Here is a 144,179-nt window from a genome sequence, read left to right on the forward strand (position 1 = left end):
ATGTTCGACCCTTTCTATCTGGCTAATTTAACCAACACAGTGTTTTCAAAGTCAATCTATTTTGTACAGGAATCAGAATTCCACCCTTGTTAGGACTGATGGGTACTACAGATGCACATATACCAAGCATCCTGTCCATCCATCCGTGTGGAGATGGGTGTGGGGGTTGTTGTAGCCTTTGTGGACTGTGAATACCACTTCGGATATAGGTGTGGGAGCCTCTGTCTTGAGTCCCTGATTTCCTATCTTTAGGAAGGGATGTATCCAGAAGTAGAAGTTGTGGTTCATATAATTCCACATTACTTCCTGCTCCCATCAGCCATGTGCAACAATCCTCAGCTTGTACTCATTCCCACCCATCACTGCCCACATTTTTGGTAACAGCCATGCCAAGGAATGTGAAGGCCGGGCTCATTAAAATTAGATCTGTCTGTTAACTATTAGAAAAAGAAAAACAAAATAAAGACACAAGAAATAAGTTATTATATGGTTGGCTCACCCAGTATGCAAAAAGCTATGAACATCTGGTGTAAGCCTCAAAGTGGATGGTTATTAAAAATGTGATTATATCTGTAAAATTTTGAAGCTAGTAATATTCTCCAAATGGGGTGAGCCTGTGCTTTAGAATTACAGTTTAAAACCCGCAGCAAATTTTCGGGACAGGAGTCTATTCTCGGTGATTACAATAGTGGAGCCTGACCAAGGGATGCAGTTCTCAGCAGAAGGCAATGCTGCTCATTCCCAACCTCAGGTTAAGGAGCAGGAGGCCTTCCTCGGCGCCTGCGCAAACCCATGCTTGTGCTGCGCGCCTGCGTGCGCGGTCCCGCGACGTCGAGGGGCGTGGCCGCGCGGCTTGGCTCTCGGTTCCGCCATGGCTGTCGCACCCGGTGCGGCTCACCTGCAGCGTTGTGTGGTGTCGCCGGCCGGGAGACACACTGCTTCGCTGATTTTCCTGCACGGCTCAGGTGCATGCATTGCAGTCTCGTGGTCTCCGTCCCGCGTGCTGCCGCTGGGGAAGCACCCTCTCCTCCGTCCACCAGCTCCCTAGTGCTACAGGCTTCCTGCGCCCAGGGTCGGGAGGGAACCTGCCACCTCCCGGGAGGGTGTCGTCTTTCTCTAGGGTGCTGTCTTCATCTCGCTTCCTTCGCTGGTGTCCTTGACCCTTCCAACCACAGCATAGTCTTCAGGAAAGTCCTTACCCCATCCCAGTTCAGGCACACCACCATAGCAATGTGAGTCTCCAGGCACATGGATCAACTACTGTTTTCAGGGTCAGCCACCAGTGATCTGAGATAAACCCACCACCATCACCACCACCCCTGACCTCTGGAGCGGGTCATGAGCCTCTGTCTGCCTTTCTAGAATCATAGGGAGGCTTGATCTTCACGGTGAACTGAGTTCATATCTACAGCCTGTGTTCTTTATGCTTGGCACCACCAGGGCTCCCATGCGCTTCCCACCTGTCCTTTTTAATGTTCCTCCTCCCTGGTTTCTCTTTTTGCACTCTGTCATTAAATCTCTGAGGTAAGTACAAAGTCATCTCCATCCAGGGAGTGCCCCTAGAGAGAGAATAAGAACCCTGTTTTAATCCTTGCATCCACGGTGCTTGGCTGGCTCAGGGTAAGTTCCCAGGAAATTTGAGTCAGCAGTGGACAGGGGGTCACAAGATGGTGCCTGAGCTACTGCCAAGTGAATAGTAAGGAAAAGGAAAGAATGTGGTTGGACATTGGTAAGGCCTTTGCAACTGAAGGGCTTGTCAGAGTTGTCCAAGAACGCCTTATTTGAGCTGAGACACGTGCGGGCTTAAAGGGAATGGAGACTAGAACACCGAAGGGATTGGAAGGAGTGTTAGCAACAATGTGAGACGTTCTCTTCATTTTGAAAACGGGGCTAGATAAGTTTACTTGCTGTCGCTGTGAGTGGTGGGTGAAGCTGGGATTTAAACACAGATGTCTGATTCAGAATTAATACTCTGGGTGGGAGAGGGAGGGGAACTCCAAGCTATGATGTATCACTTTGGAAACAGAAGATAAGGGTTGAGCATGTGTAAAAGGGAAAGACATGACTGACGACTTAGGGCTGTATAACTAGCTGAATAGTGGTTATTCAGGACCCCAGGAGCCTTCTGTGATGAACATCCAGAATTCCCACATAGTAATTCCTTCTCATAATTAATTCAGTGTCTTTATAAAGAACTAGAATTGGTTCTTTTTTTTTTTTTTTCCACCCTCTGGACCACTTTGCTTAATGCTTCCTGTTTTTCAATTTCAAATCACTGACATTTTTATAACCTATAATGCATGTCTGACATCACAGTCATCCACTCTGTGTGTATTTTACACAGCGTACACACACACACACACACACACACACACATGTAAAACTTTGTACATTGGAAAAAGAATTCATCTAAATAATTCTTCCAGATGTGCAGGTATATTATTCTTACCTAATTAAGTCTCCATTGATATATAAAGTGCTCTTTTTGGAATAGGCCTGTCCTGTTAGTTTTTATTGTCATCTTGAACCAGGAGTCCCCTGGGAAATGAGAGTCTCAACTGAGACATTGCCCAGTTCAGATTGGCCTGTGGCTATGTCTATAGTGAATGGCCTTGATTGTTGATTGATACAGGAGGCCCCAGCCCACGGTTGCTGGGCAGGTGTCCTGGGTCGTACTAAAAAGCTGGTTGAGTATGAGCCACAGGGCTGAGCCAGTATCCGTTTTGCCCTGTGGTTCCTCGCTCTGTTCCTGCTCAAGTGCCTGCCCTGACTTCCCTTGGTGATGGACTGTTAGCCAGAAGAGTAAGTTCCTCCCAAGTTGGCCTAGGTCAGTGTTTTATCACGGCAACAGAAAGCAAAGGAGAAGGAGGCCTTGGCCCTCCAGGTTGGAGGGTAACAACCACTGGACTTGAGCACGTGTTTGTGTTACAGGAACAGGAAGTATTTGCCTTCTGGGTAATCCAAATATAAACAAACCAATTATATGGTTTTACTATGGTTTTGGAATAAGGTACTAACTTTTTGTGTCATTTAAATTTTTTTTTCTTGAGAATTTCATACATGTATACAATGGGTGCAAGCTTTTTAAAAAGAGAATTTTGTGAGTAGACAGACAATGTTGTTTTCTAACATTTGATTGTTTCTTTCGTCCAAGGCTGAAAAAGTATTTAAAAACAGACCCCATTTAATAAAGAAAAACAACCTAAAAAGCTTTAGAATCTGGTCTAGAGTATAACAGCTGTAGGAAAATATATGGGAATATGCCTCAAGTGTATTTGAACCCTTTTCTACTTATAAAATGCCTATTTTTTTTAAGATACCGTTTAGGATGATTAAAATAAATGTTAGTGTGGCTTGTTTGCTGCAGCCTCCCACACTGGGATGCCTCACTTTTTTTTTCTCCCCTAGACGTGTCTCCCTTCGGTGCCCCTTTGGTGCCATTCATCATACTTGTGACTGCCTAAGTTAATGTCTGTGTTCCATACTGACCTTTAAGGCTCCTATAGGCCATTCTATGTGTGTCTTGTTGGTGGCTTTCTCCCTTTTAGACTGTCTTCGTGAGGTGGCTGAGTGAGATCTTGCTGAAGTCACAAGAAACCCTTGTGAAGTGGCAGTCCTATCCGGCAGACACTGTAGACACTCTTCTCCTCTCTTCATTCCCCTCCTCAGTCTCTGCTCTCCTGAGTGGAGATGCCAGCAGCCCCTGGATTTCTTGGGTGTCAAAACTTGCTTTCCTTTCCCTGGATGTTCTTTGTTTTAGCACCACACTTCTCATCCCCTGTAGATTTCCCCTCAAAGCCTCCAACTAGATAGATACCCTGCATGCGTCCAGCCTTTGTGGGGGGCTTCCAGACAATTAGTGGATAAAGCAAAATGAAGCTAGCCAGGGAGTTTACATTCTAGTCAAGTTGTTCTGCAGCTTGTTAGCTGGGTCCATTCTGAATGTAACCAACGCTGATGACACCAAGTGGGTCCTCCTCAGTGGTTACTGTTGCCTCTCATGCTTAACTTTGGCCACTGGATGCGTTTGTCACAGTGACCTAATGTTTTCACCATTGCCATGCTGGTGTGAAGAGTGTCATCCATGAATGGTTATTTGGTAGATACTTTTGATACTTTTGAACTTGATGTCTTAATGAATTGTTTAATTTAAAAATTAAGGTGGGACTGGGGAGATGGCTCTGTGAGTAAGAATATGTGCACAAGCACTAGGACTTGAGTTTGGGTTTCTAACACCCAGGAAAAAACTGGGCATCACTGCATGTGCCTGGGACCCCAGCACTAGGGGAGACAGGAGGGTCTCTGGGGCTTGCTGAACAGCCAACCTACAAGCAAATCCTATGAGCCCTGTGTCAAGGGGTAAGGCAGAAAGTTATGTAGCAGGACAACCAATGTCTTCTGACATCTGCACATTTACATGGGCCTGCGCCGTTACACACACACACACACACACACACACACACACACACACACACGGAGGCCCACAGAGGCTATCTTATGAGAACTTACTCAGGGTCAGAGAATCTGAGCTTGCTTTACCCAGCAGGGCTGCATAAGGAGATGATTTTGCCACAGGCATGTTTACCAGGTGTTTGAAAGGATATACACTTGGCTGTATGATGTGCTTTGATCTTACAAGGGGAAGGTCTTTTGCCTCTCCCCATGGAATATTATAAAAAAAACCTTTTGAATAAAGCTCTGGGTGACCGGGTATTGACCCAGACCCTCTCGAAGCTATCCTGTGTCTCTGTCTTTCTCCTTGTCATCTAGGTCTGTCTTTCTGTCTGATATTTCCTCATTCCTCTCTCCTTCACCCAAGAACCCTTTGTAAGGTGCAAGTCAGAGCTAGACTCCAGCAGACCTCCCCCCCCAGACATACACACACACACATACACACAGACACATGCACATACACACACATATACACAGACACATACACATGCACACACATACATAAACAACAGAGACATGAACAGAAAGATAGATAAAAATTTAAAGTTGTGAACTTTAACATTTTCTCTTCAGTAATATATGACACACTTAGATTCTTTCCCTGTCTCTATGCAGATAGCCATACATCAATTCTTATACTTATTTTTTGACCTTGGGTAGTATATAATCATGATGCTAGGTTATATAAATGTGTCAACACACTTAAAATCTGATTTCTTCAAGTTTAAATTTGAAGTAGAATAAATATCTTACCCTACCCCCAGACTTGTTTTCACCAAGAAAATTGTATTAGGTCGTGTCAGCTACAATGGTGTAAATCACATGGCAGTTTTTAAAGTGTAGATGGGAAAAGAATAGTGGTAGAAAACAGCTAAACATAATTCCCCGCTAGAAGAATTTATTATATCTATTATAAGTGAGGGAAGCTGAAATTCAAGCGTGAGTATGGTATTCTAACTGATAAACAATACATCTGGATGTATAATAATAAGGATTATTTCTACTGTTCATACTTGCTCAACTAATTCTGCCTGCTGAATCTAAACAGCTCTTTTTGGCATGTGGAGATTTTTCACATTCTATATTCCAGCCTTCATGTGACCTGAGAGGTACAGAGTACTTTGAAATGCACTGTGTTATGAAGATGTTTATTTGACTGTGAATTTTGTAATTTTTCAGGTCATTCTGGCCAAGGACAGAGAGAATGGATCAGCAATGTGCTAAACCAGGACTTAACATTCCAGCACATAAAGATTATTTACCCAACGGCCCCCTCCAGGTATGCAATGCTCAATTTCCCTTCTCGGTACAACTCCAGGGCATAAAATAGATGTATGTGCCAGTGAGATGTTTTTAACTTTAACTCTGGATTGGAGATATTTTAAATACAACTCCCACCTGTAAAAATGAATGCTTTACTTTGAAGTTAGGCTCCTTGGCCAAGCTTTCCCGGCCTCTCTGGGAAGCATGCTCTGCCACTCAGACCGACCCCTTCCCAGCCCACACTCTGCTTCCTGACAGCCTGCACAGTGCTCATCTTCTCTTTATCTCACACACCCTAGCAGCAAACTTAATAACTTCTGCCAAGGTCGTCTTTCTGGTAGTTTAGTTCAACCCAGGTTCATAGTTCCTAGAAAAGAGTTTTACACCATTCTTTCTACACTTCCGAGGAGGTTCAATACTGTCAGGCTCTTTGAGTGGGTCAACCAAGATAGACATGAGGCGCACGGGCCTACTTACTGTTATGGCTTTTTAAAAAAGATTTATTTAAGTTATGTGTATGCGTGTGTGTGCATGTGTATCTGTGTGCCACATGCATGCCTGGTGCCCTCAGAGGTCAGAAAAGGGAGTTGAATTTCCTGTAACTGGAATTATGAATGATTGTGAGCATTATGTGGGTGCTGGGAATCGAATTCGGGTCCTTTGCAAGAACAGCAAGTGCTCTTTACCACTGAGCCATCTCTTGAGATCCCCGGCTTTTTATGTTTATTAAGTAATCATTCACATAGTCTTTTTTTCCAACTTTTTTTTTGCATAAACAAATGTTGCCTTGTGTCATACAACCCAATCTTTCTCATGATCTGTTCTCATGTTTTTTCCTTAAGCATGCTTTGTTTTCACAAAAAATGCTAGACTTTCATTTTTCCGTCAACCTTGTATTCACAAGAAAATGAACCAGGATTTCAAGAAACTTCTTATATTCACCAATAAGAGCTTATTTCTCTAGTTGATAGAATTGAACAGTTATAGAACAAAAAGGAGAGTATAAAATAGAAGATTTAAAAGTTATTTTAATACAGCTAAGCGTAGGGGTTTAGTAGCACCCACAGAGGACTTTTAGGGGTGGATGCTAAGAGCTTCTTGTTTGTAACTGGTTTCTAGGGCAGGTGCAATGTGAAGGGAGTTCTGATATTTCTGTGGAAACTGGAAGGATGGTGTGCTTTAGGCTAATTGTAAATATGATTAACTAAGACATTCGAGACATGATTCCAAGAATGTAATAGGTTTTATCTCTGGCTAAGAATTTAATGATTATCATCTCTTGACTTTCACATATTATCAATTGTAACATGAATTCTAAGTCAGTGTTTTTCAAATTTTAAACCAATAGTATTTCATATTTACATATCTTCACATGCATTCTGTGTCATTTGTAGGTGTTTGGAAGTGTTTGTCCCTCTAGGTTTGTATCATGTCTTCTTTAAATGTTTTCTAGCACTTAGTGAAGTCACCTGAACTTGAAGTTTTCTTTTGAGTTGTTGGCAATGAATTTATTTTCTTTTGTAGAACCAAGATTTCCAGATTTTCTATGTATTTTCAAGCCAGTATCAGTGATTTAGTGGAATTTGTCTTTGACCTCATGTACTTATTTTTAATGATTAGATTTCTGTTTATTTTATTTCAGTTCTGACAGTAATATTATTATTACTTGCGTGTGCGTGTGCGTGTGCGTGTGCGTGTGCGTGTGTGTGTGTGTGTGTGTGTGTGTGTGTGTGTGTGTGTTTTGTCTTATCAAGGGGTACTGGTTGTTGAATCTTTTTTAGAACCAATTTAGGCTTGGCTCTTTTCTCTGTTTGGTTGTAGTTTGGATACAGAGTCTCTCTATGTAGCCCAGACTGGCCTAGAACTCATGATCATTCTGTCTCTGTCTCCTAAGTGCTGGGATTACAGGTGTTCACCACACCTAGCACCTTTTTCTCTCTTACTTTTCATTTATATCCATTAATTTTCTTTTTCCCTTCTATTTATATTAGAGCAGTAATTTTATCACTACTCTAGCCAAATCTCACCATGGTTTTTTTTTTTTTCTGTTTTATTTATATTGGAAGATTTTCTATCACATTCATGTTCCTTGTATAATTCTTACATAACAAATCACCCCCCAAGCAACACTTTTATTATGGTCACAAATGTTGTGGGTTAGGAACTCAGAAAGGGCACAATAGTGGTGACTCAATCCCAATTCTGTTGTTTTTGGGGCTTCTCCTGGGAAAGCTTGAAGGTTGGGTGTGACTTACGATTTGTCTGCTGGGGACTGGATCCCTCGTCTGAAGGCTTACTCACGTCGCTGGCAGTTGATACGGATATTAGCTGGGGCTTCCTGCAATCTCTGCACCGTGAAGCCTATATTGGGCTTCACCATTTGGAGTTCGTTTTATATATATATTGAGTGTGTGTATATGTGTGTGCATGCTGATCCATGTGCACATGAAGGCCAGAGGTTGAAGTCAGTAGTCTTTTTCTGTTGCTCTCCACCTTGTTTTTTGAGACAAAAATCTCTCACCAAACCTGGAGCTCCCCAGTTTGGTGAGACTGGAAGAGATCTAGCTCTCCTTTCTGACCTCCTGCCAACCCCCAGAAGAGTGCCAGCCCTCCTGGCTTTTATGTTGGTGCTGAATTCAGATCCTCCTGTTTGTACGGGGCACATCTCCTCAGCCCACCCTTTGGAGTCCTGGAGGCGCGGTTCCCAGCGGAGATATCCTCAGAGAACAAAGAAGTTAGCAGATACAGAGTTCATGCAGAAGGCAACCAGGTCGCAAGTAAAGAGTGTAGGCCTTTGCCTCTCAGCAAATGTTAGTCACACTGTGGAAAGGGCTTGTGTGGTTACTGTTCTGACTGGATGCAACAAATGTAATTCCTGGACCTTCTATTTAGAAGTCTGTTAGTAATTTCCATGAATTGAGGGTTATTGAAGTTGTCTTATAGTTGCTGATTTCTAATTTCATTTCATTGCTGTCAGATAAAAAATATCCTGTACAATCCCAGTCTTTGGATTCTCCCTGAGTCTTTATGGTGTTGCATGAATTCTATCATGGTGACTCTTCATGTGTATTTTTATGTGTAGCATTTAAAAAATACCAGTATAGTCCAAGGTGGCTGATAGCATTACATGATATATACATTTTATATATGCTTGATAATTATTTTTAAGTAGTTCTAGGAGTCATGAGGGAAGGGCTTTAATAATTACCTTTTTCTTACAAAATGGTCACTCTTAACTTCTGGTAACACCCCAAAGTGTAATTGGTATAATAATTATATACTGCACAGCAGCTTTCCTATACTTATTTTACAATTTTTTATCACTTTATGTTACTTTGATTAGTGTTGCATAGCAAAACTCCAGCCTTTTATTTTTAGCTTGTCTATCAATTATATTTAAAATGTGTTTGTTATAGACAACATGTATTTGAGCTTTGCTTATATCTTTAGCCATTCTGACAGTTTCTGTCTTTTAAATGATTTGTTTAGCCATTTACATTTAATGTAACATTGGAGTTATAGATGTGAATATAAGTCTGTTGGATTTTTTTGTTCTCCTGTATTCAATTTTCTTCACTTTTTGCACCATTTAAATTTTTTAATATTTCAATTTAATTTTCTGTTCTTTTTTCCCTGATCGTGGTAAGGCTCAGTATAAATCACAGACCTTTCCCCAACTTAGAGTAAATATTTACCACTTTCACTGAATTTTATAACTTCAAAATACATAGTCCCTTTTCCTCTTCCCCTTTATGATTCTCATGTCTTCCATCTACATATGTTGAGAACACCATCAAGCAAGGTTATAATTTTGTTTTTTGTAGTAATAAATGCCACAAAGAACCTAAGAGGGGTCAGTGGTTTATTATGTTTGCTCGGTGTAGTCTATGATGGCATATCATTGTATTTTCACTAAATTGTGAATTACCCTTTTGTCTATAAGTACTCCTTTTCCTTTGCTATAAATTGGCTAAGCAGGAGTATATTAAATAAAAGTCAACAATAGTTTGCTGTGTTAATTAAAATGGAAAAATAGAATAGTATTTTTTTCATTATATTAATTTGGATTCTTTAATTGGAAATACCCAATAAATATTTTTATTTTTGTGGCATATTTTAACTGTGTTTACAACTACAGGTTTTCTTAGTTTGGATTTAATAACAGATTTTCCATTAAAAAATAACAATGTTTTATAGTCCATTTATAATTTTTTATGGTATAAAATCTCTTGGTGATTTGAAAAATTCTCAAACTCATCAGACTTGTGTATGCCTCTACATGTTGATTATACATTTTTCCACATAAAGTGAGTGCTTAGCATTTGCAGTAAATGTGTACTCTAAAGCAGATTTAGATACTTATTTTATGCATTTATATTTTTACATGTCCATATGGGGAGTGCCCATATAAGGGGTATGCACATGGAGGCCAGAGGTCAATTGCTCATATACAGAGTGAGTAACAAAAGGCAAACGATTACAATGTCAAGTAATGACGAATGCTATAAAGACTGTTCGAGTAACGAGACAGAGTCCGCATTACAGAATGGAGGCAACACCGCGGAGTAGGTGGGGGTCCTCTGAGACAGCGGCACTGGAGTTGAGACTGTGGGAGCTCAGCACAGAAAGACAGGAAAACCATGCAGGGAGAGAGAGGGAGACCGGATGCAATGCTCCTGCATCACTGCTGGGCTAGTCCAAGTGACTGGACCCTAGAGCATGCTGGGGGAAACTGGGAAACCAGGACCGAGAATGACTGGAGCCAGGTTGCTATCTGAAAGGCTGCAGATGATCTTCTGCTTTTTATAATTTTAGGGGAACACAGACCAAAATAAAAATGGGTATTCAGCTGAATGCCTTTTTATTAAAAAAAAAAAAAAAAAAAAAAAAAAGCTTTGGACATTTCCTCTGGGTTAATTCTTTACCAGTGTGTAATGGGTCGATTGGTTGATTGATTTAGGAGCCACACAGATGCTCTCTGCTGAACATATTTGTTTACTGTGGTAATGTCTGAGCTGTTTTTATACCAGCTAATAAAGTGATTTATTTGAGGAAGAAAGTGAATGAACATAACACATGTGCCAGGCCTTTTAGCTGTTTAAAAACAATCTTTTACACTTTATTTAAAGGTTATTCTAACATCTTTGGAGATTTATGTACTCTTGATTGTTTTCTTAGCAAAAAAAAGTTCTGAAGTCTTTTTATCCCATTAAATTATCCTAATGATTCTTTTTGAACAGAGAATTTTAATTTTTTTCTTAGAGAAATGAGAGACCAAAAACCTCCAGATGAGTAAATTGGGATTTGCATTGGGCTGTACCTCAGTGGAGCATCTATCTAGATTAATTAAATAAGGCATTGTCAAAGGGGAAAAGAGTAAAGGGAGTATCATTTTTTCCCATTAATGGCTGAGTTCCCAGAATGATTCACATCTTAGCCTATGATATCATCCTTATTTAAGTGCTTAGACAGACAAATAAACAGTTAGAGAAATAGCACAGGGCAATGGAGAGGGAAGCCGAAGTGGCTGAAAGGGTGACAGTCTGATTGGAACTTCAGCATGACGGCTGTGCATCCACTCTGAACTGGGCTTCAGTAGCAGTCCCAGTGAACTTGGGACTTCACGGTGTATGACAAGGACTTTGAATGAAGCACCTGTTTTCATTTGCTGTGCACTCAGGGTTAACCTTTAAAAGGCCTCTGGGAGGAGGAAGGCTTGGATGATTTCTGCCCTGTCATTGTACCTGAGCTCGCTCCCCTGAGCCAAGTAGCTGCTGGGGTCAGAAGGCGCAGTGGGGTGAGTGGGCAACTGAGAGGGGCTGCTGTGGGAGTTCATCTTTCCCACAACAACTGAGGGGCTGATAGAGAGCAGTGGGAGAGAAGCCTGAAGGGCACAGTGTACAGAAGTCTGCCCTCCTCCCAAGGCTTTCTCTTACAACAGTAATCTCAGATAATAATGCATATTAATTAAAAATCCCAAAAGACTTTAATAGAGAATTAATTGAGAGTATTTCAAACTTTTCCAGATGATTTGATCCACTTCTTTTCCAAATAAAGACCCATGAATGTGTAACGTAGTATGTAGGATGTGTAGTGTAATAGTGGTAGGAGGGAGGGTGGGGAACACCCACTGACAGATGCATAGGTCAGTAGGGGAGCTGCCTTGAAGGAGTCAGAGAATTCGAGAGTTGTTTGAGCAATGGTTTTCCTGATTTTCTTGAGCACGGTCCAGAATTAGGACTTGTCTAGCAGGTTAAACATGAAGTCGCTTCACTGTGTACAGTGTGCGCCTTAGGGAATAGGGCTTCCACTTGTCTGAGAATGGTGCCTCTTCCTCCCAGCATTCACCCCTTCTTTCCCTCTCTCCACACCTGTCCATATTAGAGAAAATGAATTTGAGCTTGAGTCATATCACACATGAAAAGGTTTCCCCAGAGTTTAAACTTTGAAAAGTAAAAATGGCAACACAAGCCACGGAAGGCACTCTAGATAAGGCTTTACTAGATAAGCCTGTGTAAAACCCCCTGGGATTCAGAAACTCTAGATAAGGCTTTACTAGATAAGCCTGTGTGAAACCCCCTGGGATTCGGAAAAAGCACTTAAATCAGGAAAGCCAGAAACTGAACTTTTAAATGAAGACATTTCAAATGCTTTCAGGTGTGGAATTCTTTTATTTGGTAAAAAGGGATACTTTGTAATGATGTAATCATATTTGAATTAAATTATAAAATAATTTAAAGGATACTATATAACTATGCAAACTACGTTTAGAAAACACCACACTTGAAAACAGAAGGCAAGTCTTTGTCAGTAATAAACAAGTGCTCTTCTGAATTAATGAGAAAAACTTTAAACCATGATAGAAAAAAAATAGCTGATATTATCAGTCATCATTTCCATTGATGTAATGACTTAGAATAGGCAAAGTTAATCAGCACTGATGGGAACAGTCAGTGTGGCCTGGGAAGTGTATCTGAATTATCTGAGAGGGTCTGAGGGGGTGTCTCGGGAAAGGGGTGGTTGCCGTGTCAAAAGTATTTGAACTTTGAGGTTAAAACTGAGCAGGGTTTTATATGGTAGCCCATAATTTAGTCAATACACTCAACTGAGCCGTGTTAGTACCTAGTACCTCCACCAGTACCTGTTTCTACAGGTGCTGTGGGGAATGGTAGTCTTCCTTGTGGTAGAATGGTGGATTTTTACCACCTCCGTTTTATGGAGGCAACTTTGAAACATGTATTAAGGTAAAAACTGCATCTTCCAATCCAGCAATATGATTCTTGGTCTCTGTTCCATAAGAATAATAGTCCCACTACACACAAAAAAATGCATCTGTATTAAATATATATGTATGTATGTATGTTTGTATGTATGTATGTATGTTTAATGTCACCCTGTTCACAGGGCCTAGAATGTAGGTACCAAGTAAGCAATCATCAGGGGAGAATGGGAGATTCAATTGTAAAGTAGCTTTTCATGAACATAAGAAATTTTATTTATATAATTATTCATAGGGAAGGAGGCTGGTAGGGATGGCAGGGAGCTGGGAACGGGACCAAAATTCACAGAGACACACAGAAAGAACAGCATTCACTGATGAAAAGGTGCATAGTGAGGACCATTCAGGTGGAGCTCTGTAAGGCTGTGGAGAAGAGCATGCATACATCTGAGAAGCAGAATGCGTTTTTTCAGTTTTGATCGGCAGTAGTGCTCAAAGGAAAAATAGTGCTGTAAGGTTATGTTTTAGTATATGTGGAGGAAGCACCAAGGGTGTAGTTACAGATGGTTAAAACCATTTGCTGCTGTGGAAAAGGAAGGAAAAGGGTGAGGAGATGAGCAAATATTAAATCAGATTTATTATCTCAGAAACCCAAATAGTATATATGGGAACTGAACTAATGTATATGTGTATATTTATTAATATACAGTGACACATCACCATGTTGGTAACATATTTTTACATATACATAAGGCAGTGGAAATTTTTGGTGTTTATGCATTGATAGGAATATTCATCACATGCATTAAAACATTTGAAAGCTCATTCCAAAGTAGCATCTATTGCATGATTCTGTAGGCAGACTTTTCTTCCCCACCCACTAGTTCCCAAATAACCAACACAGAGACTCAGTATTAATTATAAATGCTCGGCTGATAGCTCAGGCTTGTTACCAGCTAATTTTTACAACTTAAATTAACCCATTTCTAGTCCTTTACTTGCTGCCATGTAGCTCATTGCTTGTTACCTCATTTTGTACACATCCTGCTTCCCCTGTGGTGTGGCTAGCAATTCCTCTGGCTCCACCCTTCTTTCCCAGTATCCTTAGTCTGGTTTTCCTGGCTAACCTTATCCTGTCCAACTATTGGCCAATCATCTTCTTTATTAAACTGATCACAGTGTAATTTTCACAGTGTACAAAAGCATTCCACAGCATGATTCCATTAGTAAGCAGAAGATGGCGGCACATGGGCTTTTTTACATTTGAGTTAGGGAAACTTTCTTATTTCTGGGATTCTTTCAGCTTCTCTGGGAAAGTTTTAAATACAGCCAGGTTCCCAAATTGGATGTCCATTTGTTTTCAGTAGTGTCCTTGGCAGGGAAAAGTGGTGGCATGTACCTGTCCTCAAGCACCATGATGGCCTGGCAGACACTAGGGAGACCATTGGTTATGCGGCACTTTCCCTTGTGGTTTCAGAAGAGAAGTGCACGGAAGCAGGTCAGGTGTTGGCTGGTTCTTTTTGTCCCCATCTTTTACTTTTCTAAGTCACACATTAACTTGTGTCTACGTGGCTTGAAAAGTGAGTGTGTAGCTGAGTCTGTGAAACACAGTGGAAGAGGGAGGGATGAGTAGCTGGCGGTGAGGAGAGTCACTGTGATTAGCTGAGATGCCTTTCAACCGTAGTGGGCCATTTGTTGCTGGCTAGCTCACCTGTGGCAGTCTTATATAGAAAACAGACCACACACTTTACTCTTAAGAAAATAAGAGCTTGCCGGGGAATGGGCAGAGCCTCTGGTCAAAGCTCCTGTCCCTGATCTTGGGCAGCCCTTCCTTCTCCATGTTTTAGCAGAGCTGCTCCTGCACAGCAAAGTGTTGCCAAAACTGTCTTCATCCCCCTTTGTTTACCTCTGCTGATCCAGAGCTTAGACATGAAGCCTTTAGCCACACTGTAATTGATTTACAAATATTTGGAATGTGCACAAGGATGTGTATAAAACATAGCATTAATGTACGTGAATGGGCTAATATTCACGGCACCAGAATTGTCCTACCTCCTAAAATAAGTAGTCGATGGGCTTGTGAGATGCTCAGAGAACCTTCATGGTGAAGGAGAGAACTAGCACTTCAGATGTGCTCTGACCCCCACATTGCCCATGGCACACCTCCCCCGAGTAAATAAATGTCACGATTAGACAGTTATGTAAAGATGGTGAGCCAGCTTTAGGAAATGTTAATGGAATAAATATGCTAATGTAGTATATATGGGTCATTTTCCATACAAATTCTTTAATATAAAATTCAGCAAAAAATAGTACATTAATCCTTTAGAAATTTTAATATCACTTTGTTGTTGTTTGTTTTAAACAGGCCATATACTCCTATGAAGGGAGGGCTCTCCAATGTGTGGTTTGACAGATTTAAAATATCTAATGACAGCCCGGAACACCTTGAGTCAATTGATAGAATGTGTCAAGTGCTCACTGAATTGATTGAAGATGAAGTAAAAAATGGCATCCAGAAGAGCAGGATATTAGTAGGTGAGGTCTTTATAACATTGGTAATGTATTTCACTTTTGTCTAATTACATTTCTTGAGTTATATTTGTAACATTGTTTACAAGTACGTGAATATTGCTTGACGCGTTCACAGTTTTGGATAAGCTACATGTGCAGCTTTCAGAAATATTAGAGTCATAAACAACAGCTCATGAAACTTTCAATGATTTTCATTTTTAATAAGAACTCTTTTTTGGCTTGTTTATTTGTTTTAGACAAGGCATTGCTATATAGCCAAGACCGACCTCAAAGTTCCACTTTTCCTGCCCCCACCTCCCAAGCACTGGGCTATAGGAATGCATCATCATGCCCTGTCTATTGTGCCATTGTTTCAATGATAAATAATTTTCTACTTTAATTTCAACTGAGATTATCCATTATAATGAAAAAAAATACTTTTTCTTTCATGTAGCTGGGGTCTTATGAATATAAGATTAAACTGCTCTTACCGTGATTGAAATAGTGTACATGGTGAGAATGAGCTGTCAAATTCATGTGCAGCAAGTCTTTTGAGTGAGTGTCACAAAATTAAAACATTGATAACCGTGTGTTAAACATGTCACCTTGAGCCCTGTTCCCAAGGGCATTTAAAGCTTTGTGTATATTATGTATTGAATTCTTCTTTGGATGAACTCATCAAATGCATAAACTAGCAAAATTTCTATGTAATATATACAAATACAAGATGAGATTTGTAGGATGTCAGTAGTACAGAATGCTTTGGTTGTGCAAACTTGTAACAGCTGTATCTGATGATGAAATTATAATGTAAATTAAATATCTCCATCATGTGCTAAATCGCATTAAAATATACCCAGAAATCTTCTAGAGACTGGATTAAAGGACATTTTGAGTGCTATAGAGCTCCTTGGTGCTCACTGCAGTACTGAACTGTTCAGTGAGTTACCCAGGTCTCTTCTTTTCACTGTTCAATGATCGTTTAAACACAAAATACTGCAAAATATCTTTCTGCGCGCGCCACACACACACACACACACACACACACACACTCCATATTGAAAAGTGAAAGCTACATTATCAAAGCAAATAATTGCAAAGTAGAACAACTGTGAGATTTTAAGGGAATTGAAGGAAAGTTCTAGGTACAAAATGGTTTCCTTATTCCTTATTCTTCTGTGTAATAATGACCAGAGTTCTGACGTACTGTGAAATAATGTGTGCTAATGGACCGTGTCTCTGAGATTATAAGTACAACCATTGAAACTTTGTAAAGGATGCTGCTTCGGATCTGATGCAGGTGACAACACATCCTTTCCCTGTGTGTTAATTCGATTGCTGCTATTTTATTGTGTCACACTCAGTTAGAAATAATTTTTCATATTATATGTGATCTGCCACCTCTTCCAGAGACTCTGTATTACACTAGAATGGTATTTAGACTAACTTATATGCCTAAGTTGTTCATAAAACTTAGGTGTTAGAGTAGTAGAATTTCTCAAAAACTCCAATGGGATAGGAACTGAAGTCAGACATTCTAATGTAGAAGTATTATTGGAGAAATGATTGGAATATCTGGGACAGATAGTATGGAGAGAGCAAATAGATCTTAGGGTAACCCCTAAGAGGACTTCTTCCTCAGAATTATAACCCTCCAGCTGATCTTAAAGCATGGAAAGAATTTGGTAGAGTGAGAGGAAAACCTGTCTGGAAGAAAGCAAGGAGCCCATTGCATCCTCTCAGGAAATAGTATTTTGGCATACACCTCAGGACTTAGTTAGCATCACCAAAATTCACAAAGGACAGGTGGTGTGATGTTCACTTCACAAAGACACCAACCGTGCTGTGGAGGTGACATGTGAAGCTCACTAGGACAGCAGGAAGGCAAACATAACAGATAAGGAGATTCATGGAACAATAAACTGACTCTATGATGTGGAGAAAACAGATAAGATGGTTCCAAAAAAGAGTATAGCCGACTGTGGAACAGGCTACAACAAAATGCATTTTCCAAGTCCTATGCGAAGGACTCACGTTGTTCTCTTAATAGAAAACATTAAAAAGCTTCTGTTGTAAAGGAAGAATGAGGCAAACGTTTTGCTGGGGTACACATCTGATACACAGGAAGTCAGTTCAAGAGATATTTGTGAATCCTTGTTGGGTGTGCTAAGAATATAAGACAACGTTTACTTTACTTGTTTTTTGCATTATTTACACACCACATGATTCTATAAAAGTTCTGATAAAACTTAGAAGAAACACAGTCATGCTAACTTTCCAATTACTTTCTGGAAGTTGACCAGATAGTCCCTGGTAGGGGCAGTGCTGAATCCTGTACTGTGAGGAAACTGAGCAGTATGAGATTGGCCTGTGTTCTGGCTTTCTTATACATTCATTGTGAGTGCCCATGTGTAAAATAGGAGCACATTTCATAGCCATTGCATACCTCTTAGGTTTACTTCATGAACTTCTGTAGCTGGAAGGTTCCTCTGGTCCTGCCCAGTCCTGCAGTCAGAGCAAATCTCTCCCACCCCACATCCCGCAGCCGCTTGGTCCCAAGTAAACACATAGAAGCTTAATATTATTTACAAACTGTATGGCCTATGGCATGCTTCTTGCTAGCTAGATCTTATAACTTAACCCATTTCTTTTTTTTTTTTTTTTTTTTTTTTTTTGGTTTTTCGAGACAGGGTTTCTCTGTGTAGCTTTGCGCCTTTTCCTGGAACTCACTTGGTAGCCCAGGCTGGCCTCGAACTCACAGAGATCCGCCTGGCTCTGCCTCCTGAGTGCTGGGATTAAAGGTGTGCGCCACCACCGCCCGGCACTTAACCCATTTCTATTACTCTATGTTTTGCCACGTGTTTCATGGCTTTACCAGTCTGCTGGCATGTTGCTTCTCCTTTGGTGGCAGCTAGTGTCTCCAGACTCTGACTTTCTCTTTCCTGTCTCTCTCCTTGGATTTCCCATCTGCCTCTAAGCTGCCTTGCCATAGGCCAAAGCAGCTTATTTATTAACCAATCATAGCAACACATATTCACAGCATACAGAAAGACATCCCACAGCACTATGTAAAATATGAGCACATTTCATAGCCAGTGCATACCTCTCGGGTTTACTTCATGGACTTCTGTATATTTTTATTTAAGAAGAGAAATAAAAATGGAGAGTGAGAGGCTCCAGTGTGCACTGTTGTGCTGGGAAAGCCTAGAGATGATGGTAATGCTCTCCTACTAGCTGACACTTGGCTCATAGCAGCCATTCTATATCCATGTTCTGTTTGGAAAGTGTTGCAATCATCAGCTTCCTTTCCTTATACAGCTGTCCCACTTGAGTCTTGCAATGAGAAAGGTGGGATATAATTATTTTCATTCCACCAATAAAGGGTTCAGAAGTTATGGGTGGCATGGCAGGAGCCTAGAACCCAAGCCCCTTGGTTTAGTCAAGAACTTTCTGCCAGGATCAGGATCCATTCATGGCCACTAGGTGGTGACAACTTGTTAAGAGAGAATATTGATATAATTTAGGTTCAGTTTTGATCTAGGATGTATAGAATCTGACACCAGAATTTTGGTAATATGGGTATATGATCTAAATTTTGCAATGGGGGGAGCAAGTGTTTATAGGGCCACATTTATGTCACATGGGTGACCTACATATTCATCATGAAGGGCTCATCTTTGAAGTAATCATGGTCTATTCATAAAACTGAATGTTATATAGCCATTAAATTCAATGTCTACACATAGAAGGCATTCAGTGTTTATCTATTTTAAAATTTAGTTCTTAACCTTCATGTTTTGAAACCCATGGAAAGACTTTTCATAGGAGGGATCCATGTGAGAAAGCAAGATACAATATAGATTAGTTCAATTGTTAAAACAAAACTTTGAAAACCTGCTAAAGGGCTCTAGATGCTGAGAATCTCAGGATTGGTTTCCTTTATTTGCTTTATCTATAGAGAAACCACTACAGAATGGGCATGTGTTAATATAGTGACATGATAGGATTTAAAATAAAAAGTAAGCAAGGGGGCATCTGGAACTCACAAGATGCAGCCATTTGCTGAACCCTCAGGTCCTGCCTGGAGCTAACATGTGGAATGATGCCATTGTTCTTTCTATGTATATGTGCAAGTAAATGTATTTTTACTAATTAAAAACAACTCAGGATTCTTTCAGCAATGCTTACCAGGCCTCCAAAGGCTTGGTTGGGACTGTTGTCCTAACACCTTTCCATAAAATAGTAGAAATATTGTAACTTGCAAACTTTATGGGAGAGGAAAGCAGAAATAAACATAGTAACCATGAGTTGTCTATCCCCAGATCTTTTGAGCCTTTTCTCAAGTCTGAAGAGCACTAGAGTACCATGTAAATGAAGTAGAGGGACTGAAATTTGGGGTGCTGGTGGATTTTATTACCTTTTTTTTAAAAAAAAAAAAGTCTGTTCCCTTGATAGCAAACTTCATATTTTTATCCTTAGGAATTTGCATTGAAATAGAACACGTTAATTTTCCCAGTATAGATTTTTTTTATAGATTGTTTCTGTTTTATTTTATATAAAGAGTTCATAAAGCCAAGTTTATTATTTTTTAACATGTTTTATTCAGCTTGTTAATCTTAAGTATATGTTAAATTGTTACCTCTTACTACTTTAAATACTTCACCAGCAACTATAAATGCCCACCATAACCATGACCTACAGTGAATTTACTATTTTCTGTTTATTTACTGAGTAGGATATTGTGAGCTGGAGTTTAGACTCCTAGATGAAAAAATGACTCAAATAACTGGACCTTTGTGTTCAGTTTTCTCCTTTGAGGGAAAATATACAAAGTTCCTTTTCACAGTGTCCCCTGCTAGAGGTGACAGTGTTGTCAAAGCCAGCAAGTGGGGAGCTATGCTTACCTCAAAGGATTGTAAATGGATTAGAGACTTAAAATGAGATCGTAATAAGATTTCAGTATGCACATGTTCTCTGTTGTGATGTATATAAACACAAGGCTAAATGCCTATAGGAAATCTTTATGTGTTTTCTTTTCTCTCTTTTTTCTTTTTCTTCTCATCTCTTTCCCTGCCCCAAGCCCTCTCTCTTACTTCATTGTTTTCTTTCTCCAGCTAGTCTCATCAAAGGACACTGAAGCCACATGAAGTCATTAGATGTCCTACTTAATGAAAGTGAAATGTCAAAGGTGCTTAATGTGTGAAGTTTTATGGTTTTATAATCACTTTAAAACATGTGTTGGCCTATTAGTTTGTTTGATTTACACTTTAGTTTTTGATGATCCTTATCTTAGCCTTGAGATTATCTTTTATGAATTAATTCCTTTAGCTGAATTGGATCTTGGAGAGTTGTTTTCTGTGGTACACTTAGATGCTCTTCATTGTTTACATACACTTCCACCATAACTGTGGCTCTTTCAATTCAAATTTAGGCTAGCTAACAAACACAGTTTAAAGTGTAGTTCCCCCATCACATTAGCTGCCCTTGAAGTCATCAAGAGAAATGTTTGAGAAAGTGTAACTCTTGAGTTTCTCAGAAAAGAGAAGCTCTGTAGCCCTGGTGTTCAAAGAAGATGGATCCATCTTAAATCGTGGCCATGCTTGCACTTAACCCAGAATACTTGAATTACTCACCACAACAGACGTGGTTCCCAAACATCTGATTCATATGAGAGTGCTTGAAATCAGACATATGTGATGAGATTTTGCTTGTGGCCCAGGATTGATATTTTTAAGAAGACAAATTGTGACTGTTCAGGGCAGAGCCACTAATCATTCACTCCAGATTTCCTTTTCTTTCGTGAGCTGCTGTGCTGTGCAGGTTGACCTCAAACAGTCCTCTTGTCTTCCACTCCTGAGTGCTTCGATGATGTCGTGGAAACACCACCATTCCCAGCTTCAACCAGAGATAGTTTTTTTAAGCTTTACTATCATATCAAATTGCCAGAAAATGACATTTCCTGACGATAAATTTGCCTCCTTGAAGAAGTATCTTTTTCAAACTTCAGTTTACACGAACTTCATTTATTCGGTGAATATTTATGAAGCTCCTGCTGTGCGCAGCCCTGTCCTAAGCATAGGGAGATCTTTCTTCTCCAGTGACTGCTAAGTCGTTATGCTCTTTATTGAAGACTTTATTAAAGTGTCAGTAGCACAAGTGGCCACATGCACAATGTCTGGCTTTTGAGTTTTATGTTTAATAAAGATCCACTTAATAAATTCCAGCAAGAAATTAAATGCTAGGAACAGTTTCTAGAATGATTTATTATGATTCCTTCTGTGAAAGAATATTGCCTTGCTACAGAGGAACAGTTAAACCTCCAGCCATGGCTTGAATTATCACCCTGCCAGTGTCATGGCCTGCTTCCTCCCCTCTCCTCAGCCTCACACTTCCTCCAGATTCATTCTCTCTCTCTGTCTATTTCTCTCTGTCTCTGTGTGTGTCTCTGTATGTTTCTCTGTGTCTCTGCCTCTCCCTCTCTGTGTGTGTCTGTATTTTTCTCTCTGTTTCTCTCTCTGTCTCTTTCTGTGTGTCTCTGTTTCTTTGTGTGTATGTCTCCCTCTCCCTCTCACCCTCCTTTCTTCCCTCTCTCTATTTTTTCTCTGTGTCTGTTTCTCTCTCTCTCTCTCTCTCTCTCTCTCTCTCTCTCTCTCTCTCTCTCTCTCTCTCTCGTGTGGGTGTGTGTGTGTGCCTGTTTCTCTCTCTTTCTCTTGTGTGTGTGTATCTGTTTATCTGTGTGTGTGTGTGTCTGTTTTTCTGTGTTTCTGTATGTGTCTGTCTGTCTGTCTCTGCCTCTCCCTCTTCATCTCCTTCTCCCTTCCTCCCCCTCTCTCCCCCTCCCTCTCTCTTCCCCTCCCTCTCTCTCCCCCTCCCTCTCTCTCTCTCTCTCTCCACACACACACACACACACACACACACACACACATCCTAGAATCCTTTTAGAGGCATAGCCCATGGTTAACAGTGTGCTTGCCTTTACAATTCATATAAATGGGTAAGGCACAAAGGAAGAGGTCAAAGAGATGAGCATTCCCAACACTGACCCATGAGGATGTAGGAAAGTTACAATTCTGTCCCAAGAGATGTTGATCTTACTCCTCAGCAAAGAATGGATTTATATACTTATGATAAATGTAAACTTTGAAAGCCTTTGAAGATTCAAGTTTTAGCACCAACCAACTATACACTGTTGGTTCAGAAATCTGATGGAAATTGTCAAGGCTATCTACTTTAGCTCTCTATTTGTCTGGAAATTAAGTCTTGAATTTTAATGAATTCATTCATTCAGGTGGGACATGTCACAGGCAGACTAGAAGTAAGGGTCCCATATTTTCAGTCTTATCATCTTACTACCAAATTTTAAGTTAGAAAATATTAAGAGAGGCTTATAAAATACCAATTTTTAAAATATCAAATTAACAGACATTGTAGGACAGCTGGTTGGTTGTTTCTAAGACAGAGTCTCATGTAGCCTAGGTTGACCTTGAACTTCCATTCCCCCTGCCTCCGTCTCCTTTGAGCTGGCAATATAGGGGTACACCAGCAATGTGGATTCAGTTATACAGACTTAATTATTCAGTTGTCATCATGTGCCGGACCCTGGACTGGACTGGGTGTTTAAAGAGAAGCTAGCCAGTGAGGATATGCAAAGGAGGGGAGAGACACCACTCAGCAGGTCCTAGGACTCAGCTCATTGCTGACAATTGAAGAAAGAACTGCCTCTTCCTCTCGAGGTTTGTAACATGAGGGAACTAGTATGTCTTCAGCAAATCAAAACGAGAATTTTGTTTCAGACCCACAGCTACTGTGTAGGGACTTCAGAAGAAAGAGGCCCGAAGCTAGAACTGCAGGAAGTCATATGAAAATAAAGATGCTGAGACTCCACTCTGCATAGGCATATATTCAATGGCTGGGGATTCTTACTTGCTGTGCCAAGTTCTGTATGTCCAGAGGAGACACATTGAGGGTGCATCATTGCAGACCCACTGGCTGTTGAATCTGGGCAAGGCTCACACATAAAGGCAAGCACACAGTGTCTTAAGATGTGCATCCTCTCTTCACTTGCCAAGCTGTTCCCGATCCTTCCTTCTCTGCCTGCAACTGGGAATGGATGCGTCTGTCATCCTTTAAGGTGGTTCTTGTCCACACCAAGTCTAGTCACTAGACCACTAGACTCTAGCACTCCTGGTGAGCCCTGCCATAACATTCATTTTTATCACGCCTGCTTATTACTTACAAATTGTGCCTGTAGGAGGAATCTAAACTTCGCAGTCTGCTGTCTTTTATATATTTGAATCCTGTGCCCTAATTAATAGCAGCTGCCTTTCCCAGGGAAAGAAACCCTCTGAATAAATATCAAAGAATGAGAGAAAGGACGTTAAGCTCTGTCACAGGGATCTTGATCCCAAAAGTCTTTATTTTACACCTTTAAGCAGGCCACCTGATTTCTGAGGCCTGTCTTTTCCATGCATGGAGGGAGAACCTTATAAATTCACACGATGGTCTGAGGAGGGCTAGGATTGTACTTTATTACGTGAAGTAAGGCAGTAGGCCAAAAATTAGGAGACTGAATTGTGTACCAGAATGTAATTTTAAACTCTCTAAATGTGTGGTTTGCTTCCACTTTTAATTTCTCATAGAATACAAACAAGATGCCTTCAGCTCTCTCGCTAAAGGCCAGGACCACCACATGGAGCTCTGAGCTCGAGCCATGTGTCACATCCTCTGCCTCTCTGCTCTTTCCCTGCATGCCATCTCTACTCTGTGGTGCATGTGTTTTCTCATCAGCATCCCCCCCCACACCCCACCCCCCCGGCAAATAGCAGGGTCTCCATGCGTTTGGCCTGTTTGTAATGACTAGCACCATATTCTGCACTTAAGGACAGAGGCAGGAGTATCATGAGCTCCAGGGCAGCCTGGGCTACATAGTAAGACTCTGTCTCAAAAAACTAAGGGCTAGCAAAGTTATCTGAGGCTTAAGGATTGTGAGTTCCAGGCCAGCCTGGGATACATCATAACCAAGGGCTGGCACTTAAAGTAGTTAAGTAACTAAATGGCTTTTCTCATAGAGGTGAGTTCATTTCATTTTTATCTTGTCAGTTTACAAAATAATACCATAATCCCAAAATGCTTTATCTAGCTCCCCAGTGGTTTTAATTATGCTTCCTAATGCAGAGGTCTCCAGGCATCTGTTACGGGGGAAATCACAGAAACATGACTATTAGTGGAGCCCATAGCACAGCACTTGATACAGGAAGGAGCATGGTATTAACTGTAGGTGTGGTGTGAGGGCTCCTAGAAGTAAAACCCAAACTCAAGTAGACACTAGAAGTTTAACCAAGTCAGAGTCATAGTATGACTTGTGTTTTGAATTATGATAAATGCTTTTCTTTCTCTCTCTTTTTTTTTTTTTTTTTTTTTTTTTTTTTTTGGTTTTTTCGAGACAGGATTTCCCTGTGTAGCTTTGCGCCTTTCCTGGAACCTCGCTTGGTAGCCCAGGCTGGCCTCGAACTCACAGAGATCCGCCTGGCTCTGCCTCCCAAGTGCTGGGATTGAAGGCGTGCGCCACCACCGCCCGACGATAAATGCTTTTCTTGATGCATGTGATTTCTCTAAGTCTGGCTCTTTTTGTGATACATCTCTTTACCGCTGATGTCTTGGCCTTACTTACTCAGAGCAGGGTTTGTTCTCTGAGACCTGAAGAAGACTGGTGGCTTGAATAAGAACGGCCCCCATAGGCTCAGGTATTTGAATGCTTGCTCACCAGGGAGTAGAAATTTTTAAAGGATCAGAAGGATGAGGAGATGTGGCCTTGTTGGAGGAAGTGTGTCACTGGGGATGGACTTTGAGATTTCAAATGCCCACACTAGGCTCAGGCACACTTTCCCCTACTCTTCTCCCTTATCTTTTTTTTTTTTTTTTTTTTTTTTTTGCTTTTTCGAGACAGGGTTTCTCTGTGTAGCTTTGCGCCTTTCCTGGATCTCGCTCTGTAGACCAGGCTGGCCTCGAACTCACAAAGATCCGCCTGCCTCTGCCTCCCGAGTGCTGGGATTAAAGGCGTGCGCCACCACCACCCGGCCCTCCCTTATCTTTTTACTTGAGGATCAGAGTGTCGCTCTCAGCTCCTTCTCCAGCACTATGCCTGCCTGCCACCATGCTCCCTGCCATGACAATAATGCACTAACCCAATTAGATGCTTTCTTTTGTAAGAGTTGCCTTGGCCATGGTGTCCCTTCAGCAATAGAAGAGTGCTTAAGATGGAGACTGACGTTCTTTTTAGGAGTATAGTTCCTTCACATATCCAGACAGCTTTAAAATGTTTGTGAAAGATTGGTCCTGACCTGTTTTATTCTGAGTACCATGTGACCATGTGTAGTCCTCTCTTTCTGATAAGGCCTGTGTCTTGTTTTCTTTAGGGGGATTTTCTATGGGAGGCTGCATGGCGATACATCTTGCATATAGAAATCACCGAGATGTGGCAGGAGTATTTGCTCTTTCTAGTTTTCTGAATAAAGAGTCTGCTGTTTACAAGGTAAGTCCCAGGCTTAACAAACAAACAAACATAACATGAAACATAAACACATTGAAACTAAAATAAAGTTGATGATAGAGCAATAAAATGTGGTGCCTGGTCGATAAAGATTAAATGTCCGTAGAATCCATGGACAGATGAATCATATTGATTACAGGAGGCCTCTATGTTTAGCAATTCCCCCTTGAAAAGGACAGTGATAAGGAAGGATATGTTTAGTATTATATGAATTCTTTTTACAGAACTACAATGTATAAGACAATAGGTGGGCTTGCTTATTATGAGTCTACTCAGAAATCAATTATAAAGCAACTGCTTTACAGCAGTATTCAAGCTTTTGAATGTTCTACATGATGGTGTTACAGCTCCATTACCAAAAACTGACCAGAGCATTTGACTGTGACTTCCCTTCAGGGGTGTCTCAGCTCTATGATTCTCCCTCTCCCTCTCCCCATGAAGAAGTCTGTCTTTGCATTTCACTTATTTCTTCAGAAAATGCTTTCCTGGCCTTTGAAGAGTCCTCAGTGGTATAAACACATGAGGCACACACACACCCACACAGCCCTCACAGAGGCCTGCCCACTGGCATACAGTGCACACCTCGCTCTGTGCCGTCTCTGGAGGCTCCCTCTTCATTTACCTACAGAAGCTATAGTAAACTAGGAGTGGTCTTCTCTGATGGTTGCCTGAGTGGACTGTCTTCTTACCCCTTCCTTTAGGATCTCCAGCACAGTGACGGCACGCTCCCTGAGCTTTTTCAGTGTCACGGCATTGCAGACGAGCTGGTTCTTCACTCTTGGGGCCAGGAGACAAACTCAAACCTGAAGTCTCTAGGAGTGAGCACAGTGTTTCACAGTTTCCCAAATCTCTACCATGAGCTGAACAGAACTGAGCTCGAGAGGCTGAAGTCGTGGATTCTTACAAAGCTCCCAGGAGAGATCAACAGCCAGAATAAATGAATCCTCACCAGCATATTGATTATTAGCTTACATTTAAGAAATTTTTTCCTTATTTGATCCTCACAAAAATTATCATAGTGACACAGCCAACACTCCCATAATACATGAATGGAGTTTATAATAATCTGTTTTCATTCAAAAAAATTGTCTTGAGAATCATCATGTTGTAAATGCCACCTGTTTACTTTGTGGCTGCATAGATGTCATTTTATGAACACACTGCAATTTGCTGGTCCATTCACCACAGGTTTGGGTTACTTCCTGTGTGGGGCTGTCATAAATAGGGCTATTGTGAGGTGTAAGCATCCACCCTTACAAGAGAGAGGCTGTATCTGAATGATGTACTGTATCATTACCTGAAACCGTCTAGCTGTTTGTGAATGTAATTTTACCATTTTCCACTCCAGTCAGTGTGATAGCCCCTGATGCCCAATTCTTTACCATACTTTCATTTTGACCATTCTAGTGGCTGCATAGTGTTTGATTTCCATAGTGTTTCATTTCCGTTATGCAGGTTTGATTTCCATTTTCTTGGTGCCTATAATGTGATGCATAGTCCTACCATGGGGGATTTTCCCACATTTGTAAAGAATCAGTTTATCCTCCCCAGTTTGTTTCCAGATTGTCATTGTGAAAAGTGGTTTACTGTCAAATTATAATGAAAAATAAAATATGAATAAATAATTTACTGACTCATAGATTTAGTTATTAAAATGTCTAGTTCTATAAGGAGTAATATCTTATTAAAGGTAGAATTAATTGAGATCACTATCTGGCATTGTTTTTTAGATGAATTTTTATAAACACTTAAAGATCTTTAAGTATTTTAAAATAAGCATATAAAATAATAGGTCTTTTCATGGCTTTCACACACATATATTGCTCACATTTTTTCCTAATAAATCTCCCTGCACCTTCTCCCACTGGTCCACTTAGTCATGTCAAATCGTCCCTTCTGCTTTCTTTTCCTGTGTGTGTGTGTGTGTGTGTGTGTGTGTGTGTGTGTGTGTGTGTGTGTGTTCTTTACATAAGAGAACACAGGATAATGTGATGCTCATCTTTTTCCTTCCTCTCTAGTTGCCCACCCCACACAGTCCTCTTCCACTCTTCCATGTGTATATATATAACCTAGATTCTTCATACAAGAGAGCATGTGATAGTTTGCACATCAGGCTTATTTAATGTGATCTCCACCTCTGATTGCTTTATTGAAAATTAGTGTTCCTCATAACATCTGTATAATACACCACATTCTCTTTGTCCTTTCATCCATCAAGGCTTCTGCACTGGCTCTAGGTCTTGAATACCTAGTGTACAGTCTGCATAGATGTGCAGCTACCTCTGCTGATGACGTAGATTCCCTGAGGCATATACCCAGAGTGGTATGTCTGGAGCAGGTGGTGCTTCTAGGCTTAGTTTCCTGAGGAGCCTCCATGTTGATTTCCATAGTGGCTGTAGTAGTTCACATTCCATCCAGGAGTGTTTACATCCTTGCCAGCATCTGTTATCATTTCTTTTCTTGATGGCAGCCATTCTTACTTGGGGGAGATAGAATCTCAATGTTATTGTGATTTCAATGTAGCCTTTTCATCCAGAAGGGTTGGCGATGGGAGAATCAAGGCTTTTTATGGATTTTCATCTGTTCCATTTAATAAGCAAGCCATTTGAATCCATTTCATCAGTCACTGATCGTGAGCTGGATCTTTCCAATGGAGCCGTAGGATAGAGTCATAGTTCTGGGGTCAGATGCTCAGGGTCAGCCTGAACCCAATAGTAAATAAATAGCTCCTTTCAAAAGTGGAGGTGACTGCTGTATGAGAAAATCAGGGTCCAAACTCTATGGGCTACCTCCAAGTGGAAGCCACCTCCCCTTGCCCTATTGACAACCTCATTTACAGAGTTTTGTGACTCAAGGGATCATTGCAGATGTGAAGACACCAAGATCTCAACACTTTGCTATACCTGTGTCATCTCAATCAGGAGCATCACTTTGGCTGCTTACATCATTCTCAATAGAGGCATATAAAACATGAGTAGCATTTATAGCTTTAGCAGCAGAATCCAAAACAACAGCATTGACTCAATACAGTCATATCTACCTTCTTCTCTTCTCCATTGTGAACCTACCACAACTCTAGCAGTTAAATATGGGAGTACCATCACCCCATAGAATCATGGGGACAACAGCAATTCAGGTGCCAAGAGAGAGAGAGAGAGAGAGAGAGAGAGAGAGAGAGAGAGAGAGAGAGAGAGAGATTCCTTCTTTTCCCACATTCCCTGAAATATTAACAGATACAAGTTGTTTCTGCCCCTTGTGGTCTGCAATCATCTTTCTCCTTCAGAGAGAGGAGAGGGACTGATGAGGAGCACAGAGCACCCAAGCAGCAACATGCAGGAAGCAAACCACATTTCCACTCTGAGCTGGGTGAAGCTGATTAAAAGAACTATTCAAGTTTGGGGATGAGTTCCCTTTGCTTTTTAGAGGATCAACCTCATTCCCATTATAAGCTTGACGGGGGGCAATATTAGTAATATATCCTGTGCTTCCTCATGACAGTCCACCTCAGAACTTTCTCTGAAAAGCTCTTTGGAAGCAGTCAAGGCTGTTGTACCAGAAACATGACAAGTTAAAGCTGTTAAGACCTTCTACCATCTTCAGATGATCTTGCCGGCATGCAGGAGGACAGAAGGGACAAAGCGGGTGGCCTTCTCGCTTTGGGAGCATTGTGCTCACTGCTCTCCTCATCTACCAGGTAAAGCAGCTGGCTTTCCAGTGATGTGCCTGGTCTAGATAATAGGGGATGTGAATTCCCCTCTCTCCACACGAAGTGTTAGGCATATGCCTTTTACCTATTCCTACTGTAGAGCAAGATATTCTAGATAGGGAAATTTATAGAGAATCAAATATGCTTTCCATAGTTATACAGGCTGGGAAGTCCAAGGTCAAGACACAGGCAGAATAAATAAATACTGGTAAAGACTTAGGTCTTGGCTCAGGATGGTGCCTTGCTACATGATAGAGGTGGGCGGGGCGGGGGTGTGTGTGTGTACCAAACAACAATGTGGTGTTCAGTGCTTGTTTCATTACTGGACTGGACAAGAAGCAGCTTAATGGATGAAGGGTTCAATTTGGTTCACAATTTGAGGATAGTTGGAAGCTATATTGTGGCAGAAGAGCTGTTGATTGTCTACACAGGAGCACGGGGCTGCTTGCTCACATCTGGGTAGATTAGGAAGAAAGAGCTCATAAGAAACTAAGCTGGGCTGGGCTAGGTTATAAGCCTCAGTGCCCTCCCTGAAGTGACTTATTTCCTCCAACTAGGCTCCACCTCCTCATGGTCCCACGACCTCCCCAAACATCACCACCAGCTGGGGCCAAGTGTTCAAACACATGAGCCTGTGAAGGACACTTTACATCCAAACCATAACAGGATTACATCGTGCCTCTTTTATAATATTGCTAATCTATCACCATAGGATGTAACTTCTAGGATAAGAATTTAGAGGGATTTAGAGAGTCAAACTACAGCATTAACTGCTGCCCATCAGGAGTGACTATTTATACCAGTTACTAAAGGGTGGGCCTGTGGGTGAGAGAGGCTGAGGTCTTCCCTTCTGTGGGCAGTTAGTAGCAGAGCACCATTGGAAAGCTGTTTGGACATCTTGTCTCCCTCTATAGTTACCTCCCTGGTTTCTCCTCATTAAGAGGAAATAAAATAGAAAAAAAAATACCTCCAATAAATCCATCCTCGTTAGTCAACATGTTCACTAGTTCTTCATGGAGTTCACTCACATCTTACTAATCCCCTAGAGGGCCTCCAGTCTGTCTCTTCACATACTCAAGCTCTTTAGAAACTGGGTGGAAAATTTCATTTGAAACATGGACTAGATTTTTACAAAAATGTAAAAAATATTTTTGCTATTGTGTGTTGTTATGTAGACCTCTTCTTGCTTTGGAGTCATTGTGAAGCCATATGTGATTTTTCATGTTGGGAATAAAAAGAATGGTTCTGTGATAAAGGCTGAACTTGGAAGAAATCCTGTTCTCATCAAAATGTCCATAAAAGATTTATGTTTGGCCCAATGGGCCAATAGTCTAATTTACCAACTCTTGATATTTATTTGTTCAATTATTTATTTATTTTGAGAAGTGGTGAGAAAGTGTGATTTTTTTTTTGAGGGGGTAGGTCACTGGAGGTGGGATTTGAGGTTTTAAAAGCCTACTCTATTCCTAGTTACTTCTCTCTCTCTCTCTCTCTCTCTCTCTCTCTCTCTCTCTCTCTCTCTCTCTCTCTCTCTCTCTCTCTCCCTCATGCTTATGGACCAGATTTAAGCTCTCAGCTACTGCTCCACTGCCATACTCCATGCTCCCCGACCATGATGATCATGGACTCTATCCCTCTGGAACTGTGATCCTCAAATCCAATGCTTCCTTTTGTAAGTTGCCTTGGTCATGCTGTATTGTCACAGCAATAGAAAAGTAACTAAGGCAGGGCACACTAATGTTATTCAGCTATAAATAGACAGGAAACTAGGAAAATCATAGGTAAGTGGATGGAGCTGAAAATAATCATTCTGAGTAAGGAAACCCAGACCAGAAAGACAAAAACACAAGTTCTCTCTCATATGTGGATGGTAGCTTTGACTCTTTAGATGAGCATGCTTACATTGGAGCAGACATAGAAGTTAGGAATGCATAAGGGGCGTGGGAGGAGAGTTCAAGGAAAGGGAGTAGAACACAGGTGTTCTAAAGGAGGGAAGAGGAAAGCTTAAACAGGAAAGGTTAAGTCAGGTGGGAGATGGGGAAGGACAGGGTAGAGGAAGGAGTATGGCTGAATAACTACCATTAAAAGCCTTTGAAAATGTAATATGAAACCTACTACTGGAAAGTCTTCCTAAAATACACACACACACACACACACACACACACACACACACACACACACGGAGTTTAGATGGGCTGCTCCTTTTCAAGTTGTTAGTCAGGGAGGTCCATAGACTCCCCAACAAACCTCCTATTGCTCTTGATTACTCTCCAGAACTTGATGGTAAGACCCTATTTGCTGAAGAGAACACATACTTGAGTGTTAGGACGTGGAAAAATCAAACTTGCACTGACATAAAGCCTCATCCCTGCTGGGTAGTTTTCAGAGTCCTGGGAGGTTCTATGTATGGCACAGGAGAAGAGAAGTAATCCACAGTCTTACCCAACTGTGATGCCTGCAAACCACAATAACAGCTGGCCCAGCGAGATATGCTCAGTGGTGGATTAACGGCATGAATGTCAGGAGAGAAACCAACTAATTCCTCATTAGTTTTAAGGCCTGTTCCACAAGATGGGACTCATGACTGACACTGTTAGCCGGGCTTCAAATCAATGGCTGACTAGGTCACAGGTCCTAGAAAAGAACCCAATACCGTTCATTAATCTACTAAATGAACACAGTATTAAACCGCTCCCTAAGTTTGTATCTTTATTTCCCTGGGTTAGTGCATCTCTAAACCCTCATCAGAGGAGCTTCCTTTTGCAGTAGATGGCTGTGGAGGTTTGAATAAGAAATGTCCCCCTTGTTCTCAGGCATTTGAACACCCCATTGGTGGCACTGTTTGTGGACGTTTGGGTGATGCATCCTTATTGAAGGAGGTACATCACTGGGAGTAGGCTTTGAGATGAATGGCCTCAGGCCACTTCAAGTTCACCTGTGTTTTGAAGATGTAAGCTTTCAGTTTCCTCTTCCTGCTGCCATGCCTGCCATACTTCCCCAACATGATGGACCCATTCCTCAGTAACTGTAAGCCCAAATAAACGTTTTCTTCACTAAGTTACTTTTGCTCATGGTGTTTTATTACAGCAACAGAAAGTGATTAATACAATGATGATAAATGCAGAGACCCTCAACCAGTTAGTGTATAGAGAATAAGAGATGTTGAGCTCTCACCTCTAAGTGGGATGTCTATATTGTAACTCTCCCCACAAGGCTGGGAGATCACGTTAGAAGAGGAAGAGGAAAGATTGTAAGAGCCAGAAGTTGGACATCTGCAGTGAAACTATTTTCTAAAAATGACAGGACCGTTGTACACATAAACTCACAGGAATGCATTCACAAGACCAAGCCAGCAAAAATCCCAGCATGAATGGGGAGGAGTTCACAAAGTTCTACCCCTAACTGGGGAGATACTAGCAATTGGTGATGGCTGGGAATGAAGCTTCCTTCAGGGATGAAACCCCTGAGTGCCTACCCATGCTCCAGTAGATGGTCCTACATCCATACACATATAGGTAGCACTAAGTGGAATCAATGATTTTTAAAACAAGAATATATGATGTTCGGAGGGAAAAGTAAGGAAAGAAATAGAGGAAAAGGAATGGGGGATATGTTTGGTCAACACACATTATATACATGTGTGAAATTTTAAGGGAATAAAAAAATGAAGCCTAGCTTTAAAAATTTTACTGTGTTTTCATTTTCAGACACCCAAACCAAATTTTCTTAGTCAGTTATAGGCTTGTCCAACTGAAAAGAAGAGATACAGCTGATGTTTTAGCTACCTGACATGTTAATTCTAGAAGCTCCTGGCATGCTTTCTTTTGCCAAGGGACTTGGTGAAATTTTTAGATGGAAGTGTTCAGGAGAGATGGAACCCCTTTGGGTCTTAGATGTTCTATCACGTTCTTTATTATATGACAAGAATGCCAGGAGTTACAAAGAAAGGCTACATGATAGGAGCGAGTAAACAGCTCTCTTTAATACTTTCAAGAGCAATAAACCTGTAGGCAAGTCAAAAGGGAATTTCTTAAATGGCAAATGAAAAATCTATTAATTTCAAATAGTATCTGACATGAGTGTTTAGCATCTTAATTATTCTATGAAATGTCAAGTGTGTTTTTTAGGGCAACTAGTTAAGAATGTCATACTTCTTCTGTAGTAGCTAGAGTATTTTATGGCTGGAAGGGAATTCAGAGGTTGTCATTTTACACATGTGGAAACTTGGACAAAGAAGCACAGTGGAATGGTCCTCAATATACAGGACAGACACACAGTTCGTCTGACTGATGCTGTTTTGGCTAAGCTACCCACCACGATGGAAAGTATAGCTGAAACTTCATAGGAATTAAGGCTTTCTACAGTAGGAGCTATTTACTTTCCTTTGTAGCTATTTTATACTCATGGTGGTTGTGGTCCCTGGTATTTGCTGGTTTGCTAAAGGGATGAGTTGGGTTGGCCTCAATGTGTCTCAATGTAACCACAGCAGGTCCAATCCCCTGCCTACAATCCTGGTGGATATGTGTACATAAAGGTATTCTTAAAAATTATGCATCACTTCGCTTAGAGTTCTAATTGCTGAACTCCACTGGGTCTGGAGAGACTGGACTAACACAGTCTAAGAATTCAGAATTACTGCTTTAGCAAATTGCCCCTAAGCCTTACTTCTCTTTTTTGCGGCCTAGTTCTGGTGCCTTTGCATCCACATGATCGCTTCTGCATATCCCCCTACTAATCCACCTCTCTTGTCCTTCATGATATCAGTTAATGTGCAATTTTGCTGTTCACTGAGACATCCTTTTCTTGTGACCTCTAAACCCTATTCATTGTCCCTGCAATTTTGGTTCCCTTGTCCTGGGTTCAGTGGTTCCTCTGTCTCTGTTCTTTCCTTGACTCCTTCCATTTGTTCTGTAGTGTGCCAGTACCTAGCAAGCCTTGCATGCTTCCAGTCTGTTCTGCCATTGAAAAAATAGTCATATTCTCAGTGGGAAACCATTCGTAATCTGAGCCTTGTCCATTTCAGCCTCTCCTGCTACAACACATGCACACAGTAACTCTCCTCTCCCTCTCACCCAACCCTCCTCTCTCGTTCCTGAGAAATGTCAAACCCTTTCACAGCTTTGCTTGTAGCATATTATTCCTTCTGACTGGGGTGCTATTATCTCTTCCGAGTGACAAAACTTGTATGTTTCAGATACAGATAACCCATTTATTTCAAGCAGAAATAACAAGTTCTTCTTTGTTCTGTATTTATCCTTTATGTGTCAATCTGTACTCACTCCACATTGAGTTCAGGGGCAAGGTTAGAGTTCTTGGTGCCTGCATAGTGACTAGCACACACTAGACATGCAGCCATGAATGATGCCAGCCATATTATTTCTCTTGGAGTTGCTTAACCATTAGATTTACTTGATCGTACTTTAAACTTCATTTTGTAAGAACTTAGGATGCATTCCTAAGTTTTTGGCTATTCTTTATTTTTGTGGAAGCAATACTGTGTAGTCAAATACAAAATTTATAACTCTGCTTCCACCTGATTTCTGGTAAATATAGATTAACAGTCAAAACCTTTTTCTTGAAGGATATGGATGGGTATAACCTCCCATTTATTAGCTACTACCAATCAAATGTAACTTGCAGCTCATGCAAAACTTTCGGGGATAACAGATAATCATAAATCAGAGTGAATATTGAATTGCCCCAAATTTCGGTACAGATTTGTTGTTGACAACCCTGAAATGCATGTAATGGCATTTTGAACAATTCCTGGGTACATCAATATTTAACAGCTAATTGTTTCTAATAGTTTATTAATAATTAGTTATAATTTGTAAGCTATTTGTTTAAATAATTAATTAAAGGTTAAATAGTTAATCCCTTAACAATTGTTTATTAGTCAATGTTCATTGTTCACTTTTTCCTATTCAAACTATAGGGTTATTTATTCCCATTTCACTTTTGGTGGTTGATGTAAGAATAAATATAATGAGACAATCTAATTTAAGAAACTATCATACTAGGAATTGTTCTTTTGAGAGACATAACTATTGTTGAGGATCTGATCCAGGCTTGGGGCCCCAGCAGCTGTCTAAGACAGCAATCTTGACAACCAAACACGGCTCCTGCTCTCATGGAACTCATGCTTCTTAAGAAGACAGGAAATAAACAATACAACAAGTGCTAAGAATATGTTCAATGGAATTTCCTATTCTCATGGTATTCTTCCAGAAGTTTTGATTCTGAGAAAATACCAAAAGAAACCAAATATTCTTAGCTGTTCCTAACTTACCTTTCTGAATAGAAGTGGGCAGAATTCCTCAATATGTACTTAACATACACCCAGATGATGAACACAAGTGGAAAGAGCTATAGAACTGAATTCATGGTGGATACATACAAAAGAAACTAGCAAACTAAGTAATAAGTAAAACTAATTTTCTTATTGTCCCAGGGTCTGTCTCTATTGTCTGACTGGCCTTGAAGTTTTAATCCTCCTGTTTAAATCTCTTTAATGCTAGGATTATAGAATCAGGTCACCACACCCAGATAAATAAGATAGTTATTGCAAGGAGTTCAAATTATACAAGAAACATTAACTCTCAAGGACTACTATTGCAAATCTCTATATAGTTTACATATTGACCATAATATAAACAGTATTCACTGAGAAAAATGTACATAAAACTAGCCCTTGACTTACAATGTGGTTGTGTCCCAATAAAGTCATTGTAAGTAGAAAGAAAGAGAAAGGAGTAGAGAGAAGAGAAGCACATGTATGTGGTAAGGACAGGTAAAGGAGAAAACAGGTTTTAAAAAGGTAAACCCATTCTCCCTCCCTGGGAAGATGATGTAGACTAGCACCGTAAAGCCCAAGCATATGTTTAAAATATTGTTCCATAGAGATGTGTAGGAAAGTAGTAATTGTAGTAGTTCCTTTCCTGTTGCTGTGCTAAAACTCTGTGACCAAAAGTGACTTTTTGAAGAAACAGTTTATTCTGGCTTACGATTCTAGAGGAATAAAAGTCCTTCTTGGTAAGGGGGCATGGCAGCAAGTGGCAGGCGTGGCCCAAGAGTAGGAAGTTGAGGGTTCATACCTTCAACAGCAAATGTAGCACGAATCTTAAATGGTCTTATTAATAAAAACAAACCTGAGGCCAGTTATTGGGGTGAATTCTGGAAGATCAGAGAAGCAGAACAAGCCACAGCCACCTCACCTTGCCAATTCCTCAGCTGATCCTGTTTCCTCAGACTGGAAGCCTCTGAGTCCTTATCCAAATGGATCTCAGCTGAACTGCTGCTCAAAGCCTAAAAGCTTAACCAGCCAAAAGCTTCTAGTTTCTGGTCCTCATGCCTTATATACCTTTCTGCTTTCTGCCATCACTCCCTTGGATTAAAGGCGTGAGTCACCATGCTTGGTTGTATCCTTGAACTCACAGAGATCCAGGTAGATCTCTGCCTCTAGAATGCTAGGATTAAAGGCATATGCTACCACTGCCTATCCTCTGTTTAATATTGTGGCTGTCCTGTTCTCTGACCCCAGATAAGTTTATTAGCATGCATAACATTTTGGGGGGGACAGTACCACCACAAGCAAACATGGAGCCCACAGTGAACAGCAAGTGGGATGGGGCCATAAACTCTCAGAGGCTGCTTGTGAGTGGTATGCTTCCTCCAGCAAGGCTGCAATTCCTAAACCTCTCCCAAGAGCGCTGTCAACTGGGGTTCACATGCTCAAATACCTGAGCCTGCAGGGGACATTTCTCATGTAAACCACCACAGCAACTCAGGAATAAAAGAGGCAATCTGTGGAGCACCAGCATCTTCCATAGTGAACATTTTAACCCTAAATATGAAACGTTAATGAAAATGACATTAAATCACACATGAGAGCGTTTTGTGGTTGCTAAGATACATGAACCACATCAGTACTTTAAGTCCCTGGCATGCCATGTAGAGGTCATGTTTCATTGTTCCAGAGAAATCTGCATTGTGGCATTTACTTCTGGTTTATAACTTTATCTGTGCTTCTAACTAAATTTTCAGGTTTCCCCTGTGGACTACCCTGAACCATTTGGTACAGTCCATTTCAAACATAGTTCATTTGGAAGATAGGATGCCATCACTCCCTCTCTTAACTGCCTAAGAGGTTCCTTTTATTATTGACTGATTTGGTGAGGCCAACTCATCAGTCAAAAGAAAAATGATTCAGCTAGCCGTATATTCCCCTAACTCATAATGCTTCCAATCATATCTCAAGGCGAGACACAGATAGAGTGTTTATGAATTTAGTTTTATGACCGCAGTAACTGTAATTATAACTGAAGTTTAGCAGAAAGCCTCCAACAACTGCCGAATGGAAGAGTAGTCCTCTGGCTGTACCCCTTGGACTCTCTTGGGTGCCTTGGTGGGTCGAGAAGCCTGACGTGTTATTAAGCGCACATTTGCTTAGTTTAAATGCCCATGAGTTGGGACACGGGCTTTTTACAATGATGGTAGCAAAGTGATTTTACAAACTGAAGTTCTAGCTAGGGAACTGAATTCTGTGGGTGAACACACCTACCCTGAAGCCAGACTCACAGAATTCCGTTTTACCAACCATCGCAGAACGTATACTCTCTGGTTCAAAAGTCATTTCCAGATGGCTTTGAAAAAATTTTTGTCAGAATGTAATTACATAAATCTTTGAAAATAGCTAATAAAGTGACTGACAACAACAGCTTACTGTGCAGGGAATTTTGAAGGAAATAAGACTAATTTTGGAGAGTCCTTCTTGCTAGTATGTTGAAATGCTTGGGATTTTAAGTAAATTGTCCTTTTAAGACCCTTAACAGTCTTGCATGGGTCGGGGGCCAGGTGGGTGAATATCTTGAATGCATGGAGATGAGATCCAGGTGAGGAGAATGAAGAGAAGACTGAAACATGTTAAAGGAGAGCCCTGAGGACATCAAACACTGTTGATTGTGACAAGAAACATAAATACCAAAACAGGGCAGGGATGTAGAGATACCAAAATGCATAGTATCTTCACTTAATCTTCCTTTAATTAAAAGTATTTGTGTTTGCTGGGCGGTGGTGGCACACAACTTTAATCCCAGCACTTGGGAAGCAGAGGCAGGCAGATCTCTGTGGATTCGAGGCCAGCTTGGTCTACAGAGAGAGTTCCAGGACAGGCTCCAAAGCTACACAGAGAAACCATGTCTTGGAAAACAACAACAACAACAAAAGTATTTGTATTTTATATCAACAATAAATTAACCTGAATGTGTGTATATTAATAAAAATAAGCATGTTAATATACATACATATATTATAGGCATTTATACTTTATGCATATATACATGTATATTTATATGTCTACAAGATTTTAGGGACAGATGTAATTGGTTAATGATAAAAGAAAGAATGTCCATTAAGCCTCTATGTTGCAATTTTCTTGACAGTGGTCCTGAGGTTGTAATATATAAAATTGGAAAGGATCACTATTTTTTAAACATATGGCAAAATGGCCTCAGAGAAGTCCAACCAGACTGATGCTTTGTCTACATCAATTTCTTTGTGGACTATCTGCCACACCTTGACAAACCTTGCATACTTCCTTTATGTAGTGAACATAAGTATCTATAGCAACTATTTATATTTTTATAAATATATATTTATATAGTTCCCAGGAAGGCAAAGGCTATATCAAATAATTGCTAATTTGAGTGTATAATCACTTCCTATGAAGGATGTAGCTGTCTTGTTTACTAAATATTCAGTCTTTTTAGAACTAGAGATGGTTCTCTACTCACCCATGTTCTCCCTGACATATACCTTGCAAAGTTGTGGAGCTGTAAGAATCCTGCACTCTTGATCAGGCTGCAAACTAATGTAATCCATATCGAAAGCAACATGACAGTTCTGTAAACAACTAAAACTAGACATCCTTTATGCTTTATGATCTGATGGTTCTTCTAGGTATATATCTGATTAAATTAAAAATAGGATCTCTGAGAAACATCCCTACACACATGTTCATAGCAGCATCATTCATGATGACCCTAATGTCTATCAGTAGATGAGTAGAAATCAAAATATGCCATGTTTAGGTATATATACACATTTTTCAACATTGAACAGGAAGGAAATTCTGACACATGCCCCAAAGTGGATAAAAATTGATTATGAGAAGTCAAGGAATCCAATTACAAAAAGACAACCACTATGGGAGACATCTAAAGTAGCCAGACTCATCAGAACAGATAATATAATGGCAGGGTAAGGTAGACAGGAGAGAGAAGGGAGCTCAGAGAGATAGGGACAAAAAATAGAATATGGATAGATGAGGGGATAGGAGGAGGAGAGGAGGAGTTACCTATGAACGAAAACACAGCCTCCAAAGAATTCTCCCAATGATCTATTTCCTCCATCTAGGTCCTGCCTCCTACTGAAGTCTTTGCCACGTCCCAACAGCCCATGAAATGATGGATGCATTTTACTAGTTTCTTCTCTGGACCTGACAAAAAGCAATTAAATGGGAGAGAAGTTTACTTCAGTCCATGGTTTGAAGAGTTATGGTTCATGATGGACGGGGAGGCACAGTAGGGCTGCAGCTGCTTATGTATTGTACCAGGATGCAGAGCAGTGGAAATGTCTGGGTTCTATTTTCTCCTTTCCCCTGTTTTATCCAGCCTCAGTCATCAGCTCATGGGATGGTGCCTCACACCTCCAAGGTGGTTCTTCCCACTTCTGTTGAACCTCTCTAGAAACACTATTGTAGACACGCCCAGAGGTGTGTCTCATGGGCCATTCTAAACCCTAGCAAGTTACAACGAAGATTAACCATCAAATCCATCAATGATGGATGAGATTAGAGCTCTCATGATACAATCACTTCCTGAAAACCTGTCCTCTGACTTTTGTATTGGGGACCCACCTCTCAACACATGAGCTTCAGGGGGATTTTTCATATCCAGACATAATAGAGATCTTGAGTTTTAATTTTCCAGTATGAAAAAGTGAACACTATAATACAATTATAACTGCTGAACTATATACCTAAATGGTTAAAATGCTATGTTTTACATTGTGTGTTATTTTAAGACTTATTTTCAATAAATAGAGTAATATAGTGCAACCTACTATTAGCGCTGAAGAAAGGCTTTTCATGGAAGGACAATCACTTCCTAAAAGTACTTCCGCTAGGAGACAGAGACTCCAGTAGCTAGCCCCAAGAAGAGGCCGAGACAGTGGGAAGACTGTGGGAAACATCACTCTGACTACTGTCCTATCAAGTCCAGCTCACAAATACTTTGGTCCCTGGATTCTCTTTTAAGTGAAGGCAATAATATTAACTTTTAATATTACTTTGATTGAGGCTGGAATGATGGCTCAGTGAATCAGTTGCCTTGCAAGTCCTAGGACACAAGTTCAATCCTTCAGAACAGATATTTAAAAAGTAAGCCAGATATATCATGGCTTGTGGTTGTAATTCACGTGCTTGGGAGGCAGAGAAAGACATTATCTCTGAAGCTGACTTACCAACCAGCCTAGCCTATTTGATGATCTCTAGGCCAAAAAAGAACGAGGTAGATTCCATCTGAGGAACAACAGCTGAGGTTGTCCTCTGACCTCCACACACACATAGTCAGTTGTACACATGTGTACCCCCTAAACACACAAATATATGCAGACACTCATCAAGGTTATTTTAAGGTAAGGCTAAATTACTAAATGTGTTTTTATTGGTTATCTAATACTCAGCCAGGAACAAGGGATGTACTAACATATTAATAATAAAATTTGGGTTTCTTTGTAAGACACAGCATGCAAAGTCTGAATTTATCACTGAGGAACACTCATGGAATGGTTCCTGAGATAAGTTATGACTGCAAACAGACTAGATAATGTATGTGAAGCCTCTAATTGGAGGGCAGATTGAAAGTTTTACCTTTACTTTAGATGTTTAAGGTTACTCATTTCTTTATTCCTATACTTTATGAATATAAGACTGTAACAAAAGTCAGAGTCACTTAAAATGATTTAAAAACAAGATGTTTTCACACTATCTTTGGACATTTATCTTAGATAACACATGATCTTTCACTTGCATGCATCATAACTCACTTTGACCATGATATTCCAAGGAAAAGATTAATTAGATGTTATTGGGCTTGACTGCCAACATATGGTTTTAGATTGCTGACAGGACACTTTGCAGAGGCCAGAGTAATCATACCATGAAATCCCATGCTAACCCATGTATTCATTCGCTCATGGCTACATCTGTAAGCAAAAATGTAAACATTTGAAACACTGAGGTGACATTCTTGAAACAGAAAACTCCTTTTGCTTGAAGCATAAACCTTCTGAAGTTAATATTGAGGCATCTTTGATTGCTACCAGACCCTACTGAATTTGAAGTGAGGCCATGAATCCAGCCCATTGTTTATGGAACATAATCTAATTACCTATAGATCAATGTGGGAAAACTGTCCAGTGTTTAATGCAACTTCAGTGAACTTCTAATACTGCAGGGGATGTATTTTATGTGCAGTCTTTTAGTATCTGTTATGAGCAAACTGTTTTTGTAGAGTTGTAGAGAAACCAAGATTGCCAGTTCACATGTATTCCATATAGATAGTATTGTGCTCTGAAAGAATACTGCTTACTTCCTACATAGCTTTCTAAGAGACATTTATTGTGTATGTGAGTCCCTGAATTCAAGTATAACCTTATATTGGAAAGACTTCTCATAGCCATTCTGGGGGATTAGGTACACTTCCCTTGCTTTGTGTAGGAATCCCCACCATTTGATAATATTCCTGTGGACCTTTGGCGCGTTTGTGTAAGGAGCCAAGAGAAGAGGTTGATGCTATGTAGTTACCTTATTGGAAGAGGGAACAAAGGCATGGTTTTCAGGTCCAGCATTTGTTTGGAGTGCCAGCAATATTGCTTTTATTATAGTGAGCTTAAATCAACATTAGCAGCTTTTCTATCAAAGAAATTAGTTCTTATGTGAGTGGCCAATAAATAAAATTGTTATACAGTGGAATAATAGGAACATGTAATGAAACTTGATTTCCTGCCAAATAAACATATGGACATTAAAAAAAATGAAAAAAAAGAAAATGTGCTTTATATGGTCTATATGGGTCCCAGGAGGGATGGTGGAAATCATCTACCTTCGGGTATCTGGATTCTGTCCATTTAGGAGAACCAGATTCTTTTAGACAGGGGACTGCTCTTACTGTCTAGGGCTGTTGGATGGGAGAAGATGTGGTTTCCTGTGGAGTGAGGGAAAGGGGAAGGCACACATTTCAACAGTTGCCAGGTTTTATATAACACACTTTATTCCACAATGTGTTGCTAAGCTTCATGACATATCCTTAGTAATTACAGCATTTGTTACTCTCTCAAAGCCAGTGAGGAAGCCCCCTTTGCTACGTGTCCAAATCCAACCTCATGTTTCTTTCATGTAACTTTGTGGTGCTTGACTGAAGCAGTCCATTCATTTACATGAGCTTGAGGACAGTCCTTTTCTTTTTCTTTTCTTCTTTTTTTGTAAGGTTCAAGATACCCTCAGTCTTTTGTGAGCATCTAAAATACCCAATTATAAATTTCAAAAGTTATGGCAAGTCAACTGAATATATAAGAATATGTGGTTTTGTTTTATGAATAGAGCACCTAAAACTGTGTGTGTATATGGCTATTTAGGAAATTCTAAACAAAACGTAGAGCTGTTAACTTACGTTTTAGCTGACAATTTTGAATCTAGGAAATGGTGGGTTAAAATAACATAAAAAGTCAGGCCAGGACCAATGAATACTCATAGTCTTCGGAAGTTCTCTGTAATTCACATGACATCCAGAAAATGTCGAGTGAGCTCCTTGCTAAACAAATTATTAGAAGAATAGAACACAAGTCACTATAAGCTTCAAATGTCATTGTTTAAGCATTTGGTATTTTAAAGTACAACAAATAGTTGCCGAGTTCCCCACAAGTGATATTATCATTGTTAGCCAACCTGAGGCTCTTAGCAGACATTCAGACTGTGGGGAAGAAATAAACGGTGCAGAGAAGTTTTTAACAGCTACCACCAATTTTGTCAACACATTTTATCGACTAATGTGATACCAAGGCTCACAACTCAGGCAGTGCTAGTAAAGACAACACAAGGTCTGGCCTCAGAGCAGTTTTGGGGAAGATGGCTTTAGATACAGAGTTAGTTTTCTGATCTTGTGACTGGGTCCACTTCCATCTCAAAGTCCCCATTCTCCTATCTCTGTTTGTTGTTGTTGTTGTTGTTGTTGGTGGTGGTGGTGGTGGTGGTGGTGGTGGATTTTTGTTGGGGTGTTCTTATTCCTTTCTTGGTCTAGTTTTCATCTATTTTTGTTTGATTGTTTTTAATTTCAGCTCAGACTTTTCATCCTCCCAGAAGCTTTTATTGAGAGCACCAAGGCTGAGCTGAGTTCCTGGTCCTTATCATAGAGTCAAAGAAGTCCTTGTTTATAATCCCGTCTTCATTATTTTTTCTGTCTGTTCACAGTGTTTCACTCCATTGTGGCAGAATAGCATCATTTGCCACTTGGTCCTCAGCTTCTAGAACAATCTTTGACATTTACAGGATGCTTGATAAACACTGGATGAATGAAATCCTAAGTGTATGAACAACGACTGAATGGGAACTCTATGCCTCTGTCTTCCGGACCTTTCCATCAGCACAGAACTTTCTGGAAAGCAGAACAAAGCTCGGACTTCTTCTCCTCAAGTTCAAACAAGCGAATAGGAAAGATGATTTCCAAAACACATAGAAGCTGAAGTTTTTCCTGTGGCTCTGTTATCTCTGAGAGTGGGCCCTCCACCAGAGTGTCCTTTCCTTTGCCTCAACAATAGTTTTTGAACTCTGTGTACCATGACTAAGCTGAGTTGGCTTTCATAAGTAAATTGATAGTTAATACCCAAGAGTAATCATCTATTCAACTTCTGAGGAAAGATTTTCAATTATTTAACAGATTTAGAACACATAATCTGCCTCACAGGGCTGAGACCATCAGAGAAAAACAAACAGTGAATGATAAAGTAGGGGCCTGTCTGACTCATAACAGCACAAAAAATAAAAGCACTAACCTCATCTCATTTGAAATCACCCTTATCTGGCTCACTGTGGTGGCACATGCTTATGTACAGCATACAGGAGGTTCTGAAATGCAGTTGTGAGTTCAAGGCTGTCTTTGGCTACCTTCAAGATCCTACCTTAAAAAAAGAGTTAAGTGAATAAATAGACAAGCAATATAAAGTAAGAACTGGAGTATAAGGAATGTGCTGAATCATTCTTTTTGTCAACTTGGCACAAGCTGGGGTCATCTGGGAAAAGAGAATCTCAGTTGAGAAAACGCTTCCATCAGACTGGCCTGTAGGCAAGTCTATGGAGCATTTTGTTGATCAGAGTTTGAGGTGGGAAGGCCCAGTTCACTGAGGATGGTGGCCCTTTGGGCAGATGGTCCTAACAGGTATAAGGAAGGTAGCTACTCAACATGAGCTTGAAGAGTAAGCCAGTGAGCATCATTATTTCATGGTCTGGGCTTCAGTTTCTGCCTCAAGGTTTTGACTTTTCTCCTGCCCTGTCCTCCCTCTATGACCATCTAGGGTTGGGCGATGTAAGTCAAATACACCCTTTCCCCTCCAAGCTGATTTTTGTCATAGTACTTACCATAGCAATAAAAGGCAGACAAATCCAAGGAACAGCAGACATCCTCACAATTATTACTTATATGAATATGTTGTGGCTATGTGAACTATCTCTGGGATCCACCAGAGAAATGTAAGAAAAGACTGTGACAGATGTGCTCTCAACATGCAATGTGTGACCTTCAGAAAGTATCAAAGAGGTGTCAGTTTAGTACTAGTATGGTTCAAACAGTGTTCCTAGAAGCTATTTACAGAGTAGGGATTAGAGTATTATAAATTAAGTGTGTAACTGGGGCTACTTGAGCAAAACTCCAGCATGGGCTACATTGTGTGCTATCTGCTATCCCTACAGGGAGCTCCAGCTCATGACATCATTGCAGAAGAGTAGTAGATTCTCAGTTTATGTTTGTTTTTCAGGATTCAGAATTGAACACAAGGCCTTGCACATGCCAGGCTATTGCTCTATCAGTGGAGTTGTACCACCAACCCCTTGAGCAGATGTTTATTGACTCAATAAACTAGCAAATTTGTACACAGGGAGTTTTCCATGAAGAGGCAAGAAGGCCAAAGACAGTTCAGGGAACTGGTCCATATGGCAGTGAAAGAGCCATTGACTGGGCATACAGGGAGAGGATCTTGTCAGAGACGTGTGTTTGTGATTCTCTCTCTCTCTCTCTCTCTCTCTCTCTCTCTCTCTCTCTCTCTCTCTCTCTTTGTGTGTGTGTGTGTGTGTGTGTGTGTGTGTGTGTGTGTGTGTGTTTTCTGTTGGCATATATAATAGTTTAAATATAATAAATTCTAACCTTAAAGTGAAATTTAGATATCATATTCCAATTTACAGCTAAACTCAATGTGGCAGAGTATCAACTCCCAACAAGTAAGGGTTATAATGGAAGTTTTGGCGGACATTCAAGCATGCTGCCTGAACACATCACTGGATTTTAACTCTCTCTGTATTTAGGCTTACAATAATGCTAAGTTAGAACCTTTCCCTGTAGCGATTTAGTCCGGTAATTATCAAGGATCCATTCTGTCCCTCATACTGATGTGATCTAGACTGTTCCCAATGTGTCAGAAAGTCATCACTGGATTTGCAGAAAGTTTCTTAAGAGCATGCAGTGTTAACCAGTGGAAAGTAAGGATTGCAGCGCCAACACCATCACTAGAGCCCGTCAAAGAGTAAGGCGGCACTCTGAAATACTCAGCTGATGAACATAAGACATACAGATAAGTCTGATCTCATAGCACCCTGAACTATAAATGTGTGTCTGTGTGCATTTCCCCATGTTACTGGGAAATAAGAACTGATGAAGGACTGGAAAATCACTTGTCCCATTCAATATCTTTCTGGGACTAATTGATAGCAATGCAAGTTAGTGAATTGTAGCATGAATAGCCAAAAGGAATATATGTGTGCATGTGTGTATGTATATGTATGTATGTGTGTGTGTGTATATGTATGTGCTTTCACATAAATTTTTGAAAAGCCTTAGCATTCTCAGTTAAATGGAGATACCTTTAAAATGCAACTGATATGAACTAAGAGGCTTAAGGTTTTACCCAATTTTAAAAGGATTTACTGTTATCTATTGTAGTAAAATCACATGTGTAGTCATCTATTTGAATAAAGGTGGGGCATGTACAGGTCATTAAATCTATTTGCATACAGGCTAATTATGCCTTACATTTCAGGCTATTTGACAACACTGTTAAAATGTAAATATCAATATAAAAGCAAGGATAAAAAGAAGTGAAAACAATATTTTTGCTCTAATTTTAAATGAACGAAACAAAGTTATACAAACTAAACATTTCAGGAGATGAACTGTCATGCTCCACTGTTTCAATTAATTCAAGACACACACACACACACACACACACACACACACACACACACACACGCATACACACAAAAGAAAAAATTGAATTGATCTTTCTAAAGAACTTTGAAATTTGGTTATTCTTGTTTGTTAGAGATGCCTAAACATTTTTAATTCTGTTATTCTGCTTTCTTTTCCTGGACATACAAGATAACTACATCCTTTCCCTGTAGAAAATGGGATCAGACGATCTTCATGTCTATTCTTGAGCTTTAAATACCCCACAAGACTCTTTCCATGATGCTTCTGCCAATATGGCTGTCTCTCAGCGTGTCTCTGATGAGGAAATCATTACACAGAAGGATCGCAAAGGCTTGAGTTATGATATAGAGAAGAATGACACACAGAGAAGTCATCCAACACTTTAAGATGAGCGAGAAGCAGATGTTATTGCATGTTCATTGAATTTCGGAACTGCTTGTTTCAAAAAAGAAGTTTACTTATCCTAGAAATCTACAAGAAAGTCCTTATCAGGTAGAGCTGATGGCAAACACAGCCTAAATAATATGGCACTTGTCTCAAAGTCGAGCATAAGTTTTAAGAAAACAAATATGTCTGGGATGACTAAAAACTTTACCATTGTGAGCAGTAAAATCTAACTACTCTAGACCTAAAGGGATGAAGGATGGTTTTGAAGTTTATTAGTTTGCAAACTTTTCAGCTCCATAAAGAGACTGAAAGTATTTGGTAGAAGATTCATCCACTCAATGTATAAACCAAATAACAAAACCCAAGTTAATTACTAATTAAGAGAGAAATGTGCTTCTGAATGGCTATGAACACAAAGTGAGCTGATGTGTGTCTTTTGGGTTTGAAAAAGTGCAGAGTTCTGGAATGGGCAGATGGTCAGAAACAGAACTTGATCTTTAGATATAAAGTGACTTGTTGCCCGGCTATCTTTCAGGAGGGTGATCACCAGGGTGAGGATGTTATTGAGTTTTGAAAAAAAAAAGGGGGGGGGGAAGTGCTGTGGGATGTACTGTATGGCAAATGTGTTGCTGATTAGTCAATAAATAAAACACTGATTGGCCATTGGCTAGGCAGGAAGTGTAGGCGGGACAAGGAGGAGAATAAAGTGGGAAGAGAGACACTGCCAGCCGCCACAATGACAAACAGCATGTGAAGATGCCGGTAAGCCACGAGCCATGTGGTAAGGTATAGATTAATGGAAATGGATTAATTTAAGCTGTAAATACAGTTATCAAGAAGCCTGCCACAGCCATACAGTTTGTAACCAATATAAGTCTCTGTGTTTACTTGGTTGGGTTTGAGTGGCTGTGAGACTGGCAGGTGAGAGAGATTTGCCCTGACTGTGGGCCAGGCAGGAAAACTCTAGCTACAAGTTCTGGAATGGGCAGATGGTCAGAAACAGAACTTGATCTTTAGATATAAAGTGACTTGTTGCCCGGCTATCTTTCAGGAGGGTGATCACCAGGGTGAGGATGTTATTGAGTCAGCTAATTCTGAGGGTGCCAAAGTTCACACTGCCAAATAGAGTAGGTTTAAAACCAGTTCGTTCTTTTACTTCTTACAATGCCAGGGAAAGTGCTGTTTATACTGGATCTCATCAGGCCTGTGATGGAGTGCTTGCCTAGGGTTCTAGGTAGTTCTAATATAGTCATTACTAAAGTGTGAACAAAGAGCATTAACTGAGGGTACAAAAATAAATTAGAACGAAGAATTGTGTCTGTAAAAGAACTTGGGTATAAGTTGTTGATCAGTCCTAGCCACAAAGAGTGATTGAAAGTAGTAATTCAGAAGCCCATTCAGCTCTGTGTTGGACAAGATGCTATAAGCATGAACTTAAATCCAACCCCTGCCTTTCCATGTACAAGCTTCCACACCATCTAATTTCCATCTCCACAGACTCCTAAGAGAAAAACAAACAAGCAAGACTTGACTGTTGAGTAGGGCCAACATAAAGGATAAAGCCGTTCTAAGTTACAGAGGCTGGCCTACACAGAACGCTTCTCCTCTCCCACAGTGGCTGCAGCCCAATGCCTGCCTCACCAGATGCCATCGGCACGATTGAACAGCAATGGCTGTGTGTCTTTCTTTTTCTGAATGAGAGATTGTAATGGGCTTATCCTATGCCTTTCATCAATGTATATTAGTTCCTGGAAATAGTGTATCTGTAGAATTGACTCCAGTGACTCTTATTGGAATCATTACTAGAGTAACTATAACTTGGAACCTGAGTGTTCCTCACATCCCATGGGCTAAAGCCTTGGTCTTCTGCCTCTGGCTCTTGAGGAAGTAGTAAAATTTGTCATCTTTGTAACATGGTGATAGTCTCTTCATCATTCAGAATGTGCCTTTGAGGGGGATGGTTGGACCTTCTCCCTTTCTCTTCTCATGGTCGTGGTAGTTTAAAGAAGATTGGTCCCAATAGGCTCATATATTTGAATGTATGGTCCCCAGTTGATACAGGTGTTTGGGAAGGATTAAGAGGCTTGGCCTTGTTAGAGGAGATGTGTTGCACAAATCCTAAATAGTCTTATAATAAAAACCCAGAGCCAGATATTGGGGTAAATGCTGGAATATCAGAGGAAACAAGCCACAGCCACTTCTCACCTCGCCAACTCCTCAGCCGAATAGAAAAGATCCTGTCTCCATTAGTCCTCAGACAGAATGCTCCTGAGTTCTCAGTCAAAAAGCTCTCTAGTTCCTGTCTCCTCATACCTTATGTGCCTTTCTCCACCCAGCTGTTTCACTTCCTGTCTCAACCTTCCTAGTGCTGGGATTAATGGCATGTGACTCCCAAATACTGGGATTAAAGGTGTGTGCCACCACTGCCTGGCTCTGTTTCTCCCCTAGACTGGATCAATCTCATGTAGCCCAGTGTGGCCTTGAACTCACGAAGATCCAGATGGATCTCTAACTCCTGAGTGCTAGGATTAAGGGTATGTGCCACCACTGCCTGACCTCTATGTTTAATCTAGTGGCTGTCTCGGTCCTCTGATCTTCAGGCAAATTCTATTAGAGTACAACAAAGTATCACCACAGAGTTGTGTCACTAGGGATGGACTTTGAAGTTTCAAAGCTCACAGCATTCCCAGTGCCCCCCTTTCTCTGCCTGGTGTATGTGTACCAAGATGTAAGCTCTCAGCTGCTACTCCAGAGCCATGCCTGCTTCCTGCTGCCATGATAGTCTTCTACTATGATAGTCATGAACTCTAACCCTCTGAAACTATAAGCCCCAAATAAACTCTACCTTCAATAAGTTCTTTGCTCATGGTGCCTTATCACAGCAATAGAAAAATAACTAAGACATTGGTTTTGTTCTACTGCAATATTCATGCCATGGGGGGCCTCCTTGCCACAATTTCAAAGCAACAGAGAAGACCAGTGTGGGCTAAAACTGATAGAAGGTTTTTCTCTTTAGAAGTACATTGTCTTAAATAGTTGAAAAGGTGGTGGAAAGCTAAAATGTAAATCAGAGAAAAATTATACATAGCCAAGAAAAAGGACACAAAACTAAAGTCAATCCCCTGAGAGTGTATGATGAACACAAGATGAGCACAAGTCCTACAACAGTTTGATACATATTTAGAATATCTCTGCAAATAGTCATTTACTACTTAGAGATGAAAATTAAATGCCATAGTGATTAAGAAGGAAGTTGGCTAAAAAGTGTTTCTTGCTTAATGTACAGGTCAGTTTTTCCCAATCTGCAAAGTGTTTGGGGGGATCAGCCTATAAAAGCAGCCCATTGTGATTGAAGGCTGCTGTGTGTGTGTTGTGTCAAGCCAGGCATCTGCAAGCTTGGCCTCTCATTTCAGTCCTGTTAGATGGAGTGCTAGTGTCCTGGATCTGTGCACTTTGTCAGAGGGAGGGAGTTGGTGAGATGGAGTGCTAGTGTCCTGGATCTGTGCACTTTGGCACATCTTTGGCTCTCAAACATGTGGTATCAAGATGGCCCCATATGTATACATTTTATAAATTCTGGTCACGGCTCCAGATTTCTGAGAGCCAGATATTGCCTCTTCCCAGAGATGACTGATAGATTTTATTTATAAACAAAAACAAAAATGTTTGCTTTGGGGAATTTATGTAAAAATAAAAACACAAGTACATTTTTCAAGCCCAAAGGCAAAGAGGAAAATGAGCAGTCTCTGGGAATCAGTTTGGATAAGAAAATGAAGTGAGGAAGAGCAGTACTTCCTGATGTATGTGCTGTTCCCAGTGTGACAAAGAGCAGAGGCCAGGAGTAAAGGGACTAAAGGGAGACTGGGTTCCTTATGCTGAAGGAAAAGGCATTGGTTAGTTTTTTTTTTGGGGGGGGTATGTTTGTTTGTTTGAGAAACATTGAGGTTTTAAGCATGTTAAGTAGAGGGGATAGGATCTGAGCTATGGGACTGAAACAAAAAAATATGTTGAGGCAAAGTTGTTTTTTGTTTGTTTTTCTTTCATAATGATAAGAGGGGAGGTGTATTGTTTTGTTTTCTTCAGTTACTAACAAATAGGAAATTATAACTAAGTTCAAATAAACAAACTCATTGAAAGTAGACATAATTGGTGAGCATACTGCACAGAGCCCAGAGCAGGGGTCACACTCCAGGAACAGTTGATGTGGGGACTGGGGTATTAAATGATGGAGTCCATAGCACAAGTGGAAGCCAGTTCTTAAGGATGGAGCATTATTATTAAGTGACCTCCATAGCAACTGAGTTAGAGAATGTGAAGATGCATTTATAGCCTATGCTCTGAAGAAACTTGCTCAGTAAGACACATAGAGAAAGTTCCAGCTAAGTTAAACATCCTGAAGGAGAAATCCAGGCAGGCATAGAACAATAGAGTTGATCTGATGGAGAACAGTGTCCTGGGGAGAAAGGCCAGCTCTTACTATTGAAGTAACATGCCGTCTAAGACCCCGAGAATCCTGAGAATCCACAAATGGTGACAAAACTCTACCTCCTGGACGCCTCCTGTGTGTTTAACCCCCACAGGAAACACAGGACTCAGAAAACATCAGTAGCTTCCTCAGGCAGGAATATGTAGAGGACAATATGTAGCTGGTGTAAACTTGGAAATCGGGGGGGGGTGGGGGGGGGAGCGGGGAAATGTCAATCCCCACAACTGAACAACCATGAGAGTCTGTCCTCTGCCCTTTCTTTCCCTCTCCCTCCTCCCCTGTGCTCTCTTTGCTCCCTGTCCTCCTTGCTCCTTCTGCTCTTCCTTCCTTCCTTCTTACCTTGACATTTTGCTGAATGAGCTCTTTAGAGAGAGTTTAGTGTCCATGCATTGAAAAGGTTTTACAGAGTAAAAGGGAGAAGTCAAGCTTCTTTGAAAGCATCAAATGCTCCGGCAAAGGCTGCAGGGTACATTTTAGGCTGTACAACGCCAGCTCTAAGGAATACCATCCATTCTCCACTGTTAAAGAAACACAGCTCTACGGAGGCTTCAAGTGAGGTCAAATCAGAGTTTAATTTTCAGATTTGAATGGATGTGGACATACATTTAATGACACTTAAGATTTTAGAAAGCAAGGGAACCTTGAATTATGTCCTGAAGATTTGATGATGAGTGATGCTATAGTCAAAGTTGAAGTACCTCCTGCGTTGTGTCTTGCTGTGTTGTGTTTTGCTGTGTTGTGCATCATCTCCGGTAAGCTCTATTGAACTAAACATGTAACTTAATTTAACAGGGAATAGAAGAGAGAATTTTCATCCTGGGATTGAATTAAGCCTGTAATTAATTCAATTAGTATAAAGTTTGGCTCATTTAAACTCTTTTTACAAAATCTAAACTATACCGTAGACAGAGGAAAATAGAACATAGGGCCATAGCTTCTGGATGTTGGGAGGAGAGACCTTGGGGGTAGCTTGCCAGACCTCAAGTGGTATTATACTTAATGACTCAAATTAAAATTATAGAGAATGTTATCATGGAATACCCCTAGGCTTTGCCTCTCTGTCCTCTACAGGACTTCTGTTAATAGAACAACCCTGGTTGTTCTCCTCCATCTAGGAGAATGGATTATCTGACTAGAAGCTACAGCCGTGCTCTGTGTTTCCCAGTTGAGCAGAACTCACCCACTCAAAGGAGCAGGCTTGGAGCAACAGGAAGGTAAACTGGAATCTAGAGCTCTGGAGACTCCAGTGGGCAGGCTGGCTCAAGGTCTCCACTTGAGATGATGCATGAGGACACTTTCACAGACATAGCTGAAGCTGTTCCTCTCCATCTGGTTGTGCCAGTGAGTCTACACATGAGTGGTGAAGGAAGGGCGTTGGCTCTCAGTTCCCTTCTCTGCATCCGTCAGTGGTATCCCAACAAGAAGGAACCAACCATTGAACTTTCTCCTGATGGCAAAGGCCTCATTCACCATGATTAGCATTTTCCATAGGTACAGAACATTCAGAGGAGTGGCCAGAACCTTAAAGAGAGGAATAACTAAGTCAGAACTCTCTGGGTCTTCTATGGTGTGGCTACAGGTATATGAACCTGGAATTGGTTTTCTCGTTTGAAAAGTGAAGATAGGTCTGAGGAAGTGACTGTGGGAAAGTGTTTGCGAGCAAGCATGAAAACCAGAGTTTAGGTCATCAGAACCTCCCTAAAACCAGATGCAGAAATACTGCACAAACACCCATTCATATACCATATACATACAGGTGCAAAGACAAAATGGTGACGATAATATATATTTAGTAAAACTATTTTAAGTATTATATTAAATGCATACAGAAGTCCCTAACACTGTGCTTGGTAAGACAGATACACAACAATCAATTATTTTTATTGATGATTGCATGATATGTTAAGCCAGCATACATTTTCATGGTGTTTTGCAACCTCTTGAACATTAGACACCGTCAATAAACTTTCATTTCTTCTGGTTCCACCTGTGCTAAAGAATAAATGAGAAATAGAATCAAAACTAAAGAGGCCTTTCTTTACTTGTAAAAGCAAAAAAAATGTGTGATGCAAAAACTTATAAAGGAACATCTGTCAAGTGAAATCCATGTTTCCTTGAGAAAGTTCAAGATTTTGCTCATAAATAAATATGAAATTTATGGTGCAGGTTTAAGATCACGCTGGGTGGCCCTCTGTGCCGCCTGTACAATACCAGGCACAGAATTCTTCTTAAATCCAAAAGCAATAGGTCTCCCCATCCAGGTCCAGCTCAAAATGTAGTCAAGAGTTACTGGACCAAGAACTGAGCGCGGCTGTTAGCCAGACCCGAGTTCTGCTTCTCCCAGTCTGCACGCCTTCTGTGGTTTTCACTGTGACTGCTAACCAGCACCGCTCAATCTAGCCATCTGGGTTCAAATGTATGCAAAATTACAAACACTGGCAGGAGCCTCTGCTCAGGGGAGGCACCGTGTTTATTCCAGAGCATGGCGTGATAGCAATCGGCAGCTGGCATATGAGCTCTTTCTTAAGGCAAAAAATGAAATGACCCATGTTAGGAGGCTTTATTAAAGCCTCATGCCCTTGGCACTGGTTTGAGTTTTAGAAAAAATCAACAAGAAATGCAGTAGGTGAGTAAAGGGGGAAGAGAGGGTTAAAAAAAAAAAACTCATGAAAACATGAAATCAGCTTTAGATATTTCTTTTTCGCCATGAAAGAGTTATATAATGGGGGCCAATGATAGGCATCTATAAAGAAAACACTATACCTTTCTTAATACACATCTAAGGTTTCATTGTTAAAGACTCAAAGTTTCCAAATCAGAGAAAAGTATTACTTCATGGTTCCCAAGTTTCCAATCACTTAACATATGAAACAGTGAAGCTTAGCGTCAAGCGCTGGGAGAGAGAGCTGTTTGAAGTCCACGAGGCCCAGACAAATGCAGCACAGCCTTAAAACCACGTTGCTGTTTAAAAAGACATCAGTCTGTAATAAAACCCTGCGTCCTGGTGCTCTCGGTGACTAGGTTTCCTTTATGGTCTTACCAGTGAGGATCTGTTGCCACACCTGGCTGCTGGGGATGAGTGGCAGGTTGCAAAGTCAGAATAAGCACACAGCTTCAGGCCTGGATGCTGACGGAAGCATGTTAATTTTCTTTGCACTCAAACAACTTATATTCTCTGTAAAGAAGGTATCAACTTCTGAAGGATGCGAAGGGTTAAGGGCACTGAGATATTTACCAACCAAGTGGCTACAAGCATCACTAGGATCCTGAGCAGCTCTTCAGATTACACAGCAGCCATTTCAGCTGCCGTGAGGGCAGTTGAGACACCCAGGGAATCCAGTCAACAGGAATGTTCTATTATTCTGTTTGCTCTAGGCATGAGGCTGTGGTAAAAGTGAACAGTTAACTCAACACTGAGCTGTTGTGCAGTGATTAAAACACAACACACTACCTTCACAAACGGTCCTTTGTCATCACCATGGAATCTTTACAGGTGATGGATAAACACCATGGAACTAAATCCTAATCTAGAAACAATCATGCCAGCCTGTCTTAACACATGACACACAGAAATTCACATATGCAGAGATAAGATGTGTGTATGTGACTTCTTTGAATGCATAGACCAGGGACCTGAGAAACACATAGCTCCATGGTTAAAAGCACATGCTGCTCCTGCAGGAGACCCCAAATCAGTTCTCAGCACCCATATTGGTGGCCCACAACCAGCTCCAGGAAGATCTAATGCCTCTGCACTCACACACACACACACACATACACGCACACACACATATATACATACAAATATACATATATATACACACACACAGATGTACATATAAAGATAAGGTAAATCATTTAAAAATATAATAATATAAACCTTATGTGCAAACACACATGTACACATACACATGATACATGGCATGTTTTCTCTGAGATGTGGACTTTATTATAAAAGGGTAGCACATTATTTGTGGCTTCCATTTGTCACTCAACTTTATGTTCTTAAAACTAAAACGTATTGCTGAGGATATCTTATTCCTGTGAAATACCCCACAGAGCTGAGATACTGTCATTGAACCCATCTGGTGTGGATGGCAATTTGAGTGATTAGAGGTTTGTATGTGTGTGTCTGTGCATGTGCTGCTCCTGTGGGCACATCTCACACTTCCACTCAATGCACACAAAAGTCCATGAGCCTGTCAGCTGCTTCATGTTCTCAATCACACTTGGGAATGTGTTTGTTTGTTTGTTCCTTTTGTTTTTCGAGTCAGGGTTTCTCTATGGTAACAGCTCTGGCTGTCCTGGAACTCACTCTAGAGACCAGGCTGGCCTCGAACTCACAGAGATCTACCTGTCTCTGCCTCCAAGTATTGAATTACCGCCACCCAGCTGATAATGTTTATCTTTTAACTTATTTATCTTATTATTGTTTGTGTGTGGTGGATGTGTGAGTGTGCACATGCATGCACATCTGTACACTAGAGGTTGGTATCAGATATCTTCCTTCATGGCTCTTCACTTGCTTTTGAGACAGTCTCTCCTTGAAACTGGGCCTCACCAGTTGGCTCTAGCGGCTGGCCGATGAGCTCTAGGGATCATCCTGTGTCTGGCCCGTGGCATTGGGAATTAGAGGCACACAACAACAAGTCCATTTTTTTTTTTTTACATGGTTCTGGGGATCCAAACTCAGACCCTCAGGCTTGCCACGCAAACACACTATCGAGTGAGCAATTTCTCCCATCTCCTGTGGTTTTCCCCCTTCTGTGTTCTTATAGTGGTGTGGACATATTACAGGGCTTTAGTTGACATTTTCCTCATGGCTACCAAAGCTAAGCGTCTTGTGGTGTTTTTATAGACATCTGGGCATTTTGTTTCTGACCCACTTTCATTTTCTGTTTGTTTAATTGTAAAAATTTTAAAAAGAAAACTTTCAATTTGTTGTTGCAAAGTTGATGAAAGATATTTTGTCCCATTTCCTTTCTTATGCTCTGTGGTATCTTTTAAGGAAAAGTTTATATTTTAATACAAGTTTATTGTGGTTTTCCTTTTTTTTGTATAATACCAACTAGGTTTCAGGAAAATTTTTCTTTCTCAGAAGGTATAGCCTTTTAAAAATCCTTTGATGATACACTGAATAAGACATATTAAATCTTTTCAACTAAAAAACATAAAGATAGCCTTTCATATTTATTTCCCAAACTTAACTGTATTACTTTTCTATTTAGATCTACACTCTACCTAAAACTGATTTTGTATGAAATGTCATAATAGTCGAGAACGGTTCATGTGTTTAAGCCATACTTTATGGGGAGGTGGCACCTTGTGGACAAGGGGCCAAAAGGCAGATGTCAGACTATGAGGGTGGTGCTTGGTGGTTACAGGCTAGGTCTCTTTTGGCCCAGGCCCTCTGCTTCTTGGCTCATGATGCATCACAACCTGATCCTCCTGTCCTGTTGCCACAGATAGAGCTCCAGCCACCATCCATCCCCTTCCGTGATGGAATGTGCCACACCCTATTATATAGTTTGCTCGCTCTGCAGCATACTTACAAGGGTCACTTCGGAGTTCTAATAGTTGGGCCATAAATCATTTGGATTTCCTATACCTGGAACCAAAATTGCAATTTACTTGTCTTCTTCTCTAAGCATTATATCTTTTGTTTCTTTTTCTTATCCTGTTGCTCTATGTAGGACCCCCAAAACAATGACAAGAGTGAAGTGTCCTCTTTCCCCAACATCAAAAGGAGATCTTTTAATAAATCACCCTCAAACATGATGGAGGTGTTTGTAGATTCCTTTACTAGACAAAGGGAACTTCTTGCGCTCCTAGAGTCTAAGTGTGTTCATCATAAATGAATGTTAAATCAAATGTTTATCAGAATATGGTTCTGTAAAGACATCAACATTCAGACAGAAAGACCACACGACTTTGCTCCTCTTTCCTTCCAATGTAATAACAGTTTTAAAAACATAATCCGAATCAATCCTGACAGACCCTTGCTTTCATCACAGGTGATTCCCTTTGCTGACCTTTATGGACTTTTCATGTTTTCATACGATAAACATGCCCATCATTTTCCTTAATTAACGCATTCTCACAGCAGCTTCCTCTTGAAGCTTCGCCATCATAGAATGAGTTAGCGAGTGTCCCTTCATAAATTTGCTCCGGAAGTGTTTTCTAATATTGGTTTAAATGTTGAGGAGAAACCGGGAGTAGAAACATCTGGGCTTAGAGTTCCTTCTCAGGAGAATATTTAGTAATTGGCTAAAGCCATGAGTGTAACTATTTTGAGTTTCTGTACATTCTTGAGTTAGTGTTGGAATGGTGTGTTTTTCCAAACTATGTACATTTATCTAAAAGTTCAGATTATTTACATATAATTGTTTATAATTTTCTCATGTTTTAAAATGCTTATACAAAATGTAAAAACAAATACCTTTTCCAGAAATGTATTTTAAGGTGTTTGTTTGGTTGGTTTTTTTGTTGTTTTGGATGTTATTTTGTTTTTGTTTTTGTTTTTTTGGTATGAGCTAGACCCTTATAATGAAGTCTGGTCTATCCTGGGACTTTATGTTGAGCCCAGGCTTTCTCATGCTCCAGATCTTCCTATATCAGCCTCCTGAGTTCTGGTATAACAGGTGTGCATCACCATACCTGGCAAGCTGTCGGATGTCGATTACCATTTTGTTCTAATTATTTTTAATTTATATCATGGTTATTTTTGATCCATGAGTTATTGTTTAGTTTTCAACATTCGTGGACTTCCCAGCTATCTTTCTCATTAGCAATTTCCCTTAAGTGTAATCAGAGAACATAGTCCAAGAGTCAAGCCTTTAAAATTGACTGGCCCTTGCCTCTTGAATGTTGAATTTACTCTTGTGTTGGTTGACAGTTATCTAATCCCTTCACTGTCTTTTCCAGGTGTTCTCTATTTCTTGCTATCTTTTTCTTTTTATCACTTGTTTATATTACTTTTAAAAATGTATCAAAATCTTTTGTTGTACTTGATTGTTTCTGTAGTTTCAATTTTTGTTTTAAATATTTCTTCTATGTACAGTTCTACAACTACTGTATACTTTCAACTGACATGTTCAAAAACATGAAATGTGTATATCTTGCTGTAAAAACCTTTCCTGGATCTTCAAATGTCCACCCCAATTTACTTTGGAATACCATTTGAGCAGTGTATCTTTTTCTACCATTTAACTTTACTTTAAACACTCTATTCTTGAAGGTAAGGCCCACTCTTTCTTTGCATACTATTCTTGGATTTCAACAATTTCATTGTTCTCTGATAGTTTCGTAATTATAACTGTATTAGCATTCTTAGCCAGTTTTTCCATCTTTTGTGACTCTTCTTTGGTTCTCTATTTTTTTCATTTGGTCCTATTTCTTGCTATTTCAGTTATGATATAGGAAAGCTTGAGCAATAATGTGATTTTTTAGACAATGGTAATTTTATATTCTGCCTGGTAGTTTGGCTGGGGAGAATTTATCCTAGTCAAATCATACATTAAATACTATCAACTTTTTCAAGGTGTGTGTGAGAGAGAATTTGTCTGAGTGTAGTTGGTTCCTACTTCTTAGTGCAGACTCCTTGTAGGATCTGATCGGAAGTGTTGTGTTTAACAAAGACCCCGAAAGCTATAACAAAGACCCTTCATAGGCAGAGCTTGAAAATGAAGAGTCAGCCCAAGGAGGAAGTGGATATGATTACTGTGCTGGCTTCTCTGCTCACCCCTTCTCTCTTTCATCTTGGTGTTTTGAGATCATGTGACCTGGGCTGGAGAGATGGCTCAGAGGTTAAGAGCACTGACTGCTCTTCCAGAGGTCCTGAGTTCAATTCCCAGCAACCACATGGTGGCTCAAAACCATCTGAAATGAGATCTGGTGCCCTCTTCTGGCCTGCAGTCATACTGCTGTATACATAATAAAAATTAAAAAAAAAAAAATCTCAAAAAAAAAAAAAAAAAAAAGAGATCATGTGACCCTAAAAGCGCTGAGTGGTTCAGTGACATCAATTTTGTCCAGGCTTTCTAGTTGTCCTCGGGACCATGGTTGTGCTGCTATCAGCTACACTGGAGCCATCACTGAATTTAAAAGCATGAATGATCGCATAATTAAAAGATTTCAAAGGTAGAACAATGTTTAAGTCATATGATATCAAGAGGGGGGAAAATGAAAGATCTGGAGAACAAACCAAAGAAATTTAACATGAAGATATTTTTCTGAAAAAGAATTAAATCACATGACTGGAGAGATGGCTTGTGGTTAAGAGCACATATGGCTCTTGCAAAGGACCTGGGGTCAGTTCCCAACACCAACACTGACGGCTAACAACATCCTGCAACTCCAGTTCCAGGGGATATAATGCCGTCTTCTGGCCTCAGTGGGCACCTGTACCACAGGCACACATACACATACATAGCAATAAAAATAAATAAATCTTTAGAAAAAGGAGAGAAAATAATTTAATATTGAGGATTCATCAAATTGGCTTATTTTTTAATTATGGAAAGAGTAGCTATGCATGGAGTCTGAGGCAGGGGGATTGCCACGAGTTTAGGACCAGCAGGAGACACTTGAATTCAAAGACAACTTGAAATCATAAGACTCTGACTCATAAAGGCAAACAAATGGGGAGAAAGGAATAAGGAGAAAGAGAAAGAAATTGATGAATTTAAAGACTGAACTCAGACAACATGCTTCACAATGACACATTTTAAAGAGCTTTTCTTTTATGTGTGTGTGTTTGCCTGCATGTATGTGTGTTATGTGTGTGCCTGGTGCCTGTGGGGGCCAGAGGCCAGAAAATGTTGTTAGTTCCCCTGGAACTGAAGTTACAGATGATTGTAAGCTGCCACATGCTGGGAACCCATCCAGAATCCTCCACAAAGAACCAAAGGCTCTTAACTGTTGATTAATCTCTCAAGCACCTCAAAATTGTATTTTTTTTAAATAAAACCCACATTTTGTCATGCTATTAAAGAGAATTTCTGAACTCAGGAATATTTTTTTCTAGATTCCCAGACCAAAGGAATTTACCAGCCCTCAGAGAATGAAAGTCAAAGTCCAGAGGGATCTCCCTTCACGATGTCTATGACAGCTACACTCAGAGAGACACATTAAGAAGTACAGAAAGGGCCGGGCGGTGGTGGCGCACGCCTTTAATCCCAGCACTCGGGAGGCAGAGTCAGGCGGATCTCTGAGTTCGAGGCCAGCCTGGGCTACCAAGTGAGTTCCAGGAAAAGGCGCAAAGCTACACAGAGAAACCCTGTCTCGAAAAACCAAAAGAAAAGTACAGAAAGCAGAGAAATAAGGAGATCATGGGACTTGTATACACTGTGGCTGGGGTATAAAGTCATGTGACTGCTTAGGAAAATTAAAACATAGAATAATTTTCCACCCAAATTTGTACGCACACTAAAGAGACATAAAATTGTATACATGAATAATGACCACTGCCTCCATCATACTAGATGTAAAGAGAGAAAAAGCCTGCATATCAACTGATGAAATAGGACCTGTCCACACAATAAAACAATATTGAAAACAAAATGAACAATGTCTTAATGTTTTTAATTCCTAAAGCATGAATGCATTTCGGACCATTATATTAGGTGAAGTACGTCACCCACAAAGGACCTGCAGTTCTGTGGTTCCCTACTATACTGTGGTGTAAATAGGAAACTCTATAGAGAAAGAAAATTGATTGATGGCTGCTTAGAGCTGGGTGGGGTGGTGGTGGAAGAATAACACAGCATTTTGTGTAGTGTTGGAAATACTCTAAAATTGATTGCTATGATAGATGCATAACTCTATTAAAAGATACCAGGGAAATAGAAAAAGAAACACAGAGAGGCAGTTCAGGGTCTGTAAAGATGGCTCAGTAGTTAGGAGCAATTGCTGCTCTTCCAGAGGGCTGGAGTTCATTTCCCAGCACTCATGTTGGACAGCTTACAACAGCCTGATAACTCCAGCTGCAGGTGATTTGGTGCCCTCTTCTGGCCTGTGCAGATACCTGCACTCACGTATGTATATGCTCCCATACTGATGTACACACATAAACATAATTAAAAATAAAATACATCTTAAAAAGATTGTTAATCTTTTTTGCAACAGATGTTAGGGTAGAAGGAAGGATAGGAGAACTAAGTAGCTGAGGAAATAATGACTCTCACAGTGACAATCGTAACATATGCAACAAACAGCTCTGCAATGAAATAACTAAAGCTAAATAATTTAAACTGTAAGAAAAGTTTAATAAGAGGTAAAGTGTCCCTTTCTCCTCAGAGAGACTTCCAGTAATAACATAGAAGAGTAGAGTAATGTGAGGAAGAACTTCATTTACTACACCCATGGTCACAGAAAGAGCTCATGTTCTGATGGAGCATGCGTGACTGTGAAACCTTTCATGTTCTTGTTCACAATGATTTCAACTTGAAAAGATCAGAAGGCCACATGAAGTCATAGCCATCGAAAAATCAACTAGAAATAAGTCACTTCTTTCTGAAGTGGTTAAGAATTTGAGTCATAAGTGTTTGGAACTTAAGAGGCATGCCTTTTAAGGATAATTAGATCACAAAGAAAACAACATAAAGGACTATAAACCACTCAGAGAGACATGTAAAGAAGAATAATTCACATCAGAATTCACAGGCCATGGCGATAACTATACTCAGAGGAAAAGCAATAACTTAACTGTCTTCACTTTTAGAGAAGTTGGAAAAAATGGAAATGTATTGCCATCAACTTACCATCACATGATAACTAACATTCAAATTAAGTGTTTTGTGTATATGTTATTCTGAATGTTCACATATGTGGGGGTGTGCATGTATGTATTCCTATGTTTGGAGGCCAGAGTTTTGGTGTTGACTGTCTTTCACTTCCTGCCTTTTTTTTTTTTTTTTTTTTTGAGACAGGGTTTCTCACTAAATCTGAAGATTGTGGATTCAGTTAGGCTGGCTGGTTAATGAACTCAGGGGATCTGTCTGTCTCCTCCCCTCCTCCTTCACCCCTGGCTTGGAGATTTCAGGTGTATACCACCACAAGCCTTGACATGGGTCCTGCAGATTCAAAATTCAGATCTTTGTGCCTGAACTTTACCAACTAAATCTTTAAATCACTGTAATACAATATCTCCAGTCAGAATCTGCTTACAAGAACTCTATATCCATGACTGCATCACATATTTCTGATGAAAATGTAAGTCTGTTTTAATAGCTTAAGTTTTATTATTAGTGATTATGTCAGGAAAGAATTGAATTTTCAAACCATCAGTTGGTTAGGCAGAGTAATTCAGTTACATCATCTCTTTCTTTTTTCTTTTCTTTTCTTTTTTTTTTTTGAGGGAGAAGCATAGCCAATAGACTTTATAGGCAGTTGAAAAAGCACTTCTCCTCTAAAGCCTTTGTGAACAGCTAGATGGAGTCTTGGTGGGGTTTCTTGTTTATTTTCCCTAGATTTGAACAGCAGAACTTAGATGTGGCTACCTACTTGGGCAGCGTAACTCAAAGGCAGTCTTTTTCACTGAAGGGCTTCACACCTGTGGGTCCACGGATGGGACCAAGGCTGTTTTCACTGTCCTTGTGTCTGTGTCTTGGTGTCCAGTGGCGATGAGTGTTGGACTGAGCCAGGGCAGTCAGGAGTCGTGTGTGTGGGATTCTGGAGGAACCTGGGCTGTGAGATGTTCTTTCCTCCTCTTTGCTTTTTAAGAGGTCAGTGTGTGAGCCACTTCAATGCCTCCCACTGTTCCCTGCATTTTACAATGCCAGTGTGAGCTGCAGTGGGGAGCAGGTTTATGGTGCATGCCATTCAATTTAGATTCTACTAGAGCAAATGATTGCAATGATTGGGAGGAAAAAACTGGAAAATAAGTCCCTGATGGAAAACTGGTCACAGAGCCAGAACAGTAGTGCCAATTATGATTTCAGCAGCACACCAATGTTATTTTGACAACAGTCTTTTCAGACATATAGAGTTTATTATTAGCGAGGGTGAGCATATTAAAGCGTGTTTCCCTCAGGCAGTCAGTTGTCTTTGCATTTGAAGCTAATATTTGAAGTTCCCATTTGTTGTTGTTTTGTTCACTTTTTTGTGTTCCTACTTGAGGAGAAGCACTGGCCAGGATGAAGACAAAAAAACTGTCTGGAGGGTTGTCCCAGTATGGGTGGAGCCCTGGGGCATACATAGAACTTTCCCTAGGATTCTGCCTAGTGTTTCTTTCCTTGATCACACAGGTTAGAAGCAGCAGGTTATTATATGTGGTAAAGCAACCACTCAAACAATAAAAGCTTATTACATTTCTCTTATGTTAAAGTTAGGAATTCAGGTCCTATAAAAGCCATGACATAAACTGCATGATACAAGTTCCTTTGTCAAGGAACTCTTGAGAAGATGAATCATAGACACATAAATATTAAAACATGACTCACGAGCTGTGCAATATGTCTTATGTAACGGCAAAAGTGTGAAGATTTTGAGGGCAAACTGAATCCCCAACATTTAGGATATAGTTGTAGGATACATGGAAGATAACTGTGGGAACCCAGCTTCTGATGCTGGTCGTATGAAGGTTCATGAAGAATGTAGAGATGAGATTAGTCAGTACTGGAAAACACCGCACTGACTATTCTCTGAAAACAAACTCCACACTTACAGGAAACTCCATTTTTATATTGCTGTTTCCTGGGAACATTCATAACTCTTGGCATTTCTTCTGAACATAGAGCACAAATTCTCTTTTTATGTTTCATAAACTCCTAGATTGAGTTTTCCTGAGTGCCACATGGCAAGAGCATAAAGTCATTTCAAATAGGACCACTCACTAACCTCCTGACCCCACACATTAGACCACTTATCTAATTTTCATGAAACTGTACCCATCCACATAAATTTGACACACAGTCCCACAGAGATAATAACATCGAATATATGGCCAAAGGCAGTCACAACAAGGAAACATCCTTGCAGCCTGAGCCAACCTCTAACCTGCTCCCAAGCCTGGGGATAATAGTTCATGGCTAGATGAAACCCTGGTGAGTTCAGCCTTTGAAAAATCAAGAAAGTTGCAAAGGTTCCCATTTGTTAGAAATTGCACCCAGAGGGAACCGGGTAAGTGGTGTCTTTGAGGCTTGTGTTACCTCCTTGTGGAGTTTCATTCATTGGCCCATTGCTCTGAAGGCCTCTGGTCCATCCATTCCTTCATTCAGTTACTTGGCTCAATATTTGCTGCCGTTTTCCAGACAAGGAAATAATCTGGTAGTGAATAAACTTTAATACTTAATTTCACGGCCAGGTGGTGGTGGCACATGACTTTAATCCCAGCATTCGGGAGGCAGAGGCAGGCGGATCTTTTTGAGTTTGAGGCCAGCCTGGTCTACAGAGCAAGATCCAGGAAAGGCACAAAGCTACACAGAGAAACCCCGTCTCGAAAAACCAAAAAAAAAAAAAAATAATAATAATACTTAATTTCACTAAGACCACACAGATAATAAACTACATAAAATATGTGATTCAAAAATCACACTGACTGTGCCATTCAGAGGTTCCATCAGAACTCTGCATTATTCCATGAAAATTGTGGCTTCCACACAAAAGGAGGCTCATTAATTCTTCACTCACTTATCCATCTCCTTCAGTCATACATCAGCCAAATATTCATGAAGCCCACAGCCTACCCTTTGTAAGGTAGTGTGCTAGGTGCGGAAGACTCTGTGGAATTCACATCTTGGTCCCCAAGGTGCTCCTAGACTCATGAGCACTAGATTGGGTTCACTTGCCAGTAAAGTCATTATTTATCCACAGTCCAATTTCTTCCATTTTAGTTAAAGCCTTTCCTTTGAAAAGTGCTCACCCTCTTTGTGACAAACCGTACAAGACCACCTCTTCCAAAGGCTTCTTGGAAGGAAAGGATGCAATATGCCTGGGTTTCTGAAGGGGTGAGTGAGTAGAGGGTGCCAAAGATGAGAGAGCATTAAAAGCTGGAGAGCATGGGAGCTAAGACTAAGACATTTCTTATTTCCCAGAAATGAAAATAGAGAGAAGGAGAAGGTGCCTGAGAGTACTGGATAGCGCGGAGTGGGGAGTGGGGAGTGGGGGTGATTCCCAAGCTGAGCTAACTGCTTTTATTTATATGGTATGTATTTTAAACTTGTTTTTATTGCCACTGAATAAGAAAATGCTTTAGATTAGCAAAACTTGGGTTGGAGGAATGCCAGGGGGAAAAAAAAACTTATATAGTGACTAATTCTTTTGAAATGATCCAGCTCACAGACTTCCCAGGTAGTGGAAACAGTGTGGTCATGCATAGCCTAGCAGAATAGTAGCCACCTCAGTTATTTATTCAGAAGGGGTAAATACACAGAGAACAAAAATCTAATTACTGTACTTTGATAAGGACATTTTAGTAGCCATATTTGGATCACTGACCTGTGGACGTGGCATGGTCAGCACTGGACTTGCACAGATTATTGTTCTGAGAAAGGAGAGAGGCACACAGGTGCTCACTCTCCTTGAGGACATATAACAGCCATTCTAGCTTGTGTATCATGATCCCTTTGGCAAACCTCTATCTCCAAAAATGTTTACAATTCAAAACAGTAGCAAAATTACAATTATGAAGTGGCAACGAGAATAATTTCATGGTTGGGGGGGTCACCACACCATGAGGAATTGTATTAAACGGTCACAGCATTAGGAAGGTTGAGACCACTGGTAAACCATGGGCAGTTAATGGTTGCGGGGAGGGAGAGAGACATTTCCTGCCATGCTGTAGCTGTGTGCAGGTTGCCTGTGCACCTGTAAGGAAGCCCTCACCCACGTACCTGTAAGCAACCCTAACTGAATCCGTTGGTTCACCATGCCAAACTTGAGTGGGATAACTCCTTCGGTCTGTCATTGTGCCCTTTCTGAACCAAACAGATGTTTGTTCAAGACTCTCTAACAATAGTTCACACAGCACCCCATTTAAAATTGTTCATAGTGTTTTAGAACCAAGTCAAACTATCTTACTAACTTAATGGCATACTTACTTTGTTTTATAAATATATCAGCCTAATGGATGGTTGGAACACATCTTGTCTCCTTCATTCAAATTTTTATTCCTAAAGATTTAAACTGATAAACTGAATTTTTACTCTTTATAAGCCGTGTTGACTATAAACATATCATAAATCATAAGTATAATCATGTGCTATGAAGAAGCAGAAAATCTCTGATATAGATGGCAACATCTGATAAATATACTCTTGCTGGATGCTTTTTACTCCAGAATGAAGAAAAGTAGGAATGCAGTCAGATATCATGAACCAAAAGTATTATCTCCCAGAAGTGGCAAAGATATACACGAGGGGTTGTTTGTTTTGTTTTTATACTGCATTGGGCTATTATGCTTTTTTAAGAGCTTAAATCTGATAGAATGCCAGATATGTCTAAATCCTAAACTATGATATTCCCAATAGAATGTGGGACAGAAAGGCTTGCTTAAGACCACCTTGAAGTTAGAGGCAGAGTCCAGCTGGAGAGGCATCCACTCAGCACCAAAGCCTACCCTTCCCTCAGCTCCACATGACAAGCAATCCTATAAGAAAGAGAACAACAGGAAAGCTGACCAGTGCTGGATTCTTGGTCTGGTTCTGTGGTCACTTACGGGGTGGATTTGAAGGGCATTTTATAGGAGTGTTACAAAAATAAAAATGAAAGCACAGTATGAATGAGTGGAGCCTAATGTGTGCGCCTTCATGTCAGCTGGAGAGTTTCTAAGTGGCATCCAATGTACGCTTCCTGTTTCATGGTAGTTGAAATGATTCTTTCCTGAAGGAATTTCTACTTTGAAACTTTCCATGTTTTTTTTTTTTTTTTTAAACTAGATGCCCAGCTCAATGCGATGAAGGGATTATGTTCTATTGTAAAAATTATTTTCTTGCTGTGCAGGAAAAATATTGCCAATCAAAAGACAGTGCATTTAATGAACTAGGAAGCTATTGGCGCATGTCCATCTTTAATATTTTATAGACCTGGAAGCAAGTCCTTTCCTCTTTAGACTCCTGTCCAGACACACTGGCCTTCTGTCTGACCACTTTTCTTGGACAGCACTGGGTGGTCACCTCCCAAGAACTGTTAACTTGTACCACAGGTGAACTGAAGGTCAAATTTAAAACTCTCTTGAAAAATGGTCTGCTGGGGTGAAGGGAAAACCAGAACACTAGACAGGGAGGCCATGGGAATGATGTCCCAACTAAGGACCTTAATAAGTAAGTATTCCATGTGTCTCCTGCTAAGGAGACACTTCACTCATGCCGTTGACACCTGAGGGTGCCCAGCCAAAAGTGGGAACTTGGACACACCTGAAAACTGCCCATTTGCCAAGTCAAACACGAATCCACTAGCAGCGTGTAGATGCTTTAGACTATAGGTGCCTTGAAGCCTGGCACTGGCTGGCAGCTAAGTCATGGAGACATGGGAATGACCCCTAGGGGAAGCCAGGCTGAAAAAAACAGGAATAAATTTATACATTACATAGTATATGTTTATGTATTTGTATATTTTTAGGAGTGAATGGCCTTCTTGATTTTTTCATTCCTCCGTATTAAAAATTCTACCTCATTCCTGACATCAGACCAGGCCTTCTTCAAGAGAATTTTGAAGTTTCTCTTCAGTTCACCCTGTGCTTCAAAGCGACAGTTCTTGGCAAGTGAACATCCAATTCGGCCCTAAGAAAAAGCAGCCACTCAGCAGGCTAGTGAGTCTAGTGAGTCCAAACTAGGGGTGAGGAGGTGGGGGGTAGGGGTGGGGTATGGGCAGTGAGATGTAAAATGTGCTTGTCCCACAAACCTGCCAGCCTGAGTTCAATCCCTGAACCCACTTAAAGGTGGAAGGAGAGGACTGAACTCCAAAGGCTGTCCTTTGGCTTCCACACATGTACCATGACACAAGTGTGCCTGAACACTCTCTCTCTCTCTCTCTCTCTCTCTCTCTCTCTCTCTCTCTCTCTCTCTCTCTCACACACACACACACACACACACACACACACACTAATAATTAATAAATAAAAATTTAAAACACGTAAGCAGAGACATCAGTGGCCACACACTGCTAGCACAGTAGATGTTGTTGATTCGCTGTGGTCTAATTTTTTAATAAAGAAGGAACAAGGAACTAAACAGAAGTGTATCAGTAACAAGGACTCTCAGAAGAAAAAGAAAGAAAGAAAATTAGAAGACAGCTGTGACCCTATCTAAAACATTTAACATTGGCTAAGAAATCATGCTGTGTGTTGGAAAGCACAAAGGTGTGGCCGAGACTCCCAGAGTAAAAGTATCCAGAGTCCAGTAGTAGTTGATTTCTTATACAATGTTATCAAAGCAGCTACTGTTAACATATAAAAGGATTGTGTTAAGGAACAGAGCATGGGATAGCGTAGCCTCAATGTAGAAAAAATACCCAGACAGATGTGAAATCTCTGTAAAGAACTGCATGGACATTCTGAAATCCAATACCACATGCTAGGATTATTTACCACATTTTCTCCGCACATGAGCTCACTTTGGGTAACTGCAAAGCTGAGTAATTTCCAGAGAAAGTAAACATATATAAAGTCCTTAACGGGAGGCTGAACTTACTTGATACAACTGCCATAAAACAGTGGTTCAGATCCACATAAGATCTTCCTTGTGTCTCCCCTATGATGTCATGGGGGCTGCCAGCTTCCTCTCTTTGATGTTAGGCTTTCTCAATGCATCTCATTTAGAATGGCAACCCTCCTTGTGATTTCATTTTCCCCCCAAATCTGAGTAAATAAATAAAAGTGTGTTGACTTGGCTTTAACTGTGTTTTTCTTAGGCACCTGATGACGATCATCCAAGATGATTCAGTTAACTGGCCTGACAGAATTACATGACTAATGACTGGGAGGCGGGACGCTTAGTTCTGAGCTGACGAGCCTGGTGCCTTAGTATTTGAGGCCTCACTTTGGGCCCGTAGTGTGCACGGTGCCTGTTGAAGGTTCCATCTTCTCACATAGAATTGCTCTTCTAAGCAGGGGTGATACACTTTTCTTCAGGTGGGTTTTGTGCGTGTTATGTATGCAGTTTCTCTGAGTGTGAAAAGGGATAGAGGGACACTTAGATGTACAATTGGAGCCAAGTCTTGAAAAGAGAAAGGATTTTTAACAACAATGCTGTGAAGTGGGGTGGGAGAGCCCGTTCTCTCAGACTCTGCCAACACTGCCCCGAAATTCACAAAGAAGGGGTACAGAGCTTGTGGAGGGACAAGCAGCCTGCAGTCTTCCCAGAAATGACAGGAGAGAACAGCCAAAGGAGACCCAACAACAACGAAGTGCAGAGCCTGGCTTTTCTCATCTTCCTGGAAAACCTGAAGCACGGAAACTCAGGCCGGAGGCAGGAGATGCGGCTCATTGGTTAAGAGCACTTGTTGCTCTTCGAGAGTTTGGTTCCCAGCGTCCATGTTGGATGACTTACAGCTGCCTGTAACTTCAGCCACAGAGGATCTAATGACCTCTTCTGACTTCTATGAACACCATACACACATGACACACACTCTCTCTTTCTCTCTCTCTCTAAAAGTAATTTAAAAAAAAAAAACTCTTGATCCATTTAAATGTTGCAGAGGATTGGAGCAAACACACCATCTTCCTCCTCAGCCAATAGACACCGATAATCCTCATGTAATGTTTGCAATATTTCTGATACAAAATGTCTATAGTAAGGTGTTACATGCAACCCTCCCTTCCTTGCCTGCACCCGGCCTCTGAAACCTAGTAATTTTCTCCTCAGTTTGCCTCTCGGCTCAGGGCATTCATCTTTGAGCTGGTCCCTCTTGAAGAAACAACACAGTAATTGGACTTGCCATTGTGTCTCCTACTATTTTGGTGACAATTTTCTGTGACAGGGAAAGAGTTGCTAATTTGTTGCTGTAGGAGATGAAGGCCTTGCAGCCACATCTGGTAAATTACTGCCTTCCTGATCCTGGAGGTAGCAGCAGTACATGGCATTGTTTGGAATTAAGGGGAAAAAAACACAGCAAAGGAAATTGACTTTTACATTTTCTGCAGACTCTTAAAAAATAAAGATCTCCAAACCAAGTGTGTTTCCCTTCTGAAAGCCCCCATTGTCCAAGACATTGAATCAAGTCAGCCAAAGGATAAATTAAGCAAAACCCCTTCTTGTGTCTTGATGGGAACTCACAGAGGTCACTGTAGTTTGATTGTGTGGCTTAGCTTCTTGGCCCTGGGGTGGAGCCGTGTTTAATGTACAAAAATGTGTAATGATACAATAGTTATCTTTTAGGCCTCTTGGAGAAATGACAAGTAGGACTGAGTCTGCTTTGAGTGGGGATCATGTTGCATATTGGATGAGAAATTCAGTTTAGCTCACTTCCAGATGACACCCAGACAGATCATTCTATTTAAGAAGAAGCAGGGACAAGCCTATGCCCTGAAGCACACATGCAGGGCACAACAACCTTCATCATAATAACTTGAAAGGGATTCAGGTCTGTAAATTCACAGTTAGTATTCATGGTAGGATTGCTAGTGAATAACTTTTATCACATCACTATCATGTTTCATTGCATCTGGACATGTGTGACACCACAATGACTCCCACATTTATTTTCTAGTTCACGAACCAAGCTGAACCTGGATGAATAAACAGGAAGACTGGAGAATGTTTCACAGTGGAAATAAGAGGTATGGCCAAAGTAAACCAATGCCAGCCATGGTGGTGTTCACATGTAATCTCAGCCAATGGAAGGCTAAAGAAGCAGTTGGATCAAGAGTTTGAGGTAAGTCTTGGCTACATAGTGAGCCCTTGTCTTAAAAAATAAAAAGAAAAAAAAAACAGGCCTACTATTTTAGAAGAGCTTAGAGGAGAGGGTTCCCTTGGTCCCAGCAGAGCAGCAATCCACAGTCATAACATAGACCCAGGTCACTAACTGTACAATCCCCAGGTGGAGCTGTCGACTTTTTACAAGAGGTTTCGTTTCTTTTCCCTGGTGACTCTGTTCAGGATGTTGAGATGTGTCCATCTGTTATTTATAGTAATGGGTCCTTGCAGCTGAAGCTGAGAATGTTCAATGACTTCTATAAGTGAGTTTGTTAGTGTTCATTGTAGGTGAGGGACAGCTGAAGGAAAGAGGGCATGCTGAGACAGGAAGAGAGATCCTGTGGATTTTGAAATCATTCTGCTTAGCTAACTCTGGGACTTGTTCCACACAGGTGGACAAAGGCAGAGTGCAGTGACAGGCACCACTATGGGGACAGCTGCGATCACAGTGAGGAGATGCAGAAGAGCCTACCACTGAAAAGCCTAAGGGCAGGGTCTCTCTGAAGCCTCCAACACTGCCTGTGTCTGATGCTATTCTTTGTTTGGCTTGGCCCCTACTCATTACTATGGGTTAGATCTTATGACCCAGGTGTTAGAAGCTTGGTCCCCAGCATGGCGCTATTAGATGGTAATGGGGTTTTAAGACAGTGGGGGCATTGTAGGAGTTTTTTAGCATTCAGAGTATGAAGGGTTAGTGTTGTGGAATATTATGTTAAGATGTGCTACATGTGTGTATGCCATGGAATATTTGTTTTAATGATGCAAAGATGTATTGCATTCTTTTGTGTTGCATTTGTTTTAACTCTATGAAGCTGTGTTACTTAGCCTATCTAAAACACTTGGTTGGTTTAATGAAGAGCTGAACAGTCAATAGCAAGGCAAGAGAAAGGATCATGGGGCTGACAGGCAGAGAGAATAAATAGGAGAAGAAATCCAGGAAGAAATGATCAAGAAGCAAGAAAAGAAGAAGAGGACATTAGGGGCCAGCTGCCCAGCTACACAGCTAGCCGTGGAGTAAGAAGTAAAGAAAAGTGTAGAGGAGAGAAAGATAAAAGCCCAGAGGCAAAAGGCAGATGGGGTAATTTAAGTTAGAAAAGCTGGCTAGAAACAAGCCAAGCTTGTCTCATAAGAAAAAAATTAGCCTGTATGTATTTATTTGTGAGCTGGGTGGCAGCACCCCCAATGGGCAAAGAGTAAAACAACCAACAAGTTATAAAAACATGGGCCCTTCCTTTCCCACAATGATATGAGACAATGATATGAGAGCTTTTATAGTGACCACTGCAGTGTACCACTTTGATGTTGGCCCCACAACAATCATGGACTGGAACTTCCTAAACTGTAAGCCAAATAAACCTTTCTTCTTTCTAACTTGATTAGTCTCAGGTGTTTGACACACTACATAAAGGACACACCCTTATGTCTTCTAACCTGAAGTCGTTTAACAAATTGGACACATTTTCTCTGATAGCCTCATGTCTTAAAACCAGATAATTTTCATTGTGATATTTTTTTTTAATGTCCAAGCAAAAATTCGAATGCCCTTCATGTCACTGGCCTATATCCACACACACAGAAATCTTCAGACTTCAAATAACATTTCTGAGTCTGTTGTTTTTAAGGAACTAGATAATGTTTTGTCATCAAGTCTCACAGGAAATGTGGGACTATAGAAAAATATAAACTATGTAACATGATACATTATCTGCCAAGGCTAGATCTATGATAATTCTCAGTTTGTTTTACATGTATGATGGTGTCTAATTATTGCATTGACCTTATGGCCTCAGGGAGTATGAAGGGCTGTGTGAGTTTACCTTCTCCTCCCAAAGGTGGGAGATATGTGGGATGATGTCACTGTATCCAGGCAATTTTCTGGATGGTGGGGGGAAGGGAGTATGGGGAGAAGCAGGTGGTTTCTAACAGGAAGAGGAGCATGTGGTAGGTTCTAATGCTCCAGGTCAGTATGCACCAGTACATTTCACATTCCTGTGCAAAGGGAGAGAGTGGAATGAGGCTCATAAGGAGGTGTCAGACATGATTCGCAGATGAATTGAGATGCAAATATTTCCCCCAGTCAGGGGCTGACCTCAGGGTAGTGTTGCTTTGGCTTGTAACTTTAAGGACACTAGGTGAAGAAAATCCACAGTGTGCCTGCCTTTCAGCATGGGAGACATTTGAGTTTATTGAGTCATCTGAAGCACGGCTTGTAGGACTTTCCTGATGGATACGGAGACCTGGTGTACTCATTTATTATAACAATGAGATCATTGGAAGACCCATAAAACTGGGACTTGCTATCCAAGAGCAGATCTAGTTTGTTATCCAATGGTTCCAAGCTTATTTAACAAGCCAGTTTTGACAAGTTGAATTTCTTTATAAGATGTTTGTTTAATTGTAGCAGAGCTGTCCTATCGTAAAAGTGTTTTCAACTGTGTGGACAGGACTGGGCCAGAGGCTTTTCCTAGCAAGATTTGTACATCTTTCAGATGAAGACATTCTGAATCCCATTTTTGTTTGGAGTCTATGACAAGATGCCGAAATTGGTATAGCCATGTCTAAAAATCAGGAAAGGAATGGGCAGTGGAGGAGAAGAAACTACAGACAGGCTGGTGCCTTCTGGAGGGAGCGAGATCACTATAAATCTGCTCACAAATATACCAAACATCCTACAGTCCTTCCTGAAGTGGTGAGTGGTTTGCACACGGTGCAGACAGCGAGTTCTCAGTGAAAGTTCCCAGGTTAAAAGTTCATAGGTGAATGATGTTCTCATCACTCCCTGCTTCTGAGTGAAGCACTTGAGCTTCAAGACCTTTCAAAGTTTAGTCCAAATACCTTCTGAGGAGCTTCACTGAGCCATATAACTTTCCTGAGTCTCATTTTCGTGTGTAAATACAAAGATAATGCCTATTACATAAGACTTCTTTGATACCTAAAATATGGGTATTTTAAAAACAGCAAAATACTTGAATTGGAAACTATCATACTATTGCTATCCCTAATGTATTTATGTCTTCAACTTATACAAATAGGTGCCTGCAGAGTCAGAGTTGAAGCTCTGGATGCCCTAAAGAAAGTATCCATTCCTTTGGCATGCATCTAAACTGGCATATAGCCTTCCTTCCTGTGTTAGAGAAATAAAAAATGATTAGCCCATAAAGATAAGGACAACTGGAAGTGATTGCTAAAATTTCAATATATTTACTTTTGAAAACTGGAAGAGTGTGTGAAAAGACAATGGGTAAGACAAAAGTTAAAGCTCTTGTTCAACTCAAGGAAATGACAAGAAATAAGAAGATTTTCCCTGGAAACATTCAGAATTTAGAAGATCTAGGTTAGAGCACGATTTGAGTTCACTTCTTCGCTTCCCCTTTGTGTTTCTATGTAGGTGTTTACTATGTGGCAGCCAGGTGACACGCTGGCTCACTGTAAATACCTACAGAAAGTTAATGGAAGCAACACTGTAAAACCATGAGCTGTACTGTCCACACAGCAAAGGTGGAAAACAAGATTAAAATAATTCCAGAGGAAATTCAGACCTAATCTACTTAGCATAAAATTAGCAAAAGTCCTTTCTCCAATCATAGTTGACACAAATAATAACAAGTTTTTGGTTGGAGGGTTTTCTAAAGAAACAAAATTAAAGCATTATTATATATTATTAGGGGTGTGTGTGTGTGTGTATAATGGGTGGGGTCACACATGTGCCCCCCTCATGTGTGGAGGTCAGAGGGAAACTCTATGGAGTCACATCTGTTGTCGGCCTTCTGCAGTAGGTACTTTACCCACTGAGCCTTCTTATAGGCCCTCAAAGAAACAAATTTAATGTTGTAAATAAAACTCTTTTTTAAAAAAATCTTCTTCATCTTTGAATACACAGGATCAAAAAAGACTAAATTCAAGAGTAATTGAAGGAAAACTGACCACTCCAAGTAATCAGATCTCCTCTGTAAGGGAGGTAGTGTGCTTTAATGCACCACTTATTAAAAGCAGCCACAGAATACTCACACTGAAAATAAAAGACAGTGTGACAGTGCTCTACAAGTGGCTTGTTCCTAGAGAGACATGAGCATAATGGCGCAATGCCCAGAAAGCTGAGACAAGAGAAGCACACTTCAATACCCAAAGAAACAGAATGTGGTCTATCCATACAATAAAAGATTACTCAGTCACAAAAAAAGGAAGCAGCACTTATATGAGCCTCAAAAATTTTATATTAATAAAGAAAAAAGCTAGGTAGATAAGGCCACATATCTTATGATTCCATTTATGTGAAATATTACAAAAAGTCAAACCTAGGAAGTTAGTCAAGTAGAGATTGCCCAGGGTCTACGGGGAGAGAAACAAGGTAATGGCCACTCATTAGTATGGGGATCTCCTTTAGAGATGGATGAAAGTGTTTTGGAGCTAATGAGAAATGATGGTTGGACAATACTATGAGTGTTTTATGTAACAGTCGATTCCACATTCTAATGGGAATTTCATTTTATGTGAATTTCACCTCACCTAATAGGTGTGTAGATGGGTGGACAGCTAGAGTCATGGATGGATAGAATGATAGATGCATAGGTGGATAATGGAGAAAGAAGAAACATATGAACATGTAAACTCACCAGAGCGGTACACTGTGAAGGCTACAGGGCCCACATTCAACCAAGTTGTTGAAGGTAATGAGAGTCTGACAGTCACTGGTGACATGTCCATTAGATGGTATGCCTCCCACGGGGGAATAAGCAGTGGAAACCGCCATGTGACAGCCGCCATGTGACAGCTGCAGTAGACTAGGGAATGACGGCCTTTGAAATGACAAAGGAGTTCTTAGGACCAGCAAGATCACCACTAAACAATAGGAACTGTTTATAATTGTCTGGGGAATTTCATTTTCAGTATTAGGGATGGACCCCAAGACTTCAAACATGTTACACAAGTCCTCTGCCAATGAGCTACACTCCCCAGCCCCACAAGGAAATAGTTGATTGTTCTCCCACAAGATAATAACACTGCATTTCACACCTGATTAGAACCAAATTCAGTTTACACGTTTAAAACACTGTATCATTTCAGCTTGGGTGATATGACACCAATCAGAAATCTGCAGCAAGAACCCTCTCAGGCTTGCTGGGGACAGTGAGGGGAAAGTGCTCTGGTTTCTAACACATTGTATCTGTACTTCACAGTGTCTCCTGCACCACACACAGAACACAACAGGAGCCTTCCTCCCTGATGAAAACAGCTGAGTGGGCAGTGCCGCCTCTGCTTCTTCCTATTGGTCAGAAAAAGGCATGTGACACCTCTCATCCCAAGTGGAGCTAGGTGGTGAACTCTTTTTTTTTTTTTTTTGGTTTTTCGAGACAGGGTTTCTCTGTGTAGCTTTGCGCCTTTCCTGGGACTCACTTGGTAGCCCAGGCTGGCCTTGAACTCACAGAGATCCGCCTGGCTCTGCCTCCCGAGTGCTGGGATTAAAGGCGTGCGCCACCACCGCCCGGCTTAGGTGGTGAACTCTTTACTGCCTGCTCAGCCAACTCTCCACCCCAGGGAAGCAATGTCTTCTGCTCCACTGCTTTGTCTTAACCCCTCTTGCTGCACAGCAACCTGTGACTCGCTCTGTATTTTCATGGCTCATCACCTCTGCTTTGTCACACTTTGTTGTCTTAATTACTTTCTCATTGCTGTGATAAAGCAGCCTTACAAAGACAAGTTAAGATGGAAACGCTTTATTTTGGCTTATGGTTCCCAAGGGATCCAGTCCATCATGGGGGGGGGGTGTGCACAGCAGCAGGCTGGGAAGGCGTGATGTAAGAGCAGAGAGCTAGTTGGCTACACTGCATCTGAACCCAGAAAAGAGATAATGATGAACCCATGCCACTGTTCAGTTCCTTTTCTCTACTTATAGAGTCCAGGCTCCCAGCAGTCAAGGAATGGAGCCACCCACAGTGGGCAGGTTTCCCTACCTTAATTAACACAATCCCCCTAGGTATGCCCAGATACCCATCTGCCAGGTGATTTGGATTCTGTCAAGTTTTCAACACTCACCATCTCCTTTTTGCACTTTCTTCCACATTTTTCCATTCACCCTCTTTTCTCTTCATTGAATAAATCTACAATAAAATCGAGATCGGGAAAGGTAAGGAAGGAAGACATCTTCCCCCAGGACAGCCACATAACGTGTCTTCCACATATCCACTCAGATTCACTCTTCATTTTGCATGTGGTGGTTTGAATAGGAATGGCTCCCACAGACTCATGTGTTGGAATGCTTGGCCTTGAAGTGGCACTATTAGTGTGGAGTTGGAGGAAGTGTGTCACTGGGAGTGGGCTTTGAGGTCTCAGATCCTCAGGCCACACACAGTGTGGCACTCTCTTCCTGCTGCCTGTCAATGCAGATGTAGAACTTTCAGCTCCTTCTGCAGTACCACATCTGCCTACGAACTGCCGTGTTTCCCATCATGATGATAATGGACTAAACTTCTAAACTTGTAAGCCAGCCCCAATTAAATGTTTTCCTTTATAAGAGTTATCATGGTCATGATGTCTCTTCGCAGCAGTCAAAACCCTAACTGAGAGAAGCACTGTATGATTCACGATTGGGTATCTTTGTTCAGCATCCCTCTAGAGATGACTTTGGCCTCCTCTAAGCACAATGATATTCTTTGTCTTAAACACAAAACTATAGACAAGGAGGTATGCCAAAGACTTGCTGCTCAGACCTGCCCTCCTCTGTCTTAGGAGATCTATTCAATAGAGTTAATCAGCCTGACAGGATACTTTCAAAGTGGCTCCTATTGCTGCCTCATTCTACCCATGAGTCAGAGTTGTTCATCCCCAGAGAGGATTGGGAGAAGCCACAGTAATTTCACGAAAGCAGATGGACAGACAGCAAATGGGGAATGAAAGCCGCTTCACAACGTCCTGTCTTCTGAGATGCACACAGAAACAAGAGCACATTGCAATCCTGGTACAGCAACAGCAACAAGATCATCCCACCAAGTGTCGAGGTGACGCAGAATAACAGTTGGCAGGTTTTCTGAGTTTTGTTTTTGTTTTATAAAACTATATATGCTTGTAGAATACAATCAATATTCACCTAAAAAGGAACTTTCATGAGCTTAATAGTTTATGAACTTTAAATCTGCCAAAACTTGGGAATGATCAAGATGCAAGGAAGGAAATAAACTCTTGCATAACCAGCCAACAGAACAGAATTCAGTACCAAACAGGAATGGGCTCACACCCACACTCAGGCAAGAAATTCTAATTAAACTAAATGGATTATACCTAAAAAGAAGACATGAAAACGGGATGGAGACTTGTAAAAAGAAAGGTTACAGGAGGAGGGGGAGGAAGAAAAGAGGGGTATGGGGAGTGAAGGCTAAAATGCATTCTATAAATGTATGGTCTGTCAAACAATTTTTAAAAAGTCACATGGAGTCATTTGTGTACATTATGTACATCACAGGCACACAAGAGCCTGTAGAAGCCAGAAGAGGGCATCAGAGAACTGTAGTTGCAGTTGAGAGTGGGTGATGGGAACTGAACCCAGGTCCTCTGGAAGAGCAACCAATGATCTTAACCACTGATCTACCAATCAGTCTACCTCAAGACCCAATGATACCCAAGAAATGCTCAATAATACCACAAGGACACTTGCTCAACTATGTTCATAGCAACATTATTAGTGATAGCCAGAACCTGGAAACAACCTAGATGCCCCTCAACTGAAGAATGGATAAAGAAAATGTGGTACATATACACAACTGAGTATTACTCAGCTGTAAAAAAAAAAAAAAAAAAAAAATGACATCATGAGGTTTGCAGGCAAATGGATGGAACTAGAAAATATCATCCTGAGTGAGGTAACCCAGACTCATAAAGAAAAACATGGTATGTACTCACTCATAAGTGGATACTAGATGTAAAGCAAAGGATAACCAGACTATACCCCACAACTCCAGAGATGCTAGGTAACAAGGAGCACCCAAAGAAGGATGCATGGATTTCCCTAGGAAGGGGAAACAGATGAGATCTCCATGAGCAAACTGGGAGTGGGGAGCAATAGAGAGGAGGAGATGGGGGATGAGAACATAAGGGAATGGAATGGTGGAGCTTGGGGAGGGATGGAGTGGGAGAGCAATGAAAGTGATATCTTGATAGAGGGAGACATCATGGGGATAGGGAGAAACCAGGTGCTAGGGAAGTTCCCAGGGATCCACAAGGATGACCCCACCTTAGACTACTAGCAATAGTAGAGAGGGTGCCTGAACTGGCCTATCCCGGTAATCAGGTTGGTGACTATCCTAACTCATCATAGAGCCTCCATCCAGTAACTGATGGAAGCAAATGCAGAGATCCTCAGCCAAGCACCAAGCCAATCTCCAGTCAAAGAGAGGGAAGAGGGCTTATATGAACAAGGGCATCAAGATCATGATAGGAAACCTACAGAGACAACCAAACCAAGCTAGTGGGAACTCATGAACTTTAAAGCAACAGCTGTTGAGTCTCCATGGGACTGGACTAGGCCCTCTGCATAAGCGAGACAGTTGTGTAGCTTGATCTGTTTGAGGGGCCCCTGGCAGTGGGATCAGGATCTATCCCTGGTGCATGAGCTGGCTTTCTGGATCCCATTACCTATGGTCGGACATCTTGCACAGCCTTGATGCAGGGGGAGGGGCTCGGTCCTGCCTCAACTGAATGTACCAGGCTCTGCTGACTCCCCATGGGAGGCCTTACCCTTTTGGAGGAGGGGATGGGAGGTGAGGGAGATGATGGGGGGAGTGGGAGAAGGGATGAGAGGGGGATCTGTGGTTGGTATGTAAAATAAATTTTAAAAAAATCTTAATAAAGAAAAAAAAACTCTAAAAATAAAAACTCAGAGAGAGAGAGAAGCATCACTGAGGTGAAATCTTCTGGAAACTATTTCCAGAGAGTCAGTACACAGAAGTTAAAAAAAAAAGTCATATGGAAACTTCAAGCATACATTAAAGGAAGGTAATCTGCAGTCTCCGTACTATATGAGGCCAGGGTATAGAGACAGTAAATAAAATAAAAAATAAATGAAATCGAGGACTCATCAGCATTCAAAGGAGGGATTAGTAAACTGAGCACAGAACTACAACAGTGAATACGCACTGTGTGATATCATCATGGGTACATATGCACTGTGTGATGTCATGATACGTATGCACTGTGTAACACCATGGGTACATATGCACTGTGTGATGTCATGATACGTATGCACTGTGTAACACCATGGGTACATGCACAGTGTGTGATGTCACAGGTACATACACACTATATGATGTCACAGGTAAATACACACTGTGTGATACCACAGGTACATATGCACTGTGTGATGTCATGATACGTATGCACTGTGTAACATCATGGGTACATGCGCAGTGTGTGATGTCACAGGTACATACACACTGTGTGATGTCACGGGTACATACGCACTGTGTGATACCACAGGTATATATGCATGTGTGATGTCATGGGTACATGATGTTTGTCTGCTCAGATCTATAGGATAGACATGACCATGAGTGAACTAGAAGGTACCGTTCAGATCTGGACTGACAAGGATGTGTCAGTGGTAAGGGATGCTGACAACTGGGAAAGGCTGTGTGTGTATGTGTGTGTGTGTGTGTGTGTGTGTGTGTGTGTGTGTGTGTGCATGTGTGTATGTGCGTGTGTGCATGCATGCATGTGTGTATATGTGTGCATATGTGTGTATGTGTGTGTGAGAGAGACTGGGTTTTCTACTTAATTTTGCCATGAACCTAAATAGGCTCTGAAACACTATCCTAAATATTTAAATGTTTCTAAAAATCACATTTACTTCAACATGTGAGTATTTTAATAGAATTAAGCTTTCAAGTGAGCTGATGCCTCTCAAGATGGCGTTTGTCACAAAGTGCCACAAGGGATGTTCTCATTTAAACCATTCTGCTTGTACTGGGTCAGCAAACACTCAGCTCTTACTGGATGTGGTGGTAAACACAGACCGCATTCCGTCCCAGGATGGTATGCAGGACTGTGCGTCTCCAGTCTCTCCTGGCTTTCGCTGGCTGTCGTAACCCTCTTTTAGAGGCACAGGGCCTTGGGATGTGCGCATGAGAAGTGTGTCTGAGGGTACAAGGTTAGGAAGAATGAGGAAACAAAGTCAACTTCAGCAAGAGTCAAGAGTGTGTGCTTCATGCCAAAACCTCAGCAGCACCCACGCCTCATGCTCCTGAGAAAGCCCGAGAGAAAGGGCCCAGAGCAAACATGGTGATGTCTGTGCCGTTCCCAAACTGAGAAGTGCCGTGTTGTGCTGTGAGACGCTGGACACATGCATTTGGGTCACAAGAGGCGGGTTCTACGGAGATACTTCAGGAAGACATACACAAGATCCGGTGCTGAAGGATGAACTAGGACGAAGGAATCAGTACAAGGAAACAAAAAGCCAGACATCAAGGTCTACAGCCCGTAAGCCGTGTGTGTGTGTGTGTGTGTGTGTGTGTGTGTGTGTGTGTGTGTGTGTGTGTGTGTGAATACCGCATTGTGTCCTATTTGCATGGTCTTCTCTGTCACACTCACCCCCCTTTTATTTCCATCACACCCACACTGACCACTTCCCCACAGCGCCTTTCCCACATCTGTGTCTCTCTGCGACTCTGGTTCAAGTGGAAAGTTTCTTTCAGCTTGTCTAGCTCCCATTTCACCTACTGTTTTTCAGCTGCTGAGCCCTCATGTCAGCCTCGTTTCAGAAATGAAGGAGAGTGTGTGCATGAAAGAAGTTAAATAGCCATCTCCAAGATGACATCATTCAGGGGCCAAACTCGGGTTTAAATCCAAGAGAATCTCTCTGATGTCAAGCCCTGGGCCACCAAACTTACTTTAAAAATAATGAAGGATATGTCTACTCATCAACTTTGTCTTAAATGGATTTGAAAAGTAGAACCAACTGGTCAGTCCTGTGCATCCAAAAATCTTCTAAGCCCTGATAACCCTGTGGCTGGGAAATGCTTCAGTTGTCAGAGGAAATCATGGGAGCTTGGAAAATGTCACCCTTTGAGAAATAACAGGTCAGTGTGTGTGTGTGTGTGTGTGTGTGTGTGTGTGTGTGTGTGTGTGTGTGTACTTCCATCTGGAGACCAGAAGACGATTCCAATGTCATTCTTCAGAAGCCATCCACCTTGTTTCTTTTTTAAGATTTACTTTTATTTTTATTTGTGGGCATGAGTGTGTGTACGCACATGTGGGCAGGTGCCTGTATCAGTCAGAGAAGACTGAAGTTAAGTTATAGGTAGTTGAAAGCTGCTGGTACATTAGCTCTCTCTAAACTGGTGAGCCATCTGTCCTGACCCCCTCTAGTTTTTTGAGACAGGGTCTCTCACTATCCTAGAGTTCTCCAGTTCAGCTAGGCCAGCTCTGCAGGGAGCTCCAAGGATCCACCTGCTTTTGTCTCTCTACCACAGGGATTACCTGTGTTTATAAGCACACACTGTTTTTTTTTACATGAGTTTTCAGGGATCATACTCAGGTCTTCGTTTTTGCAAGGCAGGAACTTTACCCAGTGATCCTTTTCCCCAGCATCAACACTGCTGTCTTCTTGTAATGACCCACAGATGACTCTGGTGCAGTTTTATCATCTCAGACAGCAAAACCCTAAAAAGAATGGGGCACAATTGGGCTCTGCTGTGCCGTTATTCACCAGCTCATTGCGTTCCTTTCTTCTAAAGCTGGCATCCTATCTGTGAACAAGGCTGTATGAGTCAGCTTTTGTACACAACCTATGTACACACCTGCCTGCCAGGTCCTCACAAAGGTCTGTTGAATGTGCTGTGCCCAAAGAGAAGTGAGGTACAGGAGTTAAGCTCAGTAGGAAACAGAAAGCCTGGAGTCAAACTCCACATCTACCACTCCTGGCTGTAAAACCTTAATAAGCTGCTTAATAATACTTTCTCAGCTTTCTCATCTACTGTAATATAAATTTGTGACACCTACTTCACAGGGTTGTTCATCACCAGAGCAAACATGTGGAGTGCCAAAAGTAGTACTTAGCACAGACTTAAAGCTAAGTAGCTGTTCTTACTGCATTAGCTAATACAGTGACAATTGGCATCAGAAAAACAAACCAACAAAAATAACAGGCCGCACAGTAGATTCGATATTTGCAGTGGAAGCATGGTTACCCTAATTGATCCCTGGAGCCCACATGGTGGAAGGAGAGAACCAACCCCTGAGGGTTGGCCTCTCACTTCTACACCAATCAGGTGGTACTTGCATACTCTCTCTGTTTCTGTCTCTGTCTCTGTCTCTATCTCTCTCTAACAAAATAAACTAAAATGGAAGTATTTAAACTAGCTTTGCACACTTTTACCTTTTGATACCTTGTGTAATGAGGCTCAGATCATCTCTGACGCAGGTTTTGTCTTTGTCTTCCAGGTTCTGCTGGGTAGACTGTTGCTTGTTGTCTGTTTGAGAGCCTGTTGCTTTTAGGAGCAATTGTTTTCTAGTTCTTCTTTGACAAACACCTACTATGTTTCACAGATTATTAGTCAGTACTTTCTGGTCTTATCCAGTCTTCAAGTTTCCCCAGATCTCTTCACCCACCCCCCATGCGTCTGAAGGCACTGGTAATATCAAGTACATGTCACTAAGGCACCTTACTTCCAGGCAAAGATAAGGGCTCACACTAGACTCTTAATTAGCCACCTGCTTTACAAGTCAAGCCAAGTCTTCCTTCTATAAACCTTCATTAGAAACTAAAGTGACCAGCTACAGGGGTGTAAGTGCCAATGCTCTCTCATTCCGGCACCCACAGAAACAGTTGCTTCACTGTTTTGTTACAGAATGCCTCCAGTACCGTCCAAGGTCTTCCTCGCTTCCTGTATGGCAGGACTAGGGAACAAAACAAAACGCTTGTTTCCAGGATTGGAAACAGCTTGATACAATCACTGAAATAGTCTCTATGTTCAAGGCACTTATAAATGTATTTGATTTCTGGAAAAGAGGCCTGAGTGTGTAGAGGAGGCCGTGTGACAGAGATCCATGCGTGGTCACTTCATGGTCCTGCGATGTGTCCTGACTTTTCCGGTGGTACTCATGCTGTGCTTTGAACTTCACATCTGAGCAAATCATAATCTGGCAGGACTCTGTGTCAACCCCTCCTGGGAATGTGATGCTCCTGAGGTTTCACTGTGATTCCAGTACAGATCTTAGCCCAAGGTGTCTTCTCTGAAGTCCATGGACACAGTGTGGATTCCACTATGACTGTCATAGATTCTCAGTAACATAACATCTCCCTCGGGAACACTTAGGCAGCTGTGTCCTGCTTACCTTCTTGCAAACCAGTCATCATGGTTAGGAAGCAGTGAACTCAAGCACTCTCTACTAATCTGAATACCTGAATGTTTACGGTAACTTCTCTAACTGGGACCCTAGTTGGTCCCCAGAGCCCAGCCTAAGCTAGAGGCTAAAACCTGTCCTCCCTCTTCATTTCTCCAGCACATCCCTTTACCTCTCCTACATTCTTTTCCAGCTGCATGTCTAGATTTCGAACTGGATTCTGTCCTTAGTCTACCCACCTACAACTCCAGAAGTGCTACAGACCGTGGCAGATGGCCCCACAACCGATGGTACCATGTTGCTATGCACAAACCATGGACTTCATACTACGTAAATGGTGTATTTTTGCACATGTGTGATATATGTACTTATTAGTTTGGTGCGTGTATGTGGCTGCATGTGTGAAGTATTTGTGTGTATGTGTGAAGGCCCAAGGATGTCTTTGTTGATGGCTCTCTACCATTTGAGACAGTCTCTCCCAGAAGGTGATCCATTTGGCAAGGCTGCTTGGCCAATGATCTTCAGAGATCTGTCTCTGTCTTCCCTATGCTGGGACAAGAGGAGCACACAAGACTTTCACATATGTACTGGGCATCAGAACTCAGGACCTTATGCTTATGCAGCTGGCACCTTAACTCTTGAATCATCTCCCCAGCCATTGGGCTATTTGGAAAATACCAAAAGACATTATAGGCATGTATGAAAATACCATAGCAATTAACACATGCTAATAAAATAAAAAATTAATAATTTAATTTTATTTAAATTACATTTTAAATTAAAACTTATTTAATTTAAAATTTAAAAATATTTGTAAATAAAAATTTTAAATGAATACAATTATATTTTATATTTAAGGTTCAGATAGAAGGGGTAAATGATTCCTGGGTACCTGTGGGAAAGCTACTGACCTTGCCTGGCAGACGGGGGCATCAGAGCTAGAGATTCCCAGTCTGCTTCAGACTTTTGCAATGACCTCTGATCCCAACCACAAGACATGGATTGCCAATGTGTTGTTAAGGTTATTATGGACCTACTGTATGGGGACCACTTGACAGCTCTGCCACCCCAGGACGCTGGTCTCTAAATAGTTTCTAAGGCTTCAGATTCATTGGCCCTTGACCATTTCTTTCTCAGACTGCAAAACCATGTCCTAGCATCATGTAGTGTGGGACAGTTCACAGAGGTGGAGGTAGGGGTGGGGGTGGGGTGGGGGTAGTGGAGACTCAGACGGCTTCCTTGGCAGATAAAATGAAAGCAGCTCTTCTCTAGAGAGTGGTGGCATTTCTAGTCTCAGAAAACTATATAAGGCTGCCAAGAAAAAGTGAGGCTGGTGGGAGAAGGAGTGAAAATGGGGAGAGATGTAGGGGCTTACCCGTTTACCCAAGCAATGGGTTAGTTCTGACACCATGTGAAATATTATAATAAAATAATCCCCTTATCTAAATTTATAATCATAATGTTTGCTTGCCTGGCTGGCCATTGAAAATACAGACTCTCTCCTCTGTCCTGTCTCTGAGTGTGGCAGCTTAGTGTACTCATGCTATTGGAATCACTGTTTTCCTCATCTGCTGTGGGATGTATGGCAAATGTGTTGCTGATTAATCAATAAAACACTGATTGGCCGTTGGCTAGGCAGGAAGTATAGGTGGGGCAAGGAGGAGAATAAAGCTGGGAAGTGGAAGGCTGAGTCAGAGAGACACTGCCAGCCGCCACCATGACAAGCTGCATGTGAAGATCCTGGTAAGCCACGAGCCATGTGGCAAAGGATAGATTTATGGAAATGAATTAATTTAAACTGTAAGAACAGTTAGCAAGAAGCCTGCCACGGCCATACAGTTTGTAAGCAATATAAGTCTCTGTGTTTACTTGGTTGGGTCTGAGTGGCTGTGGGACTGGCAGGTGAGAGAGATTTGCCCTGACTGTGGGCCAGGCAGGAAAACTCTAGCTACAAATGGCGTCCAACGTGGTGGCAAGAGTTTCCACCTAAAACCTGAGAAAAGATTCTAAAATGGAGCTAAAAACAGTTCCTAATTGTCTCTCTCAAATGAGCGGCAGCTGCTGGTTTGAGCTACTTGTGGGTTCCTAGCATACGCCCTGTGGCAGGAATGAGGCTTCTCTGCAAGTGGCACATTAAGCTGCATGGTGGATTTAGACTTTGCTAGTACAAAACAAAAGAAAGAGGTTTCTGGGCTACATGCTGCTTGGATAAAAGCATAGACCCATGATAGCTCCCAGAGCTGGCGGTAAAGTACCACGGCCATGTTGGGAAGCTTAAGTGGGTGGAGCCAGCAGCCACAGCTGCTGCAGTTTAAAGCAATAGATTCACAATAAGACAGATTCAGGTGTAATAGTTTACAATGTGTGTAAAATATACATAGGCTTGAAAGAGACAAAAAAGGTGATATATACAGTTATATAAACAAATACATAGTTTTAAAAAATAAAGTCTTTAAAGAGACAGTAAAATTAATATAAAAAATAAGCCATGTGAAGATGAATATTACACAGAGAATCTGGATTGTGTTGTCTTTGGGATTTTTAACCGCAGAAAAACATTTGATTGTAAAAGCTGTTGAATTATGCCAATATGTATATTTTAAAGATACCTTGACTTTAAAATTTGGATATAAGGATATGTTGCTTTGGAAAAGAGTCTCTTTTGTTCCCACAGAAAGCCAGAGGCTATGGATTTGTTTAAGATTAAGATACATCAGGTTTGACCAGCCAAGACCCCCTGAAGGTCTCCGATGACACCATGGCCCAGATGATCCAACATCCAGAATGGTTTGAAGGCATCTGGCTCAGACGATACAGCCTCATGGACTATTCCATAATTCTAAAATTTTCTTTGTTTCCCCGTAAGATACAGCGCCCCCTTCCAGCAGGAAGTAGTAAGAGAAGCTACGCCCAAATTCCCAAATGATATGTAATTTTACTTTGTTAAGGTTAAAACCTTCCTTTTTGAAAAAAAAAAAAAAAAAGGGGGAAGTGCTGTGGGATGTATGGCAAATGTGTTGCTGATTAATCAATAAAACACTGATTGGCCGTTGGCTAGGCAGGAAGTATAGGTGGGGCAAGGAGGAGAATAAAGCTGGGAAGTGGAAGGCTGAGTCAGAGAGACACTGCCAGCCGCCACCATGACAAGCTGCATGTGAAGATCCTGGTAAGCCACGAGCCATGTGGCAAAGGATAGATTTATGGAAATGAATTAATTTAAACTGTAAGAACAGTTAGCAAGAAGCCTGCCACGGCCATACAGTTTGTAAGCAATATAAGTCTCTGTGTTTACTTGGTCGGGTCTGAGTGGCTGTGGGACTGGCAGGTGAGAGAGATTTGCCCTGACTGTGGGCCAGGCAGGAAAACTCTAGCTACACTCATCTGTCACATTTTTGTTCTTTATTTAAATGCAGAATCTGGAAATTCACATTGAAATTAAACATCTTGTTTCTTATGGCAGAAAGCCAGAAAGAATTTGTCTTTGGAGGCTGACTGCAAAACACGAAATGATGTTTTTATATAATGTCTTTCCTACTTAATTTCACCAAGTGATTAGTAACTGATTATGACTGAGCCACCAGACACAAGCATATACAGAAAACGAATGGCTTAGGAATGCTAATACATAATACATTAAGAATGGAAATAATATTGGTTGAAACAGTTTGCATTTGAAATAGGCAACTAGGATTAGAGAGTTCAGGTCCAGAGAAAAATGATGTCCTTGGAAAAGAAACTGATAACCTGTCTTGTGATTGGAGGCATGGCTCCCTGCCCCGTCCCTCAAACCTTTTCAAGTCTCTAGGTGTTGCATGGGAATCACATGCTGTGAGTTCTGTGGACTGATTCCTGAGAGATGGCCAGCATTTAGATGACCCTGGAAGCAGCCTATCTATTTCCTCATTCTGTTCTTCAAGCAAACACTGAAATGGAGAATGGATGAGAAAAGACTGATCACCTCTCATGCCGTGAAAAATGAGTCATTTGACAGAAGGGCTATGGCCTTGAACTCAGCCACATATGCCCCTCTTAACTGACATTAATCAGACACTGGGAAGCCAGGCACTTAACATCTATGTCTCTAGGACATCTGCCTTTGTCAGAGTTGTCAAGTCTCTATATTGTTACTTTTTTTCTTGGCCTCCCTTAATTAGTCAAAATCCTTGCAGATTTTTTTTTTTTTTGGTTTTTTCGAGACAGGGTTTCTCTGTGTAGCTTTGCACCTTTCCTAGAACTCACTTGGTAGTCCAGACTGGCCTCGAACTCACAGAGATCCGCCTGGCTCTGCCTCCCGAGTGCTGGGATTAAAGGCGTGCGCCACCACCTCCCAGCCAGATTTTTTTAAAATACAAAATGTCCTCTCTTCTCTTCCATTCTATTCAAAGGTGCCTGATTTTTCCTAAATTACTCTTTACATCATGCCAATTTCTGTTATTAATAGAGAATATCGTGTATCCTCTTGACCCTGCCATCCAAGAGGCAGCATGACCATGGTCCTCCATTACTTTTGTCTGACCACGAGATGAAACTTGTGTTTGGATCAGAAGGACTTACCTAGACACTTCTTTTTCTCATTAGTATTCCTGAGGCTAAAGCATGAATTACTGTCTCTCAAAACTTACTTTCCTTCATGTTGTATTCCAATCCTTTGTGATGACTTTTCCTTATGGCATCATGGCTAACACACAGAATTGAAGTTTAGCCTCCTCATAGATTTGGGGCCTGCACAGATATTGATGGAGCGTGCCATGACACAGGTTTAGAGGAAAGTGTTCTTGGAATCAGGGTCCTTGGGAGAGAAAGATCTACTATGCAGAGGAAAAAGTGGACTGCAGTATGGTCTACACAGAGGCTTCCTCCTGGGAATTTTGGAGCTTGGAGGGCCTTTCCTGGGTTCCAGGCCAACACCTAGTATAAAGCATAAGTAAAGCAGCTTATTTTTCCAATGGCAATCTATGGAGATATCTGCATTATTTCTCTGCTCCTAGGGAATGCATGCCTTCCATAGTCTTCCTCAGCTCTGAGCAGCAAACTACAACAGTCCTTAGATACTGTGTGGGTTTACACTGGCCATCTCACCAGCTTCTGTGTGATTCCCAATAAGGTTCTTGTTTCATCTCTGCCCCTGGAGCTTATTTCACAAGAACAGAAGAAACAGAAAATACCAAAGGTATACCATGACTCCAGGCTAACTTTTACTCTTCTGAGAACCTATTATACCCACTTCCTTCAACTTTTCTTCAGGATCTTAATTCAACTGCCAAGACTGTTAGAGCCTTTATTCTAGGTCTCTGCATTATTCTGTTCCCTGCCCCATTATCTCATAAGCTACAGCTCACACTGCCATTATTCCACATGTCATTATACATATCTGACACACCTTAGCCTACATAATCTAACACAGAATCTTACTGTGTCACTTTAAAGATCTTGGCAACATCACCTTCAAGCCCCCCCCCCCCCTGCTTTTTTAAATCTCCCAACCTTCCAGCTCTCAGCTGAGGCCCATCTTTCCCAGTGAATGACTTCTGTGCTACACATTTCTGGCAATATCTGAGCTTTCTCTTTGTTAAAACATCTTTCCCTTCATTTTCCCAGTTGGCACCTACTTGGTATTAAAACAATATAAAATATATTATAATGATAACTCATATATGGTAAGGATTTCCTAAATTCCAAAGTAGTTTTATATGCACAAGATGTCACAAAGTAGCACCTCATATTCTGGAAATGTGTGAGCGAATAATCTTAATAAGATATTAACTTCTGAAACTCCAGGAGGCCATTCAGGTATCTGGGTCATGTCCCAGATATTATTCTTGCAGGGTTTCTGGAGACTGTGCATCTCAGTAGATGGTTAAAATGTTCATGCTAAGGTAGTCAGGTGTACAGCTGGCCATGAGTACCATGCTAAGGTAGCCAGGCATTCAGCTTCTCACGAGTAGGGCACAGGAAAGGGAAGGTGAGGTTCTGCCTGCACAGTGGTTTGTTTGCTTGGGCTTTTGCCCAAAGAGACACAGGGGGCCTTGGGGACACCTGCAGAGGGAATTAGCCATTACCCAAGCATATCTGTGAAAGGGACAGCTCTTGGAAGAAAACCAGCAGTGTGAAGACGGGTAGCTTGGAGCAGAGGAGAGACGCTAACCAAACACCCTTTTTCTATGAGTCACCCTTTAAAGGGCTTTCTTAAATTTTTTTTTGTTTTAAAAAATTATGATTTAAAAGGCTCAAACAGCCTAGGGAAGTAAATCCATGCATATTTCCAACATTAGTTAATATTTACTAAGACATCATAGGTTACAACAAATGAAACTTTTTGGCTCTCTCACTGAAATTTTCTGGCCAACCATGTTAGTGACTGTTCCTACAGATAGTTTATAACTGTTTCTTCACCCCTCTCAAGCAACTGAAATGCAAACCTGAAGGACTTCATAAACCAGGGTCTTTGAAAAATGTATTTAAGATTGAGGAATGGATCAATGATGTGAACAGAAGACCCTAGACATGGCCACTAATATCTTGGGAAAGCGAGCTAGGTTTCTCCTTGTTTGAAGTAGAATTCCTTCTTATGAACCTGGGCACCCTCAGAGAAATGCTTTATAGTCCAAAGCAATGTTTACTTTGGATTCTGTTTCTCTTTTAGTTTTCACTTGTGACCTTAGGAGTGAGCTCACAATTGGAAGCAAATCTGTCTTCTGTCTCTACTATTAAATAATTACCTACCCACTAAAAAAAACCACATAGAACTCATAGTGACTTTGTCCCAAGGAGATGCTTTGTGGAATTGTAGAAATTGTATTTATGATTTTTTGCAAATTTCAGCTCAACTGAGATAGTTCAATGAGGGTAGTTGAGTTCGTAGTAAGTAGAATGCAACTAGTGTCCAATTTTGTTCTGTAGCATGCTGAGTTTACTGAGTGTGACCCAACAAGGATCTCTGACGATAGAGAAGACGGGCCATTTTTGATACCATGATTGTGTTTGGCAGGTGTCTCAGATTGAAACCCTGTCTCAGCCCTTTAAGAACTACATCTTCATCTTAGAACGTGAGAAGGGCTCCTGGATGGCTCACTGAGTTAAGCAGAGGCTAACTTGGCAAATGGCAGTTGTGGATTTTCATTGGTATTGATTGAATACTGTTTGGAGGCTTCAGTTTTCAGAGTCATCAAAGGAACCCAGTGCTTTTCATTAATGGGTTTATTGAAGAGACCAACACATTGGAATGACATTTCTGAATCCTCATGAAGGGGAGGAGAATGTAGAAGAAACTCATATTTATTTGCTCATAGGCTTCATAATAAACGTTTATCCCGTGCTAACAAAATGCAGAGACAAATAAGGTACATAGGATCATTATAGATGCATCTAACAACTCAATGAGAACAATTTTATAGTTGGGAACATTAAGACTTGGATAAGAAAAATAACCAACAGATATGGCAGGGCTAGATAAAGAAGAAATGAAGATTTAAATTCATGTCTGCCACTAAAAATAGCAAAGTGCTCCATAAGACATCTTGCTCATGGATGTGTCATGCATTTGAACACATGGCTAACAGGAACAACCAAGTCCTCTAGCCACTAAGAGAATTAAAACATATTGCTGTATGAAAAATCTCTCCCTCTTTCTAATCCTCTCTCCTCCACGTTTTCACTTCCTGTCTTCCTCTTTCCTACCACCCAGGATGTGTCATGAATTCTCCAGGCAGGCAAATGAGGGAGCATCATTTTGAAAACATATTTCTGACATCCTCGTGCTTTTGAGTATTCACAAAACATTTCGAGAGAGAATTTTTAAGGATGCTTAATTTGCAGCAGCCTAGGCTTTGCACAGAGGCAGGAAACACATCCTTGAGGTCACTTTCTTCTAAACTGATGTATTCTTTCCAGAGTGATAATAATCTTTTTTTGAAATGCAGGTCTAAGACGGAAGGAATTTTGATCTGGAAGAGTAATATAAATTAGCTTTGACTGCCAGTTTCCACCGATTATGACTTTCCAGGCGGAATTCCTGCAAATGCTTGAGGCATGACCTCCAGCGAAAAAATAAAACCCCTTTAAAAACTTGTTGAGAAATTCCAGATAACTTTCACAAGAGACTTAATTTTAGAGCATTAACACAACCTTGGTTGGGAAGATAAAACTACAATGCAGTTATTTGGTAAAAGTCATTACTTCATGATGAAGTCATTGGAGATTATTTTACTCTGCTTATCTGAGCCTCTTTTTTTTCTCCTCTCTCTTTCTTTTAAACTTGGGTCCTTTCCTCTAAAACTAATTTTATTATGCATTACTCAGTGCACTCTGGATTCACCCTTATAAAAGTATAAAGTGTTTCAACAGATAGTCAGTTGGAGGTTATCTGAGTCTCAACCATCCAGGATGAGCAAACACTATTATGGCCTATTACATCTTAGTAATATGTATTGTGCATTATCACATGCACTTGGGTTTGGAAACCACAAAAGAAGCTTAAACAATATTACATAATTTCAAATAGTTAGAAAAGAAGATTTTGTATGTTCTCATCACAAAGAAATAATAAATGTTTGAGATGACGGATAGCCTAGACACCCTGTTCTGATCCCTACAAAATGTACAAATGTGCAGAAGCGTGACACTGTACCCCACAAAGATGTATGCTATCTGTCAATCACAAACACTGTGTAAGGGGGTGGAGCATTGGCTCAGGAGTTAACAACACTTACTGTGCTTGCACAGGACTCAAATTCAGTTTGCAGCACCCACACGGTGGCTCACAGCTAGTTCCAGGAGACCCAGTGCCCTCTTCTGGCCTCCACAGGCACCAGCTACTCTAGTGGGGCACACACATACATGCAGGCAAAACATTCACATGTAAAACAGAGATTAATAAAGTCTTCAAAAATAATTTTCCAAAATATTGTTTAAAAAGCAACAAATGAGAATGAACTGGCTCAAAGACACTCCTGTGTGTTTTGAGAAGACATTTAAGTGTGGCAAGGTGAAGATATGAGTACTAGGACTCTAGGGGGCCCTTATAGGCTGTGGTGTGACCATGTGTCACCCCCATTGGAGAGATGGGGAAAGTTGGAATCAGAAAGCTGAGGTGCTCCATCCAAGAACTCATGACTTAAGCAGTGCAGCCGCCACAGTTCCCATCCAGGAACGTCTGACTGTACAGTTGGTTTTCTTCCCACTGCAGAGTGTCGCTGTTCCTTGAGCTGCCTTAGATGGGAAAACACAGAGACTATGGCCACAGGTGCAAAACATATCAGTGGTTCAGCATGGAGCCAAGAGAAAAGGCTGTTACTGCCCACTACTTTTTCCTGAAATTTTAACTTCTTGAAAGCTGGTTTTTAAAAATCCACTTTTCTTGATTATATCTAAATACAATAAGAAAAGCCATCATGAGTTATTATCTTTTGAGGCATTTATATGAAGTTTGAAATATTTTGTTGCTGCAACAAATATATCTGACAGCTGGGGGAACTGGGGGAAGGAAGGGTTTGTTCCAGCTTACAGTTCAGTGGTACATTATAGCAAGGATGTCTTGGCCCTGGGAGTTTCATGTGACTGGTCACACTGTGTCTACAGTCAGGAAGCAGAGTGCTATGAATGTTTGTGGTCAGCTGACTTTCTCCAGTTTGTGAAACCCAGGACCCCAGCCTGGGTTCTCCATTGGAAAAAACAAAATTTTCATTTGCAAGTGGTTATCAATTGGAGACTGACTCTGGGTTATGGGTGGAGGCATGTGTCCACTTCTGCTTTCAGCTTTAGACCACCAACGGGTGCAGCCCTGTGTGTGCTGCCCCAGTCTCTGTGAGCTCATATGTGTGTTGACCATGTTCATTTAGAGAATCTTGTTTTCTTGGTATCTTCCATCCCCTCTGGCTCTTACACCCTTTCCACCTCTCCCTCCACAGGATTTCGTGAACCCTCAAGGGAGGGATTTGAAGGCGATATCCCATTTAGGGCTGACTGTCCCCAGTCTCTCACTCTTGCAAAGACCCTGGCTGTGGGTCTCTGTATTTGCTCCATCTGCTGGGAGGAGGAGGCAGCTTCTCTGATGATGGCTGAGGAAGACACTAACCTATGAGTAGAGCAGAATGTCATTAGGAGTCATTTTATCACTATGTTTTTGAGGGTTGTTTTTTTTTTTTTGATGAGCAATATTTTATTTTACCCTAGGTCTCTGGGCTATCTAGTTTCAGGTTCTTTGGCACTTAAACAGTGTCAGGTATGGGTTGCATCTTGTGGAGTGGGTCTTCAGTCAGATCAGATGTCGCTTAGTGGCTCCCACAAGTTTTGTTCCACCATTATACTAGCATATACACACCATGGTAGACCAAGGGTTGGTTGGTGTTTCCATTTGTCTTTTGGTAGCACGCAGAGTACCTTCCAGTACCAAAGATGCTAAAAGGCAGGGCTGAAAGATCTATGTAGGTACCAGCTCAAGTTCTCCATGTTCAGTGGGTTGTAGAGAGGTCTTTTTCAGCAACGGGGCCTTGCCATCAATTTGTGATGAGAAATCTATAGTCTTGGCAACAGCCAGGGTTGTTTAGGGGTTACCATGAGACCCCTTTGGCCCTCAACTCAATAAAATGTAACCCAATCCTGGTACTGAAATCTTCATTTGGTGACAAGAGATGGCCAGTTGAGTCTTGGTCTCTACCATTATTTGGGGATTTCATTTAGATTACCTCCATATATCTATCTACTTTAGGAATTCTCTACTATATTAAGTTTCCATACTACCCCTCAAATGGCCCTTCATTTTAGCTGGCTCTCTGTGTATTTCCTCCTTCACCCTCTTTTGCTGTGGGATGTATGGCAAATGTGTTGCTAATTAATCAATAAAACACTGATTGGCCGTTGGCTAGGCAGGAAGTATAGGCGGGGCAAGGAGGAGAATAAAGCTGGGAAGTGGAAGGCTGAGTCAGAGAGACACTGCCAGCCGCCACGATGAGAAACAGCTTGTGAAGATGCCGGTAAGCCACGAGCCATGTGGCAAAGTATAGATGAATGGAAATGAATTAATTTAAGCTGTAAGAAAAGTTAGCAAGAAGCCTGCCACGGCCATACAGTTTGTAAGCAATATAAGTCTCTGTGTTTACTTGGTCGGGTCTGAGAGGCTGTGGGACTGGCAGGTGAGAGAGATTTGTCCTGACTGTGGACCAGGCAGGAAAACTCCAGCTACACTCTTTCCCCTTCCTTTCTCAACTTGAACCTCTCACCCCAGTTTTTCCTCCAATCTATCCATATATATCCATTCTATTTCCCTTTCCTAAGGAAATCTATCACCCTACCCACCATCCCTTACTCTATACTTAACCTCTGTGTTTCCATGGATTGTAGCTTAGTTTTCGTTGACTTAAAAGCTAATATCCACGTATAAGTGAATACATACCACATTTGTCTTTCTAGGCCTGAGTTACCTTACTCGAAATGATTTTTTTTTCTAGCTCTAATCATTTTCCTGTGAATTTCATGATTTAATTGTTTTTAATGGATGAGTAATAATCCACTGTGTAAATGCACCACATTTTCTTTATCCAGTCTTTTATTGAGGGGCACACAGGTTGTTTCCAGTTTCTGGCTATTATGAATAGAGCAGCAACGAACATGCTAGAGCAAGTGTCTTTGCGGTAGGATGTAGTGACGTTTGGGGTATATGCCCAAGAGCTCCATAGCTGGATCTTGAGGTAGATAGAACCCCATCTTCCTGAGGACCATTACACTGGTTTCTACTGTGGCTGTACAAGTTTGCACTCCCACCCACAATGCAGGAGTATCCCCCTTGTTCCTCATCCCGGCCAGCATGGTTGTCACCTGCTTTTATTGATCTTAACCATTCTGATGAGAATAAGATGAAATCTCAAAGTAGTTTTGATTGTTATATCCCTGATGGCCAAGGGTGTTGAACATTCCCTTAAGTGTTTCTCGGCCATTTGAGTTTCCTCTTTAGAGAATTCTCTGTTTAGATCTGTACCTCATTAATTGCATTATTTGTTGTTATTTTATTTCTTATTTTTTGAGTTCTTTATTTCTTTTGATATTAATTCTCTATTGGATGTGCAGTTGACAAAAATTTTGTCCCATTCTGTAGGCTGCCACTTTGTCAAAATGAGTGCCCTTTGCTGTGCAGAAGCTTCTCAGTTTCACGAGGTCCCATTTATTAATTGTTGATCTTAGTGCCTGTGCTAATGGTGTTCTGTTCAGAAGTCTTTTCCTGTGCCAATGAGTTCAAATCTATTCCCCACTTTCCTTTCTGTCAGGTTCAATGTATCTGATTTTATGTTGAGGTCTTTGATATGTTTGGACTTGAGTTTTGTGCAAGATGATAAGTATGGATCTATTGGATTCTTCTATATGCAGCTGTCTGGTTTGACCAGCACTATTTGTTGAAGATGCTGGCTGTCTTTTGTCCAGTGTATATTTCTAGCTTCTTTTTCAAAAACCATGTGTCCCTACATGTGTGGATTTATGTCTGGGACTTCAATTCTATTGGTAACATCTCTTTTTAAATTGTCATTTTAGGCCTTTTTCATATATATATATATATATATATATATATATATATATATATATGAGAAAGGAATTTCACATGTATATATAAAACATTGTGTTTTGACCAAGCCCAACCCCTGTTCCAACTATCCGATTCTTCTTTTACCCCCTTCACTTTTACCCCCAATTTCATGCTTGCTCTTTTTTTTAAAAAAATATTCCATTACGCACCATCTTATTTTATCATTTTTCTCCTGTATATGGTGTTCTATATACTTGTTTGACTTTCAAAATGAACTATGATTTTGTCCAAAATATAGGCTCATTCACTGTACTGTCAGTGCCTCACACAACACTGAAGAGCAGGAAGTGTGAGGCCATATTGCTACTGAGTTGCTTTTGGCATTTGATTGTTGTCCTATCTGCCCTAGATTCTTTACCCATATGGAAGGATTAGCTGACCTGTTCATTAGTTCACTGGTTTTCAGCAAAGTGCTTTGGGTGTCTACTATGTTTCTGACATTGATTGGATCACTCAGGGTATAGTTACAGACAAGAAACACATCCTTCGCTCTCATGGATCGTCTTATGTTCTAGAAGGAAAACCAGAATATGATAGGTAGATAAATCATTTAAGAATTATTAGCATTCCAACAAAACAAAGCCAAGTGACAAGAGTGAAGGCAGTAGAAAAGCAGAGTCATTTAGGCAGTAAGTAGACTCAGAGTCATGCCATGAATTCCCAAATAGTTTGGCCGTAATCCGAATCTGCAACTATTCTGGGAGGGGTCATGGGAGAGAATACGTTAATGTCTAGAGCTCCGAGGGTCTGATTACAAAAGATCCACCTCAAATCTTACTGCCTGGTTCCCCCAGTTCCATCATAGCTTCTTTTGTGATCTGTCCCTTTACTGTTTACGTGTTGCCTCTCCACACCAGAAATTGTTTCTTCAAATTCCTCATTTACTCAGGCAGAATCCCTGTCAGAGCAGACTGTGGTCCCTCAGTGTCATGGCACAGTCAGCACGTAGGCTGTAGGATCTGCCCACCTAGTGAGTGACATCTGGTGACTCTGGACAGTTTTGTAGCAGCACAAGTTTTTAAGTTTTCAGTATGTTTGTCTTTTGGGAACAATATTGGGATTTCTGAAGCTGGCAGTACTGCATTAGCTAAGACTCTTCTCTGACTCAAATAAGTAAAGATATTGTTCTTCGAGCTTCTGATTGGAGGGTGTGTGATGACCTTGTCAGACTGGCCTTTATTCCCTTATAGATCTGGTGAGGTGATTTGGTGCCTCCGGTTGTGATTGGTGCCTCAGTGGCAATCCAGGGTCTGGTCCCTTCTCTACCTATCACAGCTGCCACTTGGAGGATGATGGCTGTTTGTATTTCTGCCTCACTTATGTTCACTACTTAATTTATATCCTCATAATCCTCTATGACTTTATATTTGTGGACTCCTGTTTCCCAGTGTACACTGCCAATTTGCTAAAGGTCTGGGTAGTATCTTATGGCTTTTCTGAATCCTACCCACAGTACCTAGTGTACTGCTCTGACTAACCAAATAGTTACTCATTAAGTTGGTGCCATGATGACTGATGAAATCATTCTGGTTTTGATGACAGACCAGAGGTTATACATTCAAGTGAATGCTTTCCTTGGCAAGGTTGCTACCTGGGGAGACCACTCACATGTTTGATGATGTTATCAATAATGAAAATAACTTTCAGTGCCTTGCTATTTGAATATATGTTTTTAAATGTTTTAATTTTGTTTTATATGTGTGGTTGTTTGTTCTACATGTATGTCTGTGCACCAGTTGAACGTCTTATGCCTATGGAGGCCAGAAGATAGTTTGGATCCCCTCAAACTGGAATTACACACAGTTGTGAGCCATCACACTGGTGCTTGGAATCAAACCTGGGTCCTCTAGAAGAGTAGCTGATGCCTATAGCCTCTGAGCCATCTCTCCAGGCCCTCAACATATGTTCTTTACAATAACAAGCTCTGACCTCCAATGCCACCAGTAATCACTGCCACCACTACTTTCTGTGTCACAATAACTCCACTTTATGGAATATTTTATGATCTAACCCAAGATTGTTAAGATCATGTCTTCCCATTTCCAAATACAGCACTGGACCAGCTGATTTTCCATATATGAAAAGTAACTTTTTGCCACATCACTCTGTACAGTCCAGTTGTATACATCAGTTTAGGACTTACATATTTTGATGTCTCCTTGCAGTCATGACAATCAGTTACTTTGGACACTCATAATGTCTCAGCTACTGGTAGTGCTTCCTGGAGCTGTCACTATGACATAACAATTCATAGATGTCACACAGACATATAATATATATATATATATATATATATATATATATATATATATATATATATATATATACACACACACACACACACACACACACCCATGGATAAACTCTTTATCCATGCACACCTTGAGGTGTCCAGATTCAAAAGATGTTTGAAAATCTTTATGTAACTTACCTTTCACAAATACATCATAATTTGGGGAGTTTTAATGTTAAAACTAGCATAAATATTGTAAGTAGTCAAAAGTTGTTATAGGGTATGAAGATAATTTTATGGATCGACTTGACTGAGCACTAGCATCCAGTTATCTAGAAAAGCATGGTTCTGGGCACGTCTGTGCGGGCCTTCTGACTGGACTAACATTTGAACTGGTAGAAGGAAAGGCACATTCCCTTCCCTACAAAAGCGCTATGTTTGCTACTTTTCTTATTGTTGCTGTGAAACACCTGACAGAAACACCTTAGGGAGGTGGGTTTGAATTTGGTTCCTGGGTTTCAGGTCACAGTGGCAGGGAAGCCACGGCATGTGGGATCAACACAATACATGCAGCAGGAACTTGAAGTAGCAGCTTTTCACTTATTGACAGTCGGGAAGCAAGGGTCTTGGGCTGGAAAGGGGTGGGCATAGCCTCCAAAGGCCTACCCTAAGCGTCCTCCTTCTTCCAGCAGGAACTCACCTCTTAAAGTTGCCACAGCTTCCCCAAAACTGTGCCATGGGTTTGAGACTATGTACTACAAACACGTGAGCCTATAAGTGAGGTTCTAAATTCAAACCTCGGGGCCCCATCCAATCAGTATGAGATCTTAATAAAATAAAATATCTGAGTAAGGGATAATTCTTTCTGCTTAACTACTATCAAGCTGAAACATTAGATTTTTTCCCTTCCTCTATCAGAACTAAAACAGAGGGTCTCTCTCAGTATTCAGCCCGTTGAACTTGGACTGAAGTTATACTATTACCTCTACCAGCTTTCAGGGTAGTGAATATAGATCAACCCCCCCCCCTTGTCTTTTGGGTCCATTCCTTTTATAGCCAGTAACTAAAATACTAACTAACTAGTCTGTCAATCAACTAATAAAGCTCCCGATGCCTCTGTTTCTCTAGAGAACTTATCAATACAGAATCTAAGCTCAATGAATATATTAGTTGGTAAGCTGGAAATGCAATTTTTAGCTATATATCCCTTTAAAGCCTATGGGACATAGAGTCTTGGTGTAAGAAGTGTGTCATCATTGGGGGGTGGGCTTTGAGAGTTTATATCCTCCCCCTACTTCCTGTTCTCTCACCCTGCTCAGTATTTGTTGAAAAGAGAATCATTCTGATTCCTGCCCCTGACACCTGCTGCCATGTCCCCAACATCATTATGGACTGTCCTGCTGGGACTGTACACCAAAACAAACTCTTCCTTCTGTAATTGCCTTGGCCATGGTATTTTATTACAACAAAAAATAACTGGTGTGTGAGGGGCACAAGGTATTCCTGTAGTTGTTTTGAACCCTCAGATCTGGCTGACTGGCCCATTTGTGTACATTAGGCATCCTGTAGTTGTATCCCATTTAAACCAATGCTGAGAATTCTCCTTCATTTGTTGCCCACATTGAGTTTTCTTCTTCCTCTTTGGGCTTTCGACACAGTAAGCATTTTGTGCCTCATCGTTGTCTTCCTCTGTGAATCAGAGTGGAAGAGAGGGAGTGGGAAAATGACCATATTTCTTTGAGTTTTAAAAGGTGTAAGAGTGAGCAATAGAGTCTGAGCAGTGGTAGGTTGTGAGCATCCATGGACTATGTTTAATCCTGCAATCTGTAAATCACAAACTGACCTTCTGAAGCAGAGGGCTACAGTAGCCATAAAGGCACATTGAGGGAAAGCTATTGGCACCTAGCAAAAAGAATGGAATCTCTGCTGTGGGATGGTCTGTATGTCAAGTGTGTTGCTGATTGGTCAGGAAATAAATCACTGATTGGCCATTGGCTAGGCAGGAAGTATAGGCGGGACAAGGAGAAGAATTCTGGGAAGTTGAAGGCTGAGAGAGAGACACTGCCAGCTACCGCCATGACAAGCCGCATGTGAAGATCCCAGTAAGCCACGAGCCATGTGGCAAGGTATAGATTAATAGAAATGGATTAATTTAAGCTGTAAGAACAGTTAGCAAGAAGCCTGCCACGGCCATACAGTTTGTAAGCAATATAAGTCTCTGTGTTTACTTGGTCGGGTCTGAGCAGCTGTGGGTCTGGCAGGTGAGAGAGATTTGTCCTGAGGTGGGCCAGGCAGGAAAACTCTAGCTACAAATCTCCCCTAAGAGTTAATCCAGGTGGACCAACCAATCACCTGGCCAATGGACCATGCCTTAGTAAGGTGTATTTACCCTAAGCCTGGCTAAAGAGATTGAAGTATAATTATCCCTTTAATAAAATAATGTACTTTTCCTTCCCAGAATTCCAGCTTCCTAGTGCAATTGCTCCACATCTGTCAGGAGGTTATTTGGGTCTATCTACCTTTCTGAGTCGGCCATTCTTTTCTCTTCTAGAATCTGGTTAGAGTTCAAGTATGCTCTCTCTATTACTATGGGCTTTCTTCCTTCCTTCTCTCTCTCTGAATCTCTCTTCCTTACAAGTGTGGTGTGCTTGTCTACCACATGGCTAACCTCCATGTAGGCTTAGCTCAATCGGCCTTTTCCCTTTCTTTCTCCAAGCTGAGATTTACAGCTTGTCTACCCTGAAACTTTTCTTTTGAAATTAAATAAAATTGTTGCCAAGCTTCTGTTTGAGTTCATTATTAAATTCTTTGGGGACCCTAATTTCCCAGCATTACTAGTTTAGACTATGAGTCAGGCATATTCCAAGTTCATCGGGGTATCAGCTGTGCTGTCCCCGTCTCCACAGCAACCCTGTCCTTTGGTTTTATTTAAATGTGAGTTTGCTTTTCCTACTGTATGATAAATCCCCTTAAAGACAGGCACCATATCTTTTTATCTATCAGTTTTCATTCAGAACCTAGCATGGTGTTTCAGATATAGATTCCTAAGGTAACATTTAAATAAGCTGAAAAGCTTAGGTAAATTTAATTTGACTCATGGTTAAAGGAATACAACATTGCTGTATCACCAGGGTGTAGACATCAATGGTAAGAGCTTGAATATATACACGGTTGGCATTTCCTAGTGGCTTATTCATAACTATGAATTCCATGTTTCCCTTTCCTATACTTTATCTCACCCTCAATTAAAAATGAAACTGATCGGCCGGGCGGTGGTGGCGCACGCCTTTAATCCCAGCACTCAGGAGGCAGAGGCAGGCGGATCTCTGTGAGTTCAAGGCCAGCCTGGTCTCCAAAGCAAGTTCCAGGAAAGGCGCAAAGCTACACAGAGAAACCCTGTCTTGAAACCCCCCCCCAAAAAAATGAAACTGATCAAACAGGTAAAATAAATTTCATAATACTTCTTTTGATTTACTAAGTAAAAGTAAAAAAGTAAACATATTCTATCAATGATACTTTGAATTCTATGCAACAAAATAGTACATAATTATGTGTTATATAACTATATAGTATATACACACACACACACACATATATATATACATACATACATACACATATATTACATGTTGTATTATGTAAACCAGAGAAACATTTTGGAAGGTTTCAGGAAAATTATTAACTTGTTTAGACTAAGTTATTTCTTTCTGAGCCTGGTCATGATCTCTGTGTTAGTCACAGCATGGATAGAGTGGGAGCGGGAACAGCAATATATCTCCTTGAACTTTAATTAAATTAATTTATTTATATCTCTTCCAGAGAACTTTCTAAGCCACTACAAAAGCAAGTGAGGCTAGATATGATAAGAGAGGAGAGATGCAGCCATGAAGTTGGAGCACTCGACACTGGGAAAGATGCCCACCCTAGTTTGGTGCCATTGACAGTTAAGGAGACAAGACATACCGCAGGACACCATAGAGGGGGGGCACTGGACCTCTAAGGGGAGCAGGATGGATGAGGGCCATCAAAAGGCACACAAGGCATGGGAATATCTTTAAAGTGGGAGAAGTTGGACAGCATGGATAAATTTCATACTGAGATTTTGCCGAGAGTGCCAAGTGTTCCTTCCCTGCTTCTTGAGGTCAATCCCGCCCTTCTCCCCACTTGGTGCCTCTCCTTCTCCTTTTCCTTTTCCCAACTACTCCCATTTCTGAGGAGTGACAAGACTGTTTCTGTAGTCATGTAGGCAGACCTGGGTGTGCCTGCAAGTCTTAAGCTAGGGATGTCCAGCGGACACTGACTCTACAATGGTACCATGTGGCTTGGCTCGTGTGCACATCTTCAAGAGTATGAGGTTGGTATGAATTATCAGGCTGGATCAGGCACCAATAGTATTTAACTTTTCTATTTCCCTGTATAGAGTAGACACTTGATAATTGTTATCTCCAAGGATGAATTTTTTAGTATCCTGTGATTTTTTTCCAGAGGATTCTTAACATACCCATATTATACATGTTGTAATTAATTGCAACTATTATTATAACTTGAAATCCAGTAAAGGAGTAGATCTTAAGTATCTGAATTTGTAAATTAGTTTCATTGTGTTAATACTTTGAAAATGCATTTGTCTATCAACCATTACATATCATGTACCCAGAATGTACACTTTTTGTTAATTTTACTTCAGTAATCCTGAAAAGCATTACAAATAAATGCATATTCAAAAAATGGGCTTTTTATGGCATTTTGTGATTTGGGTTTTTAAAACTATCATTGTATCCGTTGATATATTTTCACCATCAGCCTAACCTATTGTCCACTAAAGCAGAGATCTGACTCAGGAGACCTGGAAAGAGGTCCTCATGTCCTCGGTGCTAACAAATCTTGTAGATAACAGAGACAAGTGACTCATCGGAAACTCTGGAAAGTGGTGTTATCAAAGAGGCAGGAAGAGAATCGTTCCTATGTTTTTCTGTCTGTGCAAGCCTGACTATCTGCTTTGAGGGAGGGCTGGTTCTGTGAAGTTTAATATTTATAACATAAGCAGACATTAGCACAAAGGAGAAATAGAATATACATCTTGAATAGTATTTGAAGTATTAAATAACGATTAAAACTGAGTATCATTTCCATCCATGAAAGTCTGATGGGATTACTATAAGCACAGCTTTGTTAAAACATTTGAGATGCAGTCTACACACCATGAGAAAAAGGATTAATGACAACATCACCAAGTGTCATATTTCTTTTCTTCTTTTGAGGTACGGTTTCATGTAATCCTGACTGGGCTCAAGTTCACTGGATAGCTGATGATGATCTTGACCTCTAGATCTTCCTGCCAGATTATAGGCATGTGACAGCAAGTGCTAGTTCATGCAGTGTTAGTGACAGAACCCATGGCTGTGTATGATGGGGAAACATACTACCAACTGAGCCAAACTCCAATGCCCAAGAGTCAGAAACTTTGACAAGGCAAAATTTTGTGTGAAATTCAGACCTTTTGTCTGATTAGGCATCATATAGTTGGCAAAAAGAAGACTCAAGTCAAACATCATTTAGAAAATTTGACTTTCTATTTCTAAGAAAAAAAAACAAAACAACAAAAACACTCATCTTAGCTCTCATAAAGTAATTCCCAAGGCTCTCTACACATCAAATAGCTCTTATAGAATCAAATTTTGATGAGGTAAGTGTAAGGAATTTAGTAACATATGGATTAAATTTCCCTTAAAATAGACATTATTTTAAAATTGAAAAGAAAAAATTCTTAGTAAAATATGAAAGTATGCTTTGGGTTTTTCTTGAACCCCAAACACAATTTAAAAAATAGTTCAAGATGTTCACCAAATAACCAATACAGCTGGGTTCACCCAAACCTAGTTCCAAGATATGAACTGTAGGGAATTCTGGTGATTACAAATATGGTAAAATTATTTGCAGATATTGGCAAAATGTCAGCGATAAATGTAGAAAGAGCCAAATTTTAAATATAAACAGATTAAAAGTTACACTTTCTATCTTTAAAAATTTAGGGATAATCATATCCCTTAATAGCTGATGAAATAATTCATAGTCACATTTTTCATAAGAAAATATTTAGTAATAAATGTGGATAAATATTTCAAGAAAAATTCCATTAGTAAAAGAAGTCCAATATAGGAATAAAATCGCAACAACCTATATGTTCTAATCAGAACAAAGCTTTAAAAATTCAATACTATCACAACTTGAGGCACGTGCTTTTATTCATTTTGACCTTTACTATTTGATCAGATTCATGAAACCAATACAACAAAATTACATTATTGTGTTTATCATGAAAGAGTACTGAATATTGTCAAGTGTTTTGATTTTTTCTGAATTATTTGAAATGATCAAGTGTTTTATTTTTCCATTCATTCTTTTATGAGGTATATTACATTGATGAATGTTTTTATGTCAAACCATCCTTGCATTTCAAGAACAAACTCCATTACTAGTAGGGTGTAACCATTTTAATACCTATTGACTTTAGTGGCTAGTGTTCAAGGATTTTTATGTCCGTGTTCACAATGTCTATGGTGGGCACTTTCCTCTTTCTGTGGTGTCTTTCTGTGTGGTGATATATTGTGTACCCTAATAAAATTTGCCTGAAGATCAGAGAACAGAACAAGCCACTAGATTAAACATAGATGCTAGACAGTGGTGGCACACATCTTTAATCCTAGAACCTGGGGACAGAGATCTACTGGATCTGTCATTTTTTCCATTGAGTTCCCTATAGGTTGTGGAAATAGGAAGCAGTGATTATCCAGACATAACCCTTCATGCTTCCTCTGTGGAGCATGAACCTGATTTTTCCTGTGGTCACAGGATGAGCCACCCACACAAACAACAAGCTTCCTTTTTTACCTGTTGATTCAGTACCACGAAGAGCCACAGAAGGTGGACAGGACCACAAAAGTACTAAGTGCATTATAGTGTGAGCCAGGCTTGATCAACACATTCTAGGAACTGGTCCTCGGGTCACCTTTAGGAGTGCATTATGAATAAAAGGACCCGTTTAAACCAGAAAGCAGTACTGTGAGTGAAGAGGCAGAAAGGAATTATGCTCTACAGTAAGATGCTGTACCCCAGACCAAAGCAGCAGTCCGAATACCCAGGGAAACACTGGGGACCTTAGAAACTATAAGCATCTTTCTGGCTGGACTTCAGTCCCAAGATCTCATATAGATCTAGAAGAGCAGAGGCACAATAGAGATGATTTTATCTGTCAGCACATCTAGCTTGTCATTTGTGGAAAGTGGAGACTTGGTCAGCATATGTAATGCCTGAAAAAGGCATTTCCCCAACTTCTGTGCTTCATTCCACTTTGGAATCTCCCCACTGCATCTAGACTTCTATCAGTCCATCCTTGACAGCTTTACCTGGCTAGCTTGGAAAACACATATACTTGCCATTTAAACATGCCAAAAAAAAAAAAAAAAAAAAAAAAAAACCACACACACATATGGCTCCACAGCTGAAGCAGCTGATAAACTTGTCCACACTGATTTTAAAAGGCTGTATTAACTACAGACACCTGTCTGATGAATATACCTGGCTGTATATTCTGGTCACACTAGTGAAAAGTAAAATTATCTTTGAAGCCAATAAATGGGTAACTGAATGAAATGTAAACTCAGCTGGCACTTCTGGGTCAGAAAGTGTAGGAGTGAAACTGATGGACTGTATCTTTCCTTCCTTGGGATCACACCTTCCATGCTTTCCAGCATTCTTCTACAAGTCAGGCAACACAGGGAAAGCTGAGCACCTGCTGAGGACCTATGGTCATCTCCACACTTAAGATTCTGAGAGAAGACAGAGAACAAGGCTCCGGGTCTGAGTGCTGTCTGTTTGCTTCCTTCTTTGGCCTGTTTTCTGCCCCAGTTATGTAGAATTCTGTCGTTTTTAGTCAGTTATGTATGCCAGTATGTTTTCAAATTAAACATTGAATGAATAAACTCAGATCCAAGAAACAGACAGGAAAACCTAAAGTTATCTTGCATTTTAGGTACTGTGCAGCCTTCTCCACCGTGATGTAAGTACAGCCTTTTCATTTGATCCTGAGTGCTGAAATGAGGCTTCCTGGTGTGAAATGCAAGGCTCTGGTATTTAAAGATGTTTTCAAAAGCCACACCATGTTTCATTCATTAATTCCGATACATATACACAATTAGTTAGCTAAACAATCCAAGTCTTAGCTCGACTGTTTAATGTATAAATGCAATAACTACTATGGGAACTGACTGATTTGCCATTCTGGAGCTGGGACAGCTTTGGGGGAAAGGTCTTACTCTGCACATTCCAGAAGCTGCAGGGGCAGAGGGATAGAAGCCAGGTCTCTTCTGGAACTTTAGTAGCACTGGAAAATGGAACCCTAAATGAACTAGATGGATGGCCTTGTGAAGAGGAAGGGCTAAAAGAGAAGTGAGTGTATGAGGCCCCTGGTGGGGACCAGAAGACAATGGTACTGCTTTGTGAAGGGATCTGCATTACCTTTTACCAAAGATAAAGAAGTGAGGAAGTGAGGAAGAAAAGAAAATAAAGCAGATGGGCAGGAGGCACCTAAACACCCCATCCCCATTCCCATCCATCCCCATTCCCATCCATCCCCATCCCCATTCCCATCCATCCCCATTCCCATCCATCCCCATCCCCATTCCCATCCATCCCCATTCCCATCCATCCCCATCCCCATTCCCATCCATCCCTATTCCCATCCATCCCCATTCCCACCCATCCCCATTCCCATCCATCCCCATCCCCACCCATCCCCATTCCCATCCATCCCCATTCCCATCAATCCCCATTCCCATCCATCCCCATTCCCATCCATCCCCATTCCCATCCACCAGAGCCCAAGAAAGTGGTGACTGTTGGGAGGGGGGACCAGCTTATTGGATATACGCAGTATAGCAGTATAATGATATTCTCAACTCACTACTGTGCTGACTTCTTGACTTTGATTAGAGCTCTCCCATGACAAACAAAATGAAACACATCACTGTACCCCACAGAGGTGGCATTAGCCCAACAATGTGGAGGCCAAACCTTAAAGAACCTGGAACAATTAGAAGGAATGGGGGTGGGGCAGCAGCAGCAACAGGAAGAAAAAGTGCAGCAGTCCTAGGTGTGGTGGTGCATGCCTAAATCCTAGCACTCAGGGAGCTGAGGCAGAAGGATTGTTGTGAGCTCCAGGCAAGCCTGGACTACAGAGGGACCATATCTCAAAGAGAAGAAGTAGGGAACAGAAAGGAAGGAAGGAAATAAAGAGGCCAGGCCTTGTGGTACACTTATTTAATCCCACAGTCTGCCCCACATAGAGAGTTCCAGGCCAGTCAGGGCTGTCTGGTGAGAGCCATTCTCAAATAATAATAATAATAATAATAATAATAATAATAATAATAATAATAGAGAAAGGAAGGGAAGGGAAGGGAGAAGAAAAAGAGAGGAAGAATGGGAGAGGAAGACAGGGAGATGAGGAGAAAAAGAGGAAGAGAGAGGATGGAAGAGAGGTTGAGAAAGAGAGGAATGGTATGAAGAGGGAGGGTGGGAGGTGTGAATTGGGGAAGGACGGGCCAGGGACACAGTGGATTTCTGCAGTTGTTTTAAACTTTCCAGGGTAACATTATTTATGGGAATGTTTTCAATTTCGAAGAGAGTGGTACACACACACACACACACACACACACACACACACACTCAGGCACACATACTCACATGCACACACACTCTAGCTAGTGTGCCTGGGCTTGCCTCACTGCTAAGCCCAAACATCTTTCTCTTGGTATCCATCCACTTTGGGGCCCTATGCTGGGAGACTGCCCACATTTCTTCCCTCATCTCTCTCCTGAAACCCACATTCATTCTCTGTCCTGCAAGGGAACAGAACATGGTAGGTTTGTTGTTCCTGGGAAGGAAGTCCTATAATCAGGATTCATGCTACAAAATGCCCTATTGAGAAAGCGCATCCCTTACCTTTAACTATATTAGGGGTTAGAAGCCCTGGATGCTAAGCTTCGTTCTCCGGATGGATGAGCATTGCTATGGTTTCTCCTCTGTACCTGCGCATATGGCTCTCTAGTAGAACACCCGACCAGGAGCCTACGATGGAACACCTACGCTTTCATTATTTCAGGCTGCAGAAAACCTGCCTTATTCTAACAGCTGTGCCACTACTCAAATAGCAAGAACAAAAGCCTGTGGTGCAAGAGGCCTCCTGGTCATCCTTGGCCCTCTCCCCTCCCACTTCCTGCATTTAATAAAACCAGCAGCTAAAATTTAATAGCATTAAGAAAACCATGAAGCCATCTCCTGGAGTTCCTTGGTGTGTTTTACATTATAGAGTTAAGATTATAAAAGAAAAGAGGCCATAACGTGCCTCTGGTTCAAAAAGCTAGTTACTTGACATTGGCTGATGAAGCTGGCAGCCGAAATTGGAGATGAGTCCCGAGAGAGAGAGAGAGAGAGAGAGAATACATGCATATGTGTATGCATGTGTGCAAGTATATATGAATATATATATGTGTGTGTGTATATGTGTACGTGTGTGCATATGTGAGTGCATATGTGTATATATGTTTATGTATATGAGTGTATATGTACAGGTGTGTTTTCATGTGTATATGTTTGTGTGCACATGTGGTGTGTTGTATGTATGAGAGTGCATAGGCATATATATATATATATATATATATATATATATATATATATATTGTGTGTTAGAAGTAAGTGAAAGAACAGCAAAGCGAAAGAGTCACTGTGTCGTTTTATGATCATGGTGACCTTACTGCCTGAACTGATATTTTATTGAGCTATCTAAATTTACTCGTAGTAACTACCCTAAAATTGGGAGAATTCACCTCAGTGAGGCACTCAGAGCAAAGCTCCCTGGCTTATTGAAGATTGTATGTTTTCAAGTTGACATGTCACTCATGGGCTTTATAAGCACACCCGGGAGATTCATTCCCAAACACACCAACCTTGTTAACCATCACTGGAATCAGGCGATTTCCTACGGGAAATACAAAAATTTTTGTTTTCAATAAAACATATGGGCCAAATTAGAAAGTAAATAAACGAATACTTCCCAAGAATCCACAATAACACTTGCCGAGCAGCAGGTCAGGCCCGATTTAATCTAAAAATCTCTCTGCTGTGTGTAAATGGTTATGTCATAGCATTCGTCTTTAATTATTCGCCTCCTCTCAAAGGCTTGACTCATAATGTGTTTCTCGGTTAACCACAAACACTTGCACTACAAGATTTCTCTTATAGATCCGCCAAACCCCTCTCCCCCTTCTTTTTTGTCCTTTGTTACATTGTCAGAACTCCTGGAAATGAAATATGGAGACACTGCCTAAATTATCCCAGCACTGACTTCCTGAATGTTTCCACGCAAAGGAAAATGGCAGCATGTTCTCTTGACTCATGCAGAGAATCGTAGCCAGTTTAACTGACATGAAAACAGTATTGTATCACCCCGGTTCTGAACTTCTATGAATGTGTTCCTTCGAGAGTCCCTGAGAGTTCAGGGCCGTATGCAAAGAATAAAGACAGTGGACTGTAGCTTACAAATGAGGACAAGTCAATTAAGCAGCCGTGTGCATATTATTTTTCTCCATCGCGTCTCCTCTTACCTCACCTACCCTTGTGAGAAAGAATGTGCTCTGGCTTCACTCTGGATGGATGAGATCAGCCACCTCCTCAGCACGTGCTGTTAATCCACTCTGCCTCAGCAGAAGTGCTGGTTCCCGGTGGGGTTAGCTGCCATCTCTTCAGACTAATCCAGTGCGAACATCGAGGCTGTAAACTGCAGAGCCTATGGGAAGTGATGCAAGGCTAATGGTATGTCCATTGGGATGCCTTTAGTTTATAGGTATAGGAAGAAGCAATTATATGATGTAATGTGTGTGTGTGTGTGTGTGTGTGTGTGTGTGTGTGTGTTGTGTGTGTGTGTGTGTGTGTGTGTGTGTGTGTGTGTGTGTGTGCCAGAGGTCAGCTTTGGATGTCATTCCTCGGGACCTATCCTTCTTATCTTTTAGGAAAAGGTCTTTGACTGGGACCTGGGACTTGCAGGTTAAGCCCGGTTGGCTAGTGAACCCCAGGGATTATCCTCCACCTCTCCAGCTCTGGCACCGCAGGCACATACCACACACTCAGCATTTTATGTGGGTGCTGGGAATCAAACTCGGGAAGCAAGCACTTCATTGACTCAGCTCTATCTCCTTTGCCCCTGCTAGGGGGGTTTCAGATGCTTCCTTATGCCAGGACCTAATGCTACTTCTCTGAAATTCTCACTTGCTGGTTTATGATGGCTTCTCTGTTCATGTATTTTATATTTGGTGGTGGTGGTGAGATGTAAAAACAAAGGTTAGAGACAGAAAAAACGACCTATTCGGAGGAAAGTGGTTAAAATGAAAATTTTCCTCCAATCCCGATATTGGCAGTTAGTAACACTCATTCTCCTCTCCAGGAAAGGGGAGCAGTGTCCTCCAATTCTGTATCAGTTATGTCATGGTCATATATATGTCAGGCCATGGTCTACATAACCCTTCCTGTGACTCTTGGCTCCAGTCAGTAGCCTGAGGCTCCTTGTTAACACAAAAATCCCTTTGCGTATTAGATTCAGGGTAGGTTCACCTCTTAGGCATTTTGCCATTAGCTGAGATCCTTCCATGCCTTCCATGCCAACAACAGAAAGAAGGTTGTTTTAGAAGATGCCAAGGCGAAGGGAGTCCTAGGATCCCCACAGTCTTGCTTTTAGTGCCTGGTCTCTCAGTGTATCTCTCGGGCTCCACACTGCTTTATACTCACTTGATGGACAGAACAAAGAAAACTCGGGATCCATCAGAATAACCAAGAGACCCAAGACCAAAAAAATGGGAGAGGAAACTAGACGGATGGCTCAGCGGTTACTGCTCTTGCAGAGGATCCGAGTTTGGTTCCCGGCATCCACAATGGTTCTTAAGACCTTCTATAGCTTTAGTTCTAGGGGACCTGATGCCCTTTTCTAGCCCTTGCGGGCACTGCACTCACATGCTGTGCAGAAGAAATACTTAAACTCAGAATAAAAACTAATCTATGTTTTCAGAAGCAGAAGAGACCAGAAGTTTGGCAGGAAAACACTGGTAGAATGGGCTTTTTGCAGCCCAGTACCTTCTGTAACAAGCTGTCCACATGTTATGCCGTGGGGCCTGCATTGCCACCTTCCTCTCCGGACAGGGGTGGGTTGAATTCTGTTGGGATGTTCAGAAAGAGCTGAGAGGATGGAACTCAGCTCAGACTGTGGTTAATTTATCCCACTGTCCGAAGCAGTCAGCAATGTTGTTCAGTGAAATGAGGACAAGGGGCCAGGCATGTCAAGGTGGGAAAGCACATGAGGTCCTGAAGAAACAAAATATGAATTTGGGGAAGAATCTCAGACCAGGAGGAAGCAACAAAGTATGTCTCATCCTTGGAAGGCAGAATACGTTCTGAAAGCAGGTTTCTTCTGATCACCAGTTTCACAGGATTTGGTAGGACGAATGGGTTTGGGGCTCCAAACAGACACTAGTCTGTTGTTGATGGCCTCTACATCCTTTCCTCTAAGGACAAGGAGATTTGAGTTTTAATAACCTTCAGACTAGCATCTTTATCAGATGTCCCCTACTGTCTGCACCCTCTGCCAATTGACTGATATTTGAAAAATCCTGCTTATGTCTGACAAGTTTTCCCCATGTACTTTTCTTCCATTATCCCACCCAAACCACCCTGGATTCTTCCTGTCGGTTTCTTTCATCAACATACTAAAAAGCTTCTCAGAGGCTTCTTCTTCATAAAATGCTACCTCAAAATACAACTCTAACCTCAAAGGACACGTGAGAGTTTATTCTGAGGCTAATATGAGTGGCAATGGCCTGGGGCATGGATTCAGGTTGCCTTGAATGACATATACTAATATATAAGTGGATACATCAACTTTTATAATCACAGAACAAGAACAAATCATGATCGAGACATTTTTCAAACACATTGGTGTGACTATCAGGTAGGCGGGCCACAGACTACTCTGAACTGGAGGCTTCAAGTCTTATCTGGTGACATTCATAATTTATTGGCTGCTAGAATCCAATGGTTTGTTAAGTTAGGGGTTTCACTTACTTGAAGGAATGTTAGGTCAGACACAGGGATAGTCGATGAATGGCTATTGAGGGAACTGAAGATATATCCCGATAATAGGGTTCCGGATCTGCATACCAATTCCCCACAATCACCAGGTTCTCGTGAGTCTGTCACCCTGTACAATCTCTAGCTTTTGGGCAGCTTTTCTTTTGGAGTTTTAGTTTATACAACAAAAGCGAACAATGAACCTTGGAATCTCTGCTATCGCGCTTCGCGAGTCTGCAGCCCAGATAGTTTTCTTCTGGTTACAGTTTGCCTGCAGAAGCATCGCCCTAAGCCCTTTTCCCTACTCCATAAACCTTTAGTGAAAGATCTTTCCAGATGATTGTGTTCTTCATGTAGACCTAGTCTATGAAAGCGCTCATCTGATCTTCCACAGCATTATCGCCCCTTCCTGCCTACCCCTGACTCTACCCTTTGACTGCATGGCAGAAAAGAAATGTCCTTTTCTCTTCATAATCTCTGCCTGTGTACCTTCTCCTCCTACTCGGTAAAGTCACTGTTAGAGCACAGCTGATAACTGAAACATTCTTTACACTTAGTAAGGAAATAAATTATGATGTAATGTACACACCCTCCCAGAGAGAACCACCCTTAATTCAGAACACAATTCCTGTGGAAACCGGCCACATTAAGAAATTTCCATTTCTCCTGCCCACACTAATATTAAGTAGTTAGTCAGAAATTAGAAAGCCTGAAGATCATCAAGGATGGTCTTCTCCCTCATAATCAAGTTCAGGCCTGGTAACACACTAGGGTGAAGGAAGGATGTCCCACAGTGCCTCTCCTTCAGATCTAAAATCCCGTGTGAAAGGGAGAAAGTTGGTGGTTGCAGGCCTTTATGAAAAGTGATTTCCTCTTGGTAACATGCTTGAATAGATTTATTTTACTATTTGGTCTTTAATTATTTTTCAACTATTCTTTTATATGATTTTTTTTTTTTTTTTTTTTTTGCTCCAAAGAATAGGACCTGAGTTGTATCTATAGCGCTGGGTGAAGACATTGATTTCTGGTAAACAAAGAAGCCACATAATTGTCTCCTCATTTAAGAGTTAATACAAATTGTTGAGCAAGAGAGATAGTTCAGTGGTTAGGACCACTTGATGTTCTTGCAGAGGACATAGGTTTGGTTCACAGCACCCACATGGAGGCTCACAATTGTCTGTAACTCCAGCTCCAGGAGATCCAGTGCCTTCTGACCTCTGTGGGGATCAGGCAACCATATAGTACACATGCATGTAAAACAGTTGTACACATAAAAACAAACAAATCTTTTTTTAAAAAAAAGTTAATTCAAGTATGTTTTAGAAAATAAATATCCTACCCAAACATGTAGGTTGACTCAGTGGTCCCTCTGGCCATTGTCCCCTCTTATTTTGTGACAGCATGTCCTCTGCAGTAGATTCCTTGTGTCAATGCTTATTTCATGAGTGTTTTATTCCACAGTGGACTCTTCGGCTATGGCTGCTTCTCATCCCACACTATCCTCTGTCTCCTATGTGAACTTCCATGTCTCATCTGAGTCCATTCACTGGAGATCCTGAGTAGATGAGAAGCCACAGTGAGATACTGGTTGCTAACACCAATGTTGTTTTTGACAGAATCAAAGGTATTCTGTTGTTCCTTCTTCTTTCTACATTCCTTAGTTTGACTATATGGGACTGGCTAGAATTACAAAACACATTCTGCCTAATGCTTTCATTTATCAGTAAGCATCATCTCATTCTCTTTATTTATACTTTACTTTTATGACTATATAAATATACATACTATATACATACATATATATCTGATTTCTTACAACTTGTGAGTTTTCATTAAATTGCCTTAAATCTTTGTTTGGATCAAGTAGAGTTATTTAATAAAATTATTAATGTAAATATTTTTGTTCATCTTTCTTTTGTTCTCTTTTTTCTGGCCATGTTACAACTTTTACTTTACAGGTCTTGATTCCTTCATTTGAAAATCACTATGACCCATTACCATGGAAAGTTTAACTTTACTTAGTTGTTGAAATCAAACTGTGTCCTGCTCCAAGTTACTCCTTTGTGTATAAAACTGTGGTGTTTCAGAGTTTCAAGGCAACTGTTCTTTGCCCCCAAAGACTCCATTTTATAAGCAGTTTTCGACTCTTTTGATGGAGGATCATTGTATCCCTGAATTGACATATGAACCATTAGTATGGTGCCATCGGTGCAGCACAGACTAGTAAATGATTCATTCCTGTAGAAAAGGTGTCATTCTACAAGTTTATAAGGGTGGATCATGATTGTAAGAGCACATGGACATATTAAAATCATATCAGGGAAACCAGGCTCAGGAATTCAGGGATACACTAAATTAAGGATAGAGTATAAGTTCCTTACCTGAACCCCACAAAGAGATGAACAGCTAGCACTGTAATGGTAATGACTCCACCACCCTGTCATATGGGTACCTAGTGTGTTCCTGGAGGACCAACAAGCAGAGAACTCATCCAGACAACCCCAGGGCCTTCAGCTTGACTCAGTCCTCACCGTTGATGTAGTCTACTGAACTTCTCACTTCCCATTCACCATTGGATTTGCTAGCCACCATCTTCCTCTTTCTTCATCTGTACCTGGTCTTGTCCTTTTGACTCTGCCACTGGCCCAACCCTATGGTTTCACTATTGAATCTGTGAGCCCCAGGAGCCTGACTCCCAACCTCATTAGGTCTCCAGCATCATCCCTATAGGTCAGTCTAGTTTCATTGTCTTGCCTGCATCCCTATCATTTCCCAGCTCCAGCTCCCAGATCTCTGTGAAACACCTTGCCTCTCTAACTCACTGTAGACATCCTGCCTGTCACTGACATGTACACAGCTATGTTCACTATGTGGTGTGTCATGTGTGACCTGAGAATTAGGTATAGTAATTAAGATTGAAATAAAAGAATTTATGTTCATGTCAGCCAGTAACTGGCTGGAAAATAGCTGCCATTGACATGTCTGCTACTTGTAAATTTATTGTTATTCAATAATAATGGTCCTCTGGTAAGACACAAATGTGTTCATCTATATTTCAAATATAGAGGACTCATGGCATTCCTTATAATGAGGGCATATGACAAATAAAAAGTACGTAATTGGAAGGTCCTAGTATGGTACTGTTATATACTGTATTCTTACAGCATGATCATTGACTCATTAATTACAGCATTGTCAATACAATGACCTCTCTTGTGCTAAGCATTTAGTAATGTCAGTGCATATCACAGGGGACAGTATTTCTGAGAATTTTCTTTTTAACTTACTGTTTCCCTGAGTCTCAAAAGTGATGTCCATAATCCCAATCCAGTAGGTATATAAAGGTATATTAGATGAGCTATGAATCCCTTTCTTCTTGACTAGATACAGCATTCCCAAAGCTATCTCTCTACTGTCTTTTGAATGTATATATCCTCTAGGATGTGACTTGGTTTTCTCTGAAATGTTGAGTGGTTGTTCATTGCCCAACTAGAATAGTACTCAAATAGGCTTTCTGTTGGGCCATCAGCCTGTTCCCAAATCATGATATGAAGACTTATTGTTAGTTATGAATGCTCAGCCTTAGCTTAGCTATTATTTTAATCTGTTTCTCTTTATCTACATTTCGCCTTGGGACTTTTTACCTTTTTTTCCTAATGTATATCTTACTTTCACTGCTTCTCATGTCTGGCTGGCTGGTGGCTGCCTAGCTTCTGGCCCTGAGTGTGTCCTTCTCCTTATCCCTCATTCTCTCCTCCTTCTTCTCTCTGAGTGTAGATTGCTCCTCCTATTTATTCTCTCTATCCACCAGCCCCGCCTATTCCTCTCCTGCCCAGCTTTTGGCCATTCAGCTTCTTATTAGACCGATCAGGTGCCTTAGGCAGGCAAGGTGAAGCAGTAACACATCTTTACATAATTAAACAAATACAGTATAAACAAATTTATTACAGTTAAAGTAATGTTCCATAGCATAAATGAATGTAACACATCTTTACATAGTTAAAATAATATTCCATAACACTTATGTTTCTCAGAAGAACTCTGGTAATGACTGACCTGAAGTAGGAAGAAGGGATCTGTATCAGTGGGAATTTGATGTCCAACTTCCTTCCTCTCTATCAGCTATGACAACATATAATAAGAATCTGAGCTTCAAAGGTTTTAATTGCCATAGGAAACTATACAATTTGTGACAGTCGAAGTGGGTCAGCTGTCTCCCACAAGCATTCCGGTCATCCCCTCATCCCCATCCTTTCTGGTTTATCACTGCATCCTTTGACCTCCTTCCTCTCTTCATAAAAAGCATTTAGACACTGTTTATATAGCAGAGGTCAGCAGATAAATGCTAAAATTTACTGTGGGGCCCCACTTGGGAATATTCTTACAGCTCTCAGGCACAAAGTGCTGTGAAAGCACATGGGTTTTGATATCCTTCAGTCATGTAAGGAGAAAAATCAAGGGACCAGGTCCTAAAAGAAAAATTAAACTCTCCATAGATAGAACATACCTGAATTTTAAGTGACCACTTTAAAGACACTACTGCCGTTTTGGCAAAGTCTAGTAAGCCACACAAAATTAATTTCATATTTTGTTGGCATTACTTTCAGGAATTTCATGTTGATATAACCTGTAGAGGGGGTGAAATGATGTAGACAATATGCTCAATGTTCCTATACTAACAAAATATTTCAAATCAGAACAGGGATCTTGTTCTATAGAATAATTTTGTTCTATAGTACAAATATGAAACCATCATTTCCACATTAATTATCTAAGTGCTAGTTGCTTCCAGATCAAAGACTGTTTTGCATGGATCCCTGTGGTTCCCTCTTCTCAGATTCGTCTAGGTTTGTGCCAAGTTGACAAAACTCAACCATCATAGGTAGGCTGTCCACAGTGGGGACTGAGCTCAGCTTTCCATCACAGCAATGAATGACTTGACATAACTAACACAAAACCTTGACTCAAATTTCAAAGGTTCCTGTTCATAAATGGCCCCAACTTCTGAGTAGGTGGCAGAGTCTCATAGCAGAAGTATGTAGTGGAGCCTAATCATCTACCTCACTGTCAGGTAGCAAAGAAAGCAAAAGGGTCCAGGATCCAACAATCCTCTTCAAGGGCAAACAGCCAATGACCTAAAGACCTCCCACTAACTCCTACATCCTAAGGACTCCATCCCTTCCCACAGTGCCATCCTGGGAACTGTGCCTTTAATACATGGGCCTTTGGGGAACATTCAACAACATCCATCCTGCACCAGTCAGTGATGGTCATGCAGAGAAAGGATATATTTTTTGTGACCATATCGGTTGGGGGAAAAAAGGCTAAAGAATTGATTTATTCTTTTGCAGCTAAATGTTACTTAATTCCGAGACACAAAAGCTAAGGATTCCTTAAAAGGAACAAAAATCCAGTGAATCAATGAGTGAGCTAGTTTTCTACCAATAAATAAATAAGTAAACAAATAAACGTATTTATTCACTTATTTATTTATTTTAAATTAAGGATCATTAAAGATGATTTTCTGGACTTTTGGGGCTAAGATCAAGAATCAAAACCTTGTGCTTGGAGGACTGAGGTACAAATTTTCTGGCTGACCCTAACTTTCTACAGGACTTGTTCTTGCTAGCCATAAGTTTCGACTTGAATTCCTGATGTAGCAGCCTTCACTGTGAGTCTTCAAGACCAGCAAGGCAGGTCCTGTGCTGCTCTTCACACTGATGCTTCTGTCATCTCATCTTCTGACCCATTCTTCCATAACTTCCTCTGTTGTTTTCCAGATCTAACAGAGGAAGATTCCCAGCCGGTACCAACCTGACTTCACCATGCCCTGTGGCTAAAGTGTGGAGCATCTTCAGCCACGGGCTCTTACCATTGAGTTCTGTGACATGCAATAGAATTTGCAGCCATAAAAAGAATGAGGCTCTAACACATGTGAGCATGGAAGTAGCTAGAGCTCACTGTGTTACCCAAGTTAAGCCCATCTCAGGCGATCATACATATTTTTACTCTCATATATATTTTAATTTAGACTCCAGGGTTTTGCTTACAAAAAGCAATATGGAAGGCAGAGAAGACTTCAAAAGAAGACAATTTGCAATTTATTTTGTAGCAAACCTATCAAAATCTCATCACACTTCTTCTCCCAGATCCACTCCTTTATCCATTGATTCTGTTCCATGGCATCTCCTTCCATCCATTCCCGCTTCTCAAAATATTTCCCATATACATATTTTATAAATGAAATCTGGCTTTGTAGACCAACCTACATCTTCACATAAACAAAGAACTGAGTGAAAGAACATTTTTACTGATTAACTGTTTATGCATATCAGCATAAATGAGTCCGACATGATGACTTCATTGTAACAGTTTTTCTTCAGTTCTGCTTTCAACCTCTCTGTTCATATCTGTGCATATTTACCTCATATGCCTTCAGTCTGTTCTAATGATGCTACACCCTCCCGGTCACACCCACTGGTTCAAGCCATCCTGTACAATTCTGAGCTGTAACTGCTGAGTTAATTACTAAGGTAAACCAGGAAAGTAAAGGAACCAGGACAAACTTCCTAAGATCACCTATATCTCATCTCAGAAACAGCATTTCATCATTTTAGTATAGATAATTTTAGATGCATAGCTGTGTCTTTACATACATAAACTTTTGCATATTTGTTACCTGATGAAAAAATATAATTTATAGGAAATCCAATATATAACATTTGACAAGAAATAGTAACTAGAGTAACAGAAACAAAGCTTTCTGTACTATATTCTCACTAATCTTTGGCAGCAAGTTATAAAAACCAATCTTTTTCATTATGCTTTGAATTCAGCAAATGCTATTATAAACATAATATTTATTTTTGGTATTTTGAGATAGGTTCTCTTCCATATTATAGCCCAGGCTTGCCTGGAACTCACTATACATGGCCTGAGATAGCCTCAAACCTGCAGTAATTCTCCTTTTTCAACTTCTGCAGTAACAGAAAAAAAAATAGGCATGAGCTAAGACAATCATTTTAATAATGTAAAAGCATCATAAGTAATCTTTATAGTAAATATTTGTAGCAAAGTGCAAATAAACTGACTGGAAGTATTGGACCTAATCAGATCAGACCAAATCCCAAGTATGTATAATAGCTATGTGTGAAAACATGGGATTATGTCAGATCCCACATGCAGATCAGAGAACTTGCAAAATAGGCTCATACCATGTGTAGCCCTGCCACTAGCAATAACCTTAATTAGATTCATAGTAAATGACTCAATACACTGGGTCAGCTATTCCAATAGGATACTGTCTCACATTTTATAAGACATGGAGAGAAATGAGAAACATTGTTTTTCCAAAGAACCCAAAACACAAAGCTATTAGGATTGAGTTCCAGGTCCTCTTCTGCCACAGGATCCCTATGTGACATAAGGACAGTCTTGATTTCTCTTAATCTCCACTATTCCAAGTGTGCCTTAGACATATGTGTACCTTCTGTAACTCACAGGATTAAATGGAGAAGCAAGAGTAAAGATAGAAAAAAAAAAAAAAAACAACCAAAAACAAAATGTGTTGCTCTTCTACCAAAAATAAAGCCAGGGGCAGGAAAGATGGTTCAGCAGTTAATAGCATTGTCTGTTCTTTCATACAACCCAAGGTCAATTCTCAGGCCCCAGCTGGAGGCTCACACCCATATTTAACTCCAGTCCTGGGGGATTTGGCTCCCTCTTCTGGCCTCCACAGGCACTGCACACACATGGTACATGAACATACATGCAGAGATACATATACAAGCAGAATGCCCATACACATAAAAATAAATAAAAATATTTTTAAAGGAATTGAATTTCTTTCTACAACTTTCTAGAAAATAAAAATCAGCTTTCTGCATCCACCATTTGTATGACCAACAGCTAATGGTTGCTTTCTCTCTTTTCAGTCAACAGGTGATGCCATCTGTAGTTCACCAAGCTGATAAACAAATGGTACTCCTTTCGGTTGGGTACCAGGAGCTATGTGTCAAAAGTCCTTGCTCCTCTGCAGAGGTCTCCATGGGCCTGTTTAGACAAGCTTGGTGCAGAGAATTCTCTTAGAAAACAATGTTTAATGGTTTGGAGCAAAACAGACATATGAATCAAATTTCCTTGAAAATACTTCAGGGTTGAAAAATCAACTAGAAAGAAAGGACTTGGCTTTGCTCACGTATGTAAAGACTAGCTTGGAGAGCTTGACAGTCCCCTAAGCCCCACCACACTGCTGTGCCATGTGTTGGCACACACTGGTGCTTCACCCTCTTTCACTCCCGCTGCTAACCGGTTTCTCCATTCCCAGTATAAGAATTTATGGCTCTAACATTTCTTTCTTCAGGACCCTAAGATTTTCAGAAGTACATACATGTAAAATCTAACCTATTATAAACATTATATATGTGGGTGAGACATATATATGGTTCATGAATATTTATCTTATAAGAAATTGATGTAATTCATTGAACAGTGTTTGGCTGCCAACAATTTGCTGAGTGATTCTATAGCTAATATGTGTAGTTCTGCACACCAGCAAAGCGATGAGGAATAGCGTTCAGCTCAGTTAAGTCTCCCTGGACCAACCTTATTAGCTCTATTTTTATTGGGAAGTCACAGAAGGTCATTCAGTATGCCAGGGGCCAGCATCTAGGAAGACTCAAACCATGTTAGCCCCGTCTCCCCTCTGTTACCACCTAAGAGTCAGCAGCAGTTTGTTTAATTATTTATCCTCAATAGGAGTCAGGAACAGACCCAATCAATTAAGAGGGTGGGACAGCAGTGGGTAGTGTTGAGGATTAGATCCATGTCCGCTCCATTTCCTTCTTATTGTTCTTCCCACTCAATGTTTTAATTTCTTCCTTCTATCTAAATCCTGAACAGATTCTTCCTCGTTATTAAATAATTTAAGTTACTGGCCACTTAAAAATATTCATTGTCTTGAATAACTGTAAACAGAGGTTCCCATTTATACCCAGGAGAACTTTAGGAACTGAGATGAGTGCTTCAAGAGGATTGCTGCCTATCAGATCATCAGTGAGGGTGTGATGAAAACAGCTCTCTCTGCCTTCACTCTTTATTAATAAAACAGATAAGCTCACGATGTTATGATGGGAAAAAGATGAGTCACTCACTCACTTTCTCTCTGCTAAAGAAGTTTGCTGTGGGATGTTCTGTGTGTTAAATGTGTTGCTCTGATTGGTTAATAAATAAAACACTAATTGGCCAGTAGCCAGGCAGGAAGTATAGGCGGGACAAGGAGAGAAGAGAATTCTGGGAACAGGAAGGCTGAGTCAGGAGTTGCGAGCCAGACCCAGAGGAAGCAAGATGTAAAATTACCGGTAAGCCACAAGCCACGTTACAGCAGTTGTGTCTGTGTGAATGTGCACACACAACTCTGTAGGTGCACAAGTATCTATGCACATATATGCATGTGCATATGGCATCAAGTGGATAATCTTGGCTGTGGTTCCTCAGGAATGCTAGACACCTTGACTTTTGTTTGGTTGGTTGGTTGACTGGTTGGTTGTTGTTTTAAGACAGTGTCTCACTCTGTAGCCCTGCCTAGCCTGGAACTCACAGAGATTTGCCTGCCCCTGCCTCTTAAGTGTTTAGATTAAAGGCCTGTACCATCATGCCTAGCCACCTAGGTTATTGAGGCACTATTTTTTCTCTTACTGGCCTGGAGCTTTCCTGGCAAAGGCTGGCCAAAGGGACCCCCCCCCCCCCCGACCCTGTTTCTGCCTCCTCAGTGCTGGGATTACAAGACATGCCTCTGTGCCTGGTTTTGTGCTGGGCAGCTCAGGTCCTCATGCCACAAGAAAAGCAGCTTAGCCACTGAGCCATCTGTCCAGCATTACTAAAAGACTCCCCCCCCGCCCCCCCCCCCCCCCCCCCCCCGCCAAACTCCTAAGGTTATAACAGACTTTGTAGAAACTCACTTAGCATATATTGTAACTTGCAAAATGCAATCTACTCATGCTCCATGGGCATGTGGCCATCTAATCTACCACTCTAAACTGAATGAACTAAAGATGGCAATAGCCAGTACATTGCAAAACCCACAGTCACATAGATATGGGCCATGCTTCCCAGAGCAAGAGTACTTTCTAGCCTTTATTTTTGGCATACCAATAATAAATAACAGTATGTCTGACAGATGTTTTACTGTGGAGGCTCAACTCCTACTGGGTGTACAGAGTTTGTAATTTGAGCACACATCCCCAGGTTCTATTACTTTCAAGAATATATTATGCTGACCCTGGGCATGCTTGTATCTGAAGTACATACATATTTAGAAGGTTCCCCCCATGCTGTTTTCTCACACATCCCTCCCTTCTTTTACTGTGTTCCTGCTGTTAATCCTATCCTCAGCATGGCTCCACGTACAGAAAAGGCCCAATTCTACTGCTATTTTTCACAAAGTTAATCACTGGGTCAACTTGAAAAACTATAGGACTCAGTACCAGAAAGAGGGTAATGTATGCTTTATTTTGATTCAGTGTGCTGCATTTAGTGTGCACCTCTGTCCTGAACCAAGTGGCCTTTTTATTATTATAAGTGCAGTGGAAACAAACTTCACAAAGAACCATTGTTAAAGAGTAATCACCTTCTTCTAGTGGGTGGACTTACCAGGACCTGTTTTCATGGGTCTGAACAGGAATGATAAACTGTTCACTTTTGATTTATGTAGAATTTATAATACAAATGAATTTTGCATTTACTTTTAAAATCATGGATTTTAAATTTAAATGTTATGGATTCATAAGCTTTTTTAATAAAGAGCTGATTAGAATCTGATCTGTAACAATTTTTTGTAAGGAACATTTGATGTCTTTCTGATAGACCCATCTTGTTGGAGCAAGTTTGTAAAGTTCAGACTAGTAAAGGATAACAACCGTTTTCAGTACTTTCTATTACAACAATTTTTATACCTATAGTGATTTTTAAAAATTACTCCGGTTCTTGTTTTGCTTTTGTTTTTGTTTTTGTTTTTTCTATAAATCAGGTGAAAGTCACAGCTTCTGTATAGCCTTGAGATAATAATTCTGAATTTGACTGGGTCTTTGCATCTAGATATCAATATTGATGCACCTTCAATTTTCATTGACCCATCTGTTGCTAGGAGACAGTTCTCCATGGATCTTCCAGGTGTGTGATGTCTTGAAAGCAGAGGAACTAACTATGTACTAGATACTTTTCAAGGACATCTGAATAAAAAATGTACATGAAACAGACCTGGGAGATAGAGATGGTCTCTCTCTGTCTCTCTGTCTTTCTCTTTGTGTCTCTCTCTCTGTGTCTCTGTCTCTCACTCTCTGTGCATATGCACGTGTGTGTGTGTGTGTGTGTGTGTGTGTGTGTGTGTGTGTGTGTCTGTCTGTCTGTCTGTCTGTCTGTCTATGTGTCTGTGTGTGCATGCATGCATGTACAGGTAGATGCACTAGAAGCCAAAGGTCTACACTGGGTATCTTTTTCTGGGACGAAGGTCTCTCACAGAACCCAAAGCTCATGCAGTCAGCTAGGCTGGCTAGCCAGTGAGTTTCATGGATCTATTTATCCCTCTCTCCCCAGTACTGGAATTACATAGGTGTGTCACTGGGTCTGGATTTTTACACAAGTACAGGGGATCTGAATTTAGTTCTTTGTGATTACACAGCAAACACTTTACCAATGGTGTCGTAATCACCCTCACCCCTAGAGTTTACCTTCTCTCTTATAACACAGCCATTTACACACGAGGGAGCTGGAGACCAAAGCCAGAGCTTCCTTCATCGTGGACCACAACCCTTCTTCTGAGCTCCACTCAGGAGAGCCTCGGTTGGCTGTCTTTGCCTCATACTGCTAGGCCTCAATGAATCAGCATGAGAAAGTTCTAGTAGCTGGCTTCGACTAAAGTTGGTTTCTCTTCTATCCAGAAGACTCTGGCTTTTGGTCAGACCCCTTCAAAGTGATGGAATGACTTGGTGGCTTGAAAGTCTCATCCACTTCACTGTTTTGGTCCCAATCTTACAATTTTGATCACGTTTTTAAAGTCCTGTTTCAACTTATATGAACTGATACTTCATAAAGATAATTCTGCTTGTTAAAAATGAAAAAAGTACAACAAAGTTCTTAATGAGTGGATTATTGTCAAATGTGAACATGTAATCAGGCACCTGAGTTGACCCATCATTTTCTAATGTCTAAATAGTTTAAATTGGTGTTTCAAAGATTAAAACAAAAAGTAAAATGGTTAACTTGTAGCTTTCAACTTACAGTTCAGAAAACCATGTCTATTAATTCAGTTTAGTAAAGCAGTGGGAAATCTAATTCAGATCTACTGAGCTGAATTAATAGGCTGTTATTCATTTTCAGTGGCATGCTTCATGGGAGGACCATGACCATGACAAACAGCCAGTAAACGAGCTCTGCATCTGGTACCCGAAGATGCAAGCTATCGCCCCAGTCTATCAGTTGTGCTCAGGCATCTAGAAGATGAAGACAATGGTGTACGTTCATGCTTAATTTCCTCCTATGCTCTTAGAAACAAACTGTCAACACTTCTGAAGACAATCAGGTTTTCCCAGGAATAAAATGGATTCAGACAATAAGCTAAAAGATGCAGATGAATAAAGCGAAATTGTGTACAAGGTCCTGAGGCAGGACTTCACTGGGCATGCATCTTTTTCTTGTTTGTTTGTTTTTTGAGACAGGGTTTCTCTGTGTAGCTTTGTGCCTTTCCTGGAACTCACTTGGTAGCCCAGGCTGGCCTCGAACCCACAGAGATCCGCCTGCCTCTGCCTCCTGAGTGCTGGGATTAAAGGCGTGCACCACAACCGCCCGGTGCAGGAGCATCTTAGAGAGATGCACTGCCTTCTAACTGTAAATGCAAGTGCCGGGTGAGAATGGACTTGACACATGCCATGCTTGATCACTTAACACACTTTATGTAGAGCACTCACCAAATGCTCCCTCTGGCCTTAATCTTAACCCAGAGGATGCTTCCACTGTTTGAAAATCCTTTCTATCTGTCGTTCATGTTCCTTTTAAGTAGAAGCATCTCTCTTGCTCTCATGGTGGATGAAATTTCAAGTATCTTTTCTTTGTTTTCAGGCGGGAAGCTTCTTTTCCTTTTCTTGCCTTTCATGCCAATTTGGGACCAGGTGCCCCATGGAGGCATTTCAGTCATACACATTTAAACCAGTTTAAAAAGCAAAACCAAACTTCAATCAGGTGCTGATCCTAAACAGCAACTTTGACCTACCCTTCTGCACCAGCATCTGCAGAGACAGGACACGCATGCACACACACACACACACACACACACACACACACACACACACACAGACAGACACACACAGGGCTCTGCTTTGGGACCTTGAAGGGTTCCAGATTTCATTTCTCACCAGAATGGACATAGATACCCACCCCTAGCTTTCTGCCTGTTTTTGTTTTCAGTTCTGTTCACAAGGGAATAAAAAAAAAAATCTGGCTGCCAATAGATGTTGTGTTCCACTAAATAGCTCCACAAAATAACTTATTTTTTTCTAAGTAAGAGGTGTGGCTAGGATGAGTCAAGAACTCGTTACTATACCCTCATTTGACATGTCTGCTGTCTGTACCAGGAAGCTCATAGATTCAACTTTGCCAGAAAGGACATGTCCATTCCATAAGACCCATCAGTTAAGTGCAAGAAGAACAGTTTCTTTTCTCTTTTTCTTTGTTGTTATTGTTGTTTCCCCATTAAAGGCTCAAGGTTCTCCTTCACACATAGTTGAAAAAAAAAAAATCTCCAAACCCTTGAACACCCTTCCCGGGAGCAGCCAAAAGAAAGGCATTAAAAAAAAAGAAGAAGAAAAGAAAAGAAAAAAACACCACCATTTGGCAGAGTCACACTCTTATTCCCATGGAAAAGAAAAAATAAAATAAGAAACTGAGATTGTTGCTCATCCAAGGGCCATGTGGGTCCCAAAGAGACTTTATAGCAAACATGTGCTTCCTGTGATCTCAGGGTGACCACTGTTCAGCTGGCCCAGTCAGCAAACAGAGAGAAGTCAAATTTCACAGGGTGATCTCTCCAGAAAGAAAACTTGGCTGAACATGTTGAGAACATGGCCCAGCTGGTGCCTCACTGTATGTGGGGAGCAAATTCCACCTCTGGGGTACTGAACACACCCTCTGGGCCCTAGGCCAGCTATGACTACCAGCAGCTTAGGCATGCAGGCAGGGAGGGCATGCAAGCAGGGCAGGTTGGGAGGGAGTGGCCATTTGTGAACGAGGTGAGAACATTGGCCAAAGTGGAAGGGAAGACTCCAGCCAAGGCTTGGTTGGGGTCAATGCGTGTGGGTCTGTAAATCTCCTTCATGGATCATTAGTGCTGAAAGGAGTCTCTGGAGGTCATTCAGTGGATTCCTCAGCTTTCTCGGGTCACTTCAACACATGGCTTTTCTTCCAGGTCTGATAGATTTTCAAGAAAGAACACGCTTGAAATTTCTCTTCTCTGACTTCTCTCCCTGTTCCTCCATCCCTTCCTGTCCTTCTTTCCTGTATAGCTCCCTTCCTTCCCTCTTTCCTTCTTTCCTTGGTTCCTTTCTAGCTTCTAAATCTTCTGCTTCCTTCTTGAATGGTTGTATACTTTACTAATCATGTCGATAAGGCAAAAGTTCAGAAAATAAGGAAAATCAGGTTTGGTCACTATACAATCCCTATCACTGTGTGGGAGTGTAAGCCAGCTGTCTTGAAAATATGCAGAAGAGCCAGAGAGAGTGAATGAATCTGTGCCAGGTAATTCATAGCCACTCCTGGCAAAGCAGCCCATAGTCACATGTTTACTCAACAACATTTGCTCAAGGACCCAGTATCTTGTAAGCTTCTGACTGTACTGAGGAAGGATATAGGCAGCTGACATGGTCTACTTCATGCATTCCACCTACCTGTCTGCCACTGGAGTGCAAGCTGCATCTCCAAGTACAAAGCCCGTCTCTGATTGTCCTCATTTCAGCTCTCTGAATACCACTGTACTTCACATGCATTAATGCTAGCCTCAGAACGATGCCTATGATAGATTAAATCATTATCTCTGTTTTGTAAGTGAACACTGGACTTGAGATGGATTTAAGAGTTTCCCTAGGATTGTACAATGATAAAAATTTGAATTGTCTGATTTCAGAGCCCAACCCAGACTACACAAAAATCTTTGATGTAAAAAGTACCCTCCGCACCCCCCTTTTTTTTTTATCATTTTGCTCACAACTCTTAAAAATTCTTCCAGAGGAGTCCTCTTTAGATTGACTGTGGATTTATTCACAAATGTTGATCAGCATTTACTGAAAACCCACTATATTAAGGTTTAGGCAAGGATGGGGCTGGAGAGGTTGGTCGGGGGTTGTGCTCTTTCAGAGACTAGTTTGGTGATAAGCACCCACAGCCTCTGTAACTCCAGTTCCAGGGGATCTAGGAAGGCCTATGAGGGCACCAGGTATGCATGTGGTACACAGTCATACCTGTAGGTACAACATTCATATGCATAAAATAAAAATTAAGGAAGAAGTAAGCAAGGGGTTGGTAGTACCATAAGATGTGGTGCCTGGCTTCATAACACTGTTGATACAGGGAAAGGAATAAGACACAGACCATATGAGGAGGTAATGCTACAAGAGGTATGAACCAGTGAATGAAGCAAAACAGTCAACTAAGCTTGCACCATGACAGCCAGGGATGAAATCTCCTCAGAGTTGGTGGCAGAGAAGATAAGTGTGTATGTGTACATACTTGTATGTATTGGACACATGCTCGCATACTCATGTGTGTATACCAGTGTGTCTACATAGCTATAAGTGTGCTTGCGTATGCAAGGGTTGCATAGGTGGGTACACAAGCCTATGTGTGTGGTATGTGGCAATCAAGATGGTCATGTGATAACAGAAACAGTGATGCACTCTGGGAACAGTGGAGTCCTACAGCAACATGGCACAGATAAGGTATTCTGAGCAACATCATTTAAACTACCATATATCTTCTAAGCCTCTCTGTAGGATCTTATTCATCTTGTCACTTTTATTCAAGTGCCTTAAGGACATATATTGTCTTTTAATCTAAAAACAACAACAGGAGACAATGGTGACATCACTTTGGAAATGCCTTTACCTGCACTTTGCTCAGATGACAACTAGCAACTATTGGAGACGACTAAAGACAGACACTCCATTTCCCAGGCATCTTTTGACCTTCCCTGCCAGTGCAGGGCTTCTGAGGGGAGTTTGAGTGAAGGTCACCATCAAAACCCATTTTCCATGGCAGAATGTTTACATGGAAACATCATGCCTTCAAACTAATTGCTGTGATTACACATGGCTTCTAACCAATGCTGGATAGGAACTGGGTGACAGTGTCTAGTTTTCAGATGATTTCTCTTGCTGGCAGGGGATGCTGACATTTTCAGTTCACATTGCTGAAGCCCCGGGCTGAACTCCATATGCATGCCCTGCCACACTGTACATGTTTTCAATCAGTTCTACAAGGCTGCTCTTCTCTCTGTTTTTCAATGTCAAAACTTAACCCACACACAGTCTCATGAGGCACGAAGATGCCTAAGCCATAACGCTGAGTTGTACGACCTAATATCCATGTAATGACGGGACTGGCTGCAGGGCACATTTGGAAATAATCTTCTGCCTTTGGGATTAAGACCAAGGGCAGGAAATAATAAAACTGTGTGAAACTATACCACCTCCTCCTGCTGCTGCCAGCATGCTGCACTATGGGTTGAGAGTATCTACGCCCCACAGGAGTCAAGGAAATGTTAAGCAATGCCCAAAGATAGAAAAGCACACAGTTAAACCATGAGTGAGCATCTCAGAGAAGGAAGCGGAGACAACGGGGGAGGGGGAGGGTAAGCCACAACTGATAGGCAGATGTTGGAGGTCTGTAAACATCTCATCAAACAAATAGACAAGGGAAATGCTTTCCTGAGTAGCATGCACTTAACCCAGGGAACTTAATGACACATGATTTTTATGAAGCCAAGGAACTCAGTAACGTTTGTCAAAGGGTTGGACACTGGTGAATATGGATAACATCTGTGGCTCAGCTAAGTGGGCCGAATGCAGTGAGGCTGGCCCATCCACTGGCACTCGCTGCAGACACTGACTCTGGGAAGAGCCCAGTGGGTCAGGGGCCATCTGTTCAGCTAGCTCTGCATTGCTCTAACCAATCATAGGTAAAAGAGTGGCCAGGATTCCTCCAAATCTTTCCCAGGACGCTTTTAAGCCTGATGGTCTCCTCGTTTTACCTGTCAGCGCAGATTCTGAAATGCTGCCACCATCCTTCCGTGCCACCACCTGCCGCCGGTGAGTTTTCCCACCTTCTCCGGTGAACATGGTCAACCAGAGCATGTTTGCTAGTGATTATACTTGACCAGATATGTGGAATTCCTACATGGACTTACATAGATAATGTACGTTTTCTCACAGCCTTCGCATTTGCTAATACATTCTTCTTGAAGGTACATACAAGTGGCTAATTGTTGGCATGAAAAGATCCAATCTGATCCATAAGTACAAGTGACACATAAGAAATGAAAGGTCATAATAGGAAAGAGATAGCAAAAGAGTCATTGAAGGTACAGGGACAATCTCTATACAGAATGTCCCCGGGCATACAGGATCACATATTGTTCAAGTAGCAAAGGATGTCACAGAATGGTTGACGTCTGATAAGAACCAGTTGCTTTAGAGAATGCCCATTCAGCCACTTTCATCCAGCCTATCCCTTTTCTTGGTTAATGTTCTTGTAAGAGGCATATAAACACATCAAAAAGTTGTTGCTGAGTTTGGCAAAATAGCAAAGCATGACTGTATTTTCTCTCTTATTCCCCAAAGGCATTCTAAAGTGTTTTAAAGCAAAACAGAAGACAGCTTTGATCTACTAAGAGCTCCCAGTAAAGCATAGGTCATCAAGCTGATCAAACAATTAGTTGGGGAGTTGAACGAACAGATCTTAAACACATCACTTATGAACATACCATCAGCCATGAAGCAGTATCTAGTAGCAGGAGTTTAGCCACAATATTTATCATCAACCAGACTTTCTTTCAGAAACACAGCATAGTCACTCCCAACTTCCACGTGGGTAGAGTTAGCCAGTGATTTACAGCTTTCAGTAACTTCTAGTTCTAACTTCACAAGTGTGGAACATTTAAAGTTCCAACTCTAATGTCATTGATATTCCTTCATTGATGGAAACAGGGTTTCTGAATTATACCTGCCTTACTCAACAGAAGAAGTATGCTGAAAAAAAAGGCTCAGTGTCTGGAGACAACCAGATCTGAGGTTGAAGACCATCTGTCATTTCAGCTGATTTGGCTTAAACCGGTTTCTTAATCTCTTTTAGTGCCAGTCTCTGCATTTATAAGTTGAGATAGTAGTATCTACCATGTTATTTTTTGTGAGAGTCGAGTGTGGGGGGGGGGGGCAGAGGTAATTTCCAGGTTTCTTCCTCAGTCATTTTAGCTTTTGAGACATGGTCTCTCACTTAAACCTGAAACTGACAAATTCATCTAGGCTGGTTGTCTAGTAAACTCCAAGAACCATTCTTTCTCTGTTTTTCCCTAGCACAGGATTTACATGTGCTCTTTGAACTGGTTTCTTTACATGAGTTTTGGGAGATTGAACTTGGGCCCTGATTCCTGATCAGTAAACACTTAACCAATTGATCCATCTCCCAGACTCTCCCCCACAGAACTCTTTTGGGATTATTCTTTCAAATGGTGTAAAGAATATGTTGGGCATTCAGCAAAAGCCATCCTGATTGTTAGTACTCTCTCTTCCTTGAATTTTTTCTCCAAAAATCCCTCTTTAAAAAAAATTTTTTTTTTGCAGTACTGGGGTCAAACCCAGGGCCTTGCATATGCTTGACAAAGTTTCCACCAAAGAACACATCTCCAGCACTCACCCAAGAATATTTTAACAGGCGTGTCTTCCCAGACCAATGCCTGCCAAACAGTAACCCTGGAGACACGTTCCCTGTAACTTGTTCTTCATCATCACCATTAGCTCAGGTTAGAATGCATCCATGTTATAACTGTCTACCACCTTCTAGATGGTTTTTCTCAATCCCCACTTCTACCATGTAACCCATCTGTCTTTTTGACAGTGAGGTAGGTATAATATCACATCACCACCTTGTCACACAGCTCATGTCATTTCTCAAATACAATGTATGTCATGTCATTCTTTGCTCATAAAACTTCAATTGTTCCTTCTACCAGACAGCATCAATATTGACTTCTAATTACAACCACAGTGGAATGGTTCGGGCCAACTATTCCTGTTGTCATAAGAAACTAGAAAAGCAGACTAAAGATAGCAGACAGCCACATAAACATTGACAAGATGTCCACAAAGGAATAGAAGAGGGATCAAGAAAAGCAATTATAATAAGAGTGTAGAGTTTTCTCTAAGCCCAGCCTATTGCCTGGGGGTATCTGTTAGATCCTAGCAAGGAGGGGCATCCCAGGTAGAGCATCAGAGATGCAGGTTGTCATTCAGAGAGCCTGAGTGACAGTGTATGACACAGACAGCCACTATGAGGAGGCAGGCCATAGTCCAGAGAGCTACACAAAGGCTCCCACAGTACTTGTCTGATAAATACCATACACAGAGTGAGACTCCAAGTACTGCTGAAGAACAGGCATTGGAACACAGGGAACACAGGGAGCCCAGGGGCTTCTAACTCTGACACAGCTTTGGGAAGCCTTTGTGTTCAGACCAGCAGGGCAGAGAAACCTAGTGCTGAACACGAAGCATCTGGAAGGAGCTCCAAAAAGACACACTTCAAGAGTACACTGGAAAGCCAGCAAAAGACACACAGAGGGCTTTAGAGAAAATGCAAAGAGGAAAAGCTAACACCCAAGTGATGTAAGTGCTTCACAAGACAGAATCCAGACATTTAACACAGAAATTATGAGGTCTAGAATCCAATCAAATGTTCAAGCCAGGTAAAGAAACAAGAAACTATTACTCACGAGCAAGAAAGATTTCTCACCAGAAGCCAGTCAAGATGTGATGGGGAAAATAATTTTAACAAACGAGATCTCAAAGATGATTACGAATAGGTTTAAGGGAGTAAGGAAATCATGAAGATAGTAAGGAAGGGAATGGAAAGTAGCAGCAAACCCCTAAACCTGAAATAATCGGCACATGGAATTCTAAAAATCACTGTATGTATATAATAGCAGACTAGGTACTTCAGAGGAAAAGATCATCAAATTTGTCAAAAGACAATAGAAGAATACAGGCTGAAATAGAGATGCGGGGACCTAGGAAGCAATAGATAGGGAACCAGAGCCCCATAGGATGATGTCGAGACATCTATTACACAATCTCAGAAGCAAAGGAGTGCTGGGAAAGAGGAAAATATTTGAAAAAATAATAACCAAAGAACTCAAATTAGACTAAAGCAGTAAATCACCAAGACCAGAAGATCAGTGAGCTTAAAGAATTGTACAACCAAAACAATGGATCCCAACGCACCTCATAATCAAATGAAGACAACAAAAGATGCAGAAAAAAGAAAAAAGGAGCTAGGAATGTAAGAAAATAGCATATCACATGCTGGTGTCCATGTTCATTGCTGCTCTATTCACAAGACCTGGGGAAAGAATTAGCTTTGGTGTCTATCAGCAAATGGATGAATAAAGAAAATGTGGTCCATATGCACAGCAGAGTTTCAGTCAGCCATATAGAAAAGTGAAGTCGTGATATTTGCAGGAAAATGGACGGAAATTATATTAACCGGATTAACCCAGGCTCAGAAAAACAAATGCCTAGATTTTAATTTATTTGTGGGGGGGGGGGGAGACGCACGCGTGTGCACTCGCGCACTGGGGTTGTTGATATGGACATCAAGCTAGAAAGGGGACTATAAGAAAGGTTAAAATAAGAAGCCTTAAAGAGTGGGAGGGAGAAAGGAGGTTAATAGGATACATGTGATATGAATGAAGAATGTGGGCTGCTGGGAAGAGGATGAGAGCCAGAGAGAGGCTGAAACAAGATAAGAAGGAGAGAGGAGGAGGACCAACAACAATGCATTATAAAAAATGCCACAACGAAACTCATTACTTTGCATGTTAACTTCAAAATAAAACAAATAAAAGAAACTGAAAAAAATTCAAACAAGCTGGATAACAAGAGCAAGAATACATGATTTAAATGAGCCTCCATTCATGCTGTTAGTCCCTGGTAAATATAAACAGGAAGTGTTTAAGGATGCCAAAACCAATTAATTCCAGGTAAAGTGCAAGCTGACCCCAAGAAAGGACCAGACAAGAGTATAAAAGGCTATTTTACTTATCATTTTGAAGGAATATATTTGACTATTTAAAGACAAACTAGCAATAATAAAGCACTGAGTGGATCAACACGAAAGCGTAGGTGAAATTTGTAGGAAACTAGATGAATGCTGTTTTAAATTCTTCCATTAAAAATAGCATTAGATAGTGTTGTGAAAATGTAGATCACAGTAAGCTACAGATACATGTTTTGAACCCCAGCGCAGGCCTCTCTCAATCCCTTTCTCCAATGATAGAAATACATTTGCACTATGAAGTGTGGTACCCCTTAACCACATGGGGCTTAGTGAGTACCAGTCCTGTGGGTGGTGTGAGCTCAGGACTGAACTAAGGAAAAGTGGGTAGTGGCTAGTGTCCTAGGCAGCACAGCCTACGGTAACTACCAAAAATGAAACAACATTAACTAAAGAACATACAACGATACATTAGCTAATAACACAATGAAGGACATAAGAAGAAATACTGAAATAATCAGGTAATTCCAAGAAAGAAAAAAACTATCAGGGAACAATGAACAGAATGGTAGAAAGCTAATCAAATCATGTCTACGTTTCCTTAAATACAAATGAATTGGGTGATCCATTGTAAGGCAGGTATGCTAAGCTACGACAAACATCAAGTTCTGACGGAACCAGCTGCTGTTATAGACGCAGACATTAGGAAAACGAATATTCCCAGGGATAAAGTCGGATGTTGGGACTAGAGATAGCTCAGTAGATAAAGTTCTGTGACACATGCATGAGGGCTCCTGTTCAATGCCCAGAACAACATAAAAAGTTGGACCCAGTGGAACACACCTGGGATGCCAGGGCTGGAAGACCCAGACAAGGGGATCCTTGGAGCTCTCTGCCTGGACAGCCTGACTGAAAACGCAAGCTTCAGTTCCTAGTGAAAGACCTTTTCTCAAAAAAACAAGATGGATGACATCTGAGGCATGGCACTGGAGGTTGCTCTCTGGTGTCCGCATGGACACCTGCACACACATGAGTACTTACACCACACACACAAATACACAGAATAAATGTGAAAGCGTAGAAATAGCGTATGCTGCTCCTGGAGAGGAGCTGATTTCGTTGCCAGGATCTGCTGGGTGGCTCACAATCACCGTAGTTCCAGCTTCAGGAGATCTGATGCCCACTTCTGGCTTCTGAAGACACTGCACTCACAGCTCACATGTGCATGCATGTGGACACACACACACACACACACACACACACACACAATTAAAAATAAAAAAAATTTAAAATAAAAAAGAAGAATGTTAAATAATAACAAAGGAATCACTCAAGAGACTTTGGCAAAACTACAAATGGAAATATACCTTCTTACAAGACCACATGGAAAACTCACCAAGGTGGACCATCTGGTGCACAATAAAATATGTCTCTATAAATTTAAAAGGATTGAAACCAGAGTATGTTTTCTGACCACAGCGGTATTAAATTAGAAATCAAAACCAGAAAGCTATCTGCCAACTCCTTAGATAGTTGGGAGCTAAGCTGTGTACGCTAAAATAGCCACACGACAAGGGAGAAACCAGGAGGAAAATCTAAAACTATTTTGAATTGATGAAAATGAAAATATGTCAGAATTCATTAGATGATACAAGCAAAATGCTTAGAATATTTGAATCCAGGCTTTCTACTTTATATAACTCCCCTCTGCATTCTTAAGTTAGTGACAGCCCTAATGAGCTTATGTCATTTTTCACTCGGGAAAGAATTAAAATTGAGAGTTTAAAACATATTAATGAATTTAGAGATTAAAACACCAAGCCATTGTTGATTAGTATAACCTAGGTTTTACAAGTATATCTTCCTGTGAATTAATGAGAATGATATTGTCTCACTTTTTATACATCGCTTTAATCTTGCCGGTTAAAACACCATTCAGTTTTCACATCTGTGCTGCCTCCAATCTACTGTCATAATTGTTTGGGTTGAAATATGCGAAGAAAACCCAGCCTTCTATAGACTCTTAGTAGGAAAGGTTTGGTGTATCCTTACAGTCTTTACAGCTATCTGTAGATGGTAGTCTTGACACTGTGTCCATTTTTTCAACACTATTTGCAGTAAATCTATAGTCATATCAATAAACCTCTCACACTAGCATCATTACAATCCATCCCACAGCTCTGTGGTTATATGGTCCTTTTATTCACAGATGATATTGCAAAATCAAGCAGTCATTTGAGGTTCTTTCAATCGATCTATAATTTGGAATGTCGATCTACAGTGTAATCGCATCCATGAAATGGGTGCCATCAGAAAACTCAGAGAGGAGAGAAAAATTCAAATCTACTGTGACAGATTTCCTAAATTCTCATTTTCTGAAATTCCAATTGTTATGACTTAGGAATATAGCTCAGTGGTAGAATGCCTGCCCCAAGTTTGAGTCCCAGTACCACAGAATGAAATTTAATTTTTTACTTGAGAGTTCAATTGTTATCATTAGCCACAAAAAGACAGCTTATTTCATGACAACTCTCATTCAGTTATGAGAAAATGACTGCTCGCTATGCAAATATGTCGCCTGCCCCAGGAAAGATGAATGTTTAGTTGGGAAAGGCAGCTAGCTCTTCCCACCGTTCAGTCAACCTTTGCCCACAGCATCTTACAGCAACGTTCATCCATGTTTCCCATTTCATCATAAGGAGCTGCAAAATGACAAGAACTCAACAAGAAAATGATGCAGTCTTAAGGGCACTGTCTCACCAGAGGACATACATGGCTTGTATATAAGCATAAGGAAAGACTTTAACGTCAATTATCCATGAAATTAGAATAATTTGGCATACAACTGCCCTCCACTACAGTAGCTGTCAGTTTAGGGAAATATGTAAAGCAACAGAGATCTCAATAAATACCAGTGGAATGAAGAATGGAATGTCACTTAAAGATATGGAGACAGAAAGCAAAGACAGTCTTAATATTCAGCTCAGCATTGATGTTCCTAGATACTTAATCAATCATAACATTTAGAGCAGTCATCTTTAAAATTGCCCCAAACTTGAAGCAACATAGATGTTTCATGGACAGGAGAATAAAGCAGCAAACTTTGGTATATCCACAATCATGGAATTATTTAGTTATAAAGGGAGAAAGTCTATCAAGACTACCAAAGCCATGGCTGCACATTAATGCCTTATGCTGAGTGAATGAAGCCAGTGTAAAGGGTTCCATGCTGGGTATTTCTGTTTGTTGGACAATCAGCCCATCACTGGTTGCCCAGGGGACACAGGGGACTTTGTGGGGATGGCGAATCTGTACCACACTGCACTGGTGGATCCATGACAATGTGCTCTTGTCAAAACTCGAGAAGCACTATAGCACCATAAGTGGACTTTAATATATGGAATTGCTGTTTAAAACCACCATTTAGGAGAATGGTGATTCTGGGATGCAATGTAGACTATTAGAGAAGTGTCACAGAATTACAGAGACCAGATGCAACCATTTAAAAGAGCAAGAGAGGGTGTCCCAGCACATGTCTATTACCTCAGTCCTTGGGAGGCCTGGGATACATAGTGACACTCTGTCTCCGAAAAGCAAACAAAAATGGTAGGAGTTGTTGACTTGAGTGACTTGGGAAACAATCAACATCTTTAAGATTAAAGCCAAAAGAAGCTGTACACGAGTACTGTTCAGTAGGTGACGATGCACCATACCAAGTGCTAAACGGTGACATTCAGGAGGTTAGGGGTATGTTTGGTTTATCAAGAGCTAATTCTACTGGAAGTCAAGGAGCTTCTGAACTGCTCAGATGAAATAATAATCACTGTGTGCATGGGTGTGTGTGTTTGTGTGGGGGGTGGGTGTGTTTGTATGTGTGGGGGGTGTCTGTGGGAGGGTGGGGGTGTGTAAAGAAGCCTGCCTTATCTGAGGTGTGGGTTCTCTTCTGGAGATACCCTGCCTCCAGGGTTGGTGATATACAGCTGTAATTCCTGGTCCTCTACCCTGGAACACAGCTTTCTTCAGCTCCTCTAGCTCTGATGCTTCTGTGTGAGACCCAGGGCGTTGGTGCCCACAGCTCTACCTCTGCCTGCTCCAGCTTTCCCCCTGTGTACCTCTAGTCTTGAGAGCTATCCCTGATGCTTCTGTCCAGCTTTGACATATCAGTCCTGCCTTGCAGGGAACCTGAGAGTGTTGGTATTTCTCTATGTAGACTATGGGTAAGTTAAGGGAAATAAAGCCTGAGTATGTGGCTTTTAAATTCTTTAAAAGTCACAGTAAGCCCTTGTTGAGTATTCACTGTCATTGATAATCCTAAGCAGAGGGCAGCCCCAAGCCTGGATGATGCCAAAACCGAAACATCAGCAGATGGTGTAGAGATCTGACTTCTCTGCAGCCATGCCATACCAGTCGTACCAGTCAAGATAAGTGCATCTACTGAACCACCCTGAATGGACAAGGAAACACACACACACACACACACACACACACACACACAGAGAGAGAGAGAGAGAGAGAGAGAGAGAGAGAGAGAGAGAGAGAGAGAGAGAGAGTAAATAGATAATTCACTTGTGTATGTGGACACACAAACATCTCATTCACCTTTGTTCCAAAGCAGCAGCTATAATGTAGGGGTATTTCAGCTGCCAAAGAAAACATCAGGAGAATATGTCCTTTGGAACCTGCATGTCCCATGCTTTGCAGGAAGTGACAGGTTATCTGGGACTTCCTACTTCTGAGCCTGGTTGTCACAGACACATCTGCTCACTGAACATAGTAAGAATTCACAGGAGACACAAAAGGGACAGATGAAACTCTTGAAGAAGTTAGGACAATTTTATTGATGAAGTCTATTTATTGGCCATGGAGCTTCAGTAGCAAACAGCCAAAAGTCCCCAAATTAGCAACTCCACAATTCAGAAAATAAAGAAGGACACATTTAACCAAGCTGGAAAAACTGCGTTTCCCACATTAGGAAAGTGAAAAGGCAAGCAAATGCCTGACAATGGAGTTCAACTTTAACATGAGATTCGCTGAGCTTCATATTATTATTGTGCACTTCTGGCTAAGCATTAATCATGCTGTCACTGTCACAAGACCACTTCAAAGCCCTGTGCTTACCTCAGCAGCCCCGGGTGCCTGCAGCATCACAGCAGTCCACACTCTTGCAGGACACACAAAGCAAACTGTGTCTTCTTATGGGAGGGCTTTATCTCCTGCGACCATTGCCAGCCTTTCACCAGCCCCATTATTGTGTGTGGGGGTGGGGTGGGGTGGGGGGAGGCTCGAGCTTCTTTAAAGCATTAAGCAACCGTTACTTTGGGGACTCAGACAAGCAGTTTTCTTGTGAACAATGGAGAAAGAAAAGTGAATACTGCAAAATTCACCCAGTACGGCCCTTCACAAAGCTCTCCTTTCTTCTGAAAAATAGCAGTCCTCACCTCATTTTGTACTCGAAGGCCATTTGCTAAAAGACAGGATGTGGACTTAATGATCCAGTTTCTCAAAATAAACACGCAGGGCAGAATAACATTCCAGGTACTTATGCAGAAGGAAAGAACATCTACAAACAGACACACGAAAGTCATGAAAATGCCACTGAAGGAATATAAACTGATTGTAAAGAAAAAATGCTAGTCCGGCGTTTTCTACTACCTGACACACCTGGAATGAAAACCAGTCTTTCTAAGGCACAGTGGCCAAAGGCAGCTTTATTTCAGACTCACATGCAACACATAAAAACAACTAAATTAGAAAAAGCCCACAAGACAAGAGCTGGGCATGGCCTCCGGTTGTACTTGGTCTGGGGTAGGAATCTCCTAATCTGGGATAGGAATCTGCTCCCTCTGAGTTGGTCATTGCTCTTTGCCCAAGGTCTTATAGGTCTCAGCCAGAGCTTCCATGGCCTCTGAAACAGCACAAGTCAAAGATTTTGCAGAATCTGTTAGAACTTCCAGCCTGCCTCTCTACACGTCAAGAGAGCATTGCAGAGAATGGACTGTGGTCAGAAAGGGTCTTACACGGCAACAGGGGAAGTATAAGCCGTGCAGGTCCAGGTTTACGGTCTTTAAGCTGAAGTCCTTCCCTTCAGAGTGAAGAGGAATCCTCCTATCCATCAGGAAACGGTGGTGATCCCTCCTCATTGGTTCAGAATTTATGGGTTGGATCACCTCTTATTAAAGGTGACACCTTTCTCTTTAGATTCACGGAACTTTGAGGTTTATCCTAATATTTATAGCAATGTGAACTCTTCATACTGACAATAGTCACCACCTCCATATGGAAATGCAAATTCCATGTCATACAAGATCACATTGTTTTTATTCTGTTTCCTGTCTCAACTGCAGTGAAGATGCTCACAGAGTAAACACTCACTTCTGTTTGTTTTCTTAATTACTCATGTTGTTTTTGTCATTTAAGATCAGAATGAAGCCTAGAATACTCCATGTAGTCCAAAGTAATCTTTATACTCTCCTATTTCCAAGCTTTGGGATCATAAGCACATATTACCTTCCCTGGATATCATATTTTTAGCTTTTTAAATTTTATTACTAGTATTATTGTGGTTTATTTATTTATTTTGATTTATTGGTTCAGTGCTTCATGTAGCTCAGGCTGGCCTCTAACATTTGATACACCCAAGGATGACCCTAAACTCCCCATCCTACTTCCCAAGTGCCAGGGTTACAGGTGTGCATCAATAATTCACCCCTGACCAACCAATAAATATTGGAGCTATGACAACATTATGTGAAATCGTCATGTACAACATGATGCTCTGAAGTGTGGATATAGGCATAAAAGGATAAACTAGTCAGTGCATTGCTTCACAGGCTATCATTTTTGTGGTTGGCAGTACTTACTATCCATTCTGCATTTTTCAAGAATACAATACATCATCATTAACTACAGTCACCACTATCTAATGCATCCTTTGGCCAACATTTCTTCTTTCCATCCCCTGAGCCTTTGGGAACCAGCACTGTACTCTGTGCTTCTGGAAGATCACCTTTCATAGATTCGACATATCGGTGTGTGGTGGTATTTTACTTGTACTGAAATGTGATTTTAATTGTATGTTAATAAATAAAGTTGCCTGGGGGTCAGAGTTTTAGAGCCATAGCAAGTGCGTGGCGGTGGTGGCGCACGCCTTTAAGGACCTGGAGGGCGGTACATACAGGCAATGACAAGGCAGTCACGTGTTTAGGTTTACAACCAATGAGAAGGCAGAACAGCTAGACTATAAAAAGGCATACACACAGGAAGTAGGCCCTTTTTTTCGGAGAGCTCTCTTGGCTGAAGCAGGATAGCTGAAGCAGGAAGGGTAAGGCTCTTAGTTCTGACCTCTTGGCTTTCTTCTCTGAATCGGCTCTGTGTTTCTTATTTAATAAGACAGTTGGTTACATCTACATTTCGGTGAGATCATACAGTGATCATGAGATAGACAAAGATTCTAGAGAAGAGGATTTGTGTGGGCATGTATGTGCACATGTGTATGAACAGGCATGTTCCCACCAGACAAAGGACATCTCATCTACATGAACGTAAGATGAGACTGTTTTCAGGACCATACTCTGTGATGGCCATCATGAGTGAATTCTTGTCTGTCTGTCTCTGACTCTTTGTCTCCATGCATATGTATGTGTTGTGTGCATGCAGGTGTGTGGGTGTCCACATGGAGGTCTGAAGTGGAGGACTTCCTTCCGTGACCATTCTTCACTTTATTTATGGAGGCAGAGCATCCTGCTGAGCCTGAAACTTGCCAATTTTGGCTAGTCTGGTGTGATGGTTAGCTTCAGCTGCCAACTTGACATGACGCAGAACCACCTTAGAGGGGAAAGTCAATGAAGAATCATCTAGAGTGTGTTGGCCTGTGAAGGTGCTTTCTTAACTGGATTAAGTGATACAGGGAGTCGTACCCTGAATATGGGCCAGGCCCTGGACTGAGCACAGGCATGCAAGCATTCTTTGCTCTCCGTTCCTGATTATGGGTGGGATTTAGCCAGCTCCCTCATGCTCTGTTTCTGTGACTTCCCCTCTCTGATGGTCTGTAAACTGTGAACCAAAATAAGCCTCTCACTAAATTGCTTCCCCAGGATATTTATTACAGCAATAAAAAAGAAAACTAGGAGCTCTAGTTATCTAGCTGGACAAGAGGTTCCCTTCCTCGGTCTCTCGAGCTGTTGTCTCTCCTTGGTCTTACAGGCAGCTACCACACTTGACCAGGTTTTAGAACTCCAGTCTCCATGATTGTGTGACAAGCATTTATCCACTGTGCCATCTCCCGATCCCAGATGTGAGGACTCTCTTGAAGATCAACACACCATTGCCAGAGACTGAGAAGGCCTCTTTACCTTTTCCTTTCTGCATTGCAAATGGAAAATAAGTAAAAAATTAAATACAAAATGAGAAATGTATGACAAAGGGGAAAAGAAATGCCCCAATTATGGAGACCCCTTACACACTAAATTCCATATTTTTAAGCACTTTGTAGAAGCAAAAGATACCCAGCAGAGAGCACATTTGTCTTAAAACAACTTAATGCAGGATGTGTCTAGTCTTATTGCATCTTGTTATGCCTAGTTTGGGTGATATCCCTGGAGGCCTGCCCCTTTTTTCT

At 41.1% G+C, this 144,179-nt stretch overlaps 1 protein-coding gene and 1 long non-coding RNA gene across 2 annotated transcripts; one reads left to right on the top strand and one right to left on the bottom strand.

The window, feature by feature from the left end:
• Positions 1-841: 841 nt before the first annotated feature.
• Positions 842-27,260, top strand: Lyplal1 (lysophospholipase like 1). The gene is made up of 5 exons (XM_059280479.1): positions 842-965; positions 5,632-5,731; positions 15,303-15,472; positions 25,864-25,979; positions 26,699-27,260. Exons 1-5 carry the CDS (start codon positions 872-874, stop codon positions 26,936-26,938), a joined length of 720 nt encoding a protein of 239 aa, XP_059136462.1. The 5' UTR covers positions 842-871; the 3' UTR covers positions 26,939-27,260.
• A 25,400-nt stretch (positions 27,261-52,660) lies between these two features.
• Positions 52,661-100,080, bottom strand: LOC131925699 (uncharacterized). Its single transcript, XR_009383320.1, has 3 exons — positions 100,001-100,080; positions 53,288-53,628; positions 52,661-52,874 (listed from the first exon to the last, which is right to left on the bottom strand). It is a non-coding gene; the product is annotated as an uncharacterized LOC131925699 (long non-coding RNA).
• Positions 100,081-144,179: the final 44,099 nt, after the last annotated feature.

The sequence above is a fragment of the Peromyscus eremicus genome, chromosome 15 (assembly GCF_949786415.1).
Source record: "Peromyscus eremicus chromosome 15, PerEre_H2_v1, whole genome shotgun sequence".
In the NCBI taxonomy this organism is placed as follows: Eukaryota; Metazoa; Chordata; class Mammalia; order Rodentia; family Cricetidae; genus Peromyscus; species Peromyscus eremicus.

What these genes read in the sequence shown, in the direction of transcription:
- Lyplal1 (XM_059280479.1), top strand. Translation starts at nt 872, where the DNA reads ATGGCTGTCGCACCCGGTGCGGCTCACCTGCAGCGTTGTGTGGTGTCG. An exon ending in GATTTTCCTGCACGGCTCAG is followed by an intron (nt 966 to 5,631) that starts GTGCATGCATTG and finishes GTAATTTTTCAG; the next exon opens with GTCATTCTGGCCAAGGACAG. An exon ending in GAAGAGCAGGATATTAGTAG is followed by an intron (nt 15,473 to 25,863) that starts GTGAGGTCTTTA and finishes TGTTTTCTTTAG; the next exon opens with GGGGATTTTCTATGGGAGGC.